Source organism: Amblyomma americanum, chromosome 1 (assembly GCF_052857255.1).
Source record: "Amblyomma americanum isolate KBUSLIRL-KWMA chromosome 1, ASM5285725v1, whole genome shotgun sequence".
In the NCBI taxonomy this organism is placed as follows: Eukaryota; Metazoa; Arthropoda; class Arachnida; order Ixodida; family Ixodidae; genus Amblyomma; species Amblyomma americanum.
In genome coordinates this window covers 33,389,524-33,533,702 of record NC_135497.1, presented here as the reverse complement: position 1 = coordinate 33,533,702, position 144,179 = coordinate 33,389,524, and the positions used below count along the sequence as shown (strand labels likewise).

Sequence of the window (144,179 nt, the reverse complement as noted above, 5' to 3'; positions counted from 1 at the left end):
CAATTAACCATATGATCAGGCAGGATTTAGTAAAGGATACTCCACAATAGATCATATCTCACACTACTAATCAGGTGATAGGAAAATGCGCAAGATATAACCAACCAAAGTATATAGCCTTCATTGATTACGAGAAAGCGTTTGACTCAGTGAAAATCTGAGCAGTCATACAGGCATTGCGGACTCAGGGTGTAGAAGAGGCTTATATCAAAATACTGGAAGATATATAGAGCAAAATGGCATTCCTCTGGGACAGTTGGTATTAATTTATCTTTGGGCCAGCGTGAACTTTGGGACGCACCAACGTAGACAAGACACATTGAAACACTGAACACCATAGCTACAGTAGTCCTCCATAAAGTCTGCAAGAATATACCAATAACGAAGGGTGTCAGGCAAGGATACGCGATCTCGCCAATGATATTCCCCGCCTGTTTGCAGGAGGTATTTCGAGGCATGATTTGGGAACAAATGGGGATAAGAGTTCATGAAGAGTACCTAAATAATCCGCGATTCGCTGATGATATTGCCTTGCTGAGTTACTCCGGAGGTGAACTGCAAATCATGATCAATAAGTGAGACAGGCTGAGCGGAACGGTGGGTCTAAAAACTAACATGCAGAAAACCAAAGAAATGTTCAACAGCCTAACAGCCTAGCAAGAGAACAGCAGTTCACAATTGGCAGCGAGGTGCTGGAAGTGGTAAAGGAATACGTCCACTAAGGACAGGTTGTGACAGCTGATCCAGATCATGAGAGGGAAATAACTAGAAGGATACGAATGGGGTGGAGCGCATATGGAAGGTTCTCTAAGATCATCAGTGGCAGTTTACCAGTATCCCTCAAGAGAAATGTGTGCAACAGCTGTATGTTACCGGTACTCACCTAGAGGCAGAAACGTGGCGGCTAATGAAAAGGGTTCAGTTCAGCGTAAGTTAAGGACAACGCAGCGAGCCATGGAAAAAAATGATAGGTGTAACGCTAAGAGACCGGAAGCGGGCAGAGTGGGTGGGGGATCAAACGCGCGTTAATGACATCCTAGTCGAAATCAAGAGGACGAATTGGGCTTGGGTAGGGCATGTAATGCGAAGGCGAGATAACTGCCGGTCCTTAAGGGTAACGGAGTGGATTCCAAGATAACGCAAGCGTAGCAGGGAACGGCAGAAGGTTAGGTCTGCGGATGAGATTAAGAAGTTTGCAGGCATAGGGTGAGCGCCGCTGGCAAAGGATAGAGTTAATTCGAGAGACACGGGATGCCTTTGCTCTCCAGTGGGTGTAGCCAGGATGATGATGATAATGATAAATCAGGCATGTTCACTGCTTGCAAATGCTATCAACCGATTACAATCTACCAGCTAAGGAGTGCAGGATAACTTCTCACCTTCTTTCAACGCCCCTGGTCCTCTCGGTTTCTCTAGCAAACTCTTGGAGAAGGACGTTGAATATCCACCGAGTAGTTCTTCGTTGGGGCCAAGGTTCCTTAGTGTGCGGTAGTAGATGTCTCCGTTGAAGAGCAAGACCACGAGGTTTTGTCGACGCTTGCTGGGCGAGTAGTTCACGTCGTCCATCCAGTGGTTGCGCTCTTGTGGGCGGCCGTCTACCACGAAGAACTCTCCACATCGGCGCCCCTGCGCAACCCAACGGTTCAACCGTCTAAACGCTCAAGTCAAATTTTTTCGTTACCGTATTCACGTAAAACAACGGACGCAAAAAAACGCGGCCTAAATTTTGTGTCGGGAAAAGTTTCTGTGGCCATCGAGACACCGTTACCGTACCGTGTACCCTGTTACCGTTACCGAAATACCAGAAGGCCGCCCACCACCTGCGATCACGCGCTGATTGGCCCGGATGCTGCAGGCACGCGCGCAGCTAGATAGATAGATAGATACTTGAGGCCTTGCCCTTTGTAACGGGCGGGCACCACTAGGTTGGGCACCCGGACCAAAAACAAAAACAAAAAAAACACAAGAAGATGGAAGCGCACAAGGAGAGAAAGAAAGATAAAACGCGCAAAAAAGGAAAAAGAAGAAAAAAAACACGCAAAGGCTAAAGTCAGGAGGTGGGGGGGTTCGCTCATCGACCTCGTTCACTTCCGACTCTGCGGTTTCGCGCTGTTAGACACAGTGCTCCACCAAAGAGTTAGTCGACGCTTGGTTCGCAGCACCCCCTCGCTCTTGACCTTGGAGCTGTCTCCCTCATCGTCCACTGCAGGACCGTGAAACCCGAGCGCCTGTGGGAATGTGGAGCCCTCTGTCGGCATCGGATGGAGTCTGGCACGACATCACCAGGTGCTCGATGGTCTCCTCCGCGTCGTCACACGCTCGGCATATTGCTGCCTGTGCGTCTGGTGTTGCATCGAAACGACGGCGGTACACCAGTGTTCGCAGCGCTCCGGCACGGGCCTCAAACAGCAAGCAATGCGCTACCCAGGCCGTTGTCAAAAATCTTTTCGGGTCCGATGCTGTTTTTGCACTCGCGGTACACAGCCAGTGTCGGTTTTTCCGCGAGCGCCTGCAGCCATTGGCGATTCTCTTTTTCCTGGACCCGTCTCCTTGCCTCCTGTTTCCATACCGTTGCCGATTCGGCACTTATGGGTGTCTGGAAAAGTCCATACTTGCCTTCTATTCTGTGAAGGCGCTTCGCCCATGTAGTGCGTAGGCATGTCGCAGCGAGGTTTTCAAAGACCCGCCTTGCCCATCGGTTACGGCTCATGAACTGCAGTCGACCGCGGTACTCAAGCTTGCTGCATGCCTCCCTTGCCTCAAAACTAGACCATCCCAGGTCGCCTTGAATGGCTGCATTGGCCACCCGTCCATGACATCCGACTGCAGTGCGGCCGACCTCTGTTTGTCTGCGCTCTAACCAATTTCTGGTGGCTGATGGGAGGCAGACCACCGCGTTGGCGAATGTGAGTCCTGGCACGTGCGTGAGCTTCCAGAGGTCGCGGACCATGGTGTACTGGTGGCACCCCCACAAGCACCGACGTCAGCGGATGCATTGCGCTCGAAGTGCAGATTGACGGACCTTGGCCTCGTGCAGTCTGAACATGTCAGTCTCAGCACACAAATTTATGCCCAGGTATTTATACGATCTGTCGACTGTCAGGGTCTCTTCATTCAACATCAGCGATAGCTGATCAGTCGCCTCGCCTGCCAGCTGAACAACCCTGCATTTTCGCTGGTTGAACTTGAGGCCAAGGCTTCGCAGCTCCGCGGCACAAATGTCTAGAATTTTTTGCACATACTCTGTGTTTTCTCCCATAATTACCAAATCATCAGCAAAGGCAAGACCCGGCAGTCGGCTGGAGTTGTCAATTCCTGTGGTACTGTACTTAAGGCCGAATCCCAGGTTTGCCTGCAGGAGTGCCTTTTCCTGTCCGGACACATACAGTAGGTAGAGGAGGGGAGACAATGGGCATCCCTGCGAAGCCCCCTGTGTATGTAGACCCGTTCCGACTGCACATTGCCAAAAAAGGCTGTGCCTACGTTTTCCCTGTACACCTCTTTATCGTCTCGAGAAGTGCTGGTGCCATTCCCAGAGTACCAAGGCGATGGAAGAGAGTTTCGTGCGGGACGTTATCATAAGCCTTTTCGACGTCCAGAAAGCAGCAGATGAGTCTCCTGCCTTCCTTCCTGGCAATGTCTGTACAGCTGGTGAGTACGAAGAGGTTGTCTTCAAGCCGTCTGCCCGGACGAAACCCATTCTGCAGCTCCGTTAGGACGTGCGCTGATTCTGCCCATCCGCTGATCCAGGCTTTCAAGACTTGCATGAAAACTCGGTACACCACGCTGGTGACCGTGAGTGCCCGGTAGTCGCCGATGTGGGCTGCATTGCCGCCGGGCTTCAGCAGGAGCACCACCCTGCCATTGCGCCAGTCCTCGGGTATGTCTCCGCCGTTAATAATGGTGGTAAACAACTCGGCCAGCTGATCTCTCGAGTTTGGACCGAGTAGTTTTAGTAGGCGAGCTGGTATTCCATCGAGTCCCGTGGCTGTGCAAGCGCTGATGCGGCCCAGTGCCCGGTTCATGCCTGGCAGTGTGACCTCCCATGCGATGTCTGGTTGGTCCTGGGATGGAGCTGAGGGCGATGACCCTTCAAGGTTGTCCTCAGGCATGTAGGCTGGTGGCCCATAGAGGCCTGACAAGTAGTCCGTGACGTGCTGTTGCAGGTCGGTGATGGGCTGTCCGGTGGCACTATCGACCATTTCTGTTGGCCCCACCCTTTCCCTGTCCAGTGAGCTGACATACCGCCAGAATTTCTGAGCCGCCGACTTGAACTCTGCCCGCAGGGTTTGCATTTGCTTGAGATTTGCGGCAGCCAACTTCGCCTGCACCAGTGATTGCATTTCATGTTTGCGTTGCAGGTACATGTCCCACGCCACTGCTGCTGCGTCCTGGTCCTTATCTTTCACCGCCCTGCGATGGGCGCTGTTCGCGTCCCGGCGCGCTTGCCATGCCTCTGCCACCTGCCTGTCCCACCATGGCTTCTTGTAGGCTTGCCTATGTCCCTTGTGGACCGTGTGTGAGCGCATTATCGCACGCAAGGCTTCCATGTACTCGCCTATGTAGCGGCTCCTAGCCGCCTCTGGCTCTCTTCGAATTCCTTGGCGACGACCTCCATCTGCCTTACCGGAAGGTAGAGAGCTTTCGACCGTTGGGGTCTGTTTTTCCGACGATGTGTGTCGGTGAAGTCCAGACGCAGGCGATTATGGTCGCTGCCCATGCTAACCAACCCCTCTTCATCAATGTGGAGGTGCTGCATAAGGCTCAGAAGACGAGGCGATACCAGCGCATAGTCAATACATGTTGCACTGTTTCTGGCACATCACGTATATTGACCGTTGCATCTCGAGTCTAGATTGGCGATGTTGAGCTGGAGCTGTTCCGCCAGCCAGAGTAGAAGGTCACCGTTAGCGTCAGTGTATCCGTCAAGCTCAGAAAGGTGGCCGTTGAAGTCCCCAAGAATGATCACCCCCTTGTCCTTTGCAACCAGGTGAGCGTCTCTGCACACACACTCCACTAAACCACAGTTAGTGTCGGGACGACTGCTGCGTATGGAAAGATATACCACGCATAGCGCTGTGGGGACCCCAAGAAGATCGCCTACCACCCATAAGTGGTCGCTGCATGCCTCGTCATGACCCACATGATCACTGCACTCTTGCGCCTGCCACTCCAAATCACGGCGCCACATCACTCCCACACCTCCACCTTTCCGACTTTCACCCAATCTGTTCTTTCCCGCCCAACACCAGCTCGGGTCGATGGGAGGCTCCTCGAGATCGCGGGGGTGCGTTTCGGCAACCGCGTATACGGATACTTCCTCTGTTCTAAGCGCGCTGTACAGTTCCGCCCACTTTTGTTCTCGTCGAGCGCCGTGCAAATTGAGAAAGCCCACTCTGAAGCTTATTTGCTCCTTGCGCCGAGGTGCTGGGCGGCGACGCTGCTGCGCGCCCCTTACTGCGCTTGCCGCGGCCACTGCTGCCGTATGTGGTGTCGGGCGAAGTCGCCGACCATCTGGAAAATCGCCGGGCACTCCCCCGGGTGAGCCAATTGCAGAAGGTGCAGCGTCGCGTGGAGAGGGGGTGGGCCACCGTGCGATGTCATCACATTGCTCCGCATCGTGCCCAGATGCCATGGGGCCGCCGCCAGTGGCAGCTGCGTCCTGGGGGGCAGCTGTTCCCAATACATCGGTTGGGCCCAAGGCGAAGGCGCCTGTGTGAGGCCTGTCCTTGTTCCGGAGCTCGCCCGGACATCTTGGTCTGCTGGGGCTGGTCCCGCTGCCTCGACCGCATCGGCTGCGTTCGGTTTCTTCCCGGCCAGTTCCACTTGTTGACGGGGTGTGTGTTTTCCTAGGGCCGGCCGACCGCTCTTCAGGGCCGGCGCTTTCGGATGCAGTCGGTTGGGTCGTCCGCTCCGAGGCTCCCGCCTCCACCCTAAAAAATGGTGAGCCGCGAGTGCCACTTCTTTTGCTGCTTGGCGAGCTGTGGCTGCCAGGTAGTGTACGCCATCCTGCGCCATCCGTTTGTCGCCCTCCAAGAGCTCGGAGAAGTCAACGAACACTGTGTTCCCCGAGGAGCACAGCTTCCTCAGCTGTGTGCTGAGGAGCATTGCCTTCGCCCGTGGCTCTTTTCTACGTGTTTTAACTTCGGGGACGGAACATATTGCCATCTTTTGAGCATAGGGGCGAAAAGGTGTCTGATTGACTTGACGACCGCTTCCGGCTGGGCACCTTTAATTACATCCGCCACACCTGCGTGCAGGACTAGCAGCAGCAGGTTGTGCCTGGGCCCGCTGTGGTGTTGAGTGAGCCTCCGGTGCACATCGACCACAGTCGCATGGCGGTCATAGACGCATTCCACCCTCATACGCTTGCCCAGTTGCCGTCGTAGTGCCCCGGCTATTCTTGATGCGTTGCCATCACCCACGACCCACACTTCTCGTGAGGAGTCGGGTGGAGCCTGTCTTTCGTAGGGTGCCCGAACCGAGTCGGCGTCGTCTCTCTGTAGGGGGTGTCTCTCGTTGTTGCCCCGCTGGCCGGATTCCTGGCCGCTTTTATCCCTTTGCGCCGGTTTGCTTGCTCTCTCTGATCGATTTGAGGCGCACCCGCTGGGTGAGGCCTTGTCGAGCTCATCGCCCGCCACTGTGCTACTTGTGTGGGCGCCAGCCTCCACAACATCAGGACTTTCTGTGGTCGCTGTAGGTGTGTTTGGCTCGCCTTGCGGTAGCCTTCGCACCTCACTCCCCTTGAGCCCCCCCAACAGCCGTGGGTGATTCTGAGGACTCCTCGATGTGCAGTGGACTTTCAAGGCCACTAGGGGTGCTGGGGGAAGTACTGACTTGCTCCACTTGGGTCGACTCAGAGCCGGAAGCATCGTCCCCGCGTAGAGGTTTGCCTGATGGTACTGGGAGTTGGTCCTGCTGTTGGAGTTGCTCCTTCATCTGCAAGATAACACACCTCAGCGCCTCCATCTCTGTGTTCGCATCCAGTACCTTTTTTTTGCAACGCCTCTATCCTGATGCATTGTTTGCAAACGAAGGGGCTCGTCGTAGCCGTTTTCAGGTCTGGAAACCCTGTCTCCTCCAGGTAAGCCCACCTCCCACACTTGTCACACTGCACCTGGTCTTCCTCGGTTTGTTGTCGCCTCTTCACTCTCTTCGCCATGACGTTCCGGTAATTTCTGCAGGGCCGGCTGCAGGGGAAAACCGGTCGGACGGGAGAGAATGGTCGGAAGGGAGAGCCGGTCACGGGTGGGGGGGGGGGGGGAGGGGCTTGCTTCCTTGCACGTTGCCTTCCTGCCGTGAAATGACGATGGAGGCGCTTAACCCTACGTGCACTTTGCGACGGAAATCCAGGCTTCGGGGTTGATCAACAGATGATGGTGAGCTTGTCGCCGATACTAGCACAGCGTCTGGACTTGACGACCATTATATGCTGCTTACGAACTTCCCCGTCACATTAAAACTTCGCGCCGTATCCAAGAAGCAGGCAACACGCCACACGCACGCCACGCCACGCCTGCTGCAGCCGAGAGTGCCATCTCCTGCAGCCTGCCGGGTATCTGGCGCCATCTGGAGCCGTCAGGGTGATTTTATGTGCATTGGCTGCGCGCGGGCTCCCGGTAAGAGTCAACGGAGCAGCGCAGAACTCTGGAGATTTCGAGGGCCTCCCAGCGGTGGCCTTGTGCACTTTCGGACGCGATCACTCGCAGCAACGCGTAGGGGAATAAAACCAGGGCAGTATCATTTTTGAAAATAAAGAACTAAAGAATATACAACTTATTTTTATCATGATGATGATGGTGATAGTGAACTTTTACGGTGCGAGGGCTTCTGAGGCCAAAGAGCGCCATGTAAGAAGGCATTTTGGTCTACTGACGAGTTATTTTGCGGAAAAAAAGGACAGCCCGGGCTACCAACCACTGCGGCGCGCATAGTGCCATTGTCAGCCGCATAAAGCAACCAACACAGCTTCCTTTAAAGTGTATGAATCCTACTGCATTCAGCTTGTCCAAGATAATGGAATTCATTTCAGGAGTAATTAGTACTGCTCTAACGAATAAATATTTTGTATTTACCCTTTTATCTTAGCATTCAGCTTAAGCTAAAGCTTCCAGCTTGACCTATGAGTGCAACTCTTGTACGGTGAGCTGGACAGAAACCGTTTAGCGTGCACCAAGCACCGGCAGCCATACCTGAGATTTCGTGAAAATTTGGAGGAACATAAAGAAGGCCCCTAATAATGGATCTGGTGACTCAGCGATGTCCAATGGTTTTGTCTCATGTTTTGCGTGCCAAACAAGTTTGGCTAAATGGTGAGGCACTGACAACCATAGGTGAGCCTCGCTACACATTTTTTTTTTCTGTTTTTCCTTTATCATTACAATAACGCGGCCTCTCAGAGCAGGCGTACAGTATAATACAATGATATTGGAAAGTGCGCATGTTCATTGAATCCTCGATATGCGGTTTGCAACTGTACTCATTCGCTGCAATCTCCCTCTTACACAACAATGGCACATATTCCAGCATAAACAGCCCAAGTGTTTCGAACGTTGTCTATAAGAGCCTTTACAACCTGAGTCTGAGTGTTCTACACACTGGCCGGGCAAGCTCACCAGCCAGGTGCAGCCGCCATTTTCGATGCTGTCCACCTTGACTCCGTGATACGGGCCCAAGTGCAGTCCCTTGGGCAGCGCCTTCAACGTGAACACTCCCACCGGGACGCCCTTGACTGTAGACTTGCCCGAGGCCAGGAACTCGAACATACTCTTACTGACGAGTCTGACGTCTTCCGATATCCCCTGCGTATATTATTCAGCTATGTTCACCAGCCGCTGTACTGCAAAGTGGGGGCTCGGGCGTACAGGTTAAAATTTGCAGCGCTGGCTACTAGTGCTAGGATTGCCATGTTTCGCGCCGTAAAAGCAGTCGTCTTCTCGGCGCGTGTCTGCGATTAAGGAACGGGTAGGGTCCCCTTCCCCAGAATAAAAAAAAACGTGCTGGTGAAAATAGGCTGACTCGTGCAGCCCGCAAGAAGAGTGAAGTTGGCGTTTCTGAAGTATAGTGCAGATAGAACCGGCCAAAGCTCGTACCCATCAAAAACGCACAAAAACGTGTACACGGCGTGGCGAATAAGTAGCATATAAAACATAAGAAAGTGGGTGCTATGATGTTGCGGGTTATTTCACACGCACATGAGGTGATGCATTTTTGGATTGAGTATCGCGTTCAAGCAGGTGTCGCCATGTTAATGAAATATACTCGACGTTTTTTTCAAGATTGATCTAATATAGATCATGCATACATGCATATTACGAAAAAGCAAACAAAATACTGTCGAACCTCGTAACGACGAAACGGTTTCCAACGAAACAATGGATATAGCGATGTAATGATTCCCGTCGTTACAACACGGGCTACAACGAACCTACGGCTATAACGAAATAACCGCCGGGCCCCTTCAACTCAGTTACGAGGTTCAACTGTACGCCTTAAAAAAACTCTTCGTGCCGTGAGCAAAGCAGGCAGCGGCGGCCACGACAGCCATCTCGCGATTCTCAGCGCGTTAAAGGTGTCGAAATGCAACATTTTGCTGCGCTTGTCAGTGCTCAATTTCTTGCAATCAAGTATAGAGAGGACGAATCCGCAGTAGAGCATTATCGAATTCTGCGAGGAGACCTGCATTTAGTAAATGCATCGACAGCCTTTCCAATTAGAATAGGGAAAGAATGAAACTATGGGGACGCATAAGCCACTTTTAAAGCTTTAAAGCGACAGCTTATATTGCAAAATTTTCCCGTATTTGCGTCAGTTTCATGGAAATTGTGAGTCCATAAACCGTTATGTTCGGACTGCAAGCTGCAGATAGCTTTGCTCACAACGTGGTGGGCACGTTTTGATAACGTCACAAGGTCGCGTGACCGCTCTCATCCAATCAACGAATTTCACTACATCTGTGGCGGATTGTACTACTTACGCAAACATTAATGCTCTCTCATTGATATTTGCCCGCATATACTCATTCAATTAGCGAATGCCGCCTTCCGCCGTACGTGCGGTGTGAGTGCTTTTCTGCTAGGTTAGTTCATTCTGTACCTTCGGCTGCGCCTTTTAGAAATAGAGAGCACCTGTCAAAGCACTCCAAGAAAGGTGTATTGTAAACGTCTGTGTATGCTTCACTTACCCCGCTCTTCACGTCGGCCAATGCTGTGTCGCTGGTGCAGACAGCACGCGCAACCATTCCGCTTCTGTTGCAACCTAGAGAACATGATTTAAGGCATGTTTTTAGATGGTTAATGAACGCAAGGGTAGCAGCTGTGTTGGTGAATTATCTTGCCCCTAAAAAGGCAAGGTCTATCCAAAAAAATACTTTTATCACACTATTGCGTTACTGTAGCGGCGGCAAATAAAAATCCTGAAATTCACTACAGAAAGCGAAATTTTACCGGACGCGGGTCTGAGGACCACAACCCTTTGGTGAAGGCGCGTGACCGAAACGCATAACTGAAGTTGTAAGGAACGATATATACTGTCGGCCTCAAAAGCTTCGGCATGCGTGTTCTCGGAAAAAAAAATTACTGTTGCACCACCTCACGACCCAGCCGCCCAGTATTAGCTAATGACGCGTGGTCGTTTCCACTCACTTTCAGATATTTCACGCAATTAGTGTACCTCGCTAGACCGAAACAAAATTTTCCTGCATAGCCGCAACCCGTAACCTTAACCTTTTGTGGCCGATAGTACATGCTCCATCCGCTGATACGAGCCGAATGAGTGGCAAGGCGTGCTACAAAAATAGTGCCTTTTTTCGAACACATGCATCCCATAAACTTCCGCCGCCGATATCACAACGTTCTAGCCACGTACCAGAACAATTCTTCATACTGATAGCAACCTTCCGTCGCTTTGCAGAGAAAACTCAGCCTCCCGCTCCCGACCCCGCCCACAACACTAAAGTGTATTGAGAAACGTCGCTCACGTGATGCGCGGTCGCCGCTAAATGGGGAAGGAATTCCCTCCGACGTGAATGCGTCACAGAAGATATCCTCATCTCCTTCCACAGCTGAAGCGTGAGGGAAAAGAACGAACACTGCTTCCTTAATATGTATTATAGATTAGCGAGGCAAACACCTAGAGGCGTTCACATATTCGTTCTTCTAATTACTGCGGTAGCAATAACTATATGAACTGCTCCATGCAGGCCTCTGTTCCAGTCTGATGTCAATCGCGAATCGTACCCTTACGTTTTCCGTCGTGCCGCTCTTCCCGTGAGGATGGCTCTTCGGGTAGGTCCCGACCGCTGCTCTCAGGAACCTCCCAGAGGTCCGGAAGCGCATCGGGGGAACTCGAAGGCGGGCTTTCTCTGTGAGTCTCTCTACAGGTCTCGAATGCCTACGTTAGGCGCACATGCACAGAGTGGCAAGAAGTAACCTTTTTTTTTCAAGAGACCAGGGATGGCGATCGCTGATAGCTGTAGGTTTACGGGGCAGCGAGGTTTAAATGTTGCTGTTAGACATGATGTTCGCTGGTCGGTTCATAGCAACTGCCAAAAAAAACTGCACGAAGACGATTAGACAAGGAGAGAGAGGTGCTTCCGTCTTCGTGCCTCTTTTCGCCCCGTCGTGTTCGCGCAGTTTTTTTTTTGGAAAACAAAGTTTCAGCCTCTGCATAAAGGTGAATCAAGATCCGGGGGGTTAAATGGTTTGCCCTGCTTCAGAAACCGCTTCGTACATGGAGCGTGTAACCCAGAGGTTCTACGGGTGACATAGAAGGTATGGTTCGGGCTAGTGGGCAATTCAAATTAAGAACCATACCGCAAAACCATGAAGGAACAAGACACAAGGATATGCGTGCCCTCGCTTCGTTGTTTTGCGATGTCAGCCATCTCCCAGCCATCTTTAGATTCTCGTCACGCTAAAGGCGCTGAAAGGGAATTTCACTGCGCTGGTCAGTGGTGAATTTCTTCAGTCAAGCATAGCAGTGACGAATCCGCAAAAAAGCATTATCGAATTCTGCGAGGAGACCAATATTTAGTAGTTGCAAAGACAGTCTTGCCAGAAAGAATAGGGGAAAGAATGAAAATATGGGGACGCTTAAACTACCTTTAAAGTGGAACGTGATAGGATTAAATTTCACATTTGGCACAGTTTCTACTGCAACTTCTGTGCGTGTTTGCGTCAGTTTCTTTGAAAATGTCGCTGCACCAACCGCCATATTCGGACTGCTAGCTGTAGATATCTGTGCCCACAACGTGGTGGGTCCGTTGCGATAACGTCACAAGGTCTCGTGACCTCTCTAGGCTAATCACCGAATTTTATGACATCTATGGCGGATTATACACCTTACGTAAACACTAATGCCCTCGCACTGTTATTTGGCCGCATATACTCCTTTAATTAACGCATTCCGTCATCCGCCGTGCGGTGCCTGTGCTTAACTCATTGATAATTCTCTCCGGGCTGCGATTGCACTTTTTAGAAATAGAGAGCACCTGCCAAAGCACGCCAAGAAAGGTATTGTAAAGGTCCGTGTATGCTTCGCTTACCTCTCTCTCCAGGTGGGCTAATGCTGTGTCAGCACGGGCAACCATTCCGCTTCCGTCGCAAGCTAAAAAAAGGATTTGAGGCATATTTTTAGATGGTTAAGGAGCGAAAGCATAGCAGCTTTGTTGGTAAACCACTTAACTAAAAAGGCCAGGACTCTATAAAAAATACTGTTTCTTTCTTGAAAATACTGCGGCATGAATAACTATATGCACTCCTCTATGCAGGCCTCAGTTCCAGTCTCATGTCAATCGCGAATTGTAAACTTACGTTCTTCGTCACGCTGCTCTTCCCATGAGGCCGGCTCTTCGGGCAGGTCCGGCCTTCCGCTCCCAGGAGCCTCGCAGTAGTCCGGAAGCATATATTCGGGCGCACGCGGGCATTCGCTCTTAGTCTCCTTCGGTGGGACGACCTGCGAATACATTGACTGTTATAGTGAAGTCTTACATTATGTAAAAAAAGCGATCATAAACGGTTTTTCGCTCAAAAATGCTTTTGTAAAGAATTTCTGTGTATAAATGGTTTTTCAAAAAAACTGTCTTCGAAAAAAAAAGGTAACTACGGTGAATCTGCTTGAACTTGCTGCCAAATATTCGAAAACTACTCGGAAACCTAAGAGCGCAGTCGATTCGTTTGGAAATATTTTGAACATGTACTACTTGATTCGCTCAGCGAAATGAATGCCAGGCCATCCGATCAGCTATCTAAAGATTTCGGATATTCGCCCACCTCTACTTATGAGAAATGTTCGATGCACTGAGGCCGCACTAAGCAATGCTAATTGCAGCTAACTACAGGGTAAACTTAAAAACAATGAGGAAATTTTAGAAAATAACGGCAGTTGCTAAATTATCGCGCTCGTTTCTAGATGTGCGTCAACGTAGCCGGCATGACCGCTTATAAGCGATCACTGTATCTCACAAAACCGTTTTTTTAAATCACTTACTTTACACGCGAACAACGGGTAGTTAGCGTAGTCTTTTCTCTCGTCCGCAATGTCGACTGGCACATTTAACTCGTGCACGAGTCGCTGCCACACCAGTTACACTGACAATCGAAAAAAGTCTAAAGGCATTGAATATTAGCGCGCAGAATGTGCAGGTGAGCAGCAAACACTTAGCGATGGATATGCCGCTGGGACGCATTCGTTACGGTGGCAGAAGGCTGACCAAAGATCCTGGGATCGTGTCATGCCGCGTGTACCGACTTAAGGAAGGTGATGAAGTTCTAAACGCCCATCCGCCGAAATTTTGGTGCAACATATTGAAGCCTGACTGTTCAACGTTAATCCAGAAATTCAAACTGGACGTCTTCAGACCTGGTGATATTTTTACGACCCAGAAAATTTCCTAAGCACGCCCCGCGGTCGCTCAGTGGTTATGGCGTTTAGCTGCTGACCCGAAAGACGCGGGCTCGATCTCGGCCGCGGCGTTTGAATTTCGATGGAGACGAAATTGTAGAGGCCCGTGTACTGCGCGATATAAGTGCATTTAAAGAACCCCAGGCGGTCCAAATTTCTAGAGCCTTTCACTACGGCGTCGCTCGTATAGCCTTAGTCTCTTTGGTACGTTAAACCCCAATAGAAACAAAATAAAACCAAATTTATTAAGCATTAAACACCAGCTCAGGCCATCAGGTTTGATTATGCAATGCAGATCAAGGCAGAAAGGGCAGTGTGAAGATCGAATGCTGTCCTCACCTCATTGGGCTCGACAACCATAGGTGCCTCTTCTCCAGTGGGAACACCTTTGACGAAATTCATGAGGACATGAATAAGGTGTTGCAAAAACCGAAAGCGCCAATTCTAAATGTGGGATGCTTACACGAAGCCGCTTTGCACAAAACACACCCCGTGCATTTATCAGCTATAATGACAGAATTCGGCCCATCGTGTTACACACGCGTCAAGCGCACCCCCAGCTCTTATGGGGTCCAGGTCGTTGGAAGTTTACGGAGCCTGATTTGTCATTCCTATATCACGGACGTTGCGGCAGGATTTGTTAGTTGCCTAATCGTGCCTTCCTGGGGCAATTTTTAACGCGATAATATTAGAAGCCTAATCGGAAACAAAAATGCGTCATCGGTCTTAAAATTGTCTGACTAGCTGTGGTAAAGTGATGTCACCGGGCCAGATATTGGCATCGGCTGGACAGAAGTGACGCCACCACACTGGAAATTACGCCACTGCCGGTAAAGGCATCAGTAGTGTCCTTCAAACGCTGGCGCATTGCCAACACTGTGTGATTAGGGGTCGCTGTGAATTATTTCTTTACATAATGATGCAGGCATCTTAGCCACGTCCAAGAAGGGAGGGCACAGAACAGGAAGAAATTGTTTACATCTGCCATCACAGCAAGCCTTTGACTAACGGTAAAAAGACCAGCTTACCCAATGTAAAAGAGAAGGCGACGTTAAAAGAGGAACAAAAAATAAAATATATATATTTCCTTAATGATATTCTGAAGAATCTTCTCATCACTCAACTTTTAGAAACGATATTTTAATCCCAAAGCCTTCATGGAAAATAGCAAAATGATTGATTTTATTGGCAAAAGTATGAGGCTATGTTGTAATTGAGCTGATGGGGAGCGCTTGTGCTTAAGTAAAAACTGAATTAAGCGAGAGAGGGACCTATGTATTTTGTAACCTAATAGCTGATAGCACGCCTGCTTTACGAAAAACAATAATAGGTTTGATTTTGTTTTTGCCATTCGTAAATTTGGGGAGCCAGTTCGTTTGTGACTATAATCCTTACAGCGCGCCGCTGTACATTTTTCAGTTGAGCTGTTCTCGTCTTTTGTGAAGATCCAAACCTTATAGCCCAAGAATTAAGCGAGTGAAGATTCTCGGAACTTTTTCTTCGGGAGTCACTTGCCCCTTTTTCGGTTAAAATAAAGTCTGATTGTATCTGATACGATTCGGTTTAATGGCGGCGTATTCAATTTTTGGGCCCGTAAGAATGGCAAAGGACATCCTTCTCCCACACTAGCTCCGATGTTTAGAATGGAGGTCTGCACGGAACTAAGTCTCAGAGATAACCAAAACAAACCGCGATAACCCTTCACGTCGTTGTTCTTCAATGCACGGTCGTCTCGTAACTATTGTCACGCGGTTGGCATGACGTTGAGGACGCAGACGTGGATGTCATTAGACAAAAGACTCTCAGTAAACTCAAAATGTTTATGGGGCGAACTCGCATTGGTAAATACAACTCGGTGACAGTGGAGAGCAACAGTGTGCTCGGAGGTCGACGAAGGTGGGAGTAATCTCCACTCTAGGCTGCGCTGAAATTAAAGAGGCGACTACGAACCTTCGTGATAAGGTCCCTGAAAGGTTTAGGACAATTTTCAACATAATGAAAACACCTTCATGCGACTACAGTTATTTATTTCAGGCGAACCTGAACAACTCTCGTGTAACAAAAAAAAAAAATGACATGACCGCGTACTCGGGGCTGTGAGCAAGGAGCATGAAAAATCACCGGTTTTCTATCGTTTTCTATCGTACTATCGCGACGGAAAGAAACGCGAACAACGTGGCGCCTACCCGCTGCACAGTTCGAATATCTCTTGATCGCACTTCTACCTGACGACGTCTGCCTGCTTCAAAAGATTAGTGATGAGTGGCGTAACGCTCTACAGCGCGGATAAGAATCTAATCGGACGTAACCTTCGTTACATTCATTTGTTGTAACGCGGGCGCTGACGGGCAAATTTTTAGTGAAAAAGGTGGTTATGAATGTCACTAGACGGCTCTCGCGAATTTTTGAAGCGAAAGCTTCACAACGCTAGGTTTTAAAGAGGGCAGCGCCAGTGCAGTCACGTGACAGATGTCACGTTGTGTCAAGTGCTAGGTCATGTGACCAACTGACGTCATCACAATCTGCCCGCCGTGCCAGGTGGCAACTGCACCATCGGACTGCCCCATCGGCAGTACTGTGTCGTGCAAGCCAAACCAGGCTTAACCACGGTTTAAACCACAGCTAATTTTTTTGGAATGGGTCCATCCCCAAGAATTCCTCACTAAACTTAAACGCAGCAGGCGAAGCCTCGTACCATTTCCTGATGCAGCTATCGAGCGTCTCACATCCAGACTGTATTGTCTTCACTACACGCTTATCTGTATTGTATTGCGATCACTACTAGACTGTATTGTCATCACTACACCAATCCGGAGTCACTCTGGCGACTGCCCTCACCTTCCCACTCGCGCGATCGTCGTGGGCATGGCGCCTCTTGTTCCTTATTGGTGCTGCCTTCTCCGGGAGCCACACCCTGGACTGTAGAAAATCCAGTAGTGGATATTCCCGACATGTCACTGCTCGAGCTGTTCGGGGCACCCTGGGATATCTGAAATAACTGCACCTGCAAAAAAAAAACGTCCGAAAATTATCGAATTCTGCTTCCTTCCAAGGTACGTAGATACCGATTGCTGAAGGCTCAACGCACACAGGGTGGTGCAGTGTATTGCAGGCCCAGAGCAACAAGGACATTTTTCACGTTTTTCTAAGCGTTACTTTCTAAACGTTGCTCGGGATTTTCCGTGGAAGCCAATATTTCCTCAAATAATCCAGCAGGCGAGTTTTCGCAGGTGGCCATGGCCAAAATATAGAATGAATGCAGAGAGGAATAACTGGTCCCGCTTGCTATGCAGTGGTCGAATTCGGTATAAGCGCTATTCTCGTCAATTGGAAATTACACAGGCGTTACTAGGCACGCTGTTTTTATATAACAGCACCTTGAAAGTGTGCCGGCAACTACACGGAGACCGCTATCCTGAAAACCTCTTATTCTGGCATACAGCGGGTCTTTCGACATTCACCTTTAAATTAGCAGCGCTACGAGTCGAAATCACCTTAGACGGTGCGCACGAAAGGTAATCCACAAAAGGAGAGTAGGATGAGAACGGCGTACAACGCTTGTCAATGATCAAAAAATACTCTCCGGCTTTTCCATGCCCAGCATTTTTGCTCAAATGTTTCGAATATTCAAATAATGTAACCTGCTGTTACAATAATATTTGAGGTAATTTTCTATTCTTACGAAGCACAAGATCTTACTTTTAAAGTTTCTCCATCGCTCGCAGCGCAGCAGTTAAGAATGTCATAAAAAACCGATGAGCAACGTTTTGTACGATCGCAAAAAACGGTAATAGCGAGATCTGAAGGTATATTGACTATAATAGTGAAATCTTAGACTATATAAAAAAACTGGTTTCAAGTAACCTTTTTCGTTCAAAAATGCTTTTGTGTAGGATTGATGGGCAGGATTCACTTTGCGCCAAATAGCTGCACCAGCATGTAGTGACGTAGTAGCCCTCCTTGCCAGTTATGGGTGTTTTCTTGGCGAAGTGGATCGTGATCGCCTTGATCGCTTAAGAAACGACCCATAGGCCCGGCAACACCCGCTTCTCACATAACGTGCCCATTTCGATGGAGCAGACCAATAGAACTACAATCTTTTTGCGCTTGTGTAGTGTGTGTGTATTGTCTTCTTGGGTCGATTTTAGCGCATAGGTTCGCATAACAATCTGCAGCCAGCAGGGAATTCCCGGAGCTTCGTTCCTACTGCAAGAGCATAATGCACTCCCACGCATTTCAGGTTTCTGCGCGTATCATTCACCCTCTATCCCTGATCACCGTTGCACCGCCTCCTCCCTCAGCCCAGGTAAATCTGCAATTTATATTCACAGTTCGGTTCCGCACACACCGCTCGACCTTTCACGGTGGTGCAACAAGAGGTTGTCGCCCTTCTCGTAAAACCTGCACGCACACCTCTTGTCCTAGTTACTTTTTATAGTCGTCCTGGCTCCGCATCTCCCAATCTTGGATGGGTTCGTTTTCTACGTTCTACCAACTCGGGTATGACTACTCCAGTTGGTGGTGACTTCAACGGCGCACACACTGCGTGGGGTTACCCAATCGATTCCTCAAGGGGTGCACACACCAAGGGAGGTTTTCGGATCATTCCTTTCAACTTTTGAACCACCCGAATACTTCTACCCGCCCACGAGGTGGTCCGTATTCACCTGATTTGACTTGGTGGTTAGGCCCCGGTAACCCTCGTTGGGCTGTTGATTCTGATACTTGGGGTAGCGATCACAGCCATATTTTTATCTCCCTCACGCCTACGCGTGTACGGAAAATACGCCGCACTGTACGAATAACGTCATGGGACTCTGTACGCGCAGACAGCCATTTATCTACATTCAACCCCTCTTCAGCACTGTCTACTCTCTCTGCTGTTCTCGCTACTCACACTATTACCACTACTGTAAATGAAGACGACCCAAACCCGGACATACACCTCTTGAATCTGTGGGCTCTTCGTCGCCAGGCGGATCTTTACGCTACTCGTCGCCCCGATGACCCTTCGGCTCTTCCTACTCTTCACCGCGCTACCGCACGGGCACGGCGCTATGCAAAGCGGCTAGGCAGGCAACTCTGGGCTGCATGGTGTGCCCGCCTGTCCTCTACGCAGGGCAATCGACATCTTTGGAGAGTGTTTCACGCCATGGAGCGCCCTTTTCAGGTTGCAGATTACACAGAGAGCATTCGCCTCGCGCTAAATGTGGATGAGGACACATTTGCACAAGAAGCGGCCCGTCAATTTTTTCCAAACCATGACTGCACCTCTACGTCTCCACCTGACTTATCGGTTACCGAGCCCTCCGATGGGATTACTTCTGACCTCACCATGGCAGAGCTGCTGGCCTCCATTGAACGTTTAAAAACTACTACTACTCCCGGGCACGACGGCATACCTAACTCCTTATTCCGTAACTTGGAAGGGAGGGCTTTTCAAACCCTGCTTGATACTTTTAACGAAGTGTGGCTTTCTGGCGCCATGCCGGGAGACTGGAAGCATTCTATTGTGGTTCCAATACCCAAGTCAGGTCAGCCTCCAGTATCTCTCTCGGCCCTTCGTCCAATTTTCCTTACGCCTACCATCTGCAAGCTTTACGAAAACATTCTAGCCGCACGCTTGTCGTGGCGGCTGGAATCCCATGATTGTTACCCAGATTCCCAAATTGGTTTCCGCCCACAAATTGGAACGGAGGACGGCCTTGCTACTTTGGCTGCTGACGTGCTTGACCACTCTCCGCAGAGTCACCTTGTACGAACCGTGATCGCTACAGACATAACAAAGGCATATGATAACATCCTTCACTCTGCCATTCTTGCCTCCCTTCAAACTCTTGGTCTCCCTCACCGGTTCCTCCAATCCATTCACGCCTTTTTAGCAAATCGAACCTTCAGCGTGCGTGTCCACGGAAAGCCCTTTGGTAACTTCATTTCCAATAGAGGAGTGTCGCAGGGCTCCGTTCTCGCCCCCACATTATTTAATGGGGCTTTAATTCCTCTTGTTCGAGCCCTAGAGTCCATTCCTTCTATCCGCGTGCTTGCGTATGCCGATGATATAACCTTGTGGTGCTGTCATTCAGATGCGTCTATTCATCAGTCGGTCCTTCAACACGCGCTGGATGTATTGACATCTCGCCTCCCACCTCTGGGTCTAACACTCTCTCCTACTAAATCATGCTTCATTCGAATTGGAAATAAAGCCGGCTTACGGAAAGCTCCCCCTTTAAATTTTACGGTACATAATTCTCTGATTCCTCAGGTAGAAACTGTTCGTATTCTTGGTCTTCTCCTCCATACATCTGGGACTGGCACCCCGTGGCTGACAGCCACCCGTAAATCGGCTCACGCTACTCTTGGTCTGATTCGTCGCATAGCTATGCGCTCTGGTGGAGCACGTGCTCATACGGCCCGCCAGCTTGTGCGCTCTATCCTTCAGCCACGGATAGCATATCGGGCACAATTTCAACGTCTCACCCGCAGACAGTGGGACTCCCTTGAAGCTATCAATCGTGAGGCTATGCGCGTCATAGCATATCTGCCTCGTTTAACACGCCCACCTGTGCTACAGGAGTTCGCATAACTTAATACACTCAGTGAAATCATCGACCAACGGGTGGCAAATAGAGCTCGAAAACAGTCTCTCAAACTTCATCGTTTAAAGACACTTCCACCGTGGTCCTATTGCCAGCTCACTGACAATCGCCCCACTGTTTCCCCGTCAGTATCAGCAGCGTGTCTGCCTGAAGGGTGCATATTATACACGAATGCATCATATTCTGCAGAGAGGGGAGTTACTGCTGTGTATAGTCCATCTCATCCGCACCTCAACTCTCGCGCGACGTATACTGCGGATACGTGCACTCCCCTGGCATTGGAACTTCAAGCCATTTATAATGCCATTGCTTCCCTTCCGCTCGTTCCAACATTCAATACAGTTCACATTTACACCGACTCCCGCGGCGCCCTTAAACAGCTTAAGACTGTTCGACGAACGTTCCAGATTTCACAATCAATTCATGTGCTCTGCGCAAAGTATCCATGTCCTGTGCGCATACACTGGATTCGCGCCCATTCCCAGGATCCACATAACATTCAAGCGGATGCTTTGACTCATCTTCATACATTAGACGATCCGCCACCTTCCCCTCTTCCCCCAGATCCGTTCCTGTCCCATGTTTCTGATTCCGAAGTTCTGCGCCAGCGAACACGCGCTCTAATTCCTCCGTGTTCGCGCCCTCTCCCCCGTAGTCTTACTCGGCAGGAGGAGGTATCCGTGCGCCGGATTCGGGCAGGGGCGGCTCTGACACCATCTGTCCGTCATCGGTGGCGTGCCAAAGATCTGCCAGCACCTGACAGGTGCCCTCACTGTAGCGCTGCACTGGACATATGTGATGTGCGGCACTTGTTGTGGACGTGCCCAGCGACGGCTGCTATCAGAAAACGGCTCCTCAGGGAGGTGGGCCTGCGGTGGAACCGCGAAAGTGACTACGTGAAGTGGACTATGGACAACCGTTTCATTCACAACCTCTGCGACTACCTCAGCGCAACGGTTCTTCACTCCTTCTTTTAACTTTCATTCTCGTGCATTCCTTCCCCCCTCCCTTCCTTTTTTAATTTATGCCTCATGGCACACTTCTCGAATAAAAAAAAAATTCCCGGAACTTGAATTTACGATCTAATCCGTAGACATCACAAACATTACGAGCACTGAGGGTCACTCGCACGTCTTCCACCCTCCCTCTAATGAAACCTGGACAAGGCGCGTTCGCATTTCCATTAAGGCGAAATGAAAAGTGCTCCTATACTCAAAGTTTCGTACTGCACGAATGGCAAATTGGTTACTGTATATCCATCGTGACGCTTCAATGGCGGCTGTGCAGTTTTTGCAGAAAAAGAAACCATTAACCTCTGGAATTCATGTTTGTAAGAGCAGTGCATGGATTTCCATAACAGAGCGGAATGTGGCCCTGGTCGAAAGCGAAAAGCTCCATCTCCCTGGTTACGTTTGTGGTCGAGGAACTGGCGGTCTCCACGGCAGGCGCCGCATCGCACACACCTAGCTTTAGGCTAAACGCATAAAAGTTCGCCGGTGTTTTATGCAGAACACACTTTGATGCCCTGCGCATGAGATTCCAGCCGACGCTTTCCGGCTCCGCTCGGGCAAGGTGTGTGACATCACGCAGGGAGTAGGCAGCACACCTTGGATGCCTCCTTTCCTTCTCTCCGGAGTGAAGGTGACGGAGCACTCTTCTGCTGCTCTCCACGGCAGGAGTCGCATCAATCACACCTAGCGTTCCGCTGAACGCATCAAAGTGCATCGGCGTTTTACGCAGAACCCACTTTCATGACCTGCGCATGCGATGCCGGCAGACGCTTTCCCGCTTTTCCGCTCTATCGAAGGTCAAGTTCAAAGGTCAAAGTCGAGATAGATGGTGTAACAGCCGCTAGTGTCGGTGCTGTAGCTGACGTCATGTGTCGAACCTGACTACCACCATTTATGCTAGTGGTTTGACTTCTAGCTACATTCAAGGTCAAACCTGCCCCCCCCCCTTGAAATCTAGCTACTTTCCAGATCAAGATTGCGGCCCCGCTTACGGTTCGAAAAGCTGGCGCAGTGAAGCTTTTCGCTCGAAAGAAAAAAAAAACACGCAGATACTCACCTTGCCCGAAGCGCCGCACTTCTCGCGAGGCTGCTTCCACTGCAGGACACGGAACGGTTGAGAGGACGCCCATGCGGGACCTGAGATGCAAAGGACGGAACGGCAGGGACTGTACTGCTCTGGTTCCTCGCTGCAGCTCCGGGCAGCTGAAATTCACGGGTGTGCATAGAATGGGGGCGAAGTTATTGCCCTAGCTGAAAGCTGGTCGCGTACAATGCGGTACGATGCGATAAGAGGATTCAGTTTAGCATCACAAACAGAGCTCCAGAAACTTATCTGACCGCGTGTGGGTTCCCAAGCTTTTGCAGAGCACACGGGTTAAGACCCCTAACTACCAACGAGTTCCGAGTTGGGGCGTCGCACTAGGCTTTTGGGCCCTTCGGAATTCAGGGAGCGAGAAAGAATTGTGTGTTGCTCTAGGGGCTTTTAAATGATGAACAAGCCTGCTGTTCCCGCCGTCTAAAACAAGGTGGCAATAGGAACAGAGTGCAAAGCTTGAAGGCATCATTTGTCTCTCGCAAATCACGCTTAAAATATTCTCACACGCATCGTATTTAAATTGTATTTATAAGGGTAGGTGGTAAGTACCGAAAATTGCCAATAGCTCTTTCGCCTGAGCATCTGACTTCATGCCATAGAAAGCGGAAATGCACCAAGAGCTGGAAACCATCAGATAGATTAGTCTCGCTTCATTCAGTTCAAAGCCCTTTCTCAATAAAATTGTTTTCTTTTTCATGTCTTGAGGGAATCGCGACGTCAGATCAACATGAAATTTAATAACCGAGTATTTGCTGATCAATAACGTTCGGTGCCAAAGACAGCACCCCAATTCTTCCATCACCATCCTGCATTTTGCAACTTCCCCAAAACCACACGTTAATCTGAAATATATCCTTTATTCCCGCCATGTAGCAATTCAATCCCCTTCAATCCGCACTCCACACCCCAGTCAAGCGTCCCTGGCTGACATCTGGCCAGCTGACGGACAAACTGGCCTTGGTGACTCTGGCACAGCATGTACTCGATGCTTGGTGCTTTCTTTGAAGCTTTCTCTTTCTCCCTCTCCACAAAAAGTATATAGTGCTACATAGCATAAAGCCGCAACACGCTTGTGTTATGGCACTTCCTTATGTTTCTTCCTAATGTTTCCATTGAAAGAGTATGCTTGATTTGAGTGGAATATGAACCGTGTAAATAACCACTAATAGATATCAATGGCAATAATGTACGATCCCTCGCAAAATGAAGAAAGATTGACGAACAGAGTGCTAACGCTGTGCGATTCATTGAAGAAAAATATAGTGTCAGAGAATGACGGATGCTTGGGCAAATATAGAGCGTTGATAACACACAGTGAGTCATAAACACACCTTCATTGTGGTGCACTTGCCGTCTCATTCGCATATCGAAGTCGACGAGACAGAGATGGTATATTCTCGAAAACACCCTCTCCTACCTAATCTGCGCGTCCAATATAAGGCTCAGGCACCCACACAGCTTAATCCGAAGAGCGCGCTGTCGATCGCTGTCACACTGTCACCATAAAAAAAGCAGGCCTTTAACTTCAAACGATCAGATTCCGCACATTTTGCAGCAATTACCTTTCGGGAAATCATTTATTCTATGCGCAGTCATCGAATGGAACCATTTGCCATCAAACATAGGTACCGAATCCGACACAACTAAATTTTAAGAGCTAATCCGTGGTTTGAATGACAAGTAACTTAACCCACAGTCCTAAAGGTGTCACCCTTTCTTTCTTACAAATTTTTTATCTGAAGATGCGCCTTTTTCGATGATTCATTATGCACCCCAAAATTTTTTCCCATGCATTTGTTTAACTTTGCGATTTACCTGTACTTATCATTTCATAGTGTAGTGATAATAATAGCGTTGTAAATTTTTTTCGCACAATTACGTGTAATATTGCGCGTATATTTTTATTTAGTTATTCCTGTTTGTTTTGTGTGCTTTTTTAAGTATTATGTTCCGACTAATATTTGCTTTTTTACCGCCCCACTCCTTATTTAGTACCCTCGAAAGAGGGACTTGAACTGTATTTTGAATCAAGAAATAAACACACGCTAATTGCATTGTGGCACAGTCGCGGCGGCGCCGACATGTTGGGTGGAAGTTCTCGCCATCAAGTCCTGCCCCGGCCCACGGATGCCGCATTTCAATGCATGCAATGTAGGAACTGCAAGCATCTTGAAATTTCTGGGCGTGACTATTACCCCGAGTGACTGGTGTAAATACCGATCCTCCTTTATAACGTGTCTAACAGGTCACACTGCTCTATTTGGATGGAAAGGTTATTAGGCACGAACAATTGTCATTGACTGTTAACTTTGCACGTGACAAGCAGAAGGCAATAGGAGTGCTCATGGGCGATGCAAGGTCCGTACCTGAAAGGGCTCGAGTTCCTCAATGACCCAGCGAGATGAAACGAGCGGCTCTGAAAAAAAATGTACGCAGTTATGAAAGCAGGCGGCACATTCTTCTAACACGTGGAATTTGTAGAACAAATAAGTCAAGCAATTCCCAGCCAACCCAATAGAGCGTTGTACAAAGTCCGCTCCTCCCCCTTGATATTCATGAAACACAGGTGCCGTAAGTAGACAAAAACTGAGCACTTCTCACATATCAAGTAAAAGCCTTTCAATTGCCTAACTAAGGCCGAAGGGATGGCGTTCAACAGAGTCTGGCCTGAAATTCTGGAGGTGAGAAGAAGTACACAGTGTGTTCATAGGCTCTTTGAGATAGAATGATTCTTTCAGGATCACAGCGACGGAATTGGCGGATGTCTTAATCCATTTCTAGGCTAATAAACTTAGATTAATGAATGAACTCTTATATATTGACTCCTAGGCTGATGTTTGCACATAGAGAATTGGAGCGATCCGCCAAGGCATCTTATATCAATTGTCATGTGTGCAGAAATATAAAACTGCCCTTAGTACAGTGGCTCGAGTAATTTCAGCTGTTCAGATTTACCTAAACGACACGTAAGCAGAGAGCAGCCACGTCTACCTTTCTCCACCCCTGCCAGAGCTGTGCCTCGCATACCGCACTCGAATCAGAGGGAAAGCGCGAAAGGAGCGTGATGCGTCCGCTCTGACCTACGCCACTTCGTGGGGGTGCCTATGGGGGCTCCGCAGCCGCCCAGCGCAACTTAGATTCCGTCTGCAGGGCCGAATTTCCAAGCGTCGCAGAGCGACGAGAAATGACATCTTTACATATCTATTAACTAGCACCAGCTGCCCTGATGGTCCGCTACAATTCTGTAGTTGCTACTAAGCGCCGGATTGTTAAAATTTAAACGTCAATTAGCAAATTTTAGTCAGATACTGTAAAGTCAACTTCTCTCACAACCACCTCGGCGCCCATAAATGCCGTCGCCATGATCGCGAGAGAATCATGGCTTTTACCTAAAAATGGCTGTTTTTTTTTAAAAATCACTTATCTTCTCGTAACACCCAGTACTTCTTTGCTGTTCTGAGCGGTTCCAAGCAAACTGAATGCCTCATTAGGCCTAGAGGCGCAGTGATCGAGCGCGTATGTAAACCAGAGCGCACAGTGGTAGCTTGCATTTTGCTTCCAGTGCAACGTTAGCCATAACGAAAGCCATCACCAGTTGTTAAAGAAAGCACAGATGCGTTTTGTGCATGCGTCTTTGGGTTGTCCTCCCTACGTGTATTCTTCACGCAGTTTTATAAATGCTGAAAGACACGAGTACGATGCACAAAAGGCGCTCTAATGCTGGTAGCACAAACTGCGCATTTATGTCCAACGCTAAAAATAACACCTCGCATTTTCAGGAAAACACCTCGGCGACTGCGGGCATATGTATTTATGAAAGCATTGCATGTTTAATGCGTCTTATCAAGTCCTGTGTACATGTATATGCGGTTCCGCTGCCTGTCTGGCTCGGCCACTCCAACCCTATGAAGCTTTCGGAGGTGGGATGTTTATATTGTGTTTATATTTGGCGCAGTGACGTATTATTGTCAGTATATTATTATCCGCACATGATATACCGATTAGTGGCAGTCAGAGGCTGTCCTGATGCGATTCAAATTTACAGACGCAGCTGTTTAGCAGAAGACAGTGGGAAACACACTGCATCATTTCGCGCCGTAAACGCCCCTGATCATGTAACTAACGTCGTCCTCATAGCCATAGCCGCTCGCCTCCCGCTTAGTGGATATGAGGCGGGGCGCGTGGTCGCAGTAAGCCGGTGTCAAGAGCCTTGAAACGCCCTTCAACATTACATCCTGAAACGACTGCATGGCGCGGCGTGGGCAGCAGCTGCCACTGCTATAACCTTTATGAGATCACTGGGGCACCTGCATTGGAGGAATGCGTAAGCATTTACGCCTCATCTCCCCTCTTTCCCCTCTTTTCCCCTGTTTGCCTAAATTAATCAAGTTCCATCATTGCCAGTTTTGAGTTTTGAAACTTGGCACGACGCTTCGTTTTCAAATTTGGCGGCACGCTTCGCTCCGTCCACACCTCCAGTTTTTCAAATTTGCCACCACGCTTTAGCTCCGCCCACTTCCGGTGTTTTTAAATTTGGCGCCACTCTTGTTCCGACTCTGACCTCTTTGTGGACATTTTTGGCTGTAATTAACTACTACCTTACATGCACCTTATTATTTCCGCTGCGAGTTCTTGGGTCCTCTATTTAATGCAACCATTCTTTTCCTTACAATTCAATTCGTTCGAACGTTACCGTCATGACAAGCTCGCGGTGACACGAAACCGCACACATAGCCATACAAAGCGTACGCGTTAATAAAGCCATCAGGAGCGAAGCGACACATGATTCGCACTACGAGAGCGCCAATAATGTGCCGAGGCGAAGCGTCCAAGTCTGAACGCTACATGTATGCGAGAGCGCACAAGGCAACGTTTCTTCCGCGTCGCGCCAGCGTCTCGTCTACCGGCGTTGTCGCTCGGCGGGCGCGGACGATGGCGACCAAACACCTGAGGGCATTGGGAAGTCTCCAGAGGAGGATGTCCAGAGATCATGGATAAAGCCACTCAGTTACCATCTGTCCGTAGCTACTGCACGGGCAAGGGGGACAATAGCACGGGGACCGCAGGGGCGGTGGTGCCGTCGCAGCTACGTGGATTGATCTGCGAGTCGCTGCCAACGCGCGGCTAGACATTAGTTTTCACCAACCTTCACCTGCAAGGTATTTCCGGTGCCGACGCTGACACGTGGCCTAGCCAGATACCTGCGACTCCCTGCGTCGCCTTGCTCTAAGCGCCGGAAACGCTGACGCGACGGGCGAGAAACGCTGCCTTGTGATTCGGAATTGAAACGCGCGGCGGGTTGAACAAAAGCCACATGCTATTGGAAAGCTGCGCTGTCCGACACTAACCTGCCGGAGCAGCAATGGATGATTCGGTGGGCAGTCACAAGAGCGCATGCTTATGGCATATATGCATGCTTATGCGTGTGGGCTCGATCAACGCAACGGACACCTCACCAGCGCCTCAATACAGATTTTCTATGCCTGTTCCTCTCTCGATGAGGGCGCTCGAGGTACATGCTCAAGTCCATTCCACTACATTCTCCACACTACACTGCGCTCGTAACTCCGCCAGAGCGACAAAGCAATCGTCACCCAATCATGTTAGACCGCACCATTAAAATCAAATACGGCAAGTTCAAAAGCAATGCTGACAAGCTAGCACTAATCTGCTCGATCATAGCTGTAATCATCATTGTTTGTGTTCACTTGCACCCGCCGTGAACACAAATGAGTTTTTTTTTAAGTGTTTACTGCCTCGGAGTGGTTTTTGCCTGGACAGAGCATTTCACACCACATTGACCATAAAGAAATAAAGACCAACACACAGCTTGCAAAGCTTTGTCTTGGAGCCCTATATATATCCCGCAAATGAAACAGGCTAGGTAACGCCTGAATGTATCGAAAATAAAGCAGTAAGGGCCAATCGAGCCGAGGTGGTGTGATAGTGACGGGGCGCCGGGATATGGAAACGAGATAAGATGCTTCCGCGCCCAATCTCCAGATTAAAGCAAGGAGTTTCGATGGAGGCGAAATTCTAGAGGCCCGTGCACTGTGCGATGTCACTGCTTGTTAAAAAAGCCCAGGTGGTCAAACTTTCTGGACCTCTTCTCGACGGCGTCGCTCATAGCCTGAGCCGCTGTGAGACATTAAACCCTGATTGAAAATTGAACATTTGTTTTGGGGGAAAGGAAATGGCGCAGTATCTGTCTCACATATCGGCGCACACCTGAACCGTGCCGTAGGGGAATGCATAAAGGAGGGAGTGGAAGAAGAAAGAGAGAAAGAGGTGCCGTAGTGGGGGGCTCCGGAATAATTTCGACCACCAGGCGATTTTCACCGTGCAGTGACGTTAAACATCCCTCCGAACGCGTCGGCGGTCAAGCGCAGTTGGAGTTTAGAGGGTCTCGCTTTGGCCGACGTGATGTCGCCGTGCAGCGCTTGCGCGTTACGCCGGAGTATAAACGCGCTTTAACAGAGCCTGCGCTTAACCGCTAAGCAAAGTATTTGGCGGTGGCATCTATGGGAGCCAATGAAACCCCCCGCACATTCACTGAATAAAAAAGGGCTGTCTAAGGGCTGTCCTTTGCTCTGTAAGGGCAGCCCCCTAAGTGTTACATCGTGCCATGTTAGGGAGTTTTCCCCTTCTGAATTGCTTGGCTATAAACGTTTTTACCACTACCACCTCAAGCGCGCCACGAACTCTGACTAAAGCACTGAATTTTGAAGCTTTCAGTCAGCGTTCGTTGTGCGCCTCAGGTGTCCACCGACGAAATCAACTTGAAATGCGACTTTCCTCTTCCCAAAACCGCGAGAAGTTATAGACCGCCCGGGCCAGGCTTTGGACTGCCAGGGGCTAAATCTGTGATTGCGGCTGGGAGTGCTACGCACTGAAAACTGGTTTTAGCGATGGAGATTATTATTATTATTATTATTATTATTATTATTATTATTATTATTATTATTATTATTATTATTATTATTATTATTATTATTATTATTATTATTATTATTATTATGGAGATGACCAGCCGCGGTGGCTCAGTGGTTAGGGCACTCGACTACTGATCCGGAGTTCCCGGGTTCGAACCCGACCGCGGCGGCTGCGTTTTTATGGAGGAAAAACGCTAAGGCGCCCGTGTGCTGTGCGATGTCAGTGCACTTTAAAGATTCCCAGATGGTCGAAATTATTCCGGAGCCCTCCACTACGGCACCTCTCTCTTCCTTTCGTCTTTCACTCCCTCCTTTACCCTTCCCTTACGGCGCGGTTCAGGTGTCCAATGATATATGAGACAGATACTGCGCCATTTCCTTTCCCCCCAAAACCAATTAAATAAAAAGAATGGAGAAATGAAATGAATGAGGTGAGGGGACAGGAAGAGAGGATAGGGGGAGAAGTAATGTGTACAAACTATTTACACAATAAGAAATGTGTCCAGGTTGTGCGCGTGATTAGTTCATTTTAGAGGAATTAAATCACACACGCGCACAGCACTGTGTTGGCTACAACTGGAGTGGGGAAATATTTGGAAATATTTGTTTTGAAGAAAGGAAAGGCGAAACAACTGTCTCCCTTTTCGGTGGAAACCTCAGCAGCGCTACGAGGGAAGGGAGGTAGGTGGGAGTGAAAGAGGAAGGAGAGAAAGAAGTGCCGCCGTGGAGGCTTCCAGGTTAATATCGGCCACCTGCGGTTTTTTAGCGTGCAATAACCTTACACAGCGCACGGGCGCGTTCGAATGTACAGGAGCATGCTCAGTTACGACACCATGTTTATGTGCGTCCAGCTGTCGCGTGGAACGCGCTGTGTTTTCGTGCTGTGTCTTCGTGATGTGCCCCGCGCCAAATCATCTGTGGCGATTTTAACGCCCACCATAGTGCGTGGGACAGTGCGCGCCACTCCGCGCGTGGAGATGACCTGCACGACGCAGCAACGCAGCTGAGATTCACCTCCTTGAACACCGGCGAGCCCACCTTTCGAGGACGCTGAACAACCGGCTCCTCCATCGACGTTGCCTTCGCATCCAGAGGCATCGAGGCGACATGGCGCCGATCACCATCTCTCTGGGGTTCGGATCATTACTCCATCCTAATCGAACCCACTGCGTTGGAGGAGCGCCCCAAACGTGCCTACTCCATTACCAACTGGAGTGCGTTCAGGCGGGCGGTCGACTAGGCGGCGGCCACTGGCGCAGATTTCTTTTCAAGTCTAGTCCGAAGCGCTCTCGCAGCCACCCAACGAGCAGAGGTAAGGGCAGGGCAGCCCACACCTGATATGAAGCTGCTCAATTTGCGCGAGAAGAGAGATCGCGCAGAGTGTTGGAATTCAGGTAGCAGCATCCCACCACTGCCACCAGTTGTTGGGATTCAGGTAGCGTGACTGGGCCGGAGAAGAGACGAGGACAATTGGAGGAAGAAAACTTGGAAAACTTTATACAAGGACTAATTACATAATGTACAAGTACGGGCAACTGAGAGTGCTTCTAAGTAAAGAGCTTCTTAGCAGTCGGGAGGCTGTGGTATCTCTCAAGAGGAGGGCTCTCTCCTGGTACCAAACCAGCAGCTCCTTAAATACTCTTCGTATTCCCCAGATCCCTAGCTGGGGAATACAGTTCGAAGAATGATGTCCAATCACACGATGGCACTGATGGTACCACCCACGGCAGGGCGGTCCTGATGTTTTCTCGCAGCTCGGTCAAGGGAAAGGGAACAGGACCCGGTCACGTTGCCGTACCCGCGGCCTCCAGGTGGGCGCGCACGTGTGTCCGGACCGCACCCATGTTGACCCGGAAGGCGCCTGCATGACACAGGAATGCAGGCTGTCTCCCAGCAGGCGTTGAAAGATCTTGTACTGGTGACCGGAACGCGGAAGCTCTGTCGAAGGTGCGGCACTCGGGCAATTGTTCAACCCCAGCGTGACCGAAGGGGACCACACTGATACCTCACTTCGTCGTCTGAGGACCGGAACTAACACGCTTATCGTCGTCGCTGCTTCCAGCATTCCTGTTCGAACACGTGGGGACGCTTTTGTCGTCGCTGCTTCCGGCATTCCTGCAGCCACGTCTCCCCCAGAGGGCTCACCCACCCTCGCGGTGGTCCTAAGGGAATCCTCCCTATGCGCAACTTCGCCGAACTCCACAGCAGGAAGGAAGCGCGAGCACAACAGCACCCCCGCCTCCAGATATTGCGCCCGGAAGATGAACTGCTCGCACGTAGCTCGGCTGACTGGGCGTGCCAGGAACCAGATGCTCTCTGGAAGTCTTTGGATGACCTTCAGTGCCGAAGCTACGGCATCGCTTCCCCTCGTCAGATGGCCGTTTTGGGAAATTCTCTGCAATGCTAGCCAAAAGAGATCACAGACGCCAAACCACACCTGACAAAAGTAAGCGCCCTCAGAACCCACTCATCCCGCCAGACCAAAACTCAGGGCCAAAACTGCACTTAGCACAAAACTTCAACTGAAACTTGAAGAGATAAAATGTTTTGCCTGAATGAACACATGGTGTCTCCCGACGAGGAGTTACAGGGCACCTGTCCAAGGCGTGTGCTCCAGCTCGAGGAGCACTTGGATAGGAAAAAAATTCGCTTAATGAAATCAGGTTGGTGCTTAGAGGGCACACGGTACGGGAATAGGTGACTGGATTTGGCCGACGTGGCGTTCAATTTTGCCCGCCCCAATACCTCAGAGTCAAGGAACGTTACACCACTCGCTCTTACTTATCCTGGCTTGTTTGAAAACAGCGCCCCAAAGTCGCGGACGACGTTTTTCATGTCTCCTCGTTGACTTTCCGTCAAAAGTGGCTCTCTGTCGATTGAATTCAGCAGCTCATTCATTGCTTGCTCGTCCTCATGAGGGACATAAGGTATGTCCGGGATCTCTTCCTATGGCATGTTCAGCACTATGTTAACCATGGCCTGACGCTGCACATCAGGCTTCATCAAATTACTGCGGATTATCCGATTGTGTTTGTTCTTAAATTTGACCTCATACTTGGTGTCCGAAAGCTTGGACACCACCTTAGCTGGCCCTTCCCATTGCACCTCAAGCTTGTTTCTTTTTGACGGACGCAGCAACATCACCTGGTCGCCAGGTTGAAAGGTGCGCTTGCGTGCCGATTTGTCATAGTACACTTTAGACAGTGACTGCGCTGCTATGACATTTGCTTCCACGAGGTCTCTGGTTTTCGCAAGTCTTTCCAGTAGCTTCAGGACGTATTCCACTACACAGGGATCCTCTCCGTAACCCTCCCATGACTCCCTTAGCATCCGCAATGGGGTCCTCAATTCACGCCCATAGACTAGTTCAGCGGGGCCAAATCCTGTGCTTTCGTGGGGGACGGATCTCATTGCAAAGAGTGCTGCTGGAAAGCAGCCTTCCCAACCTTCCTTATGCTCAAAAACACAGATACCTAAGTATCCGGTTTAGCACTGAGCGCATACGCTCGACTGGATTTGATTGAGGGTGGTGAATGGAACTGCGGATTATTTTAATCCCACACCGTTCAAAGAACGTTGTTGTCAAGCAGCTTGTGAACACGCTCCCGTTATCGCTTTGTATCTCTGCAGGGAACCCCACACGAGAGAAAATTGACAAAAGGGCGTCTACAACACATGCGGAACTTAGCTCCTTCAAGAGAATGGCCTCGGGAAATTTGGTTGCCACGCAAAGAGAGGTCAGAATGTAGCGACAGCCAGAGTTGGACGATGGCAGTGGGCCGACAGTATCTATTACGAGACGCCGAAAGGGCTCTGTAATTATGGGAACTAATGTCATGGGTGCTTTCCATTTATCCATCGACTTGCCGACCCTCTGGCAGCTGTCGCAAGATCTAACAAGCTGTTCGACATCTTTCCAGCAGCGAGGCCAGTAATATTCGGGGGCTAATCTATAGCTTTTGTTTTCTTTATGCCCAGGTGGCCCGCTCATGCATTTCCGTGTGCGAGCTCTAGAAGCTGCCGCCGGTACTTCTCAGGCACTAGGAGTTGCTCATATGCGCGTCCCTTTGAGTCGCAGTAATTCCGGCACTGAAGGCCTGATTTCTCATGAAAGCTGATGTTCTTTCTGGCGAATTCCTCTCTCACCTTATTGCTTAGAGCTCTTAACGATGGGTCGCTTTTCTGCTCGGCAATAAGTGCTTTCCTATCAACCTTAGTCAACTCTTCCCAACAAGTCGAAGCAGGTGTTAATGTCGAACCCTTCGCGTTGGTTCCTGTTGCCCCATTCCCTACCGAATCGGCAGTTCCTTGGATTTCATGAGTTACCGCTTGTTCGGGAACACCTTCATGGTCATGCTCATGTGGTCTAGACGAATCAGTTTTTCTGCAAGGATCCCCCGGCTGGTCGGGAGAATGGTTCGGTGCTTGCTCATTTATCGGAGTGTAGTCGAGTTTCTTTGCGAGCTCTCGCGCTCCAGAACGTGTTAGCGCCATGCAAGCCAAGCCAGAGGTGAAAGAGGGACCTTTCTCTTTCAACAGCTGCTCGGATTTGTTCGAAAACAGGTAGGGCAAGTGTGTCGGCAAGTTTGCGCTAACTGCCGCTTCTGTGTCTAGCTTGCCAAAAGTCCCCTCTAGAGTCACCTTCGCTATAGGCAAGCATGCACTCTGTTCTTCGGCGACCTGCTCAATCCAGGCGCATTCGCCGGTGTAGTCCGAGGAGGAAACACAGGACGGGTGAGCAACATCCATGGTAGCCGCTGGATCCCGCCGTGCTCTGAATTTCTAGCCATTTATCACCACGTCCCGCATGTATGGCTCCAACAATTTAAGGTTTTCCCCCGACTCTCGCATGCACGCGAACGCCATCTTTTGCTGTTTACAGTTCACTGAGATGTGACCCGCCTTGTTTCAATTATAGCAGACAATGGGCTTTCGCGCTTCAAACGCGCGAGCTCCAGGTGCCTGCTGTTTCGGCGAATCGGGAGATTTGGGTGACTCAATTTTGTTTTCGCTACCTCCTCCTTTTGATCCCGCTTCCTCTGTTCGATGATCCCGGCATGCTGGTGGCACCCTTCGGTCGGGGATTCTCTTTAAATAGGTTTCTCCCTTTCCTAACCTGTTATCGTACCCTGCCTTGCTTTGGAGGTTTCAGCGAACGTAATGCTCGTCTGCGAGCTGTGCCGCTTTGTCTAGGTCTATATCTGTTAGCCTACCTTGCAGCCATATCCTCAGATCTTTTGGAATCGCGCTATAGTACTGCTCTAGTGCGATGCACTCCAGTACCTTGTCATGACTTTCGTGCACCTCAGCGGTCTTAAGCCAATCGTTTAAGTTGACTTTAAGCCGGTACGCGAAGTCAGTATGCGACTCTCCGCCTTTCTTTGCCTGCCTGAATCGCTGCCTAAAGGCTTCGGCAGAAATCCGGTACTTTCTAAGCAGTGCGCTCTTTACCTTCTCGTAGTCATCACACTCTTCCCGTGAGAGGCGAGCCACCACTTCAGCCGCCTCGCACGGAAGGAGAGGAAGTAACTTCTCAGACCAAGCGCTCTTGTCGATGTGCACCTTTCCGCATGCACGTTCGAAATTTACCAAAAAGGGTGCAATATCGCCTCCCACGCGGTATGGTGAGACGAGATCCTGCAATCTCTGCCTCCCTTGCTCCTCTACCGAAGCTACAGGGCTAAGACGCGCCATATTACCTCCGTTCGACGCGATTTCGAGCTCCTTCATTTTTCGAGCATGTTCATGGACCTCCCGTCTCTCTTGAGCCAACCGAAGCTCTTCTTTTTCTTTCTGCTCGCACAACTCCCGTCTTTTCTGCTCTTCTTTGCGTCCAACAATCGTTTCCCAAGCCTCGTCGACCTCCTCAGTAGTCACCTCCTCCTGCCGCATAACCTCGAGAATTTCTTTTTTTCTTTTTGCAGAACGTAGCGAAATCCCCAGCTCCTGGCAAATTTCGAGCAGCTCCTGCACTTTCAACTTCTCCATCGTGAGTTCCACCATGCCTTAGCACGCCCTCTAAAACAAAAGCCCTAGCTTGAAGTAGACAAAACAGTTTCCCTTAATCAATTTTCCAGACAACAGGAATCCGCACCTAGCACCTGCCTGTGCTAGTACGGTCTGGCGAAATGAACGGAAAACATTGGGCACTCACCCTGCCAAGGTATAGCTGACGCCTGTCAGTCCCGTAGCTGCCGAGGTCCGTTGGAGCCGATAACTTCACGTGGACGTCCCACGGCTGCCATCCAGTTGTTGGAATTCAGGTAGCAGCATCCCACCGCTGCCACCAGTTGTTGGGATTCAAGTAGCGTGACTGGGCCAGAGAAGAGACGAGGACGATTGGAGGAAGAAAACTTGGAAAACTTTATACAAGGACTATTTACATAATGCACAATACGGGCAACTGAGAGTGCTTCTCAGTAAATAGAGCTTCTTAGCAGTCGGGAGTCTCTGGTATCTCTCAAGAGGGGGGCTCTCTCCTGGTACCAAGCCAGCAGCTCCTTAAATACTCTTCGTATTCCCCAGATCCCTGGCTGGGGAATACAATTCGAAGAATGATGTCCAATAACACGATGGCACTGATGGTACCACCCACGGCAGGGCGGTTCTGATGTTTCCTCGCTCGGTCGAAGAAAAGGGAACAGGACCCGGTCACGTTGTCGTCCCCACGGCCTCCGGGTGGGCGCGCACGTGTGTCCGGACCGCGCCCATGTTGACCCGGAAGGCGCCTGCATGACACAGGAATGCAGGCTGTCTCCCAGCAGGGGTTGAAAGATCTTGTACTGGTGACCGGAACGCGGAAGCTCTGTCGAAGGTGCGGCACTCGGGCAATTGTTCAACCCCAGCGTGACCGAAGGGGACCACACTGATACCGCACTTCGTCGTCTGAGGACCGCAACGAATACGCTTATGGTCATCGCTGCTTCCGGCATTCCTGCAGCCACGTCTCCCTCAGAGGGCTCACCCATCCTCGCGGTGGTCTTCAGGGAATCCTCCCCATGCCCAACTTCGCCGAACTCCACAGCAGGAAGGAAGCGCGAGCACAACAAGAGCGACGGGCGCGACGGACTGACAGAGCCGCCGATTGGACTTTTTACGAGCGCCTGGACGCGGCAGCGCGCCGCCACGCCAACAAGCTATACCGCCGGCAGTGGGCTTCACTATGCCAAAGGATGGAGGAAGATGTCGGCTCGCGGAGGCTGCTTGACACCCCGCGGCGCGTCACCGAACCACAGACAAACCGTCAACCACTGGCCGCCCCCGCAAACTCCAGCGGGCTCAGCTTTGAAGAGTTGGCAGAGCGGTTTGCCGACCGGTGCGCGCCGCCCAGCCCCGCAAACGCAGCTAACATAGCTGCTCCTGAGAGCTCCAGAAGCGACGCCAGTCTCTCGTCCGTCACCTCGGAAGGTCCATGTGATACGCCGTTCACCGCGGCGGAACTGAACAATGCGCTGCAGCGCTGCCGCCGCCGCTCGGCGCCCGGACCGGACGGAGTGAGATACCAGATGCTGCGAAACCTGGATGCGCAGCAACGACAGATCCTCCTGCAGCAGATCAACCTGGTGTGGGAATGCGGGGAGCTACCCGAGGATTGGCGAACAGCGGTCGTTTGTCCCATCCGAAAGGCAGGGCGCCCACCTACGGAGCTGCGCGGATACCGGCCAGTGGCATTAACATCGGCGGCAGGTAAGCTCATGGAGCATATGGCGTTGCAGCGTCTGAACGAGCGGGCTGCGGAGGCTGATTTGTTCGACGAGCGGCAGACGGGTTTCCGTGGGATGCGGTGCACGGCTGATTCTATATCGGACGTTGTCACAGCGCTCGAGCATGTCAGGGCGGCAGGACAGGTTGAGCTGCTGCTGCTGCTACTGGACGTCTCCGGCGCTTTCGACAACGTTCACCGCCCACCAATTCTCGCGGTGCTTGAGGGGGCCGGTTTGAGCGGGCGCCTTTTGCAATACGTTCACGGCTCCCTGAGAGGGCGCACCATGCGCGTACGAGAAGGGGGTAATTAAGCTCTCCAAGCCTCGCCCGGAGGACATGGGCGTCTTATCACCATTTCTGTTTAATGTGGTCATGTCGGTAGTGCCGGCCTCCCTCCCCACGAGCAGCCGACACCATGTGCAGATGTCCATATGTGCAGACTACATAGCTCCGTGGTGCCGCGGACCACCGGGCAAGGCGCTCCGTGTTCGGGAGTGCCTTCAGGGAGCTCTGACCGCAATCGATGCCAGCTTGCGCGGACTTCGGCTGTCGCTGAGCGCGGGCAAATCGGTGGCCATGGCCCGCTTTTCGCGCTCGCGCGCGCACCTTGCGCCACTGTCACTGGGCGGGACTCCGATTCCTTGGCGTAAATCAGTGCGGTACCTTGGCCTGGACACCGACTGGCGCCTTTCTTTCCGCCCCGCGGCGACCAAGGCCAGTCTGCAGATGAAGAGAATCACCGCCGCCGTGCACAAGCTCACCGCTCGAGGCCAGGGCATCTCCCAGCAATCCGCGCTGCAGCTATACAATGCCGCAGCTTTGGGGCGGTGCTCTATGCGCTGCCGCTCGTCACGGTGCGCAAGCCGTGCTGGAAGAAACTCGAGCTCCAGCACCGCAAGTCCCTGCCCGTGTGCCTAGGCCTGCTCGTTGGCCGAGGCAGGAGCGTGGCCACTTGAGCTCCCAGCAGCGCGCAGGGCACTGAATCACATCGACCGGCTTCACCGCACACCAGCAACGGCTCGCTGCTGCAGCGTATGCGCTCGCACACGCGTTCACCAATGGGCGCGGCGCTGCTCGAGTATGAGCATTTGACTCAAGGCCCGCCCCCTACGGCTCCTGCGCGCCCTTGCCTGCTACCTCGGAGGTACAGCGAGAGATCATCGGCATCGCTGGAAAGCAGAGCACACCCCTCTGTGCTGTGCAGCAGCTGGCCAGAGCCGTCATACACGAGGAGCTCCAGGACCATGTCCTCGTGTGCACCGATGGCTCAGTGGCCCGTGACAGCTGCTCCCTTGAAGCGGCGGCTACCATCCTCGCCCTGCGACTGCACAGCCAGCAACACGCAACCTTCCTGGGCTCCTCCACCACGGCGGAGTTGATGGGGATCCGGCTCGGGCTGGACCTGCTGCTCACCCTCAACCCCCCGCCGCCCAGGAGTGCTCTGCTGTGTGACTCCCGCGCCGCCCTCAGCAGCCTGAGATCTAACGGCCGCGGTACCCCGAACTAGCGCGGGAAATTCGCTCGCGCATCGAGCGCCTCGCGCAGAGAGGATATGCCGTGCGTGCGCAGTGGTTGCCCGGTCACTGCGGCATCGCCGGCAACGAAGAACCTGACGATCTCGCGACCGCTGCACATCAACTACCTATCAGCGATCCGCCCTTTGCGCTGGAGGACGTGTGTGCGGCCATCCACGATCATCTCCGAAAACAGCACCCCGACCCACGCATCGCAGGAGGTGAGCGCATCGACAGTATCACCGGCTGTCGTGCACTTACACGGTCGCAACGTGTAATGATCCTCCGCGCGGCCATTGGCTGCGTGTGTCCCGGGGAACGACGGGAGCATCACGGAATCGCGACGAGTGATGTGTGTGACGGATGCGGTGCAGCGGAAACACTACACCTGTTCCTTCGCTGTGCCGCATTCGCCGATTCTCGTCGCGATATGCTTGCGGCCTATAGGGCGCTGCGCATACTACCAGACTCCCTCAAGACGCTATCGTGGCCGCAGGGCAGTGCGCGCACTCGTGAGCGAACATTGGTAAGCCTCTGTGCATTCTTCGAACAGACGGGAATACACACGTCCCGTCTGTTTTCCGTCAGGTTGTTACACGCAGTGACCGAACGCGCCGCGAGTTCTACCTTGACCGATTAATAACTGGACGCCCCACTCCAGTTGTAGTCAACACAGTGTTGTGCGCGTGTGTTTTAATTCTTACAATATGAAATAATCACGCGCACAACCTGGACACGTTTCTTGTTGCGCAAATAGTTTGTATATACTACTTCTCCCCCTATCCTCTCTTCCTGTCCTCTCACCTCTTTTATTTCATTTCTCCATTCTGCCTGCTACCCTTTATTTCCGCTGCCACAGCTCAGGTGCTTCAGTATCGAGGGCAGATGCCGGGGCTAGCAAAAATCTTTTCCTTCCTTTTTACTATTATTTTAATAAAAACCACTACCACCACGACCACAAGTTGGTCGCACTCACCCACATTACGCTTATTTCCTTTCGGCCCAGGACGCCATGCTACAGCTCACACAGGATATTTTTGACCCCCTCATACCGGGCGACACAACAGCTGTCCTCGCCTTGGATCTCTCCAAGGCCTTTGATCGCCTAGACCATAAAGCGATCATGGCGGCGCTCTCCCCCTTGAACATAGGTGAACGTATGTACACCTATATTCAAGCATTCCTTACTAACCGCACAGCCGAAATTCACTTCGGTCCCCACACATCCCATCCATACACCCTTAGTGGGGTTGGCACCCCCCCAGGGATCTGTCATCTCCCCTTTCCTCTTCAATGTCACACTCATCCCCCTTGCCCGCAAACTACAAACTATCCCTCACCTTCGGCATACACTCTATGCTGATGATATCACTCTATGGACCACCCATGGCAGTGATGGAGACAGAGAATACTCTGCAGTCGGCAGCTACCCTCACCCAAACACATGCGCGGAGTATCGGACTCATGCTTTCTGGAGAAGTCGGAGCTTCTCATACTCCGCCCCACAACCCGAAACTGCCCCACAGCCCCCATAACCGTGAAACTGGAAAACCGGTACATCCCGGAGGTACACACTCTCCGGGTACTGGGCCTCCACATCCAGAACAACGGGAAAAACACTCTCACCATTCAGAAACTCAAGCAGACGGCGGTGTCGATATCCCACCTAATTCGCCGAGTTTCTGGACACCACCGGGGCATGAAGGAGCATGACCTATGCCGTCTCATTCATGCCTTCGTCCTCAGCCGCTTTCTCTTCACGCTCCCCTACCTGAAACTCCAGGCCACAGAAATCTCCACACTGGATGCCATGATCCGAACAGCATTTAAGACAGCACTACACCTACCCCTAAATACCTCAACCGAAAAACTCCTCCAGCTAGGCCTACACAACACGATAGGTGAGCTTATCGAGGCCCCCTGACAGACACAATACATACGTCTCGCGAGAACCACCACCGGCAGACACATCCTACACACCCTCGGCATCAGGATACCAGCCACGGATCCCACACAGCTCCCGGTCCCCCCCACATTCCCCGCGAACTAGTTATTAAACCTCTCGCTAAAAACATGCACCCCACCTACCATGAACCCCGCCGCAGAGCTCGCACACGGGCTCTCCACAAAAACTATGGCATGGAACCGGATGCCGTTTGGGTGGAAGCCGCATGCACAGGCGAGGACGCGGTTGTAACCATCACGAACTCCTCCCTACAACCGATTGCTACCCTTCACATATCCCCCACTGCCACCTCGGAAGAGGCTGAAGAGGCCGCTATTGCCCTAGCCATCACGCGCACGGAGGCCCGGTATATACTATCGGACTCTAAAACTGCCATACTAAATTTCGCCCGCGGGAGAGTTCACGTCCCTGCATTTCGCATATTGTACTCCCTCGCCGCACATCCGCCCCGCCACATGGAGCTATATGGGTGCCTGCCCACTCCGGGAATCCCGGAAACGAGGCTGCCAACGCTTTAGCCCGAGATTCTCTCAACCGGGCACCGGCGGCCTCCGATCTCGTGTTCTCACGGGAGCGCATGCATTCATTCAGTGAACTGACGCAGGCCTGCAAAGCCGAGCGTCGGCTGTACCCCCACCCCTCCCTCGACAATTATCATCAGACACTTTGGAGGCGGCTCCAAACATGCACCTTACCTTCCCCTTATATACGCTCGCGCTATCACCAAGTCCACACAAACCCCTCCTGTACCCTCTGCCACCACCCCAAAGCCACTCTCGATCATATCCTTTTCCTCTGCCCGGCGGATCCGCCCCCGCGGGGCCTGGAGCACCTTACCACTTGGGAGGCTTGGGAGACCCTACTGCGCTCCGAGTACCCGGCCAAGCAAGCCATCGCCACAGGCCAGGCTGCCAGCATCATGAGCCTCCGGGACATGAACGTTTGAGTGCAGTGGGGCCGTGCGGAGGCCCAGGGACCTGTGCGTCCTAAACTCTATGTAATAAAGTTTACACCACCACCTTATTTCCTTTTCTTCATCGCTTTCTTTCTGCCCCTTTCCTTTCATCACAACCTCACTTCCTTCTCCGCTATAAACCACGCCGCTTACAGACCCTATAGTCGTGTGAACTACACTAACACTTTAGAAGGAAAAAATGCACGACATGCCAGCAGGGAATCGGAATCCCATCTGCTTGGTCGAGATCCGGCCGCTTCTCTTTCAGTGTTGCTCATGGTAAATAGGTTTCCTGGCGAACCATAATGTGAACCCTAGCCGCAGATCAGGTGCTTCAAGTTTCGATTGCTGATGCCGAGGCTTACAAAATCTTATCATTCCGATGTTATTTCGTTTTAAATAAACCACAAAGCTATAATTTTATGTGACGTACACTATAGGATGGACGTGGCGAACGACTCTAGGTAGAAAAAAAAACTTTCTGGGGAATCACCTTGCTCTGTCTTCTTAGGATTTGTTTCTCTGCGGTGTCCACCTTTATAGTTATCTGAGCTAACAAAGGAAGGCGCCTGCGTCGCAGAAACAGTAACGACACAGACGGCGTGATTACTTCGGACGCGGGAGACAGCCTCGGGAACTCGGGAACTCGTCGCGTGCAGACCTTTCGGCGCAGCGCTCCGCTCTCCGCCAGCGAGGCGAGGCCTTGCGGGAAAATTTCCCGCCAGCTCGTCCCGTCGGGCCTCGTAGTTTCTCCCCTGCACTAGAGTGGGCGAACATTCGCTCGTAACCTTGCAGCGAGTTGGATGACCTCGACTCCTTAGTGCATTTGGTTGTTGTAGCAATAAATGCCTTGCTTGTGTCAGCATGGGTTCCCTTACAGCTCGGCCCGCCGTGGTCAGCGTGCGCTAGACAGCGCTCGCGATCACAGAGCGGAATCGGCGGTGAACTGTCAGTAGCGGTTAAGTAGTTAAACCTATTTATCCCCGTATTTCAACCCCACAGTTTATGCCGTATTCTAAACGGCTCTCCGGAGCACCTCTCCGAATTGGCGAAGGGGCACAATATCCGTCATCGGCCGATGAAAACACAGGATTTGAATCCAAATCGCTCACTGAAAGACTGTCTTCCGTTTTGCGGAGCAGGAAAGCTTGGTGCGGACTGCCGATTGGAATACGCCACCATTCCGTCACCGGCGTTTAGTACCGGCGACGGTTGTCGGGGGAAGAATAAGAAGAGGGGTCATTGACTAAGCGCTCAGGTTATTGAGGGCATGCAACTCATTCTTCATCTAGTAGTTCACTAAACTAAAATGAAAATCCTAGTATGACAACAAACCAGCCATATATTCCTGCCACCGAGTATCATTTTAGCCCTGGCAGTCCGGTGGTGAAAGAATGTTCCGCATTTTTGCAAGCAGTAATTGAGCACCGTGCATTACATTTTGTGGGTGACTGACCTGCAGTTGGAGGAGGCTTTGCAGACCTGGCCTGCGCGGTGCATGGAAGTGCCAGACTGGCCCGAGTCTGAGTGGTATCCTGCCGACAGGTCCGAGTCGTCCTTGTCGTCAGCCTCGGCAACGTCGCGCATGAGCTCGAGCACGCGCTGGAAGCCGGCCGAGTAGCGCAGTAGCACGGGCGCCACCACTGCTGCCCCGTCCAAGTACTCGGCGATCTCCTTGCGCAACTGCGTGAACTTCAAGAGCGCGCCGCAGCGGTTGAGCATAGATCGCCGCGGGGCACAACGCGCCCCCAACTACTTGTCGACAACCTCAGTTGCAGGCTGTGCGGCTCGATTTCGCTTGAACGGAAAGGCTCCGGCTGCGAGCGCTCTCACTCTCAGCCCTCTGGCGCTCAGATTTCGTTCTTTTAACGTTTCCTTAACTCAAAATGAAAACAGAGGCAAGGTTGACAAAAGGGCGTCAGTGGTAAGGAACCATTTTCTTTAGCATTTCCTAGAACCTCTCTGAGGTGCGCGTTTTTCACAGTGGTACAGTATACAAATGAAGCGTCATGGTGTTGTTATCTACCCCACTGCGTGCAACTCATTCCGCGGAGTTACTGTTTTTCCACCGGCACAAGTTGTGTTTATTGATCTGCCTTATTCTTTATCCAGGCATGCAAATCTGGGGAACCTTTTGCGAAGTGCGTGCAGCGTATGTGCTCGCCCTCTACGGATCCGGCCTGAAAAGGAGCTTGAATCTATTTGGATCCATTCCTAAACCCCACGCTGTTCCCAATCTCAACCTAATTCCCATAGCCCACTTCCATCATCACAATTCCTTGTCCTTCACCTCATCCCGCCCAGCCGCGTGTCCCAGGGGAGGTCAAGGGAGTCTCCCCTGGCCCTCTCCCCGGACTGTTCGTCGCAGTAATAACTCCCCATTATTTTATGTTCAACCTTCCGATGTGCAATTGTCTGCTCTAAGGTATTTACATTCGTCATTAAAATTGGCTGTAAGCACGTTATACGAATGCGGTCCGGACAGAGTCACTATTTTTGTAATTTACTTTTAAACGCCTAAATACGGCTTCTATGATGGTATCCGCTTCTAATCTGTTCATACATCGTCAAGGAACTGTGAGCGTAAGGAAATTCAACACATACAGATTTTGTTAACCTTGCGATCCATTCTGTGTTCCGACATGGCTTTGCTCGTCCGTCTTAGTCGAAAGTTTCCAGGCCAGCAGAGGTCCTGCTTGGATATGAATCACGGTTTGTATTTCATTCCGCTGTCGACGCACGCATTTTCCTCGCATGAAGCCGGTTTTGCGGCAGGCTGCTCACTTGCCCACCGTGTCAGGCGGAAGCTCATTTCATCATGAGACGCTGCTCGGGAAGAGCAACCTGTGTCGCAACACAACCAAAGCAACCGAAGTCCCACCGAAGGCAACACCTGCCATAGCACCTGACTTGTGCCACTGCTCACCTGCCTACCGGGTGGCTTCCTTGCCACGGTGTTGCCGGTGGGCAGGTGAACACTGGCGCAGCGGCTCAAGGCAGGTCCTATGACAGGTGTTGCTATGTCCTCTTTCCACTTTCGCATGAAAGAACACACACACCAACAACCACCTTAACCTAGCAGAGCAGTGCAGCACCGAACCGCATCATTCTAGCGCACATATTCGCTTTTGACCTAATTACCCAAATCGACTGACATTGTTTTCAAAATCTTTACTAGCTTATAAAAGCTCCGTTTTTGGTGGGAGTAGTTTCTTTGTGATTATTACATGCGATACTAGGCCACCTTCTATCTGCTTCAGTTTCCCTTTAAGAGCGGTTCGAGATGGGCCAGCGCTGTTCTCTTTGCTTTGTTCGTCTATCGTCCTCATTAAGCAGACAAGGGAAGGGAAAAGAGGGGGACTTTATGACATGAATGACGAAAGCCAGGAGTCACCGAAACCTAGGAGCACAGGGGGTGGTTTTTGTTTTGAATTTGCGGTGTTTATTAGTGGGAGATTAATTACGTAATAATTTTAGAGATAATTGCTTAGAAAACAGATGAAAAACAATCGCATGCCGCCAGGTGGATCCGAACCCACGAAATCCGAATTTCAATCCGGTGCTCTACCACCTGACCTACGGCGATGCTTTCGGGGGCATTTACGTGTAGTGTAACCTAACCTTGAGAGTGCTCACCAGCGCCACCCTCGTCTATAGCGGCCGACGCAGTACGTCCTGTATTACAGTAAGTGACATGCAGGAACGTGATCGAACGGTGTGGGCGGAAGATTTGGCCGTGTTTGCGAATGGAGCCATATCGCAAACAGTGCTGTTTGCTATCAGGACTGATGAACTCACGTGCGTCGGCTAATCATGCAGCGTTTTTCCATCAGGGAAGTTTTGGGGGCGCAGCCACCAGTTTCGAAACAAATGCTTAAGGTGAGGACTGCAGCGGTGCACCTATCTCTTTCTATTTAAAGGTTCCCTGAAACCCTCCGTTCCCTTTCTTTAGCTTGGCCAATTACGTCACGCAACCAGCAGCACCGCCGTCAACATCTAAGCCAAACTGCAAGCTCCTGCACAGCGCGTACCACCTGAGAAGAGAAATGAAAAGTAGTCTTCAGTTATTACGGGTCATCTGTCAAGTGACAATGACTTTGTACTGAATACGGCGTTGCGATTAGGTACTACGCTGCTGCTTCAGGTAGTGGTGGCAGCCGGGGGTTCCCATGGGAAACGGTTCAGGCCGCAGTCTTGGCAAAATGGGCCGACGTTCCCGCGCACGCATTAGTCGAGTAAAAATGGTGGAGGCGAGAATTAGAGTAGATGCCACGTTGAGGGCGCCATAGAAAGCTAACTACTGTTTGTACGATTAATTTCTCTGCTCCTCAAGCGCATTTAACAAGATATTCTATCCGGAGGATGTTGCCCGTAAAGACACCCACGAATCTTCGTGAAGGACCCCTCGAGCATTTCTGTCAGTTAGAGCAGGGCGGCTACGTGCCTGACAGAGGGCGTCCTTGTCCAACTGTATGCGCCTCCGCAGCACGGCCAGGAGTGTCTCGAGGCCCCTGGCCGCCTGCTCGGCCGGTTCCAGGGCGTCTAGCAGCATCGTGTTGCGCATGAGGCGCTCTTCACCCTCGACCTCTTCATCTGTGGATGAACTACCGACACACCTGATTGAAAAGGACTGACTGGGACGCTTATGGCAATGCCGCACAGCCACTCGCGTCATTGCGATTCCCGGCAACATGGTTTGCAGACAAACAATGAATAAAATAAGTAAAAGAGGGGAAGAGGTATTTACCATAATTTTGCGAGCAGCTAGATGCCATCACTGTAAAGTCGATGCGCGAAACACACAGGAAACTCCTTCCAAGCACAAAAGATGTCCTCACTTCCGAACGCAGGCTAACAGAGAACAAGTGACCACGTGATTAGAGTTCCCTGACTGATGCCTACAACGACTATGTCGTTTTTGCAGTTTCGATTTTGGTTTTGATTTAAGTTATGTTTGCAGTTCGGTGCTCTCGAAAAGTGCTTTTTAGTTTCCCAACATTTACCATTCTAAACAGTAATGAGTTACAAGGCAGGTTTTACGACTTAAAATCTCAGGAGATTAATCTGCAGTTTTTTCAGCAAAACATACAGTGTGCGCGTCGGGCGCGTTGGTCGCCAAGGATTTGCTGTTACTACATCTACTGTTGAACAATCCTGCTCAGGATGTGCAAGAGTACCTGCGGCAAAAATATGTTTATTTAAATTATTAGCCCGACAGCAATGTTGACCTTCTGTTTAGACAACGTGTCTGTATCCCAATGTAGCTAACATTTTGACCTTATTACTGCAACATTGTTGAATGCCAGTAAATTAACATTACGTACGTTTCGTACAATGCCTTAACGTTGCGACCGCCGCGCCAACGTTATAGCAGCAATCTGTGCTACAAAGACCGGCCTACTATATCGCTATTCAAATGCACGCTGGCAGACGCTGAAGAGATGCCGGGGAAACTCCGTTCAAATTCATTGAGACAGATTTCTCTTTGTTGCAAACCGAATGTTCGATGTGTGTTAGGAAGTCATCTGCTTTTTGATTCGTCCTATGAGGACCGCCTATTGGCGATCCCGCTAGAAAAATAGTGGCAGAGCTCGCAAGTACGGAACCTACGATACTCCGAACCCGAGTATCACGCCGGAGAGATTTGAAGAGATATGCATCGTGCACAACAGAGACACGGTCTACCGGCTGATGCCGTTACAGCGGCACATGCCGAAAAGCATCGTGCACAACAAGGACGCTCTACCGGCTGGTGCCGTTACAGCGGCAACCGCTCTTTCATCCCGTGCTTTTGAACACGCAGAGTGGCTCCACACTAGGAGTAACTACTGCGCAAATGTACAATTTATTCGAAATAAATAAAATATCGAATCGGCGCAAAAAACTGCTATTGAACAGGCTACCTTAGTTTGTAAATTTAGCTGTTACGTACACGAGCTGGAAAGCAAAGAAATCAAAGGTGTGCTACGGTTTTTCATAACTGCGGCGTTTGCTTGGTTCCAACCATTGCGCTAGACCACGGCTTATACAGGTGTTAACACCGATTCTCACGCACGAGCCGAACGCAGGCTCCAGGTAACTTTTGCCTCGTGCTGGTAGCGTCCACTCGGTAGCAAAAGAAAAAATGTTCTTTTTAAAACGTTTAGTTGTTGCTTTTTTCCCTTTCCACGCTCTGATTGCTTGCTTGAATTTTTTTTTTCGGTTCAGGTGTACACCGAGATATGCGAGCAAGCGTCATTTCCTTTCCTCAAATTGTCCAACGGGCAAGGCGTCGCGCCGAACGGGCGATGGCGTACCGTGGATTCCTGGCAACGCTACAACACGCTGTCGCGTCCCACTCTTAAGAGGAAGCTTAAGCGTCCACTGATTGTTGACGGAGGCGAAGTGCTAAAAGCGCCCAAGTGCTGTGCGTGTCAGCGGACGTTAGAGATCACTGGACGATCGAAAATATTGCGCCGGACTTCCCAATGGTAATTCTTTCTCTATTTATATTTAATTCCCTCTTCCTCTCTTTTTTGAAGCGCGGTTGAGGTGCCTACACAGAAATCAGGCAGGTAATGCGCCATTTCCTTCCTTTAGAAACCAGATTACATCAATGCCGGCTGAGGCGGCTGCGTTTCTGTGGGGCCTCGACCACACTGGACGCCTGTGTTGTATTCAATGTCGGTCGGTGTTCCCCCTCTTCCTACTTATCGCATTTAACTCTCAACACGTTAAATTAAAATTCCCCCAAGTTTCAGTTGATTCTGTGCGGTAAATATTTTTAAAAGAATTTATTCCGTTTCTTCTGCGAACTGCTTGCTGTTCTGGCAACCTCTGATCGCTGACGTCACAAGGGCATACCCGTCCCACGTCGCCTGCTGCGCTGTTTTTGTGCTTGCATGCACACTGTAGACGGCGGTCGCTCGAAAAGTTTTTCTTTGTGTCGCCGTGAGATGTCCTGTTGCGCTACACTTTATCGTGTGAATACGTGCACCGGAACATTCGTCGGGCGATGAGACGTCGAACGCAGAAGCCGGAATGTCATTCCCGAAGCGTGTCAGAAGCCGGTCGATGCTGCTTGATCGGCCGCCGCGAGTGACTGAAGTCTCAATCATTCAATCAAGTTGATCACGGACGCAAACTTGATATCCACATGAAAACCAAGTGGTATGCGTTTGCACACGATGCCGCGAGTCTGGTGTGTTCGGGCGCAAGCATTCCTCTGAAGTATTACTGTGCATGTTTGGAGGCCCTTGCTTACGAACAACACTGGCGATTTCTTCTAAATTTTATTATTTTATTTCAGAATTACTGCCAACCTTCAAAGATGGCCTTAGGCAGGAATAGAACGTACACGATAAAAAGGGTAAAAGAAGCTACATAGCATGAAATGAAAAAAGACAGCTTAACAAGACGGGAACCGAGCAAAACGTAAGACATGATCCGCCGCTGCGGGAGTTGGCCTACGATAAAAAAGTGGGTAGAATGTGTTGCACATCGGCACGCTGTTCGTACAGTAAATTTGACGACCATACATAGATAAAAGAAAAAAGTGAGAAGAAAAAAACTACACACACGAAAAAATGTTAACAGCAACACAGCAGAACCGCATAAGTACAGGCAAAGAACGGCGTTTAAGTTTTGATACAAAGACTCGGCCATTCCACATTCCAATAAGGAAATGAAGAAAACGTACAGGACAAAAAAGAGAATGAAACCATACGTATAGTACCATATGCACAAGAACTCTAAGAGCAATGCAGGAGCAACACATGCGAACATAAGATCGGAATTTCAAATTTAATACAATATACCCGACAGTGGGGTATCTGCAGTATACGAGCCGGAAGTGCGTTCCACTCACGGACAGTTTCAGGGAAGAAAGAATTCCTAAAAGCATCGCTTTTGCAGGTGTATTTTTCAATTTTCTGGAATTGTCTCGGTGCGTAATCCGACGAGTAAAAAGTTCCATATACTGCTCTCTACCCCATTCTCCTTCATGACCGCTACCCCGATCAATTCTTCTCCTCCTGTAAACTCTGCGGGAAACCGGAAGACTTTCTCCACGCTCTCCTCACATGTCCTACCTTCCCACAACCTCTATTCCCAACCACGGCGGAGTCATACTAGGAGACTCTCCTGGCCAGCTCCGCTGCTACTGACCAGCACCGGATACTGACGGCCTGAAGCGGATAGCCCTCTAAGGCCTGTCCTTCGCTCCGTAAGGGCAGCCCCCTAAGGGTTGCCTCGTGCCATGTTAGGGAGTTTGCCGCCTCTGTATTGCTTGGCAATAAACTTTTTCGCCACTACCACCTCAAGCGCGCCACGAACTCAGACTAAAGCACTGAATTTTGAAGCTTTTATTCGGCGTTTCGCTGTGCGCCTCAGGTGTCCACCGACCAAATGAACTAGCAATACGACTTCCCTCTTCCCAAAATCGCGAGAGGTTTTAGACCGACCAGGCCAGGCTTTGGACCGCCATGGGCGAAATCCGTGATTGCGGCTGGAAGTGCTACGCACTGAAAACTGGTTTTGGCGATGGCGGCGACCAGTCGCGGTGGCTCAGTGGTCATGGCGCTCGGCTACTGATCCCACGTGGTCGAAATTATTCCCGGGCACTCCACTACGGCACTTCTTTCTTCTTTCACTCTCTCCTTTATCTCTTCTCTTACGGCGCGGTTCAGTTCTGTCTGTTGTTGCCAGGAAGAAAAGGAAAGTGCACAGGCCTGCTCACTGGCTCAAGGCAAGCCATAATTGCTACCACGTGCAGATAGTAGGAGAGTTGAAAGATGGGATAGAAAGACAGGATAGTAAAGACGCGCTAAAGACAAGGCTGATCCCGGAGGTAGTGCAATACGGGCCAACCGGTGGCGGGAGTGAAGCATCCTTCAAACTTTCTGCCACATTTCCAAAAATAAGTCCAATTGTACCCGTGACAGATACTCTACGCGGTTCAGGTGTCTGCCGATATATGAGAGATACAGCGCTATTTCTTTTCCAAAAAAAAACAAAAAGAAAAGATGGAAGCCAAACGCAAAAAGCGCCCGTGTGCTGTGCGTTGTCAGGGAAAGTTAAAGATCCAATGGTGATCGAAATTATTCCAGAGCCCTCCACTACGGCAACTCTTCCTTTGTTCTTTCACTCCCTCCTTTATCCCTTTCCTCACGGCGCAGTTCAGATGTCCGCCGACATGCGAGACAGATACTCACGTTTGGCGATAGCTAGACGGTCTCCAAACAAGCGGCGCGGTCGAGCAGCTGCGGGTGGACCCCGGGTGACGATGTGGTGTGTCACAGTATGTTTAGGCGCCTGAGTGAGGTTGCATGGCTTAGTGAGCTCCGGGAAATCCGCCAACACTTTTTCGAACTGAGAGGAAGGTATCAGCATGCGAATGCCCATGGGAGCAAGGTCGGACGAGACTCCCGAGATGGAGAGATGAGTCAGACCGTCGGTAAGGCGACGATGCCACACGCTGACGTCTAAATCGAAGTAGGAGAGGAAGTCTGAGCCGATGATCGGGCGAACCACGTCTGCGATGACGAAGACTCATCGAAAAGTGCGGCGTAGGCCGAAGTCGAGGGTGAGAGATCGTAGCCCATACATGGGTATAGACGAGGCGTTGGCAGCACGGAGTGACAGTCCTAATGGCTTGGAACGATCTGCCTTAGTCGGTGGAACCACGCTGATTTCTGCGCCCGTGTCGATAAGAAACCGGGTGCCGGAGAACTTGTCAGTGACCATGAACAGGCGGCTCGAATGACTGGGGGAACCACACGCCGCCGTTAGTGATCCCGGCGGGCGTTTCCCGGCCACGAACAGGGCGGTGTACACTTCGTGGCCCGGTGGCGAAAACGCCTGTGGTACCAGCAGGGAGATGTAGGGCTGGGACTCCGAGCTTGACGTGAGCGCGAAAGAGCGCGATGATCAAGACGAGACGGACGGGTCTCCAGAGGTCGGCTCCGGAGTGCGGCGACTGAGGCGGCAAGCTCCTCGAGACGGGCCTCAAGGCGCGAAATCGCTGGGTCTCTTGGCGGCAAAACAGCAGTGACGGACGGGGAGGTGGCCTCATGAACGTTATCTGCGAGCTCAGCCAGGCGGTCGAGGGTGACGTCACCAGCCGCCGCAAGGACGAGGCGGATGGGCTGGGGAAGGCGTTGGAGGAAAAGCTCTCGAAGCAACGCTGAGTGGTTGGGGATGTCGCGCTCCCCGAGAAGCTGTTGCATGCGGCGCAGAAGCTGGGAGGGGCGCCGGTCGCCAAGGTCTTCCCCGGTAAGGAGCTGCTGGAGGTGGGTGCGGTACGACGGCATAAATCTCTCCAGCACCTTGGTTTTCAGGTGCTGGTACGGTGTAGCACCCATGGGGGCGGAGAGAACGTCGGAGAGCTCACCGGCAACGTCGGGAGGCAGGCTTGAGGCGACATGGTAGTAGCGCGTCGTCTCCGACGTGACGCGGGCTAGGCAAAATTGCGCCTCAACATGGTGGAACCAAACTTGCGGGTTCTGGGGCCAGAAAGGTGGAAGGCGAACCTGCAGCGACGAGACGTCCTGCGGACGCGAATCCTGCTGCGTGGATGTTGCAGGATCGGTCATCGCTCGTCCTAGGTCACCAATGTAGGCTTAACGCCTCAGGAGCGAAGGAAATGAGACCACTGCTACGAGCCGACACCAGAACAGGCACCAGACACCAGCCATTTCTGGTCGGCGGGCTGAGCGGTCCGTAAAGCAGCCTCCCAGGAAGAATGAGTGGGATTGGGGATGGGGGTACTGCCTGTGGAGAAGGACATTCCCAAAGGTAGTGAAAAAGTGTGGATCTGGGCATGCCACAGGTGTTAGAATAAAGAGGAAAGGTGGGTGAAAGCATGAGAGACGGTAGGGGGAAATAAAGCAGCCCGTCTGTAATTGTCGCCATGTGGCGCTGGATAAGGGCGACAAAGTACTGTGGGGTGGTGGTAATGTCATGTGGCTGAGTTTGTAGAATGCGGTGATTTGATGATATGTAAAAAGGGCCGATGGGGCCTCTTGCGTAAAGTTAGGTGCCTGATCGTCCGGGGTCCGGGAGGAGAGTTCTCGGGTCAGCGCATGAACGCACTCATTACCGGGGCAAGGCATGCCCAGGGATCCACTACAGAGTAACCGTTCGGTCGAGAGAGGTGGCTGTGGCAAGAATACGGTGTGTGGCCGGCGTCGCCACGCCCTTTAGGTAGTGGCGGTATGCAGCCTGGGAATCTGCAAATTTCGGTTATGTTTTGGTTAATGGTGGAGTGGGCCAGCGCAAGTGCGATGGCGGCTCCTTCCGCCTCTGCAGGTGAATTAATTCGAATAGTGGTGGCGGCCCCCACAGTGCCATTTTCATAGGCTGCAACTGCCGTGAAGAATCCTACTTTAGAATTTTCTGCCACGTCGACATAAAGGATATCGGAGTGGTTGCTGCATGTTTTGGTGTAATAGCTCGCTCGAGCCTGCCGCCTACCCTGGTGGAGGCTAGCGCTCATATTGCGCGGTAGGGGCTTCTATATGTGATCCTGCATGCAGAGAAATCATGTAAGGTGTAGGACTTGTTGGGGTTGGAACGGGTGGATTGAGACAGAACTGTCGCAGTAGGCATTGTCCTGTTTCCGTGCGACTCAGGCGGACTAATTGGTTGGTGCGTTGAGCCTCTATTGATTCGATCACGGTATTGTGGGTGCCAGTGGCCAGGAGGCGTTTCGTGCTAACCGTCCGTGGAAGAAGTGTAAATGTTACACTCTCGCTAGCGGAAAGTTACACCTTGAAAGGCAGTGTAAGTTTATGCTGCCCAAGACTATAAAGTTACATCTTTTCAGAAAGACTATGTTTTAGTCCAAAGGGGTTATATCCTACTCCCACAACAGCGTAAATTTAATACCAGTGCAACGTTAGGCTAAGAGTATTGATACATTTTTGAAAACGAGTATGTCTTATTCCAGACAGCAAAGCTTAATTCCACAGCAGCATAAAGCTATGCTGATATGGGTTATTATTCCTCTCCAGAATGCAATGGCTGGCCTTCTAATCATGCAGAGTAGTGGTAATGTGCGTACACGAGAAGCAGGCATGTATAATGTGTAGTAGTTGCGTGTTTTGGTTTTGCACAGTGAAATAACAGAACAAGATTTTTCACAACTGAAAAGAAAACATACCTCAAATGGCCTTTATTTTAAATAAGGTTACAGCCAAACTGCTCACAAGTCCACCAATTTCTTATCCTGGAGGACCAGACAGAAGGAGAGACCTGGGCAGCAGATAAAAATACACACGCACTTAATACACTTAGACAACACATAAAGAGGCATAGAAGGACGAGAGATTTTGTAATACAGTAACTTAAATGAACTGCAGTTTTTCAGTTACAAAATTCATGAAACAATCTGTGCTCAAGTGTTTACATGAAAGCAAGAAAGAAATAAACTGGCGCAAAAAAAATGTAGTTCTCACAAATCCTTGTTTCCAGAAAAAGTAAGCCAGATAGGTCCATGTGCCACAACATTGTGCCAAATTAAGGTTCCATCACAAAATGGCATCAACCACTATAAGTAGGTGAAAACCATTTCATGCTCTGAGGCTACCAGATGTGTGCACCAAAAACTTAACTAGGGCTATATATGTAGCAATGGCACTGCCTCGAGAAGAGCATTTTCCGATGCCTCTATATACCATAACCTCCTTGCAATAGCTACATAGAATTTAATTAAATTATTTTAGATGACAGCTAAATGGGGGCTTCCTGCATTGCAAATATAATATGGTGCATGAGCATGTGTGCCATGAAAACACAAAAGTGACATGAGTTCCATCAGAGCATGCTACAGTCAGAAACAACTCAAGAACAAAGCAGCGGATGCCTCTCAAAAAAGGCCCTTCAACCAATGGCACTGACTGCTTCTGCTGATGTCACGGTTAGTCTGATTTAAGCCCTGGTTTATCCCGCTTCATCTGCCGCCCCATGGCGATGTCACACTAGCAGGTCTAAGGAGATTAACCAGAACACTATGAGAATCGATCGAAGCCATTGGTTGGAGGGCATTCTTTAACGGGCATTTGCTGCCTCGTTCTCGGGTTATATCCAACTAGAGGCTGCAAAAAAAAAGAAGGTAGTAATGAGCCAGATCACGATAAATCAGCATTAAATGGCAATCAGCGGCCTTCTTTTGGTGTGCTTGCCACACTAAAGAACATCTGCATATGGCTGGGCCGCCATCAGCAGTGAAATGACTACACAAGGGGTTTTACCCCATCTTAGTGCCACCACGTAGCTAGTTTACTTTGATATTGCAGTGCTGTGTTACTTCAGTTTTGTACACAACACAAAAAATCAGCATTATGATGAATTTTTTGTAGTGCACTTTCTTGCTCAGTGAGCCCACACTTGGAACTCCACCTCAACGAGGGTTAAGGCCTTCAGTTGATAATGCCTGCACTGACCTACTGTCCAATGTTAGTACAAAGCACGTGGGCATAAGCTATACGCAGCCGGGAGGGAGCTTTAGCAAATGTGATAGGGTGGGTGCACTCAATGAGGGCAGGCTATACAAAGCTACTGCTCTCTCTTTTTATTTTTTGTAACTTTGACTGCAATACAGTAAAACCTCGTTACTACGAACATCAGATTAATGAAATTTTCAGATTTACGAATTTTTTAAAAATCCCCGCCAAAATGCCTATATTTTAAATGTAAAAACTTTCACTACTACAAATTTCAAATTACCGAATATTTCAGAATAACGTATGTAATTTAATCTTGCAATCATTGCAAGACGCTTCGTTATTGCAAAGTTCCGTCAAAGTTTCGTACCAAATCCCTGAAGCTGACACCTATCATCATCATCCAAAGCAGCAGCTATGCGCTGGGGAACCCGTTGCAACGGATACAGCCCCAGCAGCATCGGCATCAATGCTAGTGTCGCGTTGAATGAATATAGGCTAGGCGGCGCAAGCTGCCGCCCGATACAAAGGGTAAGGCCATTATCATCCATCCAGCGTGTGGTCGCATACTGCGCCATAGTCTTAAACCTATTCAGCGCAGTGTCACCACGTCGACGGCGAACAGTAGGATCTGCAAAGTTATCGGCGCTGTGATTGTGTTGTGCACTAGCTTTGCTGACAATGAGTTGTCCTGGCCCCCGCGTTAAAAAGAAGCGACGCCAGTTTTCGCTTAAAGAAAAAGCGGACATTCTGTTGCAGCTGAATGCTGGAAAAAAGCAAGTGGACTTGTGCAGGGAGCTTGACATCACACAATCAACAAATACAACGATGCTCAAAGATCGGGACAAGATCATAAAACTACATCGAGAGTCGCTCCCTCAAGAAAACGTCTGTGGCTGGGCAACTACCGTGGACAGCGACTTTTGAATTATGTGGACAGCGACAGCGTGGCGGCTACATCCGCGGAGCTCACCACCGAAGACATCATGAATCAAGTGCATGAGCAAGAAGAATGTAGTAGCAACGAAGACGATGCCGACACTGGATCAGCGCACGAAGAGGAAGAGATTGTTTCCGACTCGGATGTCCTAGTCTTTCTAGAAAAGACCCAATCATTCCTCGGGCACTGAAAAGATGTCCCCGATGACGTGCACAGGAAGGTCGAGGATGTGGAGGCGTTCGTCCTGCAGCGCTTGTCGTCTACTCGCCACAAGAAGATAACAGACTTCTTCAAGCAATAAATTGTAGTTAAACTGTGCCCAGCGTTATCGTTTATTATTTACTTACCAATACATAAATCTGCTGCAAAGGTACGTAATTTTAGTTCTTGTGATGCATTACTGACATGAAAATAAAGGTTTTTCAGTACTACGATATTTCAAAATAACGAATTAAATTCGGCGGTGCCATGAAGTTCGTTGTAACGAGATTCTACTGTATTTATTATTCTCTCTGGCACTTGCAGTCAGTTGCAATGGTCACTGTCAGAACCAAGGTACTATGTGTCTCCTTACAGTGATGACTTTAGAGTAACAGTGCGAAAGCTTTGGTTAACCAGAAACACAGGGTTCTTTTTGGGAAAAAAATTTGACTAGTATTATGAATGAGCAGAAATAAAATTCAAACGCAAATAACAACATCAAGAGATAGGAGCAAAGTGGGAACATTGGTCACAATCAGGAAAGCTAAGTGTGAAAGAAGTCACAGTTCACTCAAAACATCATCCCTCGACTCTGTCAATGAGAGGTCATTCCAAACCAAACATCCAATAGTTAATCTCAACCATATCCAATTTGTTGATAAAAATTCATGTAAAATTTATGCAATGTGTGAAATCTAAGCCAGATGCAGAAAAAAAATTAATCATGAGGTGAGCGCAATTTGAACAATTAGAAAACGTGAAACCGGCATCGCTCTATGATCGACCGAAAATCCACATTTTTAGAAGATACACGGCAAATATTTTCATGAGATTTGCAAAGATTCTAGCTTTTGATATGATTCAGATCTTGTATTTTTGAACGGTATAATTATTTTTTTAATTTACATAAAATGTAAAAATTCAACTATGACACTTATAAAAATATTAACTCCTTTTTGGAAAATAGGAAATAGCCATTTTGCTTCCCTAGATGTCTATTACCCATAAAAAATATTACAGCTCCTGCAACTGAATGAGTTGAAGTGAAATAAAATGCTGAATTTGCAGAAAAGTGCGTTTGGGACCATAAAAACTTGTTCATTTCACTCTGAGGTGGTCCAAATACAGTAGACTCGCGATAATTCAAACTCTGATAACTCGTACTTTCGGTTAATTCAAACAAAAATCAAATTTTTGGTTGGTTCGCCATGTTTTCAATGTATTTTAAGGCCGCTTAATTCAAACACCGCAATTCGGTTAATTCGTACTTTTTGCTTGTCCATACCGGAAAATTATCGGCTATCGTTGCCACCACTGGTGAAAAATCTGACTTCTTATATCACCACAACAGCGGAAAATGTCAAAATAAGCGCACTATGGCCTAAAAAAATAAAAGAAAGCGAACAAGAGCCTAACAAACAAACGTTCGAAACAAAAGCCTCCCGAAGGGCACATTGTTGCTCAACTTTCCGTGGCTTGCTGGCATGCTTGCTAGCCAGTTCAAAGCAGGAAGTTCGAAATTAAAACACATAACCCTCAAAACTTGTGGAAATGACGACTGCCCACCTGCGTTTGTCAAAACGCTCAAAACTGACGTAAAAACAAAGAGCACGAGAAAAAGAAAAAAAAAAGGTGCGAAAGTGACGCGAGTAGCATCGGCCGATTCCGAATCACGTGACCGCTCGCGCTTTTCTTTCCCTGGTCGGTCGCCCGTGTTGGTAGCATCATGTCTCCGCGCGGGAAGTACCGAACCCTTTCTGTGAAGGAAAAATTGGCAGTCATAGAAGAAGTTGAGGCTGGAGCGAAGAAGACTTCTGTGGCATTGAAGTATGGAATCACAAAAAGTACGCTGACAACGATTGTGAAAGCGAAAGACAAGCTGCGAAACAACGCAGGCCATTTCGCTCCAGACAGAAAAAGGCTTAGGGAGGCGGCGCATCCGGAGCTTGAGAAGGCAGTTTTTCTTTGGCTGAAGCGCGCTCGGAGCTGCAGTCTACCAGTAAGTGGACCAATCCTGCGAGAGAAGGCCGAACAACTGTCTTTGCGCTTTGGAATTGAAGACTTCAAGTGCAGTGATGGATGGGTGTCGCGATTCAAGGAGCGACATGGCCTCACTTTCAAAACAGTAAGTGGAGAAGCGGCAGCGGTCGATGAGGCGGTTACTACCGACTGGCAGCAGACGCGTCTTCAGAGCCTACTGCTTGAATACTCCCCGGCTGACATTTATAATGCTGACGAAATGGGACTGTTCTTCAAGTGCCTTCCTCAGCAAACATTGTGTCGCAAGGGGGAACGTTGCACCGGCGGAAAGCTGAGCAAGGAGCGGCTCACAGTCATGGTTTGTGCCAATATGGATGGTAGTCACAAGCCCGAACTTTTCGTTGTTGGCAAATCGAAGCGTCCGAGATGCTTTAAAGGCGTCCGAACTCTTCCCGTTTCTTATGCAGCAAATACACGTGCATGGATGACGCAATCTTTGTTTGAGGATTGGCTGCGGAAACTTGACGTGCGGTTTAAGCGCGATAAAAGAAAAGTGCTGATGATAGTGGATAATTGTCCCGCTCACGGTGACGTGGAGGGGCTGGAGGCAATTCGTCTTGAATTCCTCCCTCCAAACACAACAGCTGTCCTCCAGCCTCTGGATCAGGGGGTAATCAAATGTCTGAAGATGAACTACAGAAAGCTACTCCTTAAGAGGATGCTAATATGCATGGATAATTCCATGTCGTACAGCGTAACACTGCTGTCGTCTGTGGGAATGCAAGCCGACGCATGGAGTGCAGTAACATCGGCAACGATACGGAACTGCTTCCAGCATGCCTTCCGCATACCAGGCCACACCAGTGATACCTTGCCTGACTGCGCTCGAAATGAAGGTGAAGACTGCCTCCAAATGGAGAGCGATGAAGCAAGGCTAGTGCTTTCCGCACTCCAAGCACACAACATAGCTGCTGACCTCGGTGAATTTGCGGCTGCCGATGATAACCTCTGCGTGTGCAGGGAAGACACCCTGGACGACTTGGTGGCTGAGGTGCTGCCAGCACAGTACAGCAGTGAAAGTGAAGAGGAATCAGAAGAGCAATCCTCTGTGACAGCAGCACAGGCCTTCCACTACCTTGCCGAGGTCCGCAAATTTCTGACTGTAGAAGAAAATTCTCAAGAACAACTGGCTGCTCTTAATGGAATAGAGAACTTTGTTCTTAATGCACATGTAAAGAAAAAACAATCAACAATTCATGATTTCTTCAAACGGTCTAGTCAGCCATAGATTTCCATTAAACTTGTTCTGGATCCTTCACCTCTGCTCTGTTTTTACTGTGTAATTAAAGAGTGAAATGTTTAAAATATGATTTAAGTGGATAATCAATTGTAATGTGCGCTGTAATCTTGCTCAGAGTCATATATGCGAGAACTTCCGATAATTCAAACTTCCTGATAATTCAAACAAAATCCTGGGGTCCCTTCGAGTTTGAATTAACGAGAGTCTACTGTAAAAATACTACTAGTGATGGCAAGTTTAGTAGAACAATTTATTGCATTTCATTTCTGAAGTTTTAATCGAGGTGATTTTTGTTTAAAGCAAGAATAAAATTTTTGAAATAGAGCTCATCCGCCGCGAGCTGCGTCGCCTCTTTGCACCTTTTCAACACAAGACACAGCACAGCCCTCAGATCATTGTGTACACGAACAGATAATCGTGGGAAAAGATTTTCTTAGTGCTGCTGGGGTGGCACTTGCACCAGTGAGATTGTTATTCAGTTTGTTCATGCCACACTAAGTCACTGTTGTCAGAGACATGACAGACATAACAGGCAACGCTGCAGATGTAGAGTGTTCGCAAAACCATTTTACTCCACCACATATCATTGTTCTTCTCAAAGCCTCGCTGATTGTTTGAATGAAAACAAAGCGGCATAAAATGAACTGGTATCACTGAAAACCGCGCTAAAAGCAGTGAGGCGCTTAGTGTTCAGTACTTCTGGATATAATTTTCACTGAGTGAGGACTACTTTTTAGGCACGGATGGCGTATATGTGATTTGCCCTATGAGATGCATATCGTATCAGCACATGTAATTTTTACTTCTCTAAGTCTCGATGAGCCACAGGACAAAAATGTGGCAAGAGGTAAAACGAAGGGCAGGAGGCAGTAACATACGGTAATTGAGATTTAAAGCACAAAATATGCATGGGGTCACTGTGCTTGTAAGTGAACTACATTTTGGGCACAGACTTGGCATTTGCAAAAAGGCATGCTAGCTTTGGCAGCGCTGCCTGCTATGCAAGAAAAAGAGTATACAGAATTCAAGGAGGAGGCGACTGCATGCCGGTGCTGCGGTCGCAGTACGTTTGACCAGCCGAGAGCAAGGCAGCTCTACTCGATCGGACCGTGCTAGCGCCAGCGTGTCTCGCGTTACCAGAAGCCATGGTGAGGACTTCATACCATCACGTGCGCTTCGGGGCACATGCTTTCCATGATCTTATTCGGACATTAAAAGGACTGGTGTTACGATAGTGCCAGGTGGTCGTTCCTTCCTTGTGGCTCAAGCGAGACAGCACACTAATAGCCATAGTTTTGCTGCTCTTGGCTGCCTTATGCCATAGCGGGTTCATTTGAACTTCAAAAGCAAAAACAAACTCGCATATCGCATACCACCCGTCGATTGTCATGCGATACCTGCCTTCACTCCAGTCCTAAACATGCACTACAGTGAGTGAGGGTAAACTGAAGTGGTTATGTGGCCATAAATATGTCATGACAGGTGCTGTGTTACTCGATGAAGCGTTAAGAGATGACGCAGCAGCTTGCAGCACGTGAGCGACTTTAATAATCTTTTTCTCGCTTTGAACAAAAACCACCTCAAATAAAACTTCAGAAATGAAAGCCAATAAATTGTTCTACTAAGCCTGCCATCGTCTGTATTTTGACTTCGACCACATCAAGGTGAAATGAAGTGTTTACTTATGTTCCGAAACACTTTTCTCAAACTTCAGTATTTTAATTCACTTCGACACATTCAGTTTCATCAGCTGTAACAACTTTTATTGGTAATAGAAATCTAGGTAGGTAAGAAGGCCATTCTGAGAGGAAGTTGATATTTTTTTAAATGTCAAAATAGTAAATTTTTATATTTTATTTAAACTTAAAACTACTTATACCGTACAAAAATACAGGATCTGAATTATATTGAATACCAGAATATGTGCAAATGTCATTAGAAAATTTGTGCAGTGTTTTCTAAAAATTTGGATTTTTGATCATTATTGAGCAGTGCCTGGTTTCATGCCTTTCATAAATGTTCAAACTGACATCACCTCACAAACTTTTTTGGCAAAATTATTTTAGCTTAGATAACACACGCTGGGACCAGCTTGAACGAATTTTCATCAACAAACTGGAGATGGTCGAGCGCAATATGTGGGGCATTTGGAGTGCAGTGACAGATAAATCTCACTTCTACCCAGTCATGCTAATTAGAATCTAATTAGTGTTCTTGGTACACTCTCTGGTTCTTTCTTGGCACATTGTTTGTATGGCAGGCAGAACCAATTTAGAACTGAGGTAATTGAATTTTAATATTTCCTAATGCTTGATTCAAACTCGTGATCCAAATACTCGATTCAAACTCGTGACATACACACCCAAAGACTGGTTGCCACCATTCTCAAGTAAATAACAGTGTAGCAAAGCCTCTGCTATCCCTGCCAAAAATTAACTGTAGACACATGCAGTTGCTAACCCGGCTGGCCACGGTAACACTTGTATTTTGTTGTTTGGTCATCGCTAGTTTACAAAAGCTTCACTTTTGGTGAGAGTGGTCTCGTTGTGTTTAGAATTACATAGACTTGATACAGGTAAACTTCAGTCCATTGTAAGTGTTCCTATAATGCTTAAAAAAACATTTTCACAATCACAAAGGCATAAAAAGCAGCAGAATCCAATATTCACAAACTGTGAATGACAGAACACAAACAGTTTTTAGTCTCTATGTGCAGAATATTAGTTCACGCTGCTATGAGTTCATATCCTCCATCAGACCACGGTATTATGGGAGTACATTACAGTACCACAAAAATTACAGGGAATAAGTAACTGGTACTGCTACTGCGAACTTTCCATCAGCAGTTACAAGCTGGTAATGCAAGACCATGCTCTAATGCTTATTCTGCTGACATAGTGACAACAGAAACAATAGTTTTTCAGTCACTCTGACCAAAGGGAAGCAGGACTGCTGGGTTGTGTAGTCCAATGAGCATTTCACAGAGACATCTACAATAAATGTGCAAGCAGAAGTCTTCAAATACAAACATCTGAACATTGCTAATTTCAAAAGCAAACTGTTGAATGTGGTAATGACATCTTACAGGTTCAGAAATCTGTAAGAAAGTTCTAAATGATGCACTCACTTAAGAAATCCCAGCTTTCGCAGCTTTTCAAAGCGCAAAAAAGGGCAGGGCCTGGACCACTGGTGGCAGTGGCACTGCTTGTAGGGCGAGCAGCAAAACCAGCTGCTGGCAACCTGCATTAAATAAGAGCATGATGATGTAGGTCATCCTCTGAAAAATGCATGCCATCTTTTTATCGCCATAAATGCCTTATGCCATAGCGGGTTCGCTTGAACTTCAAAAGCGAAAATAAACTCGCTTATCGCATACCACCCTCCAAAGTCATACCATACCTGCCTTCGCTCCAGCTGTAAACATGCACTATAGTCAGTGAGGGTAAACTAAAGTGGTTATGTGGCCATAAATGAGTCATGAGAGGTGCTGTGTTACTCAATGAAGTGTTAAGAGATGCACAACTTGCAGCACGAGAGCGATTTAAAAAATTTTTTCTCGCTTTGAAGAAAAACCACCTCAATTAAAACTTCAGAAATTAAAGCCAATAAATTGTTGTACTAAACCCGCCATCATCTGTATTTTGACTTCGACCACCTCAGAGTGAAATAAGAAAAGTTTTTACTTATGTTCCGAAACACTTTTCTGCAACTTCAGTATTTTAATTAACTTCTACGCATTCAGTTTCATCAGCTGTAACATTTTTTATTGGTAATAGAAATCTAGGTAGGCAAGCACTCCATTCTGAGAGGAAGTTGATATTTTTTTTAAATGTCAAAATAGTACATTTTTAAATTTTATTTAAACTTAAAACTACTTATACCGTCCAAAAATGCACGATCTGAATCATATCAAAAACCAGAATATGTGCAAATGTCATTAAAACATTTGTGCAGTGTTTTCTAAAAATTTAGATTTTTGATCATTATTGAGGAGTGCCTGGTTTTACACCTTGCATGCCATCACACAATCTGTCTGGCAAGCAGCACCATTACAGGTTTTTAAAATTTGTTGAGATTTACACTGTTTAGTTATCCTGTAGCATGGCAGGTGTTGACAAAGAGCGGTCAGTAAAACTAGTTTAAAAGATAAGTGACAGCAAATTAAAAATAGTAATGGTCATCTTGGCCTTCACTCCGAATCTGCACCGAACTGTTGGCTCGAAAGTTTTCAGAAGCGTTGGAGATTGAACACGTGGGCACTCCTATGTCAGCTTTCCCACTGTTTTCGATTGGCCGAAGAGCATTCTCACCTTGCTACAACAGTGTGCCTGTGTGAAGCATCTCTGCAGAAGCCTTTGGGTGGTTTTACTGGGTTTCTGTATATACAACAATTTCCCCCACTAGTCTGCTGCAGACAAGGTATCAACTAGGTCGGCGCATTCGCGTGCGCCTGCTCCTTCACATTGCTCTGTCTGGCTTTCGATGTTCATGTACAAAGTCTAATTCTTATCGTTCGGTGTGATAAATCATACTTTTAAATGTGCAGAGTGAACAAAGTGATGGAGTCAAAAACTGCTGCCATTATGAGTTCATCACCTGCAGGAATAAAAGCAGGGCTTAACAGTGATGCATTCTTCATGCAATAACACTTTTTATGGTTACGTAGGCGCTCGCCCTGCGTGGTTCTTGCTTTTTGCAGCGCCTATGCACTCAAGCAATCGGCAAAGATTCCGGGTGAACATTAAGCAGCTGCTACACCCGCCTCCAGTGACTTCCAGCTGGCTCATGGCTTGCTGGATTTAATTTACATTCAATATTGAGCAGGCCATGAGCTAGCTGCAGGCCATTGGAGGCGAGTGTGTAAAGGCTGGTTAATATTCCCTGCGAAGCTCTCAAGTTTACAAGAGTGAGGAGAGGGATCCAAGACAAAGGCGCATTAATACAGCTTGCCATCGGTTACCTGGGCAATGTCGGTGGACGGTTGGACAGAGGTCTCAAAGTAATTGGTTCTTACTTGGCCTGGCATTCGCACACGATATCGGGTCACATACCAAACAATTCAAATTCGGTCTCGCTTGTGCATAGGCTCCAGCTCAGCCCTACGTAGGGAAGAAAAACATCTGTGGCTGCGGAGAACTTCCAAAAGCGACATGACCTTGGCATCCGAAGACCCAGTTTCTACTGCCCATGTTTGAAGCTGATGCCAAAAAGTTGCTATGTCCGCATCATCACTTTCATGATCGGCTTCACAATGAGAAAAGTGTACAACACCTGTATCTTACCGGTACTTAACTACGGGCAGAAACACAGAGGCTCACGAAAAGGGTTAAGCTTAAGTTAAGGACAACGCAACGAGCCACGGAAAGAAAAATGATAGATGTAACGTTAACAGACAGGAAGCGGGTAGAGTGGGTGAGCGAACAAACGGGGGTTAATGACATCCCAGTCGAAATCGAGAGGAAGAAATGCACTAGGGCAGGGCATATAATGCGAAGGCAAGATAACTGCTGGTCCTTAGGGGTAACGGAGTGGATTCCAAGAGAACATAAGCGTAGCAAGGGTCGGCAGCAGGTTAGGTGGGCGGATGGCAGGTGGTGGGTGAGTGGGCAGGCAAAGGGTGGATGCACCTGGCAAAGGACAGGGTTAATTGGAAAGACATGGGAGAGGCCTTTGTGCTACAGTAGGTTTAGTCAGGCTGATGATGATGATGACGATGAATTTGAGGACAAGGGTCCTGATTTTGTCAGTAAGCCGTTAAATCTTCAAAAACCGACGAGGTCCCAGGTTCAGGGTCTTCACTTTTGGGGCCAGGGCTCGGCACATCCTCAATGTTGGGCACAAAACGTTTGGTTCAAAGCGCATAACGCTGTAGCCGGTTGCACAGTTTTGACATTAGATCAGCACCAGCTTCTCCACATGCAGCTAGCTGCAAGTTAACGTCAACACGTCTTTTCCTTGTGTGGAGAAATTTCTGCGCTTGATTTTCAGCTGGCCTTGTGCAAATCCACAACGGCATCACTCACTTTTCTGAGTCATTCATCGTATCACAATGCACAGGTGTGAGTCGCTTGCTTGAGCTGGCATTACAGTGAACTACCGGCATTGCGGATGCAGACTTTGGTTTGGCTTCAAGGCGAATTGGCTAACACGGCAATGACAATGATGCTGATGCGCTCATGATACAATGTAGATTCTGGACTACTGATGATCGCGTAGATTCTGGTCTACTGGAGTAAAAGCTGCCTTCACTTTTTTTTTCAACTATGCTTATAGATTACCTGGTAGATTCTGGCTTTTGGAGTTAAAGAAGCCTTCACTTGATTTTTTTTAAATTTTCGCCTATATGTGAATAGATATATTCTGTTCTCTTTTGGATCCTTTTGTTTTAATAGGTCTGATTTATACTGTTATGCCTGAGAGGGGCAGGTTAACGTCAACACGTCTTTTCCTTGTGTGGAGAAATTTCTGCGCTTGATTTTCAGCTGGCCTTGTGCAAATCTACAACGGCATCACTCACTTTTCTGAGAATCATCCATCGTATCACAACGCACAGGTGTGAGTCGCTTGCTTGAGCTGGCGTTACAGTGAACTACCGGCATTGCGGATGCAGACTTTGGTTTGGCTTCAAGGCGAATTGGCTAACACGGCAATGACGATGATGCTGATGCACTCATGATACAATGTAGATTCTGGACTACTGATGATCTCGTAGATTCTGGTCTATTGGAGTAAAAGCTGCCTTCACTTTTTTTTTCACCTATGTTTATAGATTACCTGGAAGATTCTGGCTTTTGGAGTTAAAGAAGCCTTCACTGATTTTTTTTAAATTTTTGCCTATATGTGAATATATATTCTGCTCTCTTTTGGATCCTTTTGTTTTAATAGGTCTGATTTATACTGTTATGCCTGAGAGGGGCAGGAAGACGCAGTTTTACTGTTTCTTTTCGCCCCAAAATTAAGCGAGTGGCATCCTCGCCCATTCCTAATGCGTACCACCATATACTGCCTGGATGGAAAGTGTGCCGCGTTCATTCGGGTGTCACAATTTACTGTCACGTAGAGAGAATGCACATCGTTGTACAGGGAATCCGTCTAAACTTGTTAAACACGAAGACTGCACGAATTAACAATAATTGTCCGTTTATGTATTCATCGTATTGCAAACAGTCCAGCACAATTCCCTGTACAATGAACACTAACCAACCCACTCCCATTCTCGCCGTGTAGAATGCCCGTGACGTCGCTTCAGCAAGACCTTTGTTCATTATTTACAATGCGATACGGTTCAATGCATGGCATAAAATCTACATTCCCATGCCTCTTAGGTTGGTAATAAGGGAGTAATTACTCCACCCAAGCGCAACCATTAGGCTATAAAGGAAGGCTACTGTACAACTTTCTCAGTTGCTTCTCAGTTAAGTTCTTTTCGGTCGGGGGTTCGAACCCGGGACCACCGCTTCACTGGAGCAGTTGCTCTACCTGAAGCGGATAGCCCTCCAAGGGCTGTGCTTTGCCCTCTAAGGGCAGCTTCCTAAGTGTTGCCTCGTGCCATATTAGGGGGTTTGCCTCTCTCTGTATTTGGCAATAACCGTGTCCACCACCACCAACACCTAACAACTGAGCTAACCGGGACAGAAAGCTTATGGTAGGGCAAGAGTCAGTTGCAGATGTAAGACAAGAAATGTCAACTGTTTGCAGCTGCGCTAATTTTAGCGAATAGGATAAATTTCTCGGGAATGGCTCAGATTCTATGAAAGCGTAGGCCACTTTCGTGGCGTTTCACCTCCACGTCTAGGTCCGCGGAGGTATCCGCCCAGCTTTCTTTTCCAGTGGAGCGGAAGTTACGAAGTCGAAACCTGCCCTTTCTTCTTACGCGGTGTAATATATAACACAACCGCCAACCTTGAACTTTAGAAAGTCAGGAAAAAAAACTTTTTTCATTAAAACGAATTCGCTAGGCAGCTCTCGAGTCAAGATGCTTCGGTAGATGACGCCAGCTACCCCATTGGCGGGCCGTAGCTATCGAGCACAAAAGCGCAGAAACAGGCCAGGCGGCCGTGCGCACTGTCCTATGGCCGAATTATTTAACGGTGTGACAAACTTACGGAGGCTCCACATATATCCTTCCCTTCATTGTCAAGAGAGGCTGTCATCAGGTGCAATCACATTCCGGGCCTTGCCTACTTCGTCCTTTGCATTAATGTTTGAGTTCTTTTTGCTTTTCATTTGAGGACAGGAGACATAAAGTGTATGTGACAAAAACGTTATTTATTCAGTACAGAACGCTACAAGGCATTCTTTATTGAACAAATGCATGTACTTAAGTTCATGGCACTGGTTGGCTTTAGATAGAGCAGTCCACTCCTCATCATGAAACCACAGAATCACCACCCTCCTTTCAATAAGTTTTGAAAGGCCTCGGCTTTCTTATCAGCATGAATTTGTTCGCACTTGACCACCGTAAACGCAACTCGCATGGAAACACCTCCTGTTACCTCTTCACATGGTCAACCTCGACGTTGCTTCACTCCTCATGCTGCGGTAGTGCAACTCCTGTAACCTTCTGCGGTCTCGACGTTGACACATCTTATCGATCTCGACCCCATTTCGCTTCTCCTTGCAGCAGCGTACCCTCCGTTGTGTTCCGCGGTCGTGCCGGTGGCGCAGTTCCGTCTGCTCTTAAGCGTGGCCGTCCTCGGCCCCGCTTCAATCCTTCTTTACCCTCCGTTGTGCCCAGCGGAATGCATGTGTGGCGCCTGAGCCTGGTGACGTCCTCGGCACCAGCACCGCACCGTGGGTAGTGCAGTGGGTACTGGCAGAAGTGTGTGACCTCCTCGTGCCTCCTTTCATGGGCGCGTTTCCTGAACCTCTTGCCACACTGGCTGCACTCGTAGTGCTTATCGCCAGTGTGGATCATCATGTGAACCTTGAGATTATCCGGTCGGGAGACCCTCTTCTGACACAAATGGCACACGGAGTTTCGCCTGTCAACATGGGTACGCTCGTGCCTGATGTTATCAGCCCTGTGTACATGAAGAGTAAAGATAAGCGGAACTACCACAGGACTACAAAAATCTACTCCGGATGCCTGCGTTAGTAGGCACCTTAAGCATATCATGTACCATGTTACCATTACCGGTACCGTACTGTAGTACCGAGAGCTCACGCCACCAATGCACATTCGCACATCACCCTGACGTTGCCAGATGGCACCAGGTACCCGGCGGCTGCAGCTGCACGTGCGCATGCAGCATCAGGACAAATCAGTGCGCGCTCACCGTCGGTGGGCGGTCTTCTGGTACTCGTTAACGGTAACGCGGTGCACGGTAGGCTAAAGGTGTCTAGTTATGTCTGCACATCTCTTTCATGGTTACCATTTCGCCAATGACATTCGCGCCTTCCATCTATATCACTGCCGCTGGTGTTAGGTGCATCTTTGCCTGTTTCTGACGCAGCTCTTCCACATGAGCGAATGTCTCACGCTTATTCTCTTTACGCTGCTGTTGATGTTTCCTTCCTATGGCCTTGCTAAGTGAACCTCGGTTGACACGTACCTCAGTTGTAACGTGTGCGACTCAGCAGTAATGTGTTACGTCTCGCCTACGACGCGCGGTATAGCCGGCGCGGGTGCAACGGACGCCGCGGCTTCGTTCAAAGTGGCGGTCATTTTGACCCGTTCATCGCTGCCGCAACGCCTCCCGCCAAGCGCGTCCAGGCAGGTTTCAATGCCACGTGTCGTCGTGTGTGTGTGTGTGTGTGTGTGTGCATGTTGGTGCCCACGCTTGTCAAAGCGCGGCAGCCGGGGAGAGGAGCTCCCCAACTGGGAGGCGAGGAGGTCTGACCGGCGCCGGCCCGGCGGACGCGCCCGTCACGTCTGTACATGTCCGTGCGTCGCCGTCTTGTGCGACTCCTCCCAAGCCGTTCCTTCTTGCCCTCGACTCCGAGGGTATAAAAAGGGAGCTGCCCCGGACGCCAACGAGAGACTTCGATTTCTTCCTTCGAGTAACGTGGTCGCCCTGACCGGCTGCTCTTTTGCGATGCCAGAATAAACAAGTTGTTCTGTTGCCAGTCGACTCATCCTTTGCCGGGACCTTCGGATGTTTCCAGCTTTGCCCCAGGCCGCCAGGCCAACGCTACCCTTGGGGCTTGCAACCCTTTTGCAACAACTGGTTGCCAGCGGTGAGATCCCGACAACGGAGGTCAGCAGCGAAGATATGCGGTCAACTGTATGCTGAGCAGCACAACGACCATCCGGGAGCAGTGCAACGAGCCCTGTGTGATGACTGGTTGCCTGCAGCGGAACGACTGCGCTGAATTCTTGGCTGCGAGGTTTGGTGAGTGCGGGACTTTCTTCTTCTGAGTTTTGCCAGGCTTTTGTTAGTGTCAGAAACAGAGCTGGTAATTGTGTTGTCGTTGCTGCCGGGTTAGTTTGCGGAAAGACAATAGTAGGCAGTAGAGAAAGCAGCATTCGGAGCAGCCATGGATTTGAAGTCGTTGCGCAAACCGAAATTGCTGGAGCTTGCAAGAGAGTTGGGTCTGGATGTCTCAGACAAACTCAGAAAACCAGAACTGCTAAGGGCTATTCTTGAGTTGGAGGCTGAGGATGACGAGCTGTCGGAATGCCTTGAGACCATTGAGGAGAGGGAGCAAAAAGAGAAAGACGAGCGCGAACGTAAAGAGCAAAAAGAGGAGCGCGAGCGTAAAGAACAAAAAGAGAAAGACGAGCGCGAACGTAAAGAACAAAAAGATAAAGAGAAAGAAGAGCGCGCTTTGGAAATGAAGCGTCTTGAGGTAGAGATGGAACGCGCTCGTAATGGAAGTCAGGCACACGGTGCAGGAGAACGGGTATCGTTCAAAATGACTGACCTGATGCAGCCGTTTAAGCTTGGCGAGGACATTGGTTTGTTCCTGGTTAACTTTGAGCGAACGTGCGAGAAGCAGGGGTTCTCTCGGGAAACGTGGCCACAGCGCTTGCTCACTTTGCTACCCGCCGAGGCGGCTGACGTAGTCGCTCGCTTGAAGAGAGAGGAGGCAGAGGATTTCGACCAAGTGAAATCGAGTCTGCTAAAAAAGTACAGGCTGTCAGCGGAGGCGTTCCGTCGGAAGTTTCGGGAAAATGAAAAAGGCAGAAGCGAGTCATATACAGAGTTTGCCTACAGGCTTAGGTCAAACATGCAGGAGTGGCTCAAAGAAGAGAAAGCGTTTGGTGACCACGAGAAAATTCTGCAGTGTTTCGGGCTAGAACAGTTTTATAGTCGGTTACCTGAAAATGTGCGGTACTGGGTCTTGGATAGGCCAGACGTTAGTACAGTGGCTAAAGCCGCCGAGCTAGCCGAGGAGTTTGTGACGCGTCGGGCTCGCGGAGCTAAGGACGGTCAAAAGGGTGAATTTGGCTCCAAGTCTGAGAGGCCGAAGTTCAAACCCATGAGAGCAAGGGGGGACACACGTAGTGCGGATGCGAGTGACAGCAGTCCGACCGAACGTAAGGAGACGGCGGCAGCCGAAGCCGAACGCAAAAAGCGGTTCGAGACGAGGCAAGTGCGCGTGTGTTATACGTGCCAGAAGCCGGGTCACTTTTCGGTGCAGTGTCCAGAAACAAAAAGAGAAGTCGTGTGTTTGTCATTATGTAGCACTGACGAGAACATGAAGCTTCTCGAGCCTTACATGCGAGACTTCCTCGTGAACGGGAAAGAGTGCCAAGTGCTTCGTGATTCCGCAGCTACAATGGATGTAGTTCACCCCTCTTAAGTAGAACCCGATATGTTCACGGGCGAGTGCGCATGGATCAAGCAAGCCTTGGAAGCTCATAGCGTGTGTCTGCCCGTAGCAAAAGTGCTTATTGAAGGACCTTTCGGAGCACTTGAGACGGAGGCCGTAGTGTCATCTATGCTGCCCCCCCAGTAGCCGTACCTATTTTCGAACAGGTCCGATCACCTCCTGCGCGAGAAGGGGCTTTTGTTTGGTGAGGCTAGCGTTCAGGCCTTAACCAGATCGAGAGTTCGGGAGCTCGCTGCAAAGGCGGTAGTTGCGGGGCCGACGTTGTCGAACAATGAAAAAGGGTCGGAGGCGCAGCAAGCTGATATTCCGAGCACGTCCGAACTGGATAAAATTGAGCCTGTAGCGTTGAAGGCACCAGGTACTGGAGAGGAAATGCCTGACACGGGAAAGTTAGAAGAGCTTCCGGTCGAGCTTCCGGGACTAGGCTCAGTGACGAACAGGGAAGACACTGATCAGGTCATTAGTGACTTAATCATTAAAGCACCGCTGTCGGCTGAGCAGAAAACCGAACTACACCAACTCTTACAAGAGTTTCAAGGTCAGTTCTCTGAGAGGCCTGGTAGGACTTCTGTCCTTACTCATGATATAGAACTTACCTCGCCAGAGCCAGTACGATCCAAGGCGTACCGGGTGTCACCCCGCCAGCGCGATATTATGGAGGCTGAGGTAAAGAAAATGCTACAGCTCGGTGTTATTGAGGCGGGTGAGAGTGATTATACCTCCCCTTTGATTTTAGTTGAGGTACCGGGCAAGGAACCTCGTCCTTGCGTCGACTACCACAGGCTTAATTCCATCACTAAGGATCAAATTTATCCGATCCCTAACATCGAGGAGCGCCTTGAGAAAGTTAGTAGCGCTCAGTTTATTTCCACCCTAGATCTTGTCAGGGGTTATTGGCAGGTTCCACTTACAGAAGAGGCTAGTAGGTATGCGGCATTCATTTCACCAATGGGAACATTCCGTCCTAAAGTTCTGAGTTTTGGTTTGAAGAACGCGCCATACTGCTTTTCAAGCCTCATGGACAAAGTGTTGCGGGGACAGGAAGAATTTGCTTTACCGTATTTAGACGACGTAGCGATATTCTCCGCATCCTGGTCTGAGCATATGGCACACTTGCGGGCAGTGCTAACCCGGCTGCGCGAAGCGGGCTTGACAGTCAAGGCTCCCAAGTGCCAATTAGCACAGGCCGAGGTTGTCTACCTCGGTCACGTGATTGGACAGGGTCGTCGCCGGCCCTCTGAAATAAAGGTGGCCGCTGTGCGAGACTTCCCGCAACCGCGTACGAAGACCGATATTCAGTCGTTCTTAGGTGTCGCCGGCTACTATCAGAGGTACATCCCCAGGTACTCCGATATCGCGGCTCCCCTGACTGATGCTCTAAGAAAAACAGAGCCCCAAACAGTCGTCTGGGGCGAGACAAAGGAAAGAGCTTTTAGCGCCCTAAAGAGCGCCCTAACAAGCCAGCCTGTGCTACGATCGCCAGACTACAAAAAAGGGTTCGTTGTTCAGTGCGATGCTAGTGAGCGAGGCATGGGCGTTGTACTGTGCCAACGGGAAAATGGAGATGTGGAACACCCCGTCATTTATGCTAGTCGTAAGCTGACCTGTCGTGAGCAGGCGTACAGCGCCACCGAGAAAGAGTGTGCGTGTCTCGTGTGGGCCGTTCAGAAATTGTCATGCTACCTAGCCGGCTCGAGGTTTATCATTGAGACGGATCACTGCCCTCTCCAATGGCTGCAGACCATCTCTCCCAAAAATGGCCGCCTCCTGCGCTGGAGCCTCGCTTTGCAACAATATTCCTTTGAGGTGCGTTACAAAAAGGGGAGTCTCAACGGTAACGCCGATGGCTTAAGTCGAAGCCCCTAACGTAGGAATCCGCCTCAAAGTTGTTTGTTAGTGATGTTTTCTTCCTGAGGCAGGATTTTTAACATATTGCTTTTGTATAGTGTTTCAAAGTGATTATGTGCTTTCTAGTGCAATTTTCCAATTTGTGGACGCATCCTGAGTGCTGCTTGACTACTGTAAGGAACTAGGCAGTAGTATAAAAGGGGAAAGAGCCTGGCAGAGCTTAGTGAGGGTTGTCTCGTACTTGCTAACTGAGCGGTTGCGTTTCGGCGTAGTTCTAACGCTTGCTGGGAACGAGCACAAAAATGGCAACTCTCCCGAAGTCACTTTGCAGTGTCCTGTGTGATCCTGAACCTGAGAACGAGGCCTTCTCTGTGCGCTGCGCTCAAGCAACGTCGAGGGACGATCGGTTTCGATTACGAGCATCATCGAGCGACATCCCTCCGGACAGCGGATGCAGTCCCCTGACCATCGGGATCTCCTTCTCCCGGCGGGGCGGTCTGTTACGTCTTGCCTACGACGCGCGGTATAGCCGGCGCGGGTGCAACGGACGCCGCGGCTTCGTTCAAAGTGGCGGTCATTTTGACCCGTTCATCGCTGCCGCAACGCCTCCCGCCAAGCGCGTCCAGGCAGGTTTCAATGCCACGTGTCGTCGTGTGTGTGTGTGCATGTTGGTGCCCACGCTTGTCAAAGCGCGGCAGCCGGGGAGAGGAGCTCCCCAACTGGGAGGCGAGGAGGTCTGACCGGCGCCGGCCCGGCGGACGCGCCCGTCACGTCTGTACATGTCCGTGCGTCGCTGTCTTGTGCGACTCCTCCCAAGCCGTTCCTTCTTGCCCTCGACTCCGAGGGTATAAAAAGGGAGCTGCCCCGGATGCCAACGAGAGACTTCGATTTCTTCCTTCGAGTAACGTGGTCGCCCTGACCGGCTGCTCTTTTGCGATGCCAGAATAAACAAGTTGTTCTGTTGCCAGTCGACTCATCCTTTGCCGGGACCTTCGGATGTTTCCAGCTTTGCCCCAGGCCGCCAGGCCAACGCTACCCTTGGGGCTTGCAACCCTTTTGCAACAAATGCTAATCAGGCTTATTGAGGAGTGTCTGAGGCACCACAGCTCAGTTCAGCTCTGCAAGAACTGAAACACACACGCACAATGTCACACTGAATTCTTCAGCGTCCAGTAAAGGTCAGCGCTTATAATGGGCTGGCCACGAGGTGACCAGATTTCGCGGACAGCTCATACACTTGCGCCAGTCCTCGTGACAGGCCACTACCAAAAGCACCAGCAGGGCCATTTCGTACACGGGAGATTCGCTCAATTCTGACACCACAACAGCGGCTTCAGACCACGAATTTCTATACAGAGGAGGCAGCAAATAATGGCTGCGGTTATAAAGAACACTCGCTTATAACGAAACAAGGTGGCACTACCGTAAAAATGTGTATAAGAGGAATGGCGCCGCGTCTCAGATATAACGAACCACTGCGGCCTTGCAACTCACTTAGGACGAGCAAGGAGGTCTCGTGAACTCGACCCCGCTGTCTAAAAACTCGAGCTTCCCGTGATCACGGATGGCGAAAAGCACCATCCAACCCTGGTGAATCGTTCTGAAGAGAACTTCGAGACCCAAAATGCAACAAAAGGCAGCATTAAAACTACGAAAACCTGCCGGCAAAGCGCGCACTGAAGGATTAAGGCATACAGCGCTGATCACTGCGTAAGGGTGTGCCAGCTGGGCAAAGCCTCAAAAGTACAAGTGAGAATAGAGCAAGGTCGGCGATCAACCAATGGTAGCGATTCGAGAAGTTTGAATAGTTGTCACGTGGCACGCCTGGCTTGGCCAGCCGGTCAGGTGGCAAGCATCACCAGCCCAATCGGCTCTCCACATTCTGCGCTGCCATCGTGAGTAGACAACGCCCAGACAGGCTGTGCAATGGATAAGTTGTGCGCGTACTTGCGCCAGCTTCACAGCCGCATGGACCCAGGCGTGGAAGACGACGGTGACGCACGTGGTGTTTGCGGCAACATGTCTTTATTGCGCAGGTGGCCGGCACGGGTGACTTCGTTAACGCCGACATCACTGAGCCATGAATTGATGAAGCATTGTAGGCAAAGTACAAGCACTCCCAGATTGCTAGGAACATTATGAACTTCACAACGCAGAGGCCAACCTATTGCCGCGTGCTTTGAACGCTCCAACCTTAGTTATGTCGCGTCCCTAAAGCAGATTGTTGGCGGCAATGTTCTCAGTGGGGAGCACATGACCACTGTGGACAGCTTGGAAAGCACCTTGATAGGGCTTTCTTTCAAGTATCAGACGCACATAATTCCCAAACTCACTTCATCAAATATATGTATTGTTTTTCTGATTGTATAAATTGGGTGTATTATTAGAAGTTCACTTACTACGATCTTTTGATACAACGAACACAATCAGTGTGACTGTCAGGCTCGTTTGGTCTGAAATTGTTATTTTTGAAAAAAACGAGCAGCATTTCTTGCTGGGAAACGAACATAAACCACTCACAACAAGCGCGAAGGGACGTGTACCGTCGCAGAGAGAAAAAGGCCAGTGGTAGTACTTTTTCATGTCAGTTCTTTAGTATCAAATGTGTGCATGGTAGTCTCCTTAAGATACCAATAGAATAGTACATCATATGAAACATTTTGCCTATTCGCGATTCAAAGGCAGCACGATGGTAATAACCCGCACAGATCAGTCAATACATAATATAACCATTAAATAAAAAAAACAGTGCCTTTTCTGGAATCGCTATCGACCAGCTTCACATTGGTACACAAACATCAAATGAGGAGTTCTCTCACAATGCTGAGGTTCTTTTCATGCACTAAGGATATATACATAAAAAGCAAGCACCCATTCTTTTTTATCCACAGTTTAATCTCCCTGATTATTAGGCAATGTGTCACAGTTCCTTCACCTTTCGCTCAGATGTCCTTGCACAGAAGAGTCCGCCGTCCCTGCTGACATTCAGTGTTCATAAGCAGCCACAATCGAATTAGCTTAGACTTGAAGAGGGAACGGAGGAAGCTATAGTGAAGAGGAAGTCCAATAACAATTAGTAGTAAGAGGGGAAATAGACGAATTCAGGGTATCGCCGCCACACAGATATTCACCTTTAGCTGAGAAAGACAATCTTAATGTGGGGACCTACCCTGCAGCCCCCTGTGTTTGCTTTCCCGCAAGGCACAGTGCAGCAGCCTCACCTCGAGGAGGAACGCATTCCCTTGTCAGTTACTTTAACTGGCAAGAGAGGGCGCCAGTGTCGCTGCGCGAGAGACTGCTTGAAGCCCGCGCACGGGAGAGGGCATGAGGCTCATCGGCTGGGATCGCGACGACGTGTCGCTCACGGCTCCGCTCTTCCCCGGCGGGGAGACTGGCTCCCGTACTCATCTCGTCCAGGCCGCGGAGTATCCCTTGCACTAGCGTGGGCGAACATTCGCTTGGAACCTTGCTGGTGAGTCGGACGACCTCAATTCATTAGCATATCTTGTTGCTAGCAGGCATTATTGTTGTTGTAGCAATAAATACGTTTTTGTCAGCCTATGTGTCGTTCCTTTGTTCCCTCAGAGCAAGGCCCGCCGTGGCTGGCGTGCACCCGGTAGCATACGCAACCACGGGGTGGTGTCCGGGTGGCTTTGAGTTGTGTCAGCCATGATTAAGCGGGGAGAAACTTTATATCTCCCCAAATCAACCCCACAATGTACATACAGTGAACGATATTCTGAGAGCTGTCATTACGGAGTGCGCAGTAGAAGTAGGCGGTAGGACAGTTCGATAGGATACTGGGAAGCTATCTCAGGAGACAAAAGATCTGATTAGGGAACGCCAAAGCATGAGGGTGTCACAGCCTACCAGCAGAAAAGAAGTAGCAGAGCTATCGAAGTTAACAAATGAGCGCAAGAGGGGGAGTAGCTGACATAAATAAGTTTAATATGGAGAGAATCGAGCATGCTCTAAGGAACAGAGGCAGCCTAAACGCATTGAAGAGGAAATTAGGCATGGGTAAAAACCAGATGTATGCGTTTAGAGACAAGGAGGGGAATGACATTAGCAACATGGATAAGATAGTTAAGTAGTTGAAGAGTTCTATACAAATATATACAGTAGACATTGTAATCACAACAAAGGAGAAAATAATCTGGTGAGGATCACGTCACTGCAGATCTGTTGAAAGACAGAAGAAAGATTGTGCTAGAAAAACAACCACCCTGTATACGCAATGCCTTATGACCTCGACCGTACCAGAATCTTGGAAGAATGCAAATATTATCTTAATTCATAACCGTACCAGAATCTTGGAAGAATGCAAATATTATCTTAATTCATAAGAAAGGAGACGCCAATGACTTGAAATGTTACAGGCCGATCAGATCAGCTTACTCTCCGTAGCATACAAGGTATTTACTAAGATATTTACTTCAATTAACCAAATGATCAGTCAGAATTTTGTAAAGGATACTCCACAATAGGTCATATTCACACTACTAATCAGGTGATGGAAAAATGTGCAAAATATAAGCAACCAATATATATAGCCTTCATTGATTATGAGAAAGCCTTTGACTCAGTGGAAACTCAACCGTACCAGAATCTTGGAAGAATGCAAATATTATCTTAATTCATAAGAAAGGAGACGCCAAGGACTTGAAAAGTTACAGGCCGATCAGATCAGCTTACTCTCCACAGCATACAAGGTATTTACTAAGGTACTAAGGTAATTACTTCAATTAACCAAATGATCAGTCAGAATTTTGTAAAGGATACTCCACAATAGGTCATATTCACACTACTAATGAGGTGATGGAAAAATGCGCAAAATATAAGCAACCAATATATATAGCCTTCATTGATTACGAGAAAGCCTTTGACTCAGTGGAAATCTCAGCAGTCATACAGGCATTGCAGAATCAGTGTGTAGAAGAGCCTGATATAAAAAAACTGGAAGCTATATATAGCATCTACACAGCTACCACAGTCCTCCACAAAGTCAGCGAGAAAATTCCAATGAGCAGGGCATCAGGCAAGGAGACAAAATCTCACCAATGCTATTTTCCGCCTGGTTGCAGGAGGTATTGCGAGGCATGAATTGGGAACAGTTGAGGATAAGAGTTCATGGGGAATACCTAAATAATCTGCGATTCACTGATGACATTGCCTTGCTGAGTCAACTCAGGAGGTGAACTGCAAATCATGATCAATGAGTTAGACAGGCAGAGCAGAATTCTGGGCCTAAAAATTAACATGCAGAAAACCAAAGTAATGTTCAACAGTCTAGCAAGGGTACAGCAGCTCACAATTGGCAGCGAGGTGCTGAAAGTGGTAAAGGTCTACTTAGTGCAGGTATATAGCGACCGCTGATCTGGATCATGCGAGGGAAATAACTGGAAGAACAAGAATGGGGTGGAGTGCATATGGCGGTGTCTATCAGATCATGTATAGCAGTTTACCAATATTCCTCAAGAGAAAAGTGTACAACAGCTGTATCTTACCGGTACTCACCTACGGGGCAGAACCGCGGAGGCTAACAAAAAGGGTTCTACTTAACTTAAGGACAATGCAGCGAGCCATGGAAAGAAAAATGGTAGCATGACGTTCAGAGACCGCAAGCGGGCGGAGTTGGTGAGGGAACAAACGCGTATGAATGATATCTTAGTCGAAATCAAGAGGAAGAAATGGGCTTGGGCAGGGCATGTAATGCGAAGCCAATATAACAGCTGGTCATTAAGGGTAACAGAGTGGATTCCAAGAGAAGGCCAGCGTAGCAGGGGGCAGCAGAAGGTTAGGTGGGTGGATGAGATTAAGAAGTTTGCAGGCACAGGGTGAGCGCAGCTGGTAAAGGATAGCGTTAATTGGAGAGACATGGTAGAGGCCTTTGCCCTGCAGTGGGTGTAGTCAGACTGATGATGATGATGATGATGAATCAAGCATGTTTGCAACTTGCATACGCTATCAACCAATTATTATCTACCAGCTAAGGAGTGCAGGCTAAGCTTCTCCTGACCTTCTTTTAACGCCCCTCGTCCTGTTGGCTTCCCGAGCAAACTCTTGGTGAACAGCGCTGAATATCCAAGGAGCATTTCTTCTTCGGGGCCGACGTTCCTTAGTGTGCAGTAGTAGATCTCTCCATTCACGAGCAAGGCCGCAAGCTTTTGTCTGCGCTTGCTGGGCGAGTAGTTGACGTCATTCATCCAGTGGCTGCGCTCTTGCGGGCGGCCGTCTACCACGAAGAACTCTCCACATCGGAGCAGCTGCAGAACGCAGCAGAATTTATCAGCGATCGTACTAACGTGAAAAAACGGACGCAAAAAAACTTGGCGGAAATTTTAAGCGTCCAGAAACGGGCCAGTATTTCGTGTTGTAATCTGATACCCCGATCAAATAGGCATTTCGAAGGCCCTCAAACCGACCAGTCTATCCACTCTAAGGTTACAGAGCGCTCTTAAATGGACGGTTTCTGTGGTCATCGAGACACTGTTAGCGTACCGTGTACCCTGTTACCGTTACTGAAGTACCAGAAGCTTACCCACCGCCTGCGAGCACGCGCTGATTGACCCATATGCTGCAGACACGCGCGCAGCCTGCTGGGTACCTGGCGCCATCTGGCACCGCCAGGGAGATTTTGGAAATATGGAACTAAAAAATGATGACAATGATGATGGTGATGATGATTGAAAATTTTTATGGCGCAAGGGCTTCTGAGGCCAAAGAGCATCATGGAACAAGATATTTTGGTCTACTGACAACTTATTTGGCGCAAAAAATAAAGGACAGCCCGGGCTCCCAACCACTGCGGTCCGTATAGTGCCATTGTCAGCGATATAAAACAACCAACATCACCTTCCTTAAAAGTGAATGAAAGCTACTGCATTCAGCTTGTAGAAGATCGTGGAGTTAATTTCATGAGTAATTAATATTCTTCAAATGAATAAATTTTTTGAACCATTTACCTTAGCCTTCAGCTTACGCTAAAGCTTCCAGCTTGGCTTGTGAGTGCGACTCTTGTACAGTGAGCGGGATGGTTTAGCGTGCACCAGCACTGGTAGCCATACCTGAGATTTTGCGAAATTTTTGCAGGAAAATAAAAAGGTCCCTAATGATGGATCTGGTGACTAAGTGATGTCCCATGGTTATATCTCCCTTTTTGCGTGCCAAAGAAGTTTGGCAAAATGGTGAGGCACTGAAAACCATAGGTGAACATCGTTGTACATTTTTTTCTGTTTTTCCTCTTACATTATAATAACGAGGCCTGTCAGTGCAGCTGTACAGTATAATGCAATGACGTTGAAAAGTGCGCATGTTCGTTGAATCTTAGATATGCGGTTCGCAACTGTAATCATCCGCTGCAATCTTTCCCTCTCACACAACTATAGCACGTATTCCAGCATAATCTGTCCAAAGAAAAAACAACTCGAATGCACTTGCAAGTCCGGGACAGAGTAACAATGCGAGCAGCGTAGTGCAATTACAGCCCAGGTGTTTAGAATGTTGTCTATAAGAGCTCTTTTCAACCTGAGTCAGAGTGTTCTACACATTGGCTGGGCAAGCTTACCGGCCAGGTGCAGCCGCCATTTTCGATGCCGTCCACCTTGACTCCGTGACACGGGCCAAGTGCGGTCCCTCAGGCAGCGCCTTCAACGTGAACACTCCCACCAGGACACCCTTGACTGTGGACTTGTCCGAGGTCAGTAACTCGAGCATGCTCTTACCAACAAGACTGGCGTCTCCCGATTTCACCTGCGTACATTATTCCGCCGTGTTCACTAGCCGCTCCACTGCAAACTGGGGGCTCGGGCATACAGGTTAAATTTTACAGCGCTGCTTGTTAAAGATAGATTGAAGTGTTTCGCGCCGTAATCACGGTCATCGGCGTCCAGGCGCGAATTTGCGATTTAGCGTCCGCTGATACAAGCCGAATGAGTGACAAGGCATGCTACAAAATAAGTGTTTTTTTTTTCGAACAGATGCAAGCATCCCGTAAATGACTGCCGCCGATAGCAAAATGTTCTAGCCATGTACCAGAAACATTCTTCATACTGAAAGCAACCTTCCGCAGCTTTGCAGAAAAAAACGACTATCCGGCCCCTGAACCCGCCCACACCACTAAAGTGTGTTGAGGAACGTCGGTCCAGTGATGGGCGGTCGCCGCTACATAGGGAAAGAATTCCCTCCGATGTGAATACGTCACAAGAACATGCTTCACAAGAAATTGACTAGCACATGCAAGTCATACCGAGGAATTCTGGGCAAAAGCATTCTTGAGTGGGAAACTGTGCATTAACGCAGTTTTTACGTACAATGTAAAATTTTACTATAAAAATCAATATATCCGCAGATTACTCGACGGCAGTCTTGTATTATTTTTTAATATTGACATTTTTGCTGTTGTCAAAAGCGTTCCGCATTGGTTTTCTAAGGCAGTCTTATCTGTTCGATGCGATCACTGGAAACACTTTGAAAAAAATATTTTGCTACATACCAGAATAATGGACTATTACCTGCAATATTTACATAACAATGTCTTTCAATTTTCCAAGTTTCAAAATTTTTGCCCGAGAAAGCTGGACTTGTGTGTGGCTGGCTCGTGAAACAGGAAGTTCGCTGCATTTTGTTTTCTTGATTTTCAAGACGAATGAGCCCCTGGTGTTGGGATGCTCGATGCTTCTCAAATCATTGCGAGATTAATACTATTCTTGGCAATACCTTGCCGTCAAAAGACTTCTCACCTTGCGAGACTGCCATCCAAGTCCAGGGGCGCAGTTTCTACATAAAGAAATAGTGTCTGTCTTTGCAGTGCATTGTTGAAGCCGTACAGGAAGGGGCAAACAGGAAGACTCACGAGACGTAGTGCGGCTGAATGTGATAGGCGCGGAGTCAAGGTGACCGCGCCACTGCGGACGCAGCTCGGCAAGGAAAACTGTTGCCGCTCTTCGATATCTCCGCTCAGAGAACACGATCGTCATTCTTACTGCGAACAAGAATCACGCGACCGTTCTCCTTGACAGCGAGGTCTACTTCCACAAAGTTACGGCTCTTCTGTACGAGAGGATCAAAAAAGACGCAATGTCTGAGTGATTGAGGCAAAAATAAAGAATCTGCCCTTAATGAAAAAACTTCCCTCCCTCAAACTCCAGAGTGCTCTACCTGAACCTTGTATGAACGAATGCCTGGCGCCCCCCAAAGCGTACAAGCCCGGCCTGCCTTGCGACCGCGAACATGTGCTCGTTGTCAATGGCACCCACACCCCAAGCACAAATAACGCTATATGCGTGTAAAACAGAAGAAAGAAGTCCGCTAGCTCGTTTATGCAGGTAGAGTATGCTGCCCGAGTTCTGGAGTAGATTTTGATCTCTAAATATAGGGAACGACTGCTTTTGGCAACGGAACTATATTCACGCTACAAAGCATAGTAAATTCACGGAGTTAGCAAAGGGCAGCTGCTTTTAAACGCAGCGCCGGAGGTTCTGAGGTTAGCAGGTATTAGAGATTCAGATCTCAGTTAACATTTTCGTAACTGATAGGAGTTTGCATCTGTAGAAGTGGAAATTTGTTGCCGTTCAAAATCGTAAGTAGTCGATATATTTAGTAATGAAAAATGTACTCTATGGGCGATATTATATAACCTGCTCATTTTAAAATGGCCATTTCGCGTTCGTCTGATCCTCTGTCATTGGTGACTCACATATACCCACGGTTTTCAAGCGTCTATGGATAGCAACCTGGCCATTGGATAGTAGGAAACCGGACCCCACCATTAGCTAGCATTGAATGCGATGTGCAGCCTCTCATGATGTGCATCTCAGCGCTCTGTCAAGATGACGCGACCGGGGCCACCCACTGGCTGCGATATACACCCAACAGTAAGGTCCGGTCGCATTCTACACAATGGGCGGGACGCTTTCCATGAGCGCATGAAAGCCGTGTGTATATCTGTGTGACCAAGCGCAGATGACTTCAGGCACGTGAAATGGCTACATTAAATTGGACAGCTGATAGATGCGGCCACAGGGCTTGGTCAGAATATTATGCTCCTTGAAGGGAGGACAGCTTACTCCAATTCACTAGTTTCGTGCTGAGAGTGCAGAGCTCTGTCGAGTTACCTGCAGCATGTTTTGTCCCGACTGAGTGGAAGAACGACCGCCTGTGTATGAAAACAAACGACGTTTGGCCATACTTCTCTCGCAAGGGACAGTTAGCTTGGATGAGGCATTGGTCTCGTTTGACGTTGTCGCCCTGTTTGGTGCCCTGTCTGGCGCCATTCCGGCACCTCTAGGAGTGAGCGCAGCAAGGATAGGGTTCAAAGCAGATGACCGACTTGACGAAAGGGAGCGCCTCAGCGTAGATGACCAACTTATGCGTTAAAGAAGAATTTTTCAGGTAAGCCGCTGCAACCACGATGTGAGCAGCAATATAGGTGACCTCTGTGAAGCAGACGATGGAGGTATGACCAAAAATTCGGTACACATTCATAAGTTGGAGTGGCGCAAAGGAAAACTGGGTTCATGATGCCGCAGAAGGACCCTTAGCTGTGGAAAAAAACTCATGGATGCCTGGCTTTTCTCGTATTAAGTGATGAAGTCTTCCCATCGCTCGGAAGCAGCAGCTTTGGGTCAGAAGAAGATTTACAGGTGCGGCACGCGCTGCAGTTGACGGATGTCTAGCAGAGGTGGCCAGCTGATGGAGAAGTAACTCCAAAGCGCTCCCGCATAACTTCCAGATAAACACCACTGATGCCCAGCTATGAACTGGCGAGGGAGCGCGCGGCAGTCTTCAGGATGGCCGCATCGTGATCCTGTGGTCGACAGACTGATTTAGTACCCGCTGAACAAACTGTTTCTTTTGCTATCCTCTCCAGTGCATTGGATCACTCTTCGTGCAACATCTCTCTTTGTGCAGTAGCATCTGTTTAGTGCTCTGCAAGCGTTGCATTCATTTTTTCTATGAGTACTAAATAATTAGCCGGTATTATCTCTTGGCTGTACAAAGCTTTATTTTGTTTGTGAACCTTTTGATTCCGGCCAATTCTCCGCGTTCCGACAGCCGAACGCTGCACAACAAAGGGGCACCCCTTTGCCATTTGGTGGCTAGATTCCACTGAGCTTCTCACGTTGAGTTAAAGGCATTTCCTGAGCGACCGCAACAGCTACTCCCTCACTGGCTAAGTGCGACTGGGGACACTAACAACCACTGCCTATGCGACAAGATGATCTAGTAACCAGCCCCAAGTTTTTGACGAATCGACCCACGTTATACCATGTATGACTGTCTTGCCATCCTAAAGAAATCCGCAGAAGACATTCTTGTATACTTATACAAACTGGACACGAAGTTCGCCCTGTGATAAGAGGCAAGGAACAGATTGTTTGTTTGACAGGCAATTGCAGTGAACAGGACCATAATTGGCATTCCCTGTTTAAAACAAACCCACTTATTCTGGGTGATTTCTAAAATTGCGATCAAAATATTCGACAACACGCAAAGAAACCATGGCCTCATTCCGCAGACGAAAGCTAAGAAAAAATTGCTGCTCAGACATGGAACCAAAGCTAGAGAAAAGAAACATCTTGGGTGATTTCTGCTGCAATGATCACATGAACTTATGACTACGGACGTCTGACGCCTTAACTGCAAGCTGAAAAGAGAGCAAACTACCCAGGCCTCCAAACCAAGCCACATCACTGTTCCTTACGTCAAAGGCAGCAGTGAAATGCCGTGGCGCCTGTTTCAAGAGCAGGAAATGCAGGTTTGTCACACGTCCTTTTAAAACCTCGGGAGCTTCAAGCCTCTGCCGACATGCACTAATGCAGAATTTCTTTCTCTGTGCTCTCGTGGAGCATTCCGACAACTTGGATCAGCCAGCCAATTTTGAGAATTCGAGGGTCACTAACTAAAAGGCCAACCCTACTGGTGCTATATATTCAAGAGCCTTGGAGTATGCAAACACGCCACGCAACGTAAACAAATCTGCAGGCTGCCTTCCATCACTGTACACCACGAAGCTGAGAATAGCGCTTCTCGCACCCCATCCCGTCAAACCTGAAGATGCTAAGTCAGCCCCGAAAGGTGAGTTCTCTCTTCAAGAGACATTGGACGGAGTGCCACGCTCCTTTCTAAACTGAATATGAACGCATTTTTGTCTTTAAGGCGGAGAAACTGCCTGTTAGCTCTCCTTCATATCCTTCTCTTCATAAGCACACCATTTTATACTATACTTGCCATGTTTGTACACCATGAAGTTACTTTGAATGGCACTGAGACAAAAGTAGAAAGAAAGGAAATCAGAGCTAACACGACAGCGCAGAGCAGACGTTCAGAATAAAAGCTGTGTGCGTTTTCGCACTAATTAAGGATTGGTCCACAGCATTCTGAAGGTCACACGTTCACCTCTAGAATGGAAACGACCAAAAACCCTATTTATATTTGACTTTGTTTTAGCACGCCTTAAATGTCATAATAACATGCAGGAATGTAAATTAATTATGCTTTAAATAAACTGCTGCAATATACTGAAAATCGAGGCCATGACCCATGGGTTGCAAGCCAGATACGCTATTCCTAGACCAAAGAGGCACTTTCATTCTACTTGGTTAAAGGGACACTGAGGAGAACCCTATCAAAATTTTTTTGTTAGCAATATCTGATAGTTTGACATTTCATGCTTTGGTGACGCTTGTCCGGGAGCGAAAGATGCATTTAATTCAAAGAAATTTGGATTCGAAGTTGAAAAATTTTTTCCCGCCGCTACGATTCAAACTTGAGAACTCTTATGACGACACGGAGAACTCTTATGACGACACAGGACGGAGTGACGTGAAACGTGACGTAAACGGAGACTCCGTGATTTCTGGCGGCTAGCGGTGCGGTCTAGCAGCTGCCGAAATGAAACCTACCGCCGCCGCACGTTGAAGGCATCTATCGGGGGTCGCCACCGTTGCTTCGTTTACGTTTGCACCGGCGTCTTGCCAGCGTTACGATGGATCTCGTTCCCGAACCCGACGACGGAGTTCTCGCAAAAACTCTGGCCTGCATTTCAGCGACCTCAGCCCCACAGAGCGTGCGATGCTTTTGAGGGAGCACGGTGAGTTTAGGCGCCGGCGGTGGTTTCCCCCTTCCTCAGAGAGCAGCCGTTGCAAACTAAATATCATAACCCCAGTACAGGGAGTCGCGAGGGGTGCGTTGCGCCCATCGGAGGCTGGCCGGGGCTTTGGGACCAACGGATTGTGATTCCTTGAACGGAGCGATTGTACGGCGCAGCAGGCAGCGTCGAGGTCTCCCACGGTTGCAAGGGCCAAGTTAATCATTTATTTTTTGCCACAAAAAACAAATAGGTGCTCGACGGCAGTCGCGTTTAAAGTCGGCGGCTTGAAACCAAAGCCAGCGCACGACGCTTCAACGGCTCCCGCTAGATCCAACGGGTCCACTGGATCTGGCTCTCTCGCCAACTTGCATGTACCTTCAGATATGTACTGTGAATGGATTAAAATAGCCGAGTTCGAAAAGAAAAGCTCCGCCGAACTGCCGCAGCTATTGAATATGATGCGCACCTAGCCGCGGAGCCAAATCAGTCTGGCCGGGCCAGCGGCGGCTGGCGCACTCGGCGCGAAATAGATACATGCTCCAATCTCCCCACCAATGCGGTCAGAGTGCGCCGAAGCCGCCGTACGCGTCGGCGGTCAAGCGCAATTGGAGTATAGAGGGTCTCGCTTTGACCAACGTCACTTCGCCGTGGAGGGCGCGCGCCTCGCCGCAGCATAAACGCGCCTTAACAGAGCCTGCGCTTAACCGCTAACCAACGTATTCAGCGGCGGCATCCATGGGAGCCACTGAAACCCCCCGCCCACTCACTAAATAAAAGAAAAGAAGTCCGGTGCCGAGGTTCGGAATCGAACCAGGGCCTTTGGCGTTTGAGGCGGAAACGCTACCGCTCCGCCACGACGGCTCAAATTTCAGCTGTCAATAAAGGCGCGTCTAGTGAATGCACTCTTCTGATGCAGAAATCTCCGCGCTTTCGCTAGGTATATCCTGGCCTAACAGAGCTAGGCCATCAGTAATTTTTCTGAACTGCCTTGTACCTTGTCCCGTCCCTGATAAGCGATTTCCGTTACATAGTTTGAAGTTGACTGGCACAGCCGGGAATGTTTCGCCGGGCAAGCGTGCGAATACACAAGTGCTGCCTTGTACTATCACCGACCATCGTGCCATCATAGCTTTTCATCAACCGTGGCGATCATCTGACAAGCCTTAACAGGCTCCTTCAAAGTTTAACTAGCACTTGAAGCGGTACTTGGAGTTCCTCTGCTGTTCGGCGCTTGTAAATCGAAGCGCGTCAAAAACAAAACCACGGGGCACGCAAAGCTCATAGACGCGAAGCGCCATAAAAAATCAAAACTCTCCTGGCCACCTGTGGCGCCGCCAAGCATCCGTTTTCTTTGCTTCCAACATTCCGGTTGTCTTTGCACTGCCTTCCTTGTGTGATAAAAGTGCACTATTGGTTTTAAAACAAAACTTACTTCAATATTGATCTGCGCAACCTACCTTTGTCAGCCTCAGAGATTCGCGATACAAGTAGGATAGAAAATTCCTCTAAGGTGACGTCTCTTGGCCTATGGCGTCACTACGCTCGTACTTGCGAGATTGGCCTGTGGTGGCGATACCTGTATTTTGGTTCTTGCTATTTTCTACCTTACAAGAGCTTTGTTTTCAGTAAGAGCAGCGTTTTTGTGATCAGGAGCTGGTATTCTATCGATACAAGCCAACTTCAATTTCTCCTCAGTGTCCCTTTAAGGAAAGACTTCGAGTGTCTTCTTGTGTTTCACGTGTTCTAGTGTGCCTGCTTAAGTATGCTAATGAGTCTGTGTGATTAGAAAGAGGCATTAATTATGAAAGAATGGAGCAAATAAGCATTAACGATTTGGCGTCATACCCTTAAGGCATAGCTTAAGTGTCCCCCTAATTTTTTAGCATGTTGCCTACAAGGTCCATTCGGTGCCAGTTTTCTAATTAGTAAGAATTCTGCAACGAGTGAGTGTCACTCAGCCGGACGCATCAAGGCAGAATGATAGCTTCGGCTTACGGTACTTGGACATGACCTGTCGCAGTCGCGGAAATACTGATGTCCGAAACCACAAAATCCGCACCAGCGCTGGAGGCGCCAGTTTTAGACGTGTTCACTACGCATGCCTCCGATTCGAAACTTCCAGCATAGGGTTCGATTAATAACGGACACATATAACTGCTTAGATGTTTAGGGGAAACCCCAAGGAGGAGTAAATTTGCAATAAGGGTACATTACTCACTGGCATCCACCCATGCGCAGCCATACGACTACAAAGGAAAGTTATACAGCTTTCTCAGAAACTTCGCGGTTAAAGAAAAATTCGTCCTGGTCCCGCATACGAACGCAGGACCACAGCTTAAGTGGAGAAGTCACTCTATTACTCCCGTTTCGAGCATGTCGAATCCTCCAGTTCATCTCTTTCTCCACCTCTTGCTCCCACCTACGCTTCGGGCCTTCCCTAGTGCTTCCTACTGCACCACTACTCGTGGCTGGCAGAAGTGATGACGGAGAAACGTTTCCTCCTGCTTACAACCTTAGCAGCCTAGATGCCGAGCCATTGAGCTACAGCCAGCGTCAGCAACTCAAGTCGCCGGATCTTATCGCACTCTTTTGTGCCATAAGGTGTTTTCGGAGCATACAATGCCTGGTCACATAGCATCTCCAAGCCGAGTGCCACAACTAGGCTTCCTGTCGGCAAAAGCATACAAAACCAAAAATCACGCATTTGAAGAAGTATAAACGCAGCCAACTGTTCTCCAGTTTCTGTTTTGGTGTGCTAGAAATTAAACGCTATTCAGCTTACCCACAAAAAAAAAGATGCTTGCACTGCACACCTGATTTTACAAATCTTACAATGATGATACAGCTCTCAACAAATCATTCGTACGCTAACGCAACTAAGGTTCTAGCAGCGATATGAAATTATAATTAACATGTTTCAACTTTTAAAACGAGTACAAACTTACCTTTCCTTTCCTTTATTGATCCATCTTTGTCGACGTTCCCGTAGCACTTCTTGATGTCATCCAGGAGCTTACGCCATGTTTCGTCCGAGAATTATGCAGGCTTCCAGCGATAGTATTCTTCGGTGGCCATTTCTGCAAAATGAATAGAAAAGGAAGGGCATCGATAAATGTCGTACACGAGATTAAGTATTTGCTTACATTAAAAAAAGAAACGCGCTCAATGCGGCCCAGATAAGCCGTGCCACTGCTTCCTGGCAGCTACAGTTTCTCAATCAACAGTGAAGTGACGCTGCTACAGTGAAGGCAAGCCGTTTTAATTGCGGGCACCTGCGTCTACACTGTGAAGGTCTGACGGAAAAGAAAGTATTGAAAATTGGAGCGCCACAACATCTGGGAAACTCAAAAATCATGCACACCTCAGGGCATGTGTGCTGGTAACGCTCGCACCAGTCATCTTTCAAGTGGCTGCTGGTTTGGTTTATGAAGGTTTAAAGTCCCAAAGTGACTCAGGCTATGAGGGACGCCATAGTGAAGGGCTCCGGAAATTTCGACCGCCTGGGGTTCTTTAACGTGCACTGACATCGCACAGTACACGGGCCTCTACAATTTCGCCTCCATCGAAATTCGACCGCCGGGGCCAGGACTGAACTCGCGTCTTTCGGGCCAGCAGCCGAGCCCCATAACCACTAAGCCACCGCGGCGGCTTTTCAAGTGGCTGCTGTCGACACACAAAAATGTGGAGCGTAAATGGCGTCAATTGGACCTAGCTGCAATGATGCAAATTTCAGATATAAAGTATACCCTCTGTGCACTTTTCACAGCTAAGGAAGCTCTTTTGATGCATGAGGTGTGGATTGTTATAAATCAACAGGCCTCGTGAAGAGAATAGTAATTCTAGACCTCACTCTTCTGAAAAGTCAGACTACCACGGATGCTACAAAAGCCCCTGCAAAGAGATTAAAAGCAGACCCCATGTGCTCTAAACTATGGACAAAGCTGTACTCGTATCGGCGCTACATCGCCACCATTACCTCTCCGCCGCTTACTCGCGCTCACACCGGTTTCTGCTGCAATTCGCCGTTTGGATTAACTACTGTTCAAACCTGGCGTTCGCCTTATTCAGCTCGAACACGATGCCCTAGCCCCACCTGTAGGAACCAAGTGTAGTCTCTTACATACCTAATGCGTGGTGCATGTCGGTAGCACTTCTCATAAGCTCATGCCAAACACAACCAAGGGAGGAGACACGGAGGGCAAGAGAAACAAGTGCCCCGCCTTTGCCACATGCCGCGAGCTACTGGGAGCAGCTTTTCCGGGAAGCAGACAAAGCGATGATGTCGATGATTACAATGGTTATTAAAGTCAATAAATATCATGAACATAACAGCACTGCTCGATCACGATGATGTGTATTGATAGATGAGTACCTGTGCAAAGAGGCTCAGAATGCGATTTCGCAGCGATAGCTTTTAGTGCCAATTCTCTCGTTCCGTGGCATGTAGAAGTGTTCTAATAGCAAGACATATGAAATCATTTAAAAAGCAATACTGTTAGAGGTGCGACAGGTGACCTCAGCTTCGATATAAGGCAAGCTTTAACTGCGCACTGTCTTATGTTACCAACATGCTTTGATGCTCCTCTCGTTCGAAACAATATATCGGGTAAACCGGGCAGTCAATGAGTGCCCGACTAAATGTTCCTGGATCTGACAGCAAGGAGCCTACAAAAGGCAAAGGCGGAACAATTTATTCATGATCATCATCAGACTGACTACACCCACTGCAGGGCAAAGGCATCTGCCATGTCTCTGCCCATGGCATCTGCCCTGCCCTTTGCCAGCTGCATCCATCCTTTGCCTGAAAATTCTGAACTCCTCTGCCCACCTAACTTTCTGCCGCCCCCTGCTACGCTTACTTTCTCTTCGAATCCACTCCGTTAACCTTAAGGACTGACGGTTAACTTGCTTTCGCATTACATGCCCTGCCCAAATCCATTTCTTTCTCTTGATTTCGACTAGGATGTCATTAACCCATGTTTGTTCCCTCACCCACACTGATCGCTTCCGGTCTCTTACCGTACAACTATCATTTTTCTTTCCATGGCTCGCTGCGTTGTCCTTAACTTAAGCTGAATCTTTTTCGTTAGCCTCCATGTTTCTGCCCTGTAGGTGAGTACCGGTAAGATACAGCTGTTCTACACTTTTCTCTTGAGGAATATTGGTAAATTGCCATTCATGATCTGGGAGAACCTGCCATATATATGCACTCCAGCCCATTCTTATCCTTCTAGTTATTTCCCTCTCATGATCCGGATCAGCTGTCACTACCTGCACTAAGTAGACCTTTACCACTTCCAGCCCCTCGCTGCCAATTGTGAACTGCTGTTCCTTTGCTAGACTGTTGACATTACTTTGGTTTTCTGCATGTTAATTTTTAGAATCAGCGCTCTGCTCTGCCTGTCGAACTCATTGATCATGATTTGCAGTTCACCTCCTGAGTGACTCAACAAAGCAAAATCATCAAGGAATCGCAGATTAGCTAGGTATTGTCCGTTAACTTTTATTCCCAACTGTTCCCAACTCAGGCTTCATAATACCTTCTGTAAACAGGCGGTGATTAGCAATGGCAAGATGTGTCTCTTTGCCTGACACCTTTTCTTATTGGAATTTTATTGCTCAGTTTATGCAGGACTACGGTAGCTGTGCAGTTGCCATATTACCACCCTACTAACTCCTCCTCCTCTAGTGGCGCCATACCGTGGCTAAACTGCATTTCCTGGCAGTTAGCAAGCCTTGAGCCATCTCGGGGCTAGATGCTTTGTCGTCTTCATCGCTCGTGCTGCCTGCTGCCTTGCGTATCCCAATCACGTCTTGCGCATATAAGTAATGCAAGTAAACCAGCCCTGCTTACGTCAACCGTTTCTCAGGGACATATTTGTTGGAGCAGCTGGGTAACAGACCATGTACGCTGACCTCGAGGACACTTTGACGTCAGTTCTCAACGCTTGGCTACAACACCAGTCCACAAGGCAAGCCGCCGCCTGCGAGGCCTACAACCCGAGTTCAGCCAACTCACAACATTGGCAAGGGCCATGACGTCCACTACGGCTAGCCAGACAAGTCAGCATTCCGAGAATGCCCCGCCGTTCGTCCTCCACACACCTCGGTCGCCCCCATCGTTCCACGGTGAGAGGTTTGAGGACGTCGAAGACTGGTTGGCCACCTTTGACCATGTGGCGGGTTTCAACGAGTGGGACAACGAGCGCAAATTACGGAATGTCTACTTTGCACTATAGGACTCGGCCAAGACGTGGTATGAGAGCCATGAAGCTTCCTTCACTAACTGGGAGGTTTTTCGCTGAGAGCTCTTAGCCACTTTCAACACCAGCGAAAGAAAAGAGAAGGCTGAAATCGCCTTGCAATCGAGGTCGCAGCAGCTGAACGAGAACGTCGCCATGTTCATTGAGGACATGACGCGACTTTTCAATTGCGACTCTGGTATGCCCGAGGCCAAAAAGGTACGCCATTTAATGCGCGGCATAAAGGAGCAATTGTTTGCCGGACGTGGCTGACTTTGCCAAGGAGGCAACAAGCATGGAGCGTACTCTGCAGGAACGTTGCACACACTACGGTCGTCACGCGAGTGTAGCAGCCGCTCACCACCGTACGCCTACGTCGCTACCCACTGAGGAGCTTCGAGAGCTTGTGAGGAGCCTGGTACGCGAAGAACTCGAGAAACTTCACTTTGAAGCTCCACAGGTCAGCGTCACAGCCATACCGGACGGGGCCCGAGATGAAGTCCGGCGAGTTGTTCAGTCGCCACATCCTCCGTCACTGCCCCTACCGCAGAATGGGCTTGCGGGGGTTTCCCCTTGACGCACCTCGACTGCGATACGGAGAACAGCCGCGGGATATCGAGCAATATCTGCCCGATAATGTGCAGCCATCGACCTCGCAGTGATGCCAGTCCTGGTCGCCATCCCCAAGGCGGTTTTCTTTGCCAAGCCGCTCGTCGTCTTCTGGCCAGTTCAGAGGCATGTCCCCACATCGGGGAAACTGAAGACGGCATCCTCCGGGGGTTGGGCTGCCGCTATTGGACCAAGTGAAGAGCCTCCACCCGACGATCCATGGCTACGATCTGACCGACGACTACTTGACCTCACGACCGCAACGACGACGTACTGTGACCGACTGGTTTCTGCAGAAATCGCCGATTCCCTGCTACGATCCAACTGACGACCTCATCCGATGCCCTCAACGACAACGACGTGCTGTGATCGACTAGAGTCTGCCAAAATCCCAGTAACCACTGATAACTGCGATGTGACCACACTTGTGAATACCGGCGCCGATTTTTCTGTAATGAGCAGTCGGTTAGCGACGGCTCTCAGAAAGGTTCTGACTCCTTGGTCTGGACCACAGATCCGCGCTGCCGGCGGCTATGTGGTCAGGCCGATTGGTGTCTGCACGTCACGAATACAGATCCGTGGTGGTACTTTCCCTGGTTGCTTTGCCGTGCTGCCCGAGTGCTCCAAAGACCCGATACTCGGTTTGGATTTCCTTCGGGAGTACGGTGCCGTCATCAACCTTCAGGAGCTGGTCGTGTCATTTTCCAATCAACCCCCGTTGACGGTGATCCCAAGCCACGCAGGACTAAGTTACGCATCTATGACGACCATGTTTTGATCCTGTCAAGATCCAGCATGTTTGTTACCGTAGATTGTGATAACAGCACCGGAATTCATGGCATCGCTGAAACCAACATGTCTCTGCTCCTTGGTCGGCAAGTTTGTGTTGCTCGAGGAATTGTTGAACTGAACAATGGCCGAACCGAACTCTTGCTGACCAATTTTGGCTGTGAACCTCAGTGTTTGCCTGGCAGAACAGCTATTGCGTGTTTCGAGGAACTGAGCGAATTAGTGGCACAGCACACTTTGTCCGGAGCCCCAACATCAGTGGAGGAACCAACCACACCTATAAAAGCTGACGTGAACCCAAACCTCCCATCTCATCAGAAACGCTGCCTGGAAAGCATTATCCAGTCTTTCTGCGACTGCTTTGCCTCGACCTCCAAGGTTAGGCAGACACCACTCACAAAGCACCGAATTATAGTTGACGCCAACCAGCGACCATTATGTCAGCCACCTTACCGGATCTCTTCGAAGGAGCGTGATGCCATTCGCCGCCAAGTTCAAGAAATGCTCCAGGACGACGTGATACAGCCGTCGACGAGCCCGTGGGCGTCGCCTGTTGTTCTAGTAGCAAAGAAAGATGGAACGCTACGGTTCTGCGCTGATTACAGACGTTTAAACAAAGTCACAAAAAGGATGTTTATCCATTCTCGCGTATTAATGACTCCCTGGACCAGCTGCGCCACGCCAAGTACTTCTCATCGCTAGATTTACGAAGCGGCAATTGGCAAATCGGGGTGGACAAACGCGACCGGGAAAAGACCGCCTTTGTTACACCGGATGGTCTGTACGAATTCCGGGTGCTCCCTTTCGTCCTGTGCTCGGCTCCTGCAACCTTCCAGAGGATGATGGACATCATTCTTGCCGATCTCAAATGGCAGTCCTCTCTCGTGTACTTGGATGACGTTGTCACCTTCTCTGAAACGTTCGAAAAGCACCTGAGACGCCTGCGCACTGTGTTCAAGGCAATTCGGTCGGCCGGTATTTCCCTGAAGCCCGAAAACTGTCACTTCGCTTTCGAAGAGTTGAAGTTTCTGGGCCACATTGTAAGTGCTAAAGAGGTTAGCCCAGACCCTGATAAGACTGCTGTCGTGGCTGCTTTTCCTGCGCCCGCCGATAGGCACAGTGTGCGCCGCGTTCTGGGTCTCTGCGCCTATTATCAGCGTTTTGTGCAGAACTTCTCCCAGATCGCTGAGCCCTTCACCCGACTCACAAAAGATTCCGAACCGTTTTTCTGGGGACTGGAGCAAAAGCAAGCCTATGAAGACCTCCGCACTCGTCTCCAAAGTACGCCCATCCTTGGACACTTCAACGAGTCAGCCGACACTGAACTACACACAGACGCCAGCAACATCAGCCTCGGTGCGGTCTTTGTGCAGAGGCAGGATGGTCCCGAACACGTAATTTCATATGCGAGCTGCACCTTGTCACAATCTGAGGCGAACTATTCCACCACCGAAAAAGAATGCCTGGCCATTGTGTGGGCAGTAACCAAATTTCGCCCGTACCTATATGGCCGCTCCTTCAGGGTCGTCAGTGAACACCACTCGCTGTGCTGGCTGGCGAACCTCAAAGATACTTCGGGACGGCTTGCATGCTGGAGCCTTCGACTTCAGGAATTCGATTTTACCATTGTCTATAAGTCTGGTAGGAAGCACAGTGATGCCGACTGCTTTTCTCGTGCTCCTATCGAGGACAACCGAGCTGACCCCGACGACGATTCTGTTTTTCCTGGCGCCATCTCCACGTCCATTCTTATTCAACACCAAGGAGACAACAGTGAGCTACGGCCTCTCATTGAGTATCTAGAAGGAAGTGCTCAGTCTCCCCCGCTAATCTTTTCGCGCGGGCTGTCGTCGTTCTGTTTACGTGACGGCGTTCTGTATAAGAAAAACTACAGCCCAACAGAAGCTGTCTATCTACTCGTCATGCCTACGGCCCTTTGCGACGAAGTCTTGCAGGCGAGCCATGATGACCCATCTTCTGGTCACCTGGGTTTTTGTCAACCTTTGGCACGAATACGGCAAAAACACTACTGGCCCAGGGTTGCTGCAGTTGTGAAGCGTTACGTACGAACTTTCCGCGAGTGCCAGCATCGCAAGACGCTGCTGACTAAACCAGCCGGCCTACTCCAGCCTATTGATCCACCTCTGGTCCCCTTCCATCAAGTCGGCATGGACATACTCAGCCCATTACCGGAGTCCTTGCTGGGTAACCGCTACATTGTGGTCGCCACCGACTACCTCAGCCGATACTGTGAGACTGAACCTCTTCCTTGTGGTACTGCTGACGAAATTTCAAACTTTTTCATTCAAAACATTGTACTTCGTCATGGTGCACCCATCATCGTTTTAACTGACAGGGGAACAGCGTTCACCTCGGCCCTTACGCAGGAGGTTATGCGCCTGAGTGGCACCAGTCACCGCAAAACAACCGCTTACCACCCTCAAACGAACGGCCTCACCGAACGGCTCAACAAGATGATCGCTGACATGATTTCCATGTATGTTGACGCGGACCACCGGAACTGGGACGCCATACTCCCTTACGTCACCTTTGCATATAATACTGCGGTCCAGGAAATGACACGCTTCACTCCATTTCGTTTAGTACATGGTCGCAAAACCACAACCATGCTGGATGCAGTGCTACTTCCCGCTAGCGCTACCCCCTCTGTTATGGGTGCTGCCCAATTTGTTCGTTACGCTGAGGCCGCCCGCCAACTCGCTCGACAGCGCATCCGGCACCAGCAAGTTCGCGATGCTTGGCGCTATAACCTCCGCCAACGAAATGTGCGTTACCTGCCCGGCGAACAAGTCTGGGTGTGGAGCCGAATCCGCATGCGAGGACGCTCTGAGAAGCTTCTACGCAGATACTTTGGCCCCTATGAGGTGCTCTGCCAGCTCAGTCAAGTTACCTATGAAGTTCTCCCCCAGGGAACAGTTCGCTCTTCTAGACGGCCGACCTCCGAAGTTATCCACGTCGCCAGGATGAAGCCGTACCAAGCTCGCTGGCCCCTCGCACGTGTCTACACCACACGCCAGACATGCGCAACTACCCTTGTGGTCCTGCCTCTCATTGCTACCACACTGAGTCGGTGTCTTTCAGAGAGGGGGAGCAATGCCACACTATTAACTCCTCTAGTGGCGCCATACCGCGGCTAAATTGCATTTCCTGGTAGTTGGCAAGCCCTGAGCCATCTCGGGGCTAGATGCTTTGTCGTCTTCATCGCTCGTGCTGCCTGCTGCCTTGCGTATCCCAATAACGTCTTGCGCATATAAGTAACGCAAGTAAAATAGCCCTGCTTATGTGAACTGTTTCTCGGTGACAATATATATCTTCCAGTATTTTGACATAAGGCTCTTCTACACACTGATTACGCATTGCCTGTATCACTGCTGAGGTTTCCACTGAGTCGAATGCTTTCTCGTAATCAATGAAGGCTATATATTGAGGTTGGTTACATTGTGCTCATCTCTCTATCAATTGATTGTTAGTGTGAATATGATCTATTGTGGAATATCTTTTACGAAAGGCTGCCTGACGATTTGGTTTATTAAAGCCTAAGTTTGTCCTGACTCTATTACCGATTACCTTAGTAAATACCTTGTAGGCAACGGATAGTAAGCTGATCGGTCTGTAACTTTAAAAGTCCTTGGTGTCTCCATTCTTGTGAATTAATATAATGTTTGCATTCTTCCAAGCTACTGGTACGGTCGAGGTCATAAAGCATTGTGTATACAGGGTGGCTAGTTTTTCAAGCACGATCTCCCCTCCGTCCTTCAACTGATCAGCTGTTACCTGATCCTCCCCAGCTGGTTTTCTCCTTTCCATTGCTTCTAAAGCTTTCTGTACCTCATCTTTCACTACTGGCGGGTGACACATTGCCTCTCACATTAATGTTCTGATTACATTGACTACTGTACAGATTTGTGTAGAACTCTTCGGCTAGTTTGACTATCTTATCCATATTGCCAATTACATTGCCCTTCTTGTCTCTTATGCATACATGTGGTTTTTACCTATGCCTAGTTACCCCTTCACCGCTTTTAGGCTACCTTCGTTTTTTACAGCATGCTCTCTTCTCTCCGTATTAAAGGGACTATGCACTAAAGTAACTGAGATTATGTAAAGCAGACGAGAGGTAGACATTTCATCACTCGTCACCCGAAATCAAAGATTTTTAAGCTACCATTAATAACAACGAAGATATAGATGATTAAAATTATGCTCCTCCTCTCCCCCTCAACTCGTACACGTGGAGCACCAGACAAAAATAACAAAAAACAGCTCTGGGACTGGGTCCCGCCCATTAATATGTCATCCGCTGACGTTCCTTTTGTAAGTAACTTCCGATTGTCGCTCCTAGCACCCCAGCAGCAGTGTCGGCAGTGTGATTGCGGCGCGCGTCGGGTTTCTTTGCTTGTCGTCTGTTGTAGTTAGCAGTAATGAACCCAGACCTCGAGGCGCGACTGCTCGATCTTATGACCGCGATGGGCATCGAGCCCTATGCGTTCACGCCGTACCGGCTGAACGCCAGCGACAACAGTAGCGACTTGGCGAGCCACTGCGAGTGGTTCTGGAACTCCCGACGACAGAAGGATGCGGCAGAGGAAAATTGAAACCATATGCGCGAAAGCAATGCCCTGGCTTGCGGTTGCCCGAGAGGGTCATGTGCCCATGCCGTCGTGGCTGCCGTGGCTCCAGCGAATGACAGCGTGCGGTGGCCTGGTGACGTCATGGGTATAGCGACGTCTTTTTTCAAGATTTTAGTTTCAAAATCGGTCACTGCGAGCACACCAATCGACCCGCGAATTTTAAAAAAACAGTTTTTAAAAATTCATAATAAATTGCCGGCTCATTTCCGAAGACTCATACTTGGTGTAAATGCTTCTTAGCATCATTTCTAAACATTGAAAACATTTAGAAGCGACTTTTTATTCATTGCATAATCCCTATAAATTTTCTTATGTCGGCTGCCCTCCGCTTATTTATTAACTTCTATATCTCTGCAAGTTCTATTCGTCGGTAGGGTTAGACACCCTTATGCTTTGGCGTTTCTTAATCAGATCTTTCGTCACCAGAGAAAGCTTGCCGGTATCCTGTCGAACTGTCCTACCGCCTACTTCAACTGCACACTCCATAATGATAGCTGTCAGATTATCGTTCATTGCATGAACATCAAGATCGTCTTTCTCAGTTAAAGCCGAATATACCAAGCCACGTGACGCCAACTGATGCGGTCAGAAACACACCCTATCAATCCCACATTCTCTCTCTCCACACTCCACTCACAGGATTCCTTTCTCCTGAGCTGTCCTTTTCCTTTCTCCAGTTTTGCAGGTCAGCTGGTTAATCAACTTGAGCAGCCATCATGCCTGGACAAGTTTAACCCTCCCCATCTTAACGCCATTCCCACTTCATACCTTCCTCCTACTCACGACACCTTCCTCCTCGAAGGGATGACCCTAATTAAACCCCCCCAATGATCAACGCTTTGCCCTGGCGAACACAAGTCATCGTGTCATAACGTTGGCAAGCATCCTGAGGTTTTCCCTTCATTGTTCACTTTGTAATTATCAAGAACCATCTGACCAACCTCTCGCTACCGAATCACCAGGCAGGCTTTCATAAAGAGTACTCGACAATAGGCCATATTCACACTATCTATCAGGTGACAGAGAAATGTGCTAAATATAACATGCACCTATATATAGCCCTCATGATTACGAGAAAACATTTAACTCAGGGGAAACTTTGTCAACACGAAGGCACTGCGGAATCTTATGTAAACCTTATGTGAAAATACTGAAATATATCTACAACAAATGCTCAGCTACCATAGGCATACAGACAGTCAGCTATATAATTCCAATAAGGGTGTCAGGCAAGGAGGCATGATCTCGCCAATGCTATTCAATGGCCGTGCACAGGAAGTATTCCAAGGCCTGGATTGGGAACAGTTGGGAATAACAGTTAATGTGCAATACCTAAGTAATCTACGATTAGCTGATGACATTGCCATGCTAAGTCACCAAGGAGATGAAATGCAGTGCATGGTCAACAAGTTAGACAGGCAGACCAGAGGGGTGGGTCTAAAAATTAACGTGCAGAAAAACAAGCGATGTTCAACGGTCTCGCAAGAGAACAGCAGTTCACAATTGGTAGCAAGGTACTGGAACTGAATACGTTTACTTAGGGTCGATAGTGACTGCTGATCCAGATCATGAGAGGGAAATAACTAGTAGAATAATAACCAGCTCTAACGGATATGGCAGGTTCTCTTGAGATCAAGAATGGCCATTTACCAATGTCCCTCATGAGAAATGTATGCACCACCTGTATCTTGGCAGTACTCACCTATGCAGCAGATATGTGGAGGCTAAGGAAAAGGGTTCAGCATAAGTTAGGGACAACGCAGCGAGCCATGGAAAGAGAAATGATAGGTGCTACGTTAAGGGACCGGAAGCGCGCAGTGGGTGAGGGAAGAAACGCGTGTTCATGACATCCTAGTCAAAATCAAGGGAACGAAATGGTTTTGGGCAGGGTTTGTGATACAAAGGCAAGATAACTGCTGGTGCTTAAGGGTAACGGATTACATTCCAAGAGAAGGCAAGTGCAGCGGGGGTGGCAGAAATTTAGGTGGGCGGATGAGATTAATAAGTTTGCCAGGATACTGTGGTCGCAGCTGGCACAGGACAGGGTTAATTAGAGAGACGTGGGTGAGGCCTTTACCCTGCAGTGTTTGTGGTCAGGGTGATGATGATGATGAGGCGCAAAGACGGGTTCAGACAATAGTGGCAAAAGTAAGATGGAAAATCTGCATTTCTTTTGCAACTGACTTGCGGAGGAATTGCATCGCAAATGACTCGGCCATTTCCTGATGCAGCTATCGAGCGTCTCATAGATAGACTGAATTGTCATCACTACACGCTTATCTGTACAATCGAAAGTCACTATGGCGACTGCCCTCACCTTCCTCCTCGCACGATTGTCGTGGGCATGGCACCTCTTGTTCCTCATTGGTGCTGCCTGTTCCGGGAGCCACACACTCTACAGTAGAAAATCCGCTAGCAGAAATTCCCGACACGTTACTGATCCAGCTGTTCGGGGCGCCTTGGAATGCCTCAAACAACTGCACCTGCAGAAAAACATCCGAAAATTATCGAATTCTGTTTTCTTCCAAGGTACATAGATACCAACTGCTGAAAACTCAATAAGCACAGGGTGGTACAGTGTATTGCAGGCCCAGAGCAACAAGGACATTTTGCATACAGTAGACTCGCGATAATTCAAACTCTGATAATTCGTACTTTCGGTTAATTCAAACAAAAATCAAAGTTTTGGTTGGTTCGCCATGTTTTCAATGTATTTTAAGGCCGCTTAATTCAAACACCGCAATTCGGTTAATTCGTACTTTTTGCTTGTCCATACCGGAAAATTATCGGCTATTGTTGCCACCACTGGTGAAAAATCTGACTTCTTATATCACCACAACAGCGGAAAATGTCAAAATAAGCGCACTATGGCCTAAAAAAATAAAAGAAAGCGAACAAGAGCCTAATAAACAAACATTCGAAACAAAAGCCTCCCGAAGGGCACATTGTTGCTCAACTTTCCGTGGCTTGCTAGCATGCTTGCTAGCCAGTTCAAAGCAGGAAGTTCGAAATTAAAACACATAACCCTCAAAACTTGTGGAAATGACGACTGTCCACCTGCGTTTGTCAAAACGCTCAAAACTGACGTAAAACCTGACGTAAAAACAAAGAGCACGAGAAAAGGAAAAAAAAAAAGGTGCGAAAGTGACGCGAGTAGCATCGGCCGATTCCGAATCACATGACCGCTCGCGCTTTTCTTTCCCTGGTCGGTCGCCCGCGTTGGTAGCATCATGTCTCTGCGGGGGAAGTACCGAACCCTTTCTGTGAAAGAAAAATTGGCATGAATTTTGGCATGAAATTGGCAGCCATAGAAGAAGTTGAGGCTGGAGCGAAGAAGACTTCTGTGGCATTGAAGTATGGAATCACAAAAAGTACGCTGACAACGATTGTGAAAGCGAAAGACAAGCTGCGAAACAACGCAGGCCATTTCACTCCCGACAGAAAAAGGCTTAGGGAGGCGGCGCATCCGGAGCTTGAGAAGGCAGTTTTTCTTTGGCTGAAGCGCGCTCGGAGCTGCAGTCTACCAGTAAGTGGACCAATCCTGCGAGAGAAGGCCGAACAACTGTCTTTGCGCTTTGGAATTGAAGACTTCAAGTGTAGTGATGGATGGGTGTCGCGATTCAAAGAGCGACATGGCCTCACTTTCAAAACAGTAAGTGGAGAAGCGGCAGCGGTCGATGAGGCGGTTACTACCGACTGGCAGCAGACGCGTCTTCAGAGCCTACTGCTTGAATACTCCCCGGCTGACATTTATAATGCTGACGAAATGGGACTGTTCTTCAAGTGCGTTCCTCAGCAAACATTGTGTCGCAAGGAGGAACGTTGCACCGGCGGAAAGCTGAGCAAGGAGCGGCTCACAGTCATGGTTTGTGCCAATATGGATGGTAGTCACAAGCCCGAACTTTTCGTTGTTGGCAAATCGAAGCGTCCGAGATGGTTTAAAGACGTCCGAACTCTTCCCGTTTTTTATGCAGCAAATACACGTGCATGGATGACGCAATCTTTGTTTGAGGATTGGCTGCAGAAACTTGACGTGCGGTTTAAGCGCGATAAAAGAAAAGTGCTGATGATAGTGGATAATTGTCCCGCTCACGGTGACGTGGAGGGGCTGGAGGCAATTCGTCTTGAATTCCTCCCTCCAAACACAACAGCTGTGCTCCAGCCTCTGGATCAGGGGGTAATCAAATGTCTGAAGATGAACTACAGAAAGCTACTCCTTAAGAGGATGCTAATATGCATGGATAATTCCATGTCGTACAGCGTAACACTGCTGTCGTCTGTGGGAATGCAAGCCGACGCATGGAGTGCAGTAACATCGGCAACGATACGGAACTGCTTCCAGCATGCCTTCCGCATACCAGGCCACACCAGTGATACCTTGCCTGACTGCGCTCGAAATGAAGGTGAAGACTGCCTCCAAATGGAGAGCGATGAAGCAAGGCTAGTGCTTTCTGCACTCCAAGCACACAACATAGCTGCTGACCTCAGTGAATTTGCGGCTGCCGATGATAACCTCTGCGTGTGCAGGGAAGACACCCTGGACGACTTGGTGGCTGAGGTGCTGCCAGCACAGTACAGCAGCGAAAGTGAAGAGGAATCAGAAGAGCAATCCTCTGTGACAGCAGCACAGGCCTTCCACTACCTTGCCGAGGTCCGCAAATTTCTGACTGTAGAAGAAAATTCTCAAGAACAACTGGCTGCTCTTAATGGAATAGAGAACTTTGTTCTTAATGCACATGTAAAGAAAAAACAATCAACAATTCACGATTTCTTCAAACGGTCTAGTCAGCCATAGATTTCCATTAAACTTGTTCTGGATCCTTCACCTCTGCTCTGTTTTTAGTGTAATTAAAGTGTGAAATGTTTAAAATATGATTTAAGTGGATAATTAATTGTAATGTGCGCTGTAATCTTGCTCAGAGTCATATATGCGAGAACTTCCGATAATTCAAACTTCCTGATAATTCAAACAAAATCCTGGGGCCCCTTTGAGTTTGAATTAACGAGAGTCTACTGTATTTGTTTTTCTAGGTGGTACTTTCTGAACGTTGCTCGGGGTCTTCCGTGGAAGCCAATATTTCCTCAAATAATCCAGCTGGCTATTTCTCGCATGTGCCCATGGCCAAGAGTTAAAATAAATGCAGAGAGGAATAACTGGTTCCGCTTGCTATGTAGTGTTCGAATTCGGTATAAGCGTTAATCTCGTCAAAGTTACACAAGTGTTACTATGCACGCTGTTTTTATATAACAGCGCTGGGAAAGTGTATTGGTAACTACATGGAGACCCCTATACTGAAGACCTCTGATTCTGGCATACAGCGGGTCTTTAGACAATCAGCTTGAAATTAGCAGCGCAACGAGTCGAAACCACCTTAGACGGTGCACATGAAAGGTCATCCACATAAGGAGAGCAGGATGAGAACGACGTACAACGCTTGTCAATGATCAAAAAGTACTCTCAGGCTTTACATGCCCTGCATTTTCCTACAAAAGTTTCGAATGTTCAGATAATGTAGCCTGCTGTTACGGAAATATTCGAGGTAATGTTCTATGCTTTGGAAGTGCAACAAGATCTTTCTTTTAAAGTTTCTCCATCGCTCGCATCGCAGTATTTAAGAATGCCATAGAAAACCGATGGGCAACATTTGTGACGATAGCAAAAAACATTAATAGCGAGATCTGCAGGTATATTGACTGTAAAAGAGAAATCTTGCACTATATGATAAAACTGGTTTCAAGAAATCTTCTTCGTTCAAATATGCTTCTGTGTAGAATTGTTGGCCAGGATTCACTTTGCGCCAAATAGCTGCACCAGCATGTAGTGACGTAGTAGCCCTACTTGCCAGTTATGGGTGTTTTCTTAGTGAAGTGGATCGTGCTCGCCTTGATAGCTTAAAAAGCGATCCCATAGGCCCGGAAGCACCCGCTCCTCACATAACGTGCCCACTTTGATCGACCAGACCAATAGAACTACAATCTGCAGCCAGCAGGAAATGCGCGGAACTTGAATTTACGATCTAATCCGTAGACATCACAAACATTGCGAGACCTGAGGGTCAATAGCACGGCTTCCACCCTCTCTGTAATAAAACCTGGACAAGGCTCGTTCACTTTTCAATTAAGGCACAATGAAAAGTGCACCTATACTCAAAGTTTAGACTGCCCAAAAGTCAAATTGTTTACTGTTTACCCACTGTGGCGCTTCAATGATGACTGTGCAGTTTTTGCAGAAAAAAAAACTATTAACCTCTGTACTTCATTCATATTTATAAGAGCAGTGCATGGATTTCCATAAGAGAGTGGAATGTGGCCCTCACCTGTATGGCCTTCGGTCCGACAATAGGCAGAAATTGTTTACCTGTAACGTAGTCCTGGAACAAAGTAATAGTGCAGATGAGTCCAGGGCATTGCAGACAGTGGACTCTCTTAACAAAATGTGCAATGTTTCCGCCTGCACAATACACTTGCCGCCAGCCATGCTAGAAGTGCCTCGCTCCAACTCCGCTCGGCCTCAGCCAGCCCAATTTTTTTTTACAATGGCAAAAGGGGCTTTAGAACAAAAAAGGTCAAAACCAGGTTGCCGGTGCCTTTAGGTTCGCAAATAATTTCATCAGCGTGAATTTTGATCTCTAAGCAACTACTATTTCGCACGCATGAAGGGAAGTGCTAGAGATGCTACAAGCAGAGATTCTCGATATATGAGAAAAAGCTGACATCTACCATGGAAAGGCGAAATGCCGGAAACATGAGCTTTCGTACTTGGCTTGGCAATTGTTAGGCATAGATTCAGCTACAACAATAAGATCTTTCCCACGGCAAAACCTCAAAGAAGTGCTGTCAAAGGTTCCACACGAGCCTGGCACCTAACTGGCACTGGCATCAAATTGATCGAAGTGAAAAATTGCATGTTTGAAGCAATTTATTCTGCATAGAGCAGTCAGCATTTCGGCAAAGCCTCCACATGTATACTGTATCCAAGGCAGAATACACGTTTTCGGCCGAATACTAGCGAAGGCCAATTAGAAGCCTCATCTTCCGGCATTCTCTACGTGTATGAACCACTGCTCAAGAAACTCGTGCAGACAGTGCTGCGAGTTCTCAATGTAGCTATCAGTGCAGAACTCTAGAGCGCCATGTATAATATACTGCGAAACATGACGTTTCCCGTTTGAACTCAAGTCCTTCGCTTTTGAGTATATTTTTGTCAAGATGCACCCTCAGTATCGCGTGCAAATGAAACGAAACTTTGTTCATTCAAAGCAGCTCATAAGGGTAAGAGTCTGCTTTTCCGATTTAAAATGCAGCGTTTTAAATTAACCTATCCGACTCGCCGAGAGGGTGCAATATGATCAATGCGCACTGTTTGTTCCTATGCTTGGCGCAGCTCTTTTTGCCAGTTTCATGCATTCTGTGTTTCAAAGTAATCAAATATTGAATACAATGCTGAAAAAAACACTAATTTCTTCTCGAGTGAATGACAGGCATTTGAACCAGTGTTCTTGTATTGCGCGGTCTCTTACAAGATATCTAGTGTTTTAAATGGCTAGATGCGAAATAAGAGGAGGCAAGGGGACCACGACACATGTTTCTGCTTAGTCATCAGCATATTTGTGTGCTTATTATACGAACGAGCGTCCCTAGGTTTTTCTTTCTCACATTTGCCTTAAGGCGGAGCTTAAGTGTCCTCTGATTTAGGGTGTTTTTTAAAGTGTCACTGTGCAGCCCAATCACGAGGGCTGCAAAGCGCACCTGATCGTAACGGAGCGTGTTCGGCGCCAGGAAAAGGTATTGTAGTCAGGGAGCATTCAACCCTCACAACGCGATGGAAAGAGGAAGATACAATTATGTCAGCCTGCTTCCGAGCATCACACGTAACATTATCCGACACTTTGTATTTCCAAAATGAATGCATAAAAATCGTCACCACTGCACATTTCATTCCTTTAGTGACCAGCCAGCGCGAACACGACGAAGTGCTCCTTTTTTGCACCAGTCGGCACAAAACGTTTTCATGATAGTAAGCTGCTTGAGTTGAGGGAACTAATCTTGGGTTGATAATGTAGCACTCCCCGTAAGTGTTAGTGCATTTTTACCTTTTTGGATGCTAAAACACACTTCACCAAAAAGCTGAACACTTCAGTGAGCCGCGGCTGCCAGAGACAATCGGCGCGTGGCTGGGTCCCAGCTGCATCATCCTCAGCTGAATCAGCTGTCTCAGCTGTACAGGAAGCGCGGCTGGGTCTCAGCTGCATCATCCTCGACATACCGTATCTCGGCATCGCCTCAGTGCATTTCATTTGTTTCTTGGGCTGGTTGGTATAGCATACCGAATGCCGAAACCACAGGTGAGGACAGAGAATAAGGAAGTTGACATGACAAGCTTAAGCAACCCATAGATTCATTCAGGTAATTTGTCAGTCAACAGCTCGCCTGCGGGGTCGCAGTCAGCATCAACTTGCGCAACCTAGTCACCAAAAGCAGAACAAAAAGAGATAAAAACCGCGGACATACAACCTACTATGATTTTGAATGTTCCGTTTTTCACTGCATGCATGGTGCCATAACGGACCTTTATTATGCTCGCTGCTGCCAAAGGGAAACAATGAGGCATTTTTCCGGATATGCCTGGTCCGGGTACTTGGGTGATCTCCATCTCAACGCGAACCGGAAGGTTACTCAGCGATGATTTCGAAGTTGTCATGCTGTCGACAATATAAATTATGAATTGACTTGTTATGAAGTGCACGAGATGCTTGAAGGTTGTGGTTCCCACGGCCGAACCTAGCAGGGTTAATTCACGCTGCAAGTATCCTCCGTTGCTTTGTGTTCAGCGCGCCTTCGCTCTCCCGCGCTATACCTCTGGGAACTTTCGTTAAAAGAAGTTTAAGTTCATCGGAAGTGTCCTACCGCAGCTATTGCTATGATTGAAGCAGCCAAATTTCACGCACACGCATATACTGACATCCCCCCACTGATGTCTATGGAAGCTATGTACTGGTATTGCTGGCGCAGTGAAGCTTTTCGTACAAAAAAAAAAAAAAACACGCAGATACTCACCTTCCTCAAAGCGCCACACTTCTCGCGAGGCTGGTTCCACTGCAGGATACGGTATTCCGTTGCCAGGACGCCCATGCGGGACCTGAGGTGCAAAGGATAGAATGGCAGGCACTCTACTGCTCTGGTTCCTCGCTGCAGCTCCGGGCACCTGAATTTCACAGGTGTGCATAGAATGGGGAGCGGTTATTGTGCCAGCTGAAAGCTGGTCACGTACAAGGCGGTGCGATGCCATAAGAGGAGTGAGTTTTGCATCACAAACGTAGCACCAGAAAGTTATGTAACTGCATGTGAGTTCCCAAGCTTTTGCAGAGCACACGGGTTAAGACCCCTAACTACCAACGAGTTCCGAGTTGGGGCGTCGCACTGGGCTTTTCAGCCCTTCGGAATTCAGGGAGCGAAAAAGAATTATGTGTGGCTCTGGAGGCTTTGAAATGATTGAACAAGCCTGCTGTTTCCACCGTCTAAAACAAGGTGGCAATAGGAAATTAGTGCAAACTTGAATGCAGCATTTGTTTTCCACAAATCACACTTGAAATATTCTCACACGCATCCTATGTAAATTTCATTTGTAAGGGGAGGTGGCAAGTACCGAAAATTGCCAATAGCTCTTTCGCCTGAACATCTGACTTCATACCATACACAGCGGAAATGCTCCAGGAGCTGGCAAAACATCAGATAGATTAGTCTCGCTTCATTCAGTTCTAAGCCCTTTATCAATAAAATTGTTTTCTTTTTCATGTCTTGTGGGAAATGCGACGTCAGATCAACATGAAATTTAATAACCGAGTACTTGCTGATCAATAACGTTCGGTGCCAAAGAGAGCACCCCTAGAGTCACTAAATAAAGACTTAGAGTACCGTCACTGCAGCACGGCGGTAAGCAGGGGTGGCCATTTTGTTGTTTATCATTGTTGCCAGATTGCCGCTTCGGCGACCTCGCCGCTAACTTTGGCCCGGCCATTTTGTAAACAACGCTGTTAGCCACCCTGCGCTGCGGCGGGGATCGTAGCCGTACGGCATGGAAAGCGGAAAGCGCATGAAGCATTTTCCATCATTCTGCGAGTTGAAACAGCCAACAACGCAGCAAAACGGCATCCTCGTATGCTCTTCTGCAGCTGAAATGCTGCGAGGCGCGGAATCCCTGGTCACTGAGTCGGTCACCGGCAGCACTCGCAGCGTCGCAGCACTATGACTACCACAGTTGCCCGACTGAAAACGCATAAGCCACAAAATGGCAGCCCCCATGAACCGTCGCAGTGTAAACAAATATCACGTGATGCAAACTGACCAATGATGGTGGCGGCGGCACAGAACAATAGGAGAAAAGAGTGCCGGTACTCTAAGTCTTTATTTAGTGACTCTAAGCACCCCGATTCTTCCATCGCCATCCTGCATTTTCCAACTTCCCAGAAACCACACGTTAATCTGAAACATATAATTTATTCCTGCCACATAACAATTTAATCCCCTTCACTCGCACTCCACACCCCAGTCAAGCGTCCCTGGCTGACATCTGGCCAGCTGACGGACAAACTGGCCTTGGTGACTCTGGTGCAGCATGTACTCGATGCTTTGTACTTTCTTTGAAGCTTTCGCTTCCTCCCTGTCCACAAAAAGTATATAGCGCTACATAGCATAAAGCCGCAACACACTTGTGTTATGGCACTTCCTAATGTTTCTTCCTTATGTTTCCATTCAAAGAGTAAGCTTGATTTGGGTGGAATATGAACCATGCAAATAACCACTAATAGACATCAATCGCAGTAATGTATGATCCCTCGCAAAATTATGAAAGATTGACGAATAGAGTGCCAACACTGCGCAATCCATCCAAGAAAAAAAAGTGTCACAAAATGACGGATGCTTGGGCAAATATAGAGCGTTGATAACATGCAGTGAGTCATAACCACACCTTAATTGTGCTGCACTTGCCCTTTCATTCGCATATTCAAGTCGCCTAGCCAGAGATCGGATATTCTCCAAAACATCCCTTCCCTCCAAAGTCTGCGCGTCCAACATGAGGCTCAGGTGCCCACACAGCTTAGTGCGGAGAACGTGCTGTCCATCGCTGTCACTGTGTCACCATTAAAAAAAAGGCAACCTTAAACTTTAAACGCTCAAAATGCGCACATTTTGCAGCAATTCCTTTTCGGGAAGTCATTCATTCTATGCACAATCATCGAACGAAAACATTTGCCACTAAATATAGGTACCAAGTCGGACACAACTAAATTTCAAGAGCTAACCCATGGTTTGAATGACATGTAACTTAAATTACAGCCCTAATGGTGTCACCCTTTCTTTCTTACCTTCTTTTTTTATCTGAAGATGCACCTGTTGTAATGATTCATAATAATGATTCATTATGCACCCTAGAATTTGTTCCAATGCGTTTGTTTAGCTTTAGCGATTTACCTGTATTTATCATTCCATAGTCTAGTGATAATACTAGCATTTGCGGGGACGTGCCCTGCAGCCCCCTGTGTTTGCTTTCCCGCGAGGCACCGTGCAGCAGCCTCACCTCGAGGAGGAACGCATTCCCTTGTCAGTTACATTAACTGGCAAGAGAGCGCGCCAGCGTCACAGCGCATGACACTGCTCGAAGCCCGCGCGCGGGAGATGGGGCATGAGGCTCTTCGGCGGGGATTGTCGGCGCGAGCGGACGTGTCACTCGTGGCTCCGCTCTTTTCTGGCAGGGCAAGGAAGCGGTGGGGAGACTGGCCCCTGTACTTGGCCCGTCCAGACCGCAGAGTATCCCTTGGCCAAGTGCGGGCGAACATTCGCTCGGAACCTTGCTGGTGAGTTGGACGACCTCGATTCATTAGCATATCTTGTTGCTAGCTGGCATTATTGTTGCTGTAGTAATAAATGCCTGTTTGTGTCAGCCAGTGTGTCGTTCTTTTGTTCCCTCAGAGCAAGGCCCGCAGTGGGAGGAGAACAAAGCAGTGGGAGGAGCGAATGAGCACATGTGGAGTGAAGAACTGCCCAGAGAAATCAGTGTTCTTAATATGTACCATGGCAGAGAGGAAAAGGCCAGCAGTAGTACTTTTTTGCATCAGTTCCTTAGTATCAATTCTGTGCATGGTAGTCTCCTTAATATAGTAATAGAATATTAGTCATTAAACTGAATAGTACAGATATTAAACTCACACTCATATCAATTAATCAAGAACTAGAACAGCTGGTGCCCCTGGCAGGAAAAACTGAGAGCATGAAAGAGAGTCCTAACTTCATACCTACGAAGTTCGATGAATTTGAGCAAAAGTTCTGCCATCAAGAGGCTGACATTAAAGACCTAAAAAGAGGATGACTGAGTTTGAAGAAAAAGATGGCCTGAAACAGGTAGCCCAAGCCCAGTTGGAAAAGAACATACATGACCTCGAATTCAGGAGCAGGCAGCTGAACTTATAACTGGATGGAATAAAAGAAGCACAGGATGAGGACCTGACAGCCATATTAAATAACGTGGCTGATAAATTTCGAGTGCCTCACTTGATGGAACAGGAAATTGCACACGTTCGACTCCCAGCGAAACGTGATAAGGTGCCAGGCATCATTGTGCGTTTCAGGAGGCAAGCGATAAGAGAAAACTGGATTAAGAATAACAAAAACCTTAAGAAAAGCGATCCACCCATTTTCTTGCAGGAAAACTTAACACGCCGCAACAGAGAACTCCTTCAAGCAATGAAAGACTGTGCCAAAGACAAAGGCTATAAGTTTACTTGGTATGTCAACGGAAAGGTTTTCATCAGGAAAAGTGACGGATTGAGTGCCATTCATGTGAGGGGACAGAGCGACTTGGATCAGTTATACCATTTTTGATCTTATCTTTTGTGTTTTCTTCTTGAAACAACCAAAATGCAGCACATGTGTTATTGGCTGCCCAGCGACCTGAACCGTACTCCTTCGTAAGTTGTGCCGACATCGCTTCAAGCTGTTCACTTGAATGATGCTCTGTAAAAAAGAAAACAATGTGTTTAGAGGAATTCTTTGGTGAGTTTTTGTTTCCTTTTTCTCAGATCATGCTCAGTGAAACATGGAGCACAAATGATTCTGACATTTTTAGGATGACCAACTATACAACTTGCTACTTGAACCGCTCTGGTGTCCGTCTGGGTGGAGTAGCATTATTGCTGTGTAATGACACTGATTGCGACAAGCTGGACTCGTATAGTCTATTTACTGATGATTTTGAGGTCCTATCTGTCTGTACTGACAGGTTCGTATTTTCTGTTTGCTATCATCCTCCGAAGGGAAATGTAGTTAAGTTTTCAGAAAATACACTCTAATAGCTGGAGGGGATCTTAATACTGATATGTTGAGGGACAATTCTTTGGTTAAAGACTTTAACACTGTCTTGACTTCGAACGGCTTCATTAACCTTGTAACCACTCCAAAAAGGATTACATAAGAAACCGAGTCTCTACTCGGTCTGCTCATTACAAACTCCTTACAACTAATAGCTGACTCAGGTGTAATATCATCTGCACTCAGTGACCATCTTCCAGTGTTTCTATGTATGTATAGGACTGGACCGGTAAAGTACCGAAAGGAAAAAGCTATGTATCAATATATAACCAATGCTATGCTCAATTTGTTTCATAGTTCACTGGCACAAGTTAAGCAGGATAGCACTGACAATACCAGTGACGTAAATGAGGCTTACAGTAAGTTTCTCCAAGTAGTTACGCAACTATACCATTCATGCTTCCCATTAAAACTGCGTAGAAAAAAAACCGTAAAACTCACAAACCCTGGATAACGTCTGAGTTACACCATGAAATTAACCTGAAAGAAAAGCTCTACGGGATCTTTTAAAACACACATTGAGCAGATGACTCAAGTAAGTTTAAGAAATACAGGAATAGGTTAACAAAAAAGCTACGTCTGGCACGCACAGAATATTACACGACATTTCTCCAAGTTAAAAATGGTCACCACGATTTGCTGTGGTCAACATTAAATTGTTTGCTAAGGCGCGAGCAACCGCACCCTGCCACATGGACATTAAGGCTTGATGATAAAGATGTATCTGGAATAGAGCTAGGAAATACCTTTAACAACTTTTTCACAACCCTTTCGCATACCAACCCATCACATGATTCCAATAGCTACATTGGTTCCTACAATAATGATACAATATTTTTGAACCCGGTTACGGCAGAAGCTATATCTGTTATACAGAACCTTAATAACAGCCATGCCTGTGACACTGATGGCATTCAAGTCAGGCCTGTGAAGCATGTTGTACCAGTTATTGCCCCTGTTCTTGCGAATATATTTAATTTATGTTTTACTACCAGTATATTTCCTCACAAATTGCAAATAGGCAAAGTAACAATTCTGTATAAGAAAGGTGACCACAACGATTTAGGAAATTATAGACCAGTACCTATACTCCCTATCTTTTAAAAGGCTCTTGAAAAAGTGCTACATACAAGGTTGCCTCATTTTATTTACAAACAAATTTTTGTCTCCAAATCAATTTGGATTTTGTAAAAATAAATCAACCGAATTAACGCTACTCAAGCAAAAGGAATATATACTAACACAGTTTGAAAAGAAGGCCTTCATTATTGGTGTCTTCGTAGACTTTTCGAAGGCATTTGATCTAGTGAACCACTGTATGCTCGTAAAAAACTTAGTGTGTTATGGTTTTCGAGGCCAGACCCAGGTGCTTCTGAAATCATATCGCACAGAAAATAAGCTGTATGCATAGACAATATGAAATCTGAACCAAAACATATTACTTCTGGTGTGCCACAAAGCAGTATATTGGGACCATTACTCTTTAATATGTATCTAAATGATATCTCTAACATTAACTCTGCTCCAAAATTTATTATCTATGCTGATGACACAAGCATTTTTTTTACTGGAAATGTTCTTGATCTCCTTGTTCAGGAATGCAATGACACCATTATTGAATTACAAAAATGGTCTGAATACAAATGTATGAGCATTAATGATAAGAAAACAGAAGCTGTTATTTTTCATCCCAAAAATAAAGTGCTTGCTTCCTCCATCAAGATTAAACTGAGCTCGTGGTGTACAAATTTGGTTGAAAAATTTAAATGTCTAGGAGCAGTTTTTTCTTCCAACATGACTTGGGATCACCATGTGGACCATATAGCAATGAAGCTGGCTCAACTAACCGTGGTCGTAAGTTGGCTGAGATAAGTTATTGAAAGAAAAATAAAGCTATTCCTCTATAATTCTATTTTCTACTCCCATTATAACTACGGCCACTTTGTGTGGAGAACAGCCACAAATAGCTGTCTTCAAAGTATCTATATTATACAGAAAAAGTTCCTTCGTCTTATTTACAATGTCCCCTGGGACTCGCCAAGCACGGATCTCTTTCTACAAAGTGGTGAGGTAAAAATTCACAACTTCTATAAATATCTTCTAAGTATCCGGTTTTAAACTTGAAACACGTAGGAATGTAAACTACATATGTAACCTTGCAGAATTACATGCCCGAGAAGCCAGCTACACGACAAGGTAAGCGGAGACTTGGGTAGTGCCGACTCCTTGAATACATTCAGGTAGAGAATGCCTGCAATCCACTCTTCCTTCCCTGTTAAATACATACACATATAAAAATTCTGAGCTCTTTAGTTTGTCAAAAAAATCTTTGGGTGCTATGTACGTTGACATGTAGCATATGTTTATTCTCTTTGTTTGCTATTGATCTGTTATCGAGTGTGAATGTCAATTCAATATTGTATAATACTGTTTCACTTTATTTTGTAGTTTCATTATTGTATACCTGTTAATACGTTGACTAAGTCCCTTTGCTTTATAAGCCTTGCTGTCTTAGTCGCTGCCAAGCGAAAGGGGGCCTGCGGCTTTTCTGTGCCTCCGCTGTCTGTACCTTTTTAAGGCAAAAATAATTTTGATTTGAATTGATTTATTAAATAATTTGCCTATTCACGATAGAAAGGCAGCGCGATGGTACTGACCCGCACAGATCCGCCAATTGGTAATATAAACATTAACTATAAAAAGGCAGTGCCTTTTCTAAAAGCGCTATCGACCAGCTTCGCATCGGTACACTTGCATCAAATGAGGAGTTCTCTGACAATGCGGAGGTCCATTTCATGCACTAACAAGCACCCATCCCCTTTTATTCACAGTTTAATCTCCTGGTTATTCAGGCAATGTGTCGCTGTTCCTTCACCTTTCGCCCAGATGCCCTCGCACAGAAAGGTCCGCCGTCCCTGCTGGCATTCAAAGTGTTCATAATCAGGCATAATCGAATTAGCTTAGACTTGAAGTGGGAACGGACGAAGCTAGTGAAGAGGAAGTTCATTAACGAGTTAGCAGTAAGGGAAAATAGAGGAAATCAGGATATCGCTGCCGAACCGATGTTCAGCTTTAACTGATGAAGACGATCTTAATGTACATCTAATGAACAATAATCTGACAGCTGTCATTATGGGGTGTGCAGTAGAAGTAGGCGGTAGGACAGTTCGACATAATGCCGGCAAGCAGTCTCAGGAGACAAAAGATCTAATTAAGAAACGCTAAACTATGAGGGGGCCTAACTCTGCTGACAGAATAGAGAAACAAGCGCAAGGTATCCGACATAACGAAGTTTAAATGGAGACAATTGCACATGCTCTAAAGAACAGAGGCAGCCTAAATGTGGTGAAGAGGAAATTAGGCATGGGTAAAACCCAGATGTATGCATTAAGAGACAAGGAGGGCAATGACATAAGAAATATGGATAAGATAGTTAAATTAGCCGAAAAGTTCTACAAAAATCTGTACAGTAGTCAATGTAACCAGAACGTTGATGAGAGAGACAGTAGCCCACACCAATGCGTCATCCCACCAGTAACGAAAGAGGAAGTAAACAAAGCCTTAGGAGCAATAGAAAGGGGGAAAGCAGCTAAGCAGAATCAGGTAACAGCAGATCTTTTGAAGGACGGGGGGAGAGGGGAGATCGTGCTAGAAAAGCTAGTCACCCTGTATATGCAATGCCTTCTGACCTCGACCATAATTCATAAGAAAGGAGATGCCAAGGACTTGAAAAATTACAGGCCAATCAGCTTATTCTCCATTGCCCACAAGATATTTACTAAGGTAATCGCTAATAGAGCCAAGGTAACATTAGACTATAATCAACCAAATGATCAGGCAGGCTTTCCTAAAGAATATTCCACAATAGATCATATTCACACTATCAATAGGGTGATAGAAAAATGCGCAGAATACAACAAACCCCTATCTATAGCCTTCACTGATTACGAGCAAGCACTTGACTCAGTGAAAATCTCAGCAGTTATGCAGAAGACATTGCAGAATCAGGGTGTTAAAGAGCCTTTTATCAAAATACAGGAATCTATATATAACAAAATGGCACTCCTTTGGGACAGTTGGTATGAATCCATCTTTGGGCCAGCGTGAACTTTGGGACACACCAACGTAGACAGACACATTGAAAGAGGGAACACCATAGCTACCATAGTCCTCCATAAAGCCAGCAAGAAACTGCCAATAAGAAAGGGCGCCAGACAAGGAGACTCGATCTCGCCAAAGTATTCCCCGCCTGTTTGCAGTAGGTATTCCAAGGCAGGAATTGAGAATCATCAGAGCAGTGCTGGCAGCCATCTGTGCGACTGCTAACCGTATTGCTGTATTCATGCAGGCATTTTGACATGGTTCCATTGACCGGCACAGGACCATCTTACCCAACGCAGCACCAACGCTGCATTCCAGAGTGTGGCTACGGAGTGATCTGTGCAAGCAGTCAGCCAGGAATACCGCGCCTGCGCGGAAGGCTTACGACACCCCTCCAGCAACTCGATAAAAGGAGCCAGCGACAACCACGGACACATCAGAGCAGTTTTGGCAGCCATCTGTGCGACTGCTAACCGTATTGCTGTACTCATGCAGGCATTTTGACACGGTTCCATCGACCGGCGCAGGGCCATCTTACCCAACGCAGCACCAGCGCTGCATTCCAGAACGTGGCTGCAGAGTGATCTGTGCAAGCAATCAACCAGGAATACCACGCCTGCGCGGAAGGCTTAGGACACCCCTTCAGCAACTCGATAAAAGGAGCCAGCGACAACTACGGACACATCAGAGCAGTTTTGGCAGCCATCTGTGCGACTGCTAACCGTATTGCTGTACTCATGCAGGCATTTTGACATGGTTCCATCGACCGGCACAGCACCATCTTACCCAACGCAGCACCAACGCTGCATTCCAGAACGCGGCTATGGAGTGATCTGTGCAAGCAATCAACCAGGAATATCGCGCCTGCGCGGAAGGCTTACGACGCCCCTCCAGCAACACGATAAAAGGAGCCAGCAACAACCACGGACACATCAGAGCAGTTTTGGCAGCCGTCTGTGTGACTGCTAACCGTATTGCTGTACTCATGCAGGCATTTTGACACGGTTCCATTGACCGGCACAGGACCATCTTACCCAATGCACCACCAACGCTGCATTCCGGAACGTGGCTGTGGAGTGATCTGTGCAAGCAATCAACCAGGAATACCACGCCTGCGCGGAAGGCTTACTTAAAAGGAGCCAGCGACAACCACGGACACATCAGAGCAGTTTTGGCAGCCGTCTGTGCGACTGCTAACCGTATTGCTGTACTCATGCAGGCATTTTGACAGGGTTTCATCGACCGGCGCAGGACCATCTTGCCCAACGCAGCTCAACGCTGCATTCCAGAACGTGGCTGTGGAGTGATCTGTGCAAGCAATCAACCAGGAATATCGCACCTGCGCGGAAGGCTTACGACGTCCCTCCAGCAACCCGATAAAAGGAGCCAGCGACAGCCACGGACACATCAGAGCAGTTCTGGCAGCCGTCTGTGCGACTGCTAACCGTATTGCTGTACTCATGCAGGTGGCCACACACACATTCGTGTGAAAGTTTATTTCATTGCATTTTGCGGTTGCTGCACTGCTGTGGTACCTCTTGTTGTCTGTGACGTGTTTGTCGAAAACTTGTTAAAATGGGTGACGAGGCTACGCAACTTGACAACTTTGCCAAGACACTCGCAGACGAGGCTCCCAAAAGCATAAAGTTACTAAGCCTCTAATGGAAATGACTTCTAAATTTATGGAGGCCATGACTGAAATCAAGATCACAGTAAACAAGTTGAACTCATCTAGCGATGCTGTACAGACTGAAATAGCAGCAGTGAAGGAATCAATGGGTTTCATGAACACTGCCTTTGAGGACTTCAGAACAGAAGTTAAAGCGATGAGGCTTGGACTCACAGAAGTAAAGAAGAATAATCTGGAAATTCAGCAAGTAAACAAGAAGCTGATGAACAAGGTGAAGGAGCTAAGGACACAACTGGTTGAACTGAAGCAATACAGCAGAAGGAATAACATCGAATTGAAAGGAATCCCTGAAACTGATAATGAGAACCTCGGTAGCATGATGACACAGGTATCTTTCTACCTACAGGTTGAGCTTTCTCCTGAGGAAATTGACGTGATACACCGTGTTCCAACCGAGTCGAAGGGACCTTCCAATGTAATTGTTAAGTTTAAGTCAAGGTCCCCACGTGACAGAATCTTGCAAGCTGCGAAAAAGAACAGGCTAAATACTTCCGTGCTTGGCTTCCCAGAGAACGATCCCGTTTTTGTCAACAAACATTTGTGTCCGGAAAAAAAGGTTTTGCTCGGCAAAGCTATTGGAGTAAAGCGTGACAGAGGCTGGAAGTTCGCATGGGTGTCTGAAGGCAAAATCTTGATGAGAAAAATGGAAAGCTCGAAAATAATGCACATAACTTGTGAAGACGACCTGGAAAAAACTGTCTAATTACCAATGCTCTTGTGTTTTTGTACCTGTTTGCTCTTACAATGTCTTTGGCCGTAGAAGATGACCTGTTAAGCAGAGACAAATATACGTCAATATTTTACTCTAATATCTGCAGTGTAAGGAAGAACCTGAACGTTCTAGTGGCTTCTTTGACGAGATATTCTTATTTGATATTGTAGCACTTACAAAAGCCTGGCTGCAAAAAGATGACAACGTTATGCTTCCCGGCTATGTTATGTTATCTCACCTGAGAGAATCAAAAAACCGTGGTGGTGGTGTTGGCTTTTTTCTCAAAAATAGTCTGCCTTTCTCGTTAATGGCACCAGTCACCCTCAGTAATGCAGACATAGAAACGCTGTTCATAAAACTGCCCCGGTCATTCACTTTTGGAGTTATCGTCCACCAAATTCACGCCTTTCGTCCTTTCTTGATAAACTTGAAGGAATTTCTGAAACGCTTACTACACAATCAGAACGCATAATTATTGTTGGCGATTTCAATATTGATACAAGTACTGAATGCCACAAGGACTAAGTGAACCTGTTAACATCGTACAATTTCCGAAACATGATTAACACACCCACGCGTGTAACTACCTCCTCTTCATCTATTATTGATCATGCATTAACAAATATACTGACCGGGATACGCGCTGAGCTTTATAGCGAACCCATCTCCAATCACCTCCCACTTTTTGTTGCTGTTGACACTGATATAAAACCAGAGCGTGAGAGCAAGAACTACCTATCTAAAATAGATTATGCCCTTCTGCGTGAAAATTTACTGGCCGTCGGCCCCAGTGTAATATACCATAACGTCGATACAGAGTTTAATAACCTAATAGACACGCTTTCACAAATGGTTACTAACTGCAGCAGAAATATTAGTGTTCGCTCTTATGAAGTGCCACTATGGCTTTGGATGACTGAGTCAATCCTCGCCGTTCCAAAAGAAAAAGATTTATAGTACCGCAAATGGAAGCCCCCCCCAACACAAAGATAATGTTTACTATCTAAACCAATTTAAGAGCCTGCGCAACAGATCCGTGTCGATGATGAGGGCACGAAAAAATGCATATTACATGCGTCTCGTTGAACAGGCTTCCGGCAATTCCCATAACGTCTGGAAAATAATAATTCCCATAACGTCTGGAAAATAATAAATGAAGTCACTGGCAAAGCCAGTTTGCGCAGTGTTCTCCTGAAGAGAAAGATGGCAGTACTACAGAAAGATTTAATTCCTTTTTCACCAATATCGGCCCGTCCTTAGCTGCTCAACACCATGAATCACAACAAAAAAATGCAGCATCCAATCCAGTTATCAATACTTTTGGAATGTTTGAAATCAAACCCGATGAAATTACATCCATTATTCTCAGCTTACCAGGCAATAAATCTGCTGGACTGGACGGAATCTACCCATGCATACTTAAGGAAAACACTGATATCTTGGTACCTATCTTATGCAAACTTTTTAATCATTCATTAAAATGTGCAAAGTACCCCTCCACACTAAAGACAGCCAAAGTTGTCCCGGTATACAAAGATGGAGACCAATCCAATCCGTCAAGCTACAGACCCATTTCTGTCCTAAGTGTTATTAATAATATTTACGAAAAGATTCTATCCAACATTTGCAAATTCTTATAAAAGTATAACTTACTCTGTGAAAAGCAACATGGAAAACATCATTTACGGCATCTGTTGTCCTAAGCTTGACTCAATTAATACAGCATTACATGAAAAGAAACTGGCCGCTGTTATAATGTTGCTTTAAAGAAAGCGTTTGGTACCGTGAATCACGCTATTATGCTCCACAAACTAAACCATTATGAATTCTGCGTTGAAGTCTACAGATTATTTTCTAGTTACATCGAAAACTGTCAACAAGCTGTAGTTATGAATAACATTATATCATCACTTCAATATTTACAGACCGGGGCTCCTCAAGGAGCCATCTTAGGACCCATGTTGTTTTCGTTATACTTGAATGATTTGCTGAAGGCCCTAAGTTGCTCTGATATTTTAATGTATGCAGATGACACTGCGATCATAGTTACAGCTGACAACCATGAAGATTTAGAAGCAAAAACAAATTCTGAACTGAAAAAAAGTTTCAACGTGGTTTTTTAATAACAAGCTAACGATTAAGTCAAGCAATACCAAATATATAGTATTTAGCTCACGAGCAAAAGTCATTGACAGCAACCAAATTAAGATTTTCATTAAAGACCACTCACTTGAACGAACACACTCATTTAAGTATCTTGGTGTCATTCTAGATGAACACCTTCACTGGAAAATCAGATTAGCTCCGTCTGTCCTAAGTTGGCTTCTGGCTGTTATGCCTTATTACAGGCCCGTGATTGTTTTAATACACATACACTGCGTACCCTTTATTTTGCCCTTATTAACAGTCATTTAACATACTGTGTGGAATCATGGAGTTTGACATACAACACTTACCTTGATCCTATCCGGCAATTACAAAAATGGGCTATCCGAATTATAACACAAACCAAGAATAACGAGCCAAGTAGACCATTTTTCGTTAATAAATATCCTTCCTTTTGACCTCTTTCGGAGTTTAAAGATAGCGGTGTGAGTAAACAACATAGTAAAATATAATCAACCTTTCAATGCCTCCCTGTTTCGCTCTCCTACTCGACTCACAAGAAACCTCACACATAGTAACTTTAATTTGCCACCGAATAACATCTACAGCGAAAGATTGGTGCAGTTTTCATGACCCAAGGTTTGGAATGCTTTACCCCCAGAAATAAAATGGTCCCATGAAACAAATAAAACATTAAGAACATATTTTATGAGCCTTATTTGACCTCTGTGGTAGTCGTTTTCGGTTTGTATTTCTAGTACAGTGTCGTTCTTGATAGATCTTTACTCATTCTGCGGTAAAATGCACATTATTTTGTTTTCTTCTCACTGCATGCGATATTTTGGTCTTTCGCCATTGATTTTGTGCTTTTCATTTTACACAAGTGCTGTGTCATTGCCATTATGTATTTTGTTTCTGAACCCCACACTTGCCTCTGGCTATGTGTTGCGACATTGTTTTGATAATTTGAATGGCAAGATTATGAATAAATGAAAATGAATGAACTGTTGGGGATAAGAGTTCATGGAGAATACCTAAATAATCTGCGATTCGCTGATGACCTTGCCTTTCCAATCACTCTGGAGGTGAACTGCAAATCATGATCAATGAGTTTAACAGGCTGAGCAGAACAGTGGGTCTAAAAATTAGCATGCAGAAAACCAAAGTAATGTTCAAAAGCCTAAAAGCCTGGCAGAACAGCAGTTCACAATTGGCAGCGAAGTGCTGGAAGAGGTAAAAGAATACGCCCACATAGGACAGGTACTGACAGCTGATCCAGATCATGAGAGGGAAATAACTAGAAGGATACGAATAGGGTGGAGCGTATATGGCAGGTTCTCTCATATTGTGAATGGCAGTTTACCAATATCCCTGAAGAGAAAAGTGCACAACAGCTGTACCTAAGCGGTACTCATCTACAGGACAGAAACGTGGAGGCTAACAAAAAGGGTTCAGCTTAAGTTAAGGACAACGCAGCGAGCCATGGAAAGTAAAATGATAAGTGCAATGTTAAAAAGACCAAAAGTGGGCAGAGTGGGTGAGGGAACAAACGCGCATTAATGACATCCTAGTCGAAGTCAAGAGGAAGAAATGGGTTTGGACAGGGCCTCGTCAAGCTGCCCCAAGCAGCTTTTTGCCCAAGAGCTCCTATCATGTATATATGTGGTGAAATAAATAAATTTTATTTGATTTGATTTGATGTAATGCAAAGGCAAGATAACTGCCAATCCTTAAGGGTAACGGAGTGGATTCCAAGAGAAGGCAAGCATAGCAGTGGACGGCAGCAGGTTATGTGGGCGGGTGAGATTAAGAAGCTTGCAGGCATAGGGTAAGTGCAGCTGGAAAAGGATAGGGTTAATTGTAGAAGCATGGGAGAGGCCTTTGCCTTGCAAGTGGGTGTAGTCAGGCTGATGATGATGACGATGATGAATCAGGCATGTTCGTAGCTTGCATACGCTATATCAACTGATAATAATCTACCAGCTAAGGAGAGCAGGATTAGCTTCTCTTCACCTTCTTTCGGTAGATGTCTCCATTGAAGAGCAAGGCCCCAATGTTTTGTCTGCGCTTGCTGGGCAAGTAGTTCACGTTCATCCAGTGGTTGCGCTCTTGTGGGCAGCCGTCTACCACGAACTCTCCACATCGGCGCACCTGCGCAACGCAACAGTTCAACCGTCTAAACGCTCAAGTCAAATTTTTTTGCTACTGTACTCACCTGAAACAATGGACGCAAAAAAATGTGGCATAAATTTTAAGTGTCCGGAAACAGGCCAGTATCTCATGTTCTAATCTAATAGTTCTGTCACATAGGCATTTCGAAGGCATTCGAAGTGGCCAGTTTATCCACTGTAAGGCCAGTCAGCACTGTTACACGGATGCTTTCTGTGGTGCTTGAGACACCGTTAGAGTACCGTGTACCCTGTTACCGTTACCAAAGTACCAGAAGCCCGCCCAGCGCCTGCGAGCACGTGCTGATTGGCCCAGATGCTGCAGGCACGCACGCAGCCTGCCGGGTACCTGGCGCCATCTAGTGCCGTCAGGGTGATTTCGCATGTGCATTGGCTGCTTGTGGGCTCCCGGTAGCGTGTTTCTTTTTCAGAGGAAACCCAGCCAGACCACTGCTCATTGGCTCGCTATAATGTACACGTCACTTCCGCTGCAATTTGTAGGTAAGCATTAAAATAAATGCTTGCTATAAGAAACTTTCTTCAGAGACATTTTACATGCACAAAAAATGTAATAAATGTATAAACTTACGTTGATACATTTAGTTTGGTCACGTGACTAGTTAGATGGAAAGGTGGCGGAGATTTGACGCGTGAGCAGGCGCGAGTGCCTGCAAAGGGAGACAGAAAATTCGCGAGGGCCGCAACGCAGCTTGGACAAACAGTGCAGCGGCAGAAAATCACCAACAGCAAGACCGCAGAAAAATGAAACAGGTGGAACCACGACGTCCGCTTTAGCGGAGGGCGACATCATAGTGGCGGAAAAGCGCCGAACCGCAGGGGCCACATGAAAATGATGCGGCCGAAACCTAGCCACTTTTTCCTTCAGCAGTGGTAGGCACAGTAGGAAAACGTGCGTTGAGTAAAGAAAACGTTTCACATTATACACTTGTGAGAGACCTTCGTTGCCAAGCAACGCAGCAGGCACAACTAAGGCGTCGTTTGGTTCAGCGGCCAGCACGGAAACGATTGACATGCGTGTCAGACAGGTACCGACTCCCTCGTTTCATAAAGGTAAGTTAGCCGTGATTGTCCTTGGCTCTTCTCAATTCCGAAAATCCACAAGTTAGATGACAAATGGCTGTTATTCACTGCATATCAGAAGAGGTATTTAGAGTGTTGTATTGGGACGCACGGCTGAGTGGAGCCGGTAGATAACCTCTGATGTGCACTGTGAAACTGCAGGGCGCGATTGTGGGCCTAAGTCCTCAGCAGATTGGTTGGGCCATAAATTGACACGAAGGAAACTGAAGCTATACTGCATTGTGTTGGAGAGGTGGAACATGTAATGTAGATAACCGATGGTCTGTTTTGGCAGAGGAGTGGATTGTTAGGCAAGAAAAATGTAGCCCGCGCAGGCCTGGGATATTTCTAGATTGCTGGGAGGTGTCTTTCCTGCGAGGTGTGCAGCTAGGTTGATAATGATGAGCTCCAATATAGACGCACTCCATATTTTTTGTATTTGATGAAGCAGTGTTAGGCACTCAGCTGAATGCTTTCTCTAATAGTACCTTAGCAATGTTTTTTTTCAAAATAAATCATAAGGAAATCATACATATAGCAGCACTTATTAAAAAGATTGCTCATTCAGAATTGCTGTTATTTTGGTTAGTGTGCCTGTCGTTGATTTCATCTCTGATCACTATGTTTAAAATGCAGCCCAGTCATTACTGCATAAGCCTTGTTGAATGATCGCTTTCTATACATGGTCATGACATATTCAAAAAATGTTTGCAACCATTGTGCATACCTCATACAGGTTGCCATGTGGATAATGTGGGGTGGTAATTTAGAATATTCCGAGCTGCATATCAAGTCTACAGAGGTGTTGTGCACTGGTCTCTTAGAACCTTGAACTTGCAGCAACTCTTCATTGTTGCAGACTCAACCCCACTTCGTTGCCTGCTCATACCACGTGCCGAGCCCAACAAACTGTACTCCCACCATCACGAGCTAGCGTCTACAAAGGCTGCAGTGCTCAATGTACCATGGTACCCAGCAGAAGGTTAGTGCAGAAAAGGAAGGCATGGGTGCGATGTGTTTCAGAGAAATGAGCACATCAAACGGAGACAGACTGGGGACCGTACAAGAGGAACCAGTCAGAGGAAAGGAATGCAATAGAAGTTTTAAATAACGTGAGAAAAGAGGTTTTCCAATCTTTTGCTTTATATGAACGAATCTTGTGTACTGCTGATCAAGACAAATCTCATCATATAGTAAGAAAAGATGACATTCTGCTTTTTACTTGTATCACAATGTGAGGACATTGGGCATTGCTCACTATGGAAATAAACAGGAAGTTTGTGTGAAAGAATTTTTGAGGGGGTGGGTTGTAATGGCAGAGGTAACTGGCAAAGTTGGCTAACATCAGCATTAAATAGGTGCTGTAAGCACAGCTTACAGCACTGCACTTTGGAAATAGAGAGACAGTGTTGGCTAATGGGCACATTTTTAAATTGTAATTTGTGGGCTTCAACATCCTGAAGCAACACGAACTGTAAGAGGCATACTAGTGAATGGAACAGTTCTAGTGTGGAATAAGTCAGACTGTCTGGGGTTTTTAATGTGAACTGACAGCACTTAACAAACCAGCATTTTTGCATTTCACCTCCATCAAAATGCGGCCACCATGGCCGGAACTGAAACTGTGGCCTTGGGATAAGGAGCCGAATGCCAAATCAACTCTGGCAGGTTGCAGGCATACAGCACACCAATGGCTAGGCATAAGGTGAATAACATATCACAAGTACATGGCAAGTCTGTTCCCATTGCACAATCATCTTAGCCTATCGATCTGCCTTATGAAACTAGAGCAGAAACAAAATTTATTGTTTAAGAACATGCTATTTCATTGCCCTAATTGTGCACATATAAGAGGCCGTCGCAAATTAAATGTGGTTTGCAGTCTCTGGCTACTCGGCACATTTTCTTGGCTCAGTTGGCACCGAAGCAACACTACAAGGACCTCGGTTAGGAGTAACCACATACTGCTATGACGGGATCACCAATAGGGACACTTGCAACAAATTCAGAGTGACAACTCTGGTTATGAAGCTGTTCTACTGCGAAAGTTGCAGAAATTTGGCATCACATCACTAGTTTAGATCTCACTTAATATTATGTAAAGAGTGGAATGACATGCAGTGTTATTATTATTATTGTCAATAGCATAACATTTCTGTAATTAATTTCCAGCACTTAGGCAGCAGCACTGTTGCACAGAAGCACATTTCCACAAGAATGCTCATCAGACCAGACAATGGTGAGCATTTGAAAAATTCAGCAGAGACTCTTAAGACTGCTTATGTGTGGGAATGCAAAAGCATGTCATGGACGCAAGATGTAAATGTAAATGCGCGTTGGGAGCTGAGTTTATTTTAGGTGACATTTTCCCCTTTTTTTCTTTGGAGTATGACACAAGCTGCATACACGCACGTATGACATCCTGTGTGACGAATGGTTACATCACAATTTTCGTATAAATGTCGAGGAAACTGGTGCCATATGGAGGTCGGCCGGTGGCGAGTATATGTAGAAGAATGACAGGTATAGGATTGTCTGAAGTGGCGGTGCTTGCTTTGGTGTGTGCATCATATGGCCATGTGATGACATCATCCTATTTTTCATGTATTTTCTTGCCATTGCTGGGATTTTCTGTAGTATTTGTGAGTATACACACACCTGCCTCCAGCTTCTCTTGTAATGAGACTAGTAATGCTTTCATATTAAAACTGTGCTAAGTTTGTCACTTCATCCATCAGTAGCAGTATGTCTAATAAGGAAATAGTTGCTGACACCATCCCTGCTGTGTTCACAGTCAGCCTCCAAATAATGCACCTGTAACCCATGAAGACTTAGAACCACATCGAACGTATTTGATGAGCCGTCAGTAGCTGTTTTTTTAAATTGTTTAAGTTTCACAAAACATCAACTGTTTGCATTGGGAAGAGCTTGCTCAAAAGCATTGTACCACAAGTGGATGCATGTTTGGTACCCTTGTATTTTTCTTCCCCCATTTCCCATGAAGCCTTTCTTGATTCACCGACCCAAACACTGGAACACATGGCCTCACCCAACATGCAAGGTTTGCATCGGAAGAGATTTCATTGCATGCTGCCCCAAAATGGAAATTACTGAGAGCCTAGTTAAGAGATGGATAACAGCCACTGGGTGTTCCAGGCTTGGCACTAACTGCGGTCCAATCAGCGAGTAAGCAGCTGAGTTTGGCGCTAGCTCATATAGTAGAGCAGACAGGGGCTCGCTAAATGTGAGCTCTGATGTCTGTGAGCTTTACTCTGGCAGAGTAATAGCTGCCCTGGGTGATTTTTAGGTTCTGTAAATATGCTGCAAGCCCTGTCTCAAGAACAATGCTTCTTTGGTTCCTGCAACATGCTGCTGCTTCGTACTGAACTACCAGCCATCAAGGCACATGAACGTCAACATGGATTCAGCTGCAAGACTGGCCTCGAATGGATGAGCATGTAGAAGAACTTGCACCAACATGCATTCTGAAAGTTGTGCAACAAGTCTGGTCACCTGGTTGGAAGTCGTATGCAGCTTGTCATTTTTCCAGATGAGAAAGATAGCCATAGGCATCATGGAGCCTTTAGGTCAAGCTCCCTATGAGTGCCACTTCACAGTGACGCCTAGCAGATGGCCAAAGGTGAATTTAGCTAATATCAAGCATCACACTTTTCAGAGAAAATCAAAGGAGAGTTCTCTCGGCCAGACCGTTGTTTTGTTCACGCCCAAATTTCGCAGAGAGGGGGCATTTGGCGGCAACTTTTGTCCTATGCTACACTCAAGACATGTACTTGCCTGATTTGATGAGAATTGAAAGTCTGCATCATATTGCCACGTGCCGAATGCGCCGCGCGGCCTCCACGCTTAGTCAAAGATGACGACGAAGTGTTGGTTGGCTCCCGAGACGCTCTGGCTCTGTGCTTTGGACCCTGGCTGTCTAATTAAAGCGCCTAGCCTTCTGTTCCCCCCGACGTCTACCTGCACGGCTCCTCAGGTCGTGACACTGGTGGAAGTGTCACGACCTGGTGGTGACACTGGTGGAAGTGGAAGCCTCCCGGGCTGCTTCAGTGCATCGAGCCGCCACAAAAACCATTCGACAAAGTCGACATGGACCTTTTGGGGCCATTTCCTCTTTCGTCGTCCAGCCACAAGTGGATCGTAGTCGCCACCGACTACTTGACCCGTTACGCTGAAACGAAGGCCCTTGCGCGAGGTACTGCCGCCGAAGTTGCCCTCTTCTTTATGCACGAAATCGTGCTTAGACACAGTGCCCCATCGATCATCATTACTGATCGAGGCAAGACGTTTCAAGCCCGGCTCTTACGTGACGTCTTAACGCTTAGCCACACAGCTCATCGACCCACAACAGCGTACCATCCCCAAACCAATGGTCTAACGGAACGGCTCAACAAAACATTAGCGGACATGATCTCGATGTACGTTGACGTTGAACATAAAACGTGGGATGAGATCTTGCCGTACGTCACCTTCGCATATAATACAGCGACGCAGGAAACCACCCAGTTTACCCCGTTCCGTCTCGTCTATGGCAGGGAGGTCCGCATGATGTTGGATGTGATGCTCCCGTACGGCGATGAAGAGGTAACCCCTGAAGCAGGCAACTTCGTGGAAACGCAGAGCAGGCCCGTCAGCTGGCCCGCTTGAACATCAAGGACCAGCAATCCGTCGATGCTCGACACTATAACCTTCGGCACAGGGACGTGCACTACGAGCCGGGTGACAAGGTATGGGTGTGGACACCCTTGCGCTGTAAGGGGTTGTGCGAAAAACTTATCAATCGGTATTTTGGCCCGTACAAAGTCCTGCGCCGCCTGAACAGCCTCAACTACGAAGTTGTCCCCAATGGAACTGTGGTCGCCGGCCGTCAGCATCAAAGGCCTGAAGTCGTCCATGTAGTGCGCCTAAAACCGTACTATTCGCGTGACTGAGCACTGTGTGCATGCTGTGTGTCGCCCCTTTACCTCCTTACCCCACGTGTGAACTTGACTCTCCTCACCTCTCAACTAGCGCCAGATGTATAATTCACCTCACCCAATTTTTCGTTTGTTTTTCCCCTTCTTCTCTCCCTGTACATCACCCATTCCACACCGAGACGGTGTTTGCTTTTGCGGGGGGAAATAATGCCACATGCCGAACGCGCCGCGCGGCCTCCACGCTTAGTCAAAGACGACGACGAAGTGTTGGTTGGCTCCCGAGGCGCTCTGGCTCTGTGCTTTGGACCCTGGCTGTCTGATTAAAGCGCCTAGCCTTCTGTTCCCCCCGACGTCTACCTGCACGGCTCCTCAGGTCGTGACAATATGTAGCGATACAGACAGCTTTGCTGGCAGCGCCAGTTGTCCGCAGCAGGAGTGACAAGAGTACGTGAGCGTGAGATGCGAAACAAGGTGCACTCTCCAACCTCTTGGGGAAGGGACAGAACTTCAGACGCAGCTGTGGTGAAACCATCTTTCTTGGTCTGACACTGCCGCACATAATGCAGACTTTCATGAATTCTCACCTGTGCAAGCAAATACTGGCCAAAACACAGTATAAAACAAAACCTCTTTACTTGCAGAGTGCCTTAGCAAAGTATGTCCAGCCGACCACGAATAGATAACGCGACCTGTGCATCGTCATCTCAACTATTTGGGCATGCTGTACACTGCATGCTACGTGACAAAAATCTTACCAGCTAGGTTGCTTCGCGGACAGTAGTCTAAAAAAAAAACATAACTGACCTCCCATATTGGTGCTCCTCAACAGATCCAATGAACAATTTGCACCAGGGGCTGAAGCAGAAGTAAGCACATGAAGCAATATGGGGCAAAGGACCATGGGTTTGCTATTAGTAACTACACCATATCGGGCAACCGGCTAAGCAGGGAAAGCTAAGTTATGTTTTTGGACCTGAATAGAACTGCACAAACATGAGCCGTCCACATACCCACTGGAGGAGGGGCACTTGTCTAAACTGACTGATATTTGTCCTGAAATTGACGTAAAACTTCATCACCAGCACTTTTTGCCGAAACTTCACCATGCCCTAACAATGAACACTGATCAGTTTAGGCCAGTTGCCATTCAGCGCAAACAGACCAAGGTCTGGTCTGTGATGAGCCTTCAATGCTGCTAAACAACCCTAATGACGGCAGGCCTTGGCTTTGGCGCATAGAACTCTGCCCTCTCACAAGTACATGGTTAAGTCTTCACAAGTGTCCAGCACACCTGCAACACAGTCTTCACTTCCCAAACCACACACTAGTGATTGTGAAAAGAAAACAACGGTCAAATCTGAGACATTTAATCTTGTGGGACAATATACAGCAGCAGAAGATTTTGCAGGCCTTACTTTTTGTTTTGAAGAGCAGGGGGAAGGGGGGTGCAAAAGTCATGACTAAGTGCCATGCACATGGCACACATGCATGGGTAGGAGTTAACCAATAGCCTGGCTGTGTGTGACTGCATATGTGAAAGAAAGGTGCGCGCATCAAATCGTACCTGCATGTTAAGCATGTTTGTGTTCAAAAGTCATTGTAAAAATCATTTCTGGTTGTAGCCGTTGTGATAGCATGCAAGTTTTGTTTAATGCATGTCACTTCCACTACTGCCATGCATAAAGCAAATCAGTCTGAAGCCAGGTTTCTGCTGCTTTGCTTCTTTTCATAGAAAACTGTTAGTCGTGAAGCATTAGCTCTCGAGCAAATCGCCAAGGAAAAAACTTCAGTTTTGTGCAAGTTTATTTTATTGTTCCAGCTAAAAATTACAATTGTAATGGGACCGACAGGCGCAGCGCAGCGAAGAAGCGGACGAGTTCAAGCGAGACAACGAAGAAGCAGACGAAGTGCAGCTGGGTTTTTCGAACGACGCCTGTGAGTGTGCCCGTCGTGTCGCCGGTCAACCAAGACCAACCGACCTGTGCTTCAAATAAACGCCTTGACACTTGGTGGAGGTGCGGGGTAACCCCAATGGATGGTAACCCCTGTGCCTACGAATTCTCTTCGTTCAACATCCCTGATATGCTCTCCGAACAACTGAAGGATCCTTGGATCACCTCGCTGCTAAACTTCCTGAACACTCCCTCGCCGCATCATTCGACCCGTACCCTTCGCCGCCAAGCCCACCACTTCGCCGTTCGTGATGGCCTCTTATACCGCCGTAATTACCTCCCCGACGGCCGGAAGTGGCTGTTGGTCATCCCTAGACACCTCCGTGCTACAATCTGTGCATCTTTTCACGCCGCTCCACAATGCGGCCACGCCGGTGTACTGAAAACATATGCTCGCCTTCGTCAGCGATTCTACTGGCGAGGTATGTACCGCTACATACGTCAATACATTCGGTCATGCACCGCCTGCCAACGTCGCAAGAAACCTCCCCACTCCGCCGCCGCTCCTTTGCAGCCGTTACCTTGCCCTGGCCGTCCCTTTGACCGCGTCGGCATTGATCTTTATGGCCCGCTTCCAACTACTTCGGCTAATAATCGGTGGATCATCGTTGCCGTTGACCATCTCACCCGTTACGTCGAAACGGCGGCTCTCAAATCTGCTACCGCGAACGATGTCGCACACTTCATTTTACACAGTCTTGTTCTTCGTCACGGCGCCCCAAAAGAACTTCTAAGTGACCGCGGCCGTGTTTTTCTCTCGGACGCCGTCGAGGCCCTGCTCAAGCAATGCCAAATCGTTCATCGCTACACCAGCGCCTATCACCCCCAGACCAACGGCATGGCTGAGCGGTTCAACCGCACTCTGAGTGACATGCTCGCCATGTACGTTGACACCGCCCACTCCAACTGGGATCAAGTGCTCCCGTTCGTCACGTACGCGTATAACACAGCTACTCAGACAACAACGGGGTTTCCTCCTTTCTTCCTCTTATATGGCCGGGAGCCTACATCCACCATGGACACCATCCTTCCTTATCACCCTGACCCTTCCGAGACCACCTTACTCTCCGAAGCTCACCTGTATGCCGAAGAATGCCGGCAACTTGCCCGCTCTTTCACCACACAGCAACAGTGGGATCAGAAGCACCGTCGGGATTCCCCGGACCCTCCAGCGTCATACCCATCTGGCGCCCTCGTTTGGCTCTGGGTGCCTTCCTCCACTCCCGGCCTCGCCACGAAACTACTGTCTCGCTTTCACGGACCTTACCGGGTTGTCCACCAAATTTCTCCGGTGACTTATATCGTTGAGCCGCTCGTTCCCTCTTCAGACCACCGTTGCCGGGGGCGCGAAACTGTGCACGTTGAGCGCCTCAAGCCTTACTATGACCCGCCCATCCTCTCCTCTCCGTAAGTCGCCAGGATGGCTCCTTTTTCGGAGGGAGAGTAATTGTAATGGGACCGACAGGCGCAGCGCAGCGAAGAAGCGGACGAGTTCAAGCGAGACAACGAAGAAGCAGACGAAGTGCAGCTGGGTTTTTCGAACGACGCCTGTGAGTGTGCCCGTCGTGTCGCCGGTCAACCAAGACCAACCGACCTGTGCTTCAAATAAACGCCTTGACACAATATATAAAAATATTAAAATGAATCTAAACAAATGTACAATTTTATAATAGATATAGTAGGCTGCAATGAAAAAATTCTATTTTTGTATTATGAACTTTAAAACTATAGAAGGTACTTGTAATGACATGAACAGAAAAAATATTTAGAAAATTTTAAGTGCACAGCTAATTATTTCATTGCAAAGAACCTAATGTACACACACTACATAACGTCTACTGGAGGAGCATTACTTGGCAGTGTTTGAATGTAGCAATGAAAAAGGGTGCACTGGAGTGGAATCACATGAGAAAGCTGCACATGTGATTGTAAAGGCACTCTATTGGACCTCATCACAGCTGGCTATTTATTTACCAATTATTATTTGTATTCCCACAGTAGTCCTGTTGGAGTACAAGTGTTTCTACCAGAATAACAGGCTCCTAATTCCAGCAAAACTAATTCATGTATACTGATTTGTAGAGAACAGTGTTTTTTTCGAGAAAGTGTGACACACATCTGTTTTTCCGTGACGTGAATGCTTAAAAGTTTCTTTGGGACTGTTTTACTGTTTAGATTTTTTTTTGTGCACACGACAGCAGAGGTAATGTTTCATTGTAGGAAAACAAAATATATTCTTATATTGATAAAAGTCACATAGATAACAAGTGAAATAGAGACTGAAGAGCCCCCACATTGCTTTCGGGCCCACTGTTCACACTTTTGCAGTGGCTTTTGCTGTCGTTCAAAACTACAATGAAGATGGTGCACAAAACAAATCAAGGATGCTATGGGATATGCGTATTCTGACATTTTTTATTTCTTAGCTATTTTTCTGTGTGTTCGCATAATTTTGTACCTTTTTTCAACCTTACTGCAGAGAATAACCTAACTAAAATCTTACTGCTCAGAAAACAGTAATGAACTGCAACATCCTTCACATGCCCTCATATGAAAATGTCTTAGGCTTAATGGTTACTGCACTGCACAAGTGAAACTATGAAAGTCTTGTTCATAAAATTATTGCTGCTTTTTAATTTCAGCAATAAAATTGGACCTCTCATCCGTTCTGGTGTGGATTTTTGGATGTAGAAATTCAAGAATGCGCAGAATTAGTACATGATGTAGACAGAGAGAACAAGAAGCAGGAATAAAAGAGGGCGAGGAAAGAGTTGCAAACATTGCTTGCCGAGATTCAATACAAGTGTCATGGACACATTGCCATTGCCAACAGTTAGTACTATCCACCAGAAGTACAATGTGACCATGTTTGGAACAGCGGCTACGAAAAGACAAGTTTTTGTGGGTAGCCAGTAGTTGAGGATGCTTAATACAACCCAACCGACCGCTTAGCATTTGCGCCCAAATAGAACACTGCAAGCTGTTCTACTGGGGCACTGCGGATGCATTGAAAAAATGATATACAGATATGTGCTTGAGGAACAGAAAAAAAACTGCTTCAAGGCTTTTCATTTCCAAGAACCGCTGCCACAAGCTTCAGTTATGCTCAGGTCAGTCAGGACGTCATTTTTGTAGCATGCGTAAAAATAGCCTGCAAAGTTCCCGTCTATGCGATCACACAGCCCCGACGTCCTCATTTCAGGACTTGGTAACATTAATCAGCACCCATACATGGACATATCGTTCTGCTTTTTCAGTTACATGGATGGTCAAGATGCTAAACAATCCAATAAAAAATTTCAATGCTGAAATGTTTCAAAGAGGCCCTAAAACAAGTTGTCCAGACACTAGCATTCTTGATTATGAGTGGTTTGCCATTTCCTCTTGGCATCTGTGGCATGCTGAAAGGTAGAGCGCAAGCACACAATTCAGATGCAGCTCATGCTCCCGGTGTCTAGGTGGTCTCATGCCAAGTGGTTATTTCTTGAATCCTTTTTCTTGGTAATGCTCTTGTGAACACGCTCTTATTCCTTCCGCATTAGACCCCTTGGTCATGGTACGTGCATGTAACTTGTTTAGTGTGGGTTTTGGTTACTGCTTGGATGTAGTGTCCTGCTGTGTAGAGCCGTCCCATGCAAGGCGCAAGGCATATGAAATGAATGCATGCAGAAAGGTTTTTTATGATAGATGCTTCTACATTTTATGGTAGCTCTTGTATGGTTCTTCTGAGCATTTAGAGGTTGCACTCCTCAATTTAAACTGCAAATATAAGCAATAATAGTATACTAAACTCATTTTGTCAAATTCAGTTCAACCAAAAAAATTCAGCGTTTTAGAGGTGTACTTCATAGCCTGCTGGCTACTGCACACGAGATTCACTCAGCAAAGTGCTGCAGCCTGGAGAGCAGTGGCATCATCAGACTGAGTAGTGCTGTTGTACATAGTCCATGACCTTGTAGATATCGTGGTGCAGAGTTGGGCTCCACCTCTTTGTCAAGCTTAGCCTACAAATATAGCATAGTTTGTAACGGCTGTTACTTTGCCAGAGACAGTTTTTAATTGCATGTAAGAACAAAAAGTATGGTGGTGCAGCCAGAAAAAGAATGTAAACCAATAGGCCCCTGCCTGTGCCACTAAGTATAAGAGGCTGTAAGAACAGTGGCAATGTTTGCAACCATATCAAGCCTTATTAAGAAGTGTCCTGGCTTCCACGGTGGTCATGATGTAGACCACGTGATGTACGGCCCTCTGTCTCCTGGACATCTGCTGAGGTAACATTTTGGTCTTTTTAAGGAGCACTTGCTGCCTTCAGAGCTGCTTAAGTTAGTGCAGCAGCAAGTTGAAAGCAGGAAATACGGATCAAATTATCGCAACCAAATAAAGTGATTTAGACACGAAGGCGATTGGACAGAAAGGACTCGTTCCACTTGCCTAAGCATGCAAAGCGTATACGCCCATGGTTAGCCTGTTGCTTTTTATGTATTTCTTTTTCCTTATTTGATTTTTGCACTGCTCGGCTTCTTAAGGATAAACTTCCATTTCTGCTTTTGTCTCCCGGCCCAACCACTCAGATTCCATGTTATAACATTTTCCATTGGCCGTACCATTTCCTTCTGTGGTCTAAATATGGTCAGGTAATCCTATAAGACATCAAACAGCCTAAATATTTAACACTTTTTAAATTCCTTGGTTATTTTATACATAGGGGTTGGACTTTTTGGTTTAAGAGAGAAAAAAATACAAATATGCCAAATTAAATTTAAGATGGCTCAATAAACATGCGTTACGATTTCGGACATAACAGCACAATGCCTTAGGTGGTCAACCAGCTAGGTGTTGCTACAAATTGGAGAAGCTTCTCGCGGAGTCAGATGTGCTGCCATATTCTTTACATTTGGTCGCAAATAAAGTTGTACACGCTACATAGCCTACAGTTGGTTGGTTTGGTTTGGTTTATGGGGTTTAAGGTCACAAAGCAACTCAGGCTATGAGAGACGCCGTAGTGAAGGGCTCCGGAAATTTCGACCACCTGGGGTTCTTTAACGTGCACTGACATCGCACAGTACACAGGCCTCTAGAATTTCGCCTCCATCGAAATTCAACCGCCACAGCCGGGACCGAACCCGTGTCTTTCGGGCCGACAGCCGAGCGCCGTAACCACTCAGCCACCGCGGTGATAGCCTACAGTTGGAATGGAAAGCAGTTTTAATTGGGATAATGAATGAAACGTGCGCCATAGCATACTATGGCATCACTGATACCCCCATACCACCTAGCAGTAGCAGTGGTTTATTACTAAAAAAATACAAAAAGGAAGGAAAATATGTCAGCCATAGTAATTGCTACCTGATATGCTGAGCACCCAAGCCGCAGTGGAAATTCGATGTGCAGGGATAGGATAGCAAGAAGTACAGAGGGAGCGATAGCTGGAAAGGAGAGGGGGAGTTTGTTTATAAACTGTACACATTTACAAAAATATACAACAAAAAGTGAACAACTTTGCGCGGGAGTGTCCAGGCCATCGGAATTACAATTGCATGCGTGCCACAAGTGCTCATAACCGGCCAACTCTGGCGAGCGCTACTTATGTTTGTGAGTGCAGTGTTGGTCTATGCAACGATATGTGTGATAAATGAGTGCACACAGTCACTATTTCGGCAAACTAATTTTCATGTTTCAACTGCGGTAGCATATGAAACTAACAGAATTTGCCTGCAGAGAGTGAATGTATTGCGTCCATGCATTTTTCAGTCATAGACTGCACACTCGAATCTCCGCATTGGAGACGTGAACTTTATACTAAACATCATCTAAGCCATTCGCACGCAACCAGACTTGACATAGATGGCGGTGAGAACTGCAGGCCCCGCTTTGTCTACAAGTTTTCTGTGAAGCCGTTTTGCGTGGCTGTAGTGCTTTTTCCAGCTTTTTACAGCTGGCAAATAGGTTCCATTGCTTTGCAGTGCAGTGGCAATAGAGTTGTCTGCACATACTATGCTAAGATACACGTGAGCATTCTGTTCCAAAGAAATTATCCAGTTCTAGATATTGAACTGATTGATATTGACATTTTTCCACCAGGTACAGGTCCAGTCTGTGGTCATTACCATCTGTGTCGGAACTGTCACTGTCGGAACTGTTCTAGACAGTTCAAGCAAATGCTATCAGCTAGTGATGCACCCACTGGTGAAAGAGCCGATGAATGTACCCCTGAGGAGGAAGAGTTTGATCAGTTAGGTGACCCTTCTGATGCCTCACAGCCGATAGATTTGTGACGTGGGAAATGTACTGCGAACAGAAAGCTTAGGACGGTGGATAATAATTCACAACAAAAAAGAATTTCAATTCTCTCACTGCTGGCAGTGATGTTTGCAATGTGTCAGAGCACACAGATGTATGGATTGCACAGAGTGGCCAACTTGAATCAGGATTACAATTCGGCGCAGTCCTTTCAGCAACGTCTCTCCCCTTTAACTCTGTTGCCAGTACTAAACAAGCTTTGAAAAGTACAGGCTGTCTTTCCCAATCTGATGAAGTATGTAATTTATAAATCTCAAAAGTTGGTGCAACGAGGACGGTGTATGGTCGCCCATGAACCCATATTAAGGTCCATATTAAGCCCAGATTATGTACAAACAGCTCTGGGCTACTATACCAAAGCCGAGTACGGCTGCTGTTGACAGAGTTTGAACAAAAAGATGTTGTGCACATGCACAGAAGTGAGGTTTGTTGATGCGTTCAGTGCGAGGACCATATCATTTATATTCAAAGCAGCTAATCCCGACATTACCATGGGGCTTTTGAAGTTTGAGTCTCTTCGTCAGAGTTGGGTTTTGCTTGCACCTCAGCGAGAAGCATGTTTGTGTCTTTAATGCACCAATGCTATGTTGCATCATTCCGCACTGCATAGTTTAAAAGGGGATGCCTGCACACAGGGACGGGGTTAATCGGAAAGATAGAGGAGAGTCCTTTGTCCTGCAATGGGTGTAGTAAGGCTGATGATAGTGATGCCTACATACTTGATGGCATTGTCCATGTAGCTCCCCATCAGCAAGATTCTGTTTGGATGACTGCAACTTGTGCCCAAAGAAAAACAGTTTATCATCACAATCTTGGGAGTATCTAAAAAAATCGAGGTCATGTATGCAGTATGAGAAGATGGAGACTGTCAAAAAGGTTGCACAGTCGGCTGCCTTTGTGCAAGACTTGTACAGATTAACCACCAATTCAATTTCCCAGGAATATATCTCCAAGGTTGAACCCGTGCAATGCATGATGCAAAACAGTGCGAAAAGCATAGATGCCTCGTGTTGCACTTTGGCTTTCTGGAAAGCTGGACTGCAATAATTCACAATGAGGTACAATCTATCACTGGCACAAAAAGCAGGTGTCTATATTCACCTGTGTTTTCACTGCAAAAAAATTCAATGCAAATTTTTGCTGTGATCAGAAATAGCACGACCCATGATGCACTACATGCATCCTTTGCATAGGCAAGATTCATGACCGAACCAAGAGCTTCCTCTCCAAAATCACGTCGTGTGTAAGTGGCAAGGCCCACAAGTCATTTGAAGAATAGCAATAAACTGTACGCACTGTGCACAAGAATTGCACATGAAACACAGTAGCTGCTCTCTGCTACAGCACACGAGAAAAACTCCTGGAACAGTACAGGGGGATTCGTAAAACACCACGCATCCCTGAAGAACCTAGGTGTAGGCATCACGACTAAGATATTGTCAGCATCTGAAGTTTTATTTATTTTACTCGTTTCACATTGCTGCAGAACTTAAATTATTTAGACCCATGCCGGAGTTGGAAAAGAAAATACATTTCAAACAAGAAATGGTTTCGCACCTATCTCCCAGTGAAGGTTAAGAAACATAGAAGTGGCCCCGCACTTGCAAATAATATTCAAAACTTGCAAGAGAAAAAAAGAACGGAAAGACTTGCAAACGGTAACGGGAGCACTCTTGGAATATGTAGCTGCGTGCATAAGGCATGACAGATGCCAATAAAGTTTTGACTGTAGCCTAAATGGATGCAACCACACTGAAAGAAATGAAACCATATTGAATTACTTTCAAGCATACCTGCCTGTGCAGCAGGATAAAATGCAACAAATATTTGTCAGTTAATGTCACACATCACAAGTTAACTGTCAGTTATGAAAAAGAGAAGAAAATCAAAATTTGGAAAGTGCTCATGCATACAAATCAGGTGCAATTATTACACCAGTTGTTTTAAAGGACAAATCACCCATGTGAAGGTCTGTGTCTTCTACTGGAGACTTATGTGCATGGTTTCGTTTTCTGTCATTTTTTTTTTTGGAGGCTATAACTGATTTGTATTCTCAAAAATAGTTCACATTTCGACTGTCCACCCAGGTTACAGGAAGTGTCTCAGAATTGACGCTCAGGAAACATTCGAGCAGCGGATGGCATATTCACTGCTTTCAAAACTTCACTTCACAGAAATTTCCCATGCTTCAGAAGTGAGAGCTGTGAGCTTCCATGTCACTTCATGACAATAATGCAACGTGTTATGCATAATTTTCCATCTCCTGGAGACCCGCTCGAGTAACGAACAAAAATTAAGGATGTGCTTTTTCTTTGATTTTTGAAAAAGACAACTATATTTAAAAATGGCAGATTTGGCGCCATATTCCTTGTGTTTTCGTTCATGCAACAATGAAAGCCTGTATGCTCATTTTGACTCAAACGTGTATCTATTTTGCAAATGGTAAAAGTGCGCCTTGAAGTCACAGGGAAACAAATCCTTAACTCTATTTTTTCCACACATATTCAAATTCTTCAAGTTGAACAATGGCACAAAACCGCCCATTCTACGTTATCCTGGCTCCTTTTGTAGTAAACGCACCTTCCTCATGTACTTGCAGACGTGAGCAGGCTGGTCCTGAATGTTCGAGGTGTGGAGGGCGGTGCAAAAGCTGCAAAATTTTAAAGCAAGTAGCAGTTTCCAGAGAAAATACTTGCGGTCAAGCGCAGCCGCACAGGTGCTCGCATTGTAAAACACAAGCGAAGTGCCCTCCACAGAGCAGCGGCGCCAAGATTGCATGTTATGTACCGCGGCACGCCGCTTTAGCGTAGTACAGACGCATGCTCACCTCTGTACTTAGTCATGAGTCATGACGCGTACATTTCACTGTTGCAAACGCTTTCTTCAGTCCCTAATAAATTAGCCTCTCGAACCGCTCTCGAAACGCGAAAATGCGTTTACTTGCTGTATGCACCCTGTGAAAATTCTCCGAAGGCAGGCGCTACACTCCACAGACAATGTACTGATTGCAAGACAATAAAACAAGCTTATCTACGGTCACCTGTAAGGAAACTGTTGCATCGCGGAATGCGGCAGCGTTCTGTGCAGAAACAGCATCCACGCAAACCACTGCCATCCTCCGGGAAGCGCCGAAACCGCTGCCGTGGAAGTCGCCATGTTGGATTGAGGCGATTGAGGTTGGATTCGGTTACATGAAATTTTCTGATGCTTTGCTGACGAACGACTCTCACGCACGAACAGCAGCTCACGAAATCATATCAGTAGTTTATATAGTCTAACTTTTTGTATAAAACTTTACTCTTGTTTTCTTGCCGTGTTATTGCATAGAGTATTTCAGAATATCATCATCACCATGTGTATGCCGTCTGCTCGATATGGTCGATATATGGTGTTGCTGCTCTTCAGTGAATTCGTGCTGTTAAAATAAGAACAGTTGTGAACGTTCTTCACTGCATGCTTATCTTTAGCTAGGTAGCGAGACCCTGCGCACACCATCGCGGCAATCGCTATCCCGAACGTGGTAAGCTTGCCTATTGCGCGCTAGCATTAGGTGCTTGCGGTGGTAGATGTCGGTGCTTTCGAGAGCACAGACCTGCTGCACGCAGCGAATAATTGAACGGTGTACACGACAAGATACGTGCTATTGTTGCAAGGGTGGACGATTAGCCCAGTTTGTGCTTCATGTCGGGTTGGCGTTGTATGTACTTACAGTCGTTCGGCGCGCTCTGTTGTGCATTCGTGTGAATCGTTTACGCGACCCATGGCAATGTGCATGCATGATTAAGGTCTTGTTTCGAGCCCTACGCCGGCCAATCGTAAGTGACGCTAGTTTACTGCCCCGTGTGCCGTTCTAGACAGGCGTGCGGACGTCTGTACGTCAGCCTTACGTGGTGCTCAGTTTCTTCAGCGTCACAATGTGAGACCATACTAGGATACATGTGTTTACCTCTTTGCGCTAACATATGTTGAGATACGCCATTCTTATAGGGAGCACTTAATGAAAAAGCACATCATTAAGAAACTGGTGCACCTTTTCTTCCTTTTAATGTACACAAAAAATATACGAAAGGTTACAAATAGGTGTTTTATGACGTACAACTCTCGAAACACATGCTGTATTACAGCACATGAGTGCAACAACTAACACGGTAATAGCAAAAAGAAGCGCTCGCAAAAACACTATTGTTGTGGACAATAGCAGGACTAATGCGATAGGTCATATGGCGGCACAATTAATGCAGCACTGTTGAGATTTCTATAGCTATTGTAGCACAGCCAACAGAGCTGATTCTGGTGAAATTGGGCCAAAAACTACAAAGTGCACCAACAATGCTTTCCAGCCCAAATTACCTAAGACAGTGCCACGTCCACCCACCAGCACAAGACAGATGAGCGATGCAGAATGCTACCTATTTCAAATGCTATGGCTCAGCAACCACTCGAGGAGCATTATTTTTATCATAAAGATTTGCCTACACCATTTCATATTTAGAATCTGGCGTGAACAGACAAGGGCAAGAAAAAAAATGCACATATGAGCTTTGCCCTACAACTGGTTTCTTTATATGTCCAGGAAACAAAATAGTGTGAAATAACAAAAAAAAAACGAAAAAAAATCTGGGTAGAGAACAGATGTATCTAAAAAGTCATACTGAAAATAAACAGAAATGCTTCCTGGATAGATAATTTGACTGCTGCTGCGAGATAAGCAAGTTTTTTTTACCATAGTTATAGAATTAAGGTCCACTCCCATAGCAACCCCCCTCCGCAGGGTATGAGGTTTGGTTTGGTTTATGAGGGTTTAACGTCCCAAAGCGACTCAGGCTATGAGGGACGCCGTAGTGAAGGGCTCCGGAAATTTCGACCACCTGGGATTCTTTAACGTGCACTGACATCGCACAGCACACGGGCCTCTAGAATTTTGCCTCCATCGAAATTCGACCGCCGCGGCCGGGATCGAACCCGCGTCTTTCGGGCCAGCAGCCGAGCGCCATAACCACTCAGCCACCACGGCGGCCAACAGGGTATGAGGTAATTAAGCGTCTATCGCTTCCCTCAAGCACTGGTCGCACCCCTTACCAAGCACCACATATAGAGAGTTCAGTTGTCTGACAGCACTCATGTGTAGAGTTTTCTTCCTTTTTGTCCTTATCTGTGTGCGCTGGATACTAACTATGAAGCCACTCCAACTCGCCTATTTCACTTTAGTCTTGCAGGTATTTATGCCCTAAATCACAGTGATGCAGATAGGCACAACACAAGATGAGGCTACAGTAAAGAACAGTCAACAAAAATTTGACAGACTGACAAAATAGGAAGTAGCATGAAGAGAATTAACATTGTTGCAGGTTTTAACATCGGTGTTTTTAAGGCCCTGTGCTGCTTTCACATTATGCACTGCTCGGTTTTGGGTTGTTTATAGTGGTGCAGCTATGAATACAGTACACTCCCTTAAAGTGAACATGATGGGACCTTGTAGCTGTGTTCAGCTTATCTGAAATTTGTCTCAAAGCATGTGACGAATAATGAGGATGTGTAAACTATACAGGCACTGTCAGAAGGCCAAGAGTGGCATAAGCGTAAATGAGAATTTAGGAAGAATATATTCACTAACCACTCGCAAAGAAGGCTGTCTTGAGAAATAGCACCTGTAGTCAGCCATCCAGCTGTTTGTTTTAGTTTTTTCTGTGCCTGCCACTCTTCTACTTTGTATAAAGTTATCGGAAAAATGCTTAAGACTGCTGACATGCTTCATGCTTTCTGTGAACCTTTATTTGCTTAAGGAGTGGAATAATGCTAAGTGCTTATCAAATTTAAGGCTGCCTGTCACTCATCACCACTCTTGGGAGGCTACTAGAATGTCTGCATGCACCATCCCATTTCATTATGCTCTTCTAGCCCTGCTAGAGCTGGTGAAGACATATTCTGTTAAGCAGCAAGTTAGACAGTTTTTATTAAGTGGAGCTTTATTGCACTGCATCCACAGGTCACTAAACAGAGGTCCCCAAACTGTTCAGCTTCTCAGGAAGCTTATCTCACTTTAGAGGGCGCCTACCTTGCTATATTTAAAACACTTAATGGCACTTGGCCCTTGGTACTACTTTCTGCTGAATGCTATGGCTCAATTTATGCACACGCGTTGTTTTTTGTATTGTTTTTTTCTTTGTCGGTCGCCCCACAGGTATATGTGGCTGGACTTCGATTTTTCTGGCATGCCTGTTCCCAACTGCAAACATCTTCAGTCTCATTAGAATTGCACGTGCACCACTGCTTGTGTTCACTTTCTTTAACGTACTTTCACAGCATCTGGCAGGTCTGTGTAGCTGGGATCTTCACCAGCTAGATCGACCAGTCGTTGGAACTCCTGCTTCAAGCCATTTTTTGTTTTTTCAAGATTCTGAAGAAGTTTGTATGGAAAAGCATTTCTGTCACAGTTCTCTTATTAGCATCACACAAAAACATCATGTGAGCAAATTCGTCAACACTTTTATGATAGGTGACCATCATCAAACAAATTTACTCATATGTTTGCTTTCTTGGTCACTTGTTTACTGACTTACTTGGTTTAATCACAAGCAAAATATATATAAGGGTGTGAATTTTTCGATTAAACGAAAAAAAAATCGGAGGCCGAATTCATTTTTTCTAATTTGGTTTTAAATTAAAATAACAATATCCTTGATGTGTGTGCCACAGCCAGCTGACTGTTCAGCATGAGTTGCAATCAGTCACAAGAGAGAACTAATCAGGCACCGAAGCTAGAAACCATGTGAGACAATGAAATCATTGGATTAAGCAGAGCATTTACATGTTTTAAGGCTTTCTTCGCCGCTTTAGACATGTCGGGTGCAGACCAAGAGCCCTCACCACCTTGCCTAGCCTAGTCTAATAGTACAGCGCCTTCTGCTATCACCTTATTACAGACGTCAGTTTGTTAAGGTGGTGTTCTTTCAATGCATGTAAGGGTACTGACAATGTTTGCAACCATTGTAAAGCAGAATGATCACAAAACCAGATGCAAGTGTCTTGAACAAGGTGTCATGGTCTACCGTTCGTGACAGTTCAGCAGCACTTTCATCGTTGCTGTCACCATGCAGACTATGTAATCTGAGGCCTTCTGGCTTCTTGTGAATTTCTACAGTGGTCGCTTTTTCCTTGTTTCCAATCCGAAGCTTAGCCTAGCTCTTGTGAAGTGTGTGCTGCTGTCAGAGTTCATGCCACAGTTCGTGCCATGCTTGCATTG

General features: G+C 47.8%; 2 protein-coding genes across 4 annotated transcripts; both read right to left on the bottom strand.

The window, feature by feature from the left end:
- Window positions 1-53,793: 53,793 nt before the first annotated feature.
- Window positions 53,794-80,891, bottom strand: LOC144112611 (uncharacterized). Its single transcript, XM_077645410.1, has 3 exons — window positions 80,711-80,891; window positions 62,645-62,757; window positions 53,794-53,906 (listed from the first exon to the last, which is right to left on the bottom strand). Exons 1-3 carry the CDS (start codon window positions 80,857-80,859, stop codon window positions 53,857-53,859), a joined length of 312 nt encoding a protein of 103 aa, XP_077501536.1. The 5' UTR covers window positions 80,860-80,891; the 3' UTR covers window positions 53,794-53,856.
- Window positions 80,892-89,185: 8,294 nt separating this feature from the next.
- LOC144112593 (uncharacterized) lies at window positions 89,186-140,099 on the bottom strand. Of its 3 annotated transcripts, XM_077645389.1 has the most exons (7): window positions 139,977-140,099; window positions 139,517-139,586; window positions 122,516-122,653; window positions 107,586-107,667; window positions 104,887-104,899; window positions 100,846-101,011; window positions 89,186-89,313 (listed from the first exon to the last, which is right to left on the bottom strand). In XM_077645389.1, the coding sequence occupies exons 1-6, from the start codon at window positions 140,090-140,092 to the stop codon at window positions 100,924-100,926; spliced, it is 507 nt and encodes a 168-aa protein (XP_077501515.1). In that variant the 5' UTR covers window positions 140,093-140,099; the 3' UTR covers window positions 89,186-89,313; window positions 100,846-100,923. The 3 variants fall into 3 exon arrangements, with proteins under 3 accessions (XP_077501515.1, XP_077501529.1, XP_077501522.1); XM_077645403.1 differs by lacking the exons at window positions 89,186-89,313; window positions 139,977-140,099 and having other exon boundaries at window positions 100,874-101,011; window positions 104,846-104,899; window positions 139,517-139,725; XM_077645396.1 differs by lacking the exons at window positions 89,186-89,313; window positions 100,846-101,011; window positions 104,887-104,899; window positions 107,586-107,667; window positions 139,977-140,099 and adding an exon at window positions 110,474-111,539 and having other exon boundaries at window positions 139,517-139,725.
- Window positions 140,100-144,179: the final 4,080 nt, after the last annotated feature.

What these genes read in the sequence shown, in the direction of transcription:
- LOC144112611 (XM_077645410.1), bottom strand. Translation starts at nt 80,859, where the DNA reads ATGCTCGAGTTACTGACCTCGGACAAGTCCACAGTCAAGGGTGTCCTG. An exon ending in ATGGCGGCTGCACCTGGCCG is followed by an intron (nt 62,758 to 80,710) that starts GTAAGCTTGCCC and finishes TATTTAATGCAG; the next exon opens with GTTGCCAGCAGCTGGTTTTG. An exon ending in CGAAAGCTGGGATTTCTTAA is followed by an intron (nt 53,907 to 62,644) that starts GTGAGTGCATCA and finishes TCTGCTGCCCAG; the next exon opens with GTCTCTCCTTCTGTCTGGTC.
- LOC144112593 (XM_077645389.1), bottom strand. Translation starts at nt 140,092, where the DNA reads ATGGCGACTTCCACGGCAGCGGTTTCGGCGCTTCCCGGAGGATGGCAG. An exon ending in TCTGCAAGTACATGAGGAAG is followed by an intron (nt 122,654 to 139,516) that starts GTGCGTTTACTA and finishes TGCGTTGCGCAG; the next exon opens with GTGCGCCGATGTGGAGAGTT. An exon ending in GAGACATCTACCGAAAGAAG is followed by an intron (nt 107,668 to 122,515) that starts GTGAAGAGAAGC and finishes TTTGCACCTCAG; the next exon opens with GTCCCGCATGGGCGTCCTGG.